The sequence below is a fragment of the Hevea brasiliensis genome, chromosome 3, assembly GCF_030052815.1.
Source record: "Hevea brasiliensis isolate MT/VB/25A 57/8 chromosome 3, ASM3005281v1, whole genome shotgun sequence".
Taxonomy (NCBI): Eukaryota; Viridiplantae; Streptophyta; class Magnoliopsida; order Malpighiales; family Euphorbiaceae; genus Hevea; species Hevea brasiliensis.
This window is the reverse complement of record NC_079495.1, coordinates 101,497,227-101,641,405: the sequence shown is the minus strand read 5'-3', so window position 1 is coordinate 101,641,405 and position 144,179 is coordinate 101,497,227. Positions and strand designations below refer to the sequence as shown.

The following is a 144,179-nucleotide window of genomic DNA, read 5'->3' as shown; positions in this document are numbered from 1 at the left end:
AATTTGGAAAACGCGTGACATTTCGACTTCCCCGGCCAAAATCCGACCGATCCGGCCACCAATTGGACCGGGTCTTGTGTCTAAAATCATCTACTCGACGAGAGCTTTCCATAGACACCAAGAACACCGAAATCCATCGAGCGGTTTGTCCAATTTTTACTTGGGAAGTTTTAGCCCATTTCGACTTTTGGGCTAGATTTCTCACAAACCGTGAACCCCACGAGAAAACCGAGAGTACCAGCGCGCTCCACTCGTCGAGAGCTTCGCGGCGACATAAATTTCTAATTTTTCCAACACCATTTTTCGGTGGGTCCCACGAAACTTCGCATTATTTTTCCGTGCATTAAATGAGCTTAGAAAATTCTGAAAAATTTATGTGCTAACCCCCGTGTTATGGGCTTCGTGTAGGTATCCTCAATTCGCGGAAATTCGGCGGTTATGCAGGTGCGTGAATTTCCGGCGAACAGGACCGTTCTGGAAAAGTCTCCGAATTGGATCGAGGTTTTGGCTATCCCTCCATTGTCAGACGTCCCGAGCGCGTCCCCAAAGTCGGAATCGGCAAAGGTAAACCCGAACCTTGCTTTTTCGTAATTTTCTAGTGCTTAAATAGGATTAAAAATCCATAAAATATTCGTGGTAGCTTAGAAAATTATGATTCTTTTTGCAATAGCCTAGTAATATTGCTAAGGACCGCGGGGCAAAGTTTTAGAATTTTTAGAACTTGTTTGGGTAGTTTTTGCAAAAATGATCAATTATAAGGACTAAATTGAAATTTTACATATTGTGATGGATGACTGATTTGATGGGCCCAGGAGGGGCTGTGTGATGTGATTGAGTTGTGGATATATGGATTGTGAGTATAGAAGTGTGTTTTGAGCCCTTTTGCAGGTTGGGTAGGTCCTAGGTATAGGGGAGACTCTGCCGGATTTTCAGCACGACTTAGGACGTAATTGGTCTTTTCTTGATTTGTATTGAGTCATTTGTATTAAATAAATGTAATGTAATTGTCAGGTGAGCCGGGACAGCCTTCTTCCTCCGCCCAGCCGCCACAGTGACCGTTGTTAAGTCTGTGAGTAAAATATTAATTTTAATTGTAATTTCGATATTATTATATGTTCAAGCATGCCCATACATCACTTATATGCATATATCTATGTAGATAAACTCTAGACACGATTTATGTTGCATTCATAACTGTTAGCGTGCCATGGATGTTGTTGTGGTAATTTGGAGCAGTGTGCGTGCGTTGGCGTGAGTGTGATGTGGTGTGGACTATGGATAGGACGGGTAGACACGGCTTGAGATCTTCACTGGGACCCGGTCCTTTGGGGTAGACACGGCTTGAGTTCTTCGCTGGGACCCCGATTTGGTTATTAAGTGGAAGTCCGAGCTGAGTTCTTCGCTGGCAACAGGTTGGATTTAAGAGAGCTGTATAGGGTGTAACGACCCAGCCCAGCCCAGTCAGTATTGTCCGCTTTGGCCCGTGGGCCTCACGGATTTGTCCCTTGGGAGGTTTCGCTCCCAAAAGCGCTTGACGATTTAGGTGACCCCACATATATGGCCCAGATTCCCTTCTCCCATTTCCGATGTGGGACGCGGCACTGCAGCGTTACGTGTCGCCGTCCCCAGATCGTTACAACCCACCAACCGTGGCGTCCTCGCACCCACTCGTACTGGAGGGAGTCCGGCTCTGATACCAATTGTAACGACCCAGCCCAGCCCAGTCAGTATTGTCCGCTTTGGCCCGTGGGCCTCACGGATTTGTCCCTTGGGAGGTTTCGCTCCCAAAAGCGCGCTAACTGGTTAAGACTGAACCTCACATGCTAGCCCAGATCGGCACCTGTAGGCGTTACGTATCGCCGTCCCTACAGTCCGTGCTCTGATACCAATTGTAACGACCCAGCCCAGCCCAGTCAGTATTGTCCGCTTTGGCCCGTGGGCCTCACGGATTTGTCCCTTGGGAGGTTTCGCTCCCAAAAGCGCGCTGACCAGTTTAGGCTGACCCCCACATATATGGCCCAGATTCCCTTCTCCCATTTCCGATGTGGGACGGGCGGCACCTGCAGGCGTTACGTATCGCCGTCCCCACAGTCCGTTACAACGTCAACACAAGGGCAGTGGTTAGACACTCCTTGAGCTTCTGGAAACTCTCCTCACAGTCATCTGTCCAAATGAATGGAACATTGACGGCGATACGTAACGCCTGCAGGTGCCGCCCGTCCCACATCGGAAATGGGAGAAGGGAATCTGGGCCATATATGTGGTCGGCTAAAGTCGTGGCGCTTTTGGGAGCGAAACCTCCCAAGGGACAAATCCGTGAGGCCCACGGGCCAAAGCGGACAATACCGAGCTGGTCGTTACAATTGGTATCGAGCACGGATCGTAGACGGCGATACGTAACGCCTACAGTGCCGACCGCTAGCATGTGAGGTTGATCTTAACCGATTAAGCGCTTTTGGGAGCGAAACCTCCCAAGGGACAAATCGTGAGGCCCACGGGCCAAAGCGGACAATCTTGACCGGGTGGCTGGTCGTTACAATTGGTATCGAGCCGGACTCCTCGATGCAGTGGGTGCGAGGCCCCAGGAAGTTGGTGGGTTGTAACGGTGTGGGGACGCGTAACGCTCGCAGTGCCGCCGTCCCACATCGGAAATGGGAGAAGGGAATCGGGCCATATATGTGGGGTCACCTAAAGCTGGTCAGCGCTTTTGGGAGCGAAACCTCCCAAGGGACAAATCCGTGAGGCCCACGGCCAAAGCGGACAATCTTGGCTGGTGAGGTCGTTAATAGCGCTTTTGGGAGCGAAACCTCCCAAGGGACAATCCGTGAGGCCCACGGGCCAAAGCGGACAATCGACCGGGTGGGTGGGTCGTTACAATTGGTATCGAGCCGGACTCCTCCGGTCTGAGTGGGTGCGAGGACGCCCCGAAGTTGGTGGGTTGTAACGATGTGGGGACGGCGATCATGCGCAGTGCCCCGTCCCACATCGGAAATGGGAGAAGGGAATCTGGGCCATATATGTGGGAGCGAAACCTCCCAAGGGACAAATCCGTGAGGCCCACGGGCCAAAGCGGACAATACTGACTGGGCTGGGCTGGGTCGTTACAATAGCGCGCTTTTGGGAGCGAAACCTCCCAAGGACAAATCCGTGAGGCCCACGGGCCAAAGCGGACAATACTGACTGGGCTGGGCTGGGTCGTTACATAGGGGATCAGCTCTCATATATTATGATTGATATTATTGGGTGTGTGAGTACTCCAAATTACCTTTTTGCTGTTATGATGTGAAAATATTGTTGATGTTGCATTTCATTCCACAGGTTGCATTAGTTTTAGATAGTTATAGAGATTATGGTTAAAATTGATATTTTACTCTCTGAGTCGAACGCTCACTCCTGTTCAATATTTTTCCAGGCCACAGGAGGATATTTTTGAGGTTAACCTGCTTTCTTCCTCGCAGGTCGATTATTAATGTTTGCATAAACTTGTTAAATCTTAGAATTTCCGCATGTGTTAGAAATGTTTATTTGATTTGGGTCTGTAACCTAAATTATTATTTTGGACCTGTAAACTTAATATTCTATGCATGTTTGATGGATTGGATAAGGGAGCTGAGCTCCCATTTATTTTTATGCTGATGAGTATGTGGAGGGTGAGCTGAGCTCTCCAATTGAGTATTTATTGTGTTTACAGGTCGGGTGAGTCGAAAACTCTCCGTTGGAAAGTCCATTTTATGGCCGGACTCTGTCCGTTTGGTTTCTTGAATTTGGACCCAAATGGGCCTTAGAGTTGGGATTAATGAACAGTTAAGCTTACTACGGGCCTCGGGGGCTTTAGGCCGGCCCAGGTCCTAGTGCCGGTCCGGCCCATAGGTTGGGTCGTGACATAATTAATTAATAAATCTTAAAATTCATAAAAATTTTGTTCAAGGAAAATATAATAATATAAAAAAATTAAGAAAACTAAAATAAAATATAGGTTAAACTATGAAAACATTTTTAAAAACACTTTCATTATATTCTCATTGTATTTATTTAAGTAAACAAGGTATTCTTATTTACAATAAGATCTTTCATTTTGTCTAAACAATATTCAAACTATTCGTCTTATTTCCCCCAATTTTTTTTAATTATTCTTAATTTTTAAAAAATTTAAATAAATACCGTAAATAAAAAATTTTAAAATTTTCAACTTTTGTTATTTTAGCCAGTTATTTTATTTTCTATAATTCTAATTTGATTTTAAATATTTATTATTTTTAATTAGATGTGAGAATTGTTAGACAAGTAGAGCACATTAGGTCAGAAGATAGAAAGAAACAAAGGGGTAGACTTAAATTGACTTAAAAGAGTGCAGTACAATATAACTTAGAAGCATTACATATATCTGAATATTTAGCCCAAAATCGTTTAGAGTAGAAAAAGCGAATCCATATAGTCGACTCCAAATTTTTGGAATAAATGCTTAGTTGAGTTGAGTTGAGTTAGATGTGATCATTGAAATGGATCAATGGTCATGATATATGAACTATTGAATGAGAGACCAACACTCAAAATTATGTTGCTGATTTAAATAATTTTGTTATAAATTAAAAAAAAAATTAAAATCAAGCAAAAATTGTTATTGGCTATAATTGTAAATTTTTTCAAATTTTTAGTATTAAAAACTAAAAAATTTATAGATGTCATAATTACAAACAATTTTACAAATAAATTTTTTAATACTAAATTTTATAATTTATTTTTATAAGTTTGTAAATATTTGAAATAATTGCAAAAAATAAATAGTGGAAGTGAGATTCAATATTTAAGATTCTTTTATTATTTTTATTTTAATAAATTTTAAATAACTTTTAATGAATTAATAATATTTATAAGATTAAAAATATAAAACTATAATAGGATTTTTAATATAAATAAATTTACTATTAAAATAATACTAAAATTTTAATAGTGACATAAAATTCGTTGCTAACATTATTATCACGAATTATATAAATAAGCTTTTTATTATTAAAAGTATTAGCGATAAATATATTATGTCTGGCTTATATTATTAATAACGAACACATAACTTTATTGCCATAGAATCGAATTGAAGCAAAATTCTTAAGTTAATGTTGTCACTTCCCTTCTCTACTTGATAAAAATGTTATTAAGTGCTCTGCAAGTGCAACCCCTCAAAGTCCCAGACACCATTTACAATTATTCTCCATTGAGAGTACAAAACTCCAAAACTTGTTTCTTTTATTCTCCAATCTTCAATCAGCCCCAAAATCTTTTCCTTTCTTCTGCAATCTCTATCGAAACTCAACAAGCACTGTCTATGGAGACCTCCTCTCCTTATTCTTTCTATTCTCAAATCCTGAGAAAATTATAAGAAAAATGCACAAAATCTATCGGTTTCAGACTCCCGCAATCAACAATCTAACATACAGTCGTAAAAGCCAAGCCATCTCAAGCAGTCATGACATTCTCGCCTCCTTTGTAATTAGCATAACACCCATACTATGCATGGATTATTTATAATTTTTATATTTTAATTTAATTTTTAATTATATTTTAAATAAAATAAATTATTATTATTAAATTAATTTTAAATTAATTTTAAATTAATTTTAAATTAAAATTTCTCTCTTATTTAATTTAATTTGAATAAATTTTTACCTATTATAATAATATATTTTTAATTAATTTATATTATAATTAATTAAAATATTTATTTAATTATTTTTATATAATTATTAAGAGTAATTTTCATGATTATTTTGTTTGAAATGTAATTAAAGTACTTTATTTAAAAAATAATTTAAATTTCATAAATTTTTTATATTTTATCTCATAATTTATGTAAATCGATATTTATTTTTTATAAATTATAGAAAATATATTAAATTAATAAGAAAATAATTTTATTTTAAAAATGTATAAATATAATATTTTTTTATTAACATAATAAAAAATTATCAAATTGTCAATGAAGAATTGAATTGTTTAATTTCAGTAATAATGAAAATATATAATATTATTATAAATTAAAAATAACATTCTATTATATTATTTTTAAAATTACTACATCTAAATGTAAATTTTTTTTATTAATCTCAATTTTTATTATAAAATAATTATTTGATAAAAATAGTTATCATCTTATATAAATTTGTAATATAAAATAAATACATTTCATAAAAATTATAATTTTAAAATGTCATAATTTTTTATTATTAAAATAAATATTGTAAATACATACTATTTTTCAAAAGGCAGATTTTATTATTATAATATTATAACTTTAATTATTCTTAATCATTTTTATTTGTAGCTAAATTTTCAATGCTATTATATTTGTAATTTATTTTTAAAATTCTATTTCTATATAAAAATATAGTTAAGAGATAATTTATGCACTAAGATATAGATATTTAATTAAAATTTAAAAATAATTTTGATGAAAGTTAATTATAATAAAATATAGATAATCAAAATGTTAATTTTAATTTTATTCTATATATAATTATAATAAAATAAGATATTCAAAGTTTAAGAAATATTAGATAAGAAAAATTAAAAAATTAATAATTAAATAAATATTAATTAGATATATTTAAATAAATAAATTTTGAGAATGATAACTAATAACTTTGAAAAAATAATAAAATATAAAAAATATTTGAGTACATTTAGGTTAAATAAAAATATTTGGTGAAATAGTGCTTAATATGTATCAAAAATTTCATATGATACTGTGACAGGCAAATGAAAATCATTTAAATAAAAAATAATAATTTATAACTAAATATTATTGAATTAAGAAATGGTAACAAAAACATTTAAATTCAATTTTTTAAAAGTAAAATGTTTCTTATTTATTTAGCCATTTCAATTAAATGACAATAAGTTGGTGATGATGATGATGATGATGATGATAATAATAATAATAATAACAATAATAATAAGCATTAATTAATTTTAAGAAAATAAAATAAAAAGAATATTAAATTATTAACATAAAAAATAATATACACTAATTATAAATAAGTCAAATATCTATATTTTATTTTTATAACTTTTTATGTATACACTTTTGTCTCTCAAAATTTTTAACAAATATTTTATAATAAAAAATATAATAATGCAATAAAAATATTTATTAAAGATATGAAATAATTTAAGATTAAATTATATGATAGTTGATTATTATATCACAAATTAATGATTATTTTTTTAAACTAATCGCCATCAATGATATATTATTATTATTGTTATTATTATTATTATTATTATTATTATAATAGAGGGTTACATTTGGCAAATAATATTTTTATAAAAATGAAATTATAAAAAAATAATATAAATAATTTTTAAAAATTATATTTAATCATAAATATCTTAATTTTTAAAAATTAAAATAAAAAAATAATAATTCAAATCATAAATATTAAAGTAATATTATAAATAATAATAATAATTATAAGAGAAATAAAAGAATAATAATGAGTGTTTATAAAATAATATAAATAATTTATAAATATTACATTTAATTACTAAATGTTTTAATTTTTTAAAAATAGTATTTTGAATCATAAAAATATTATAAATAATAATGATAATTAAAAGAGAAATAATAAAAAATTAAATAATAATTAATATAAAGGATATTATTTATGATTAATTATAAAATTATAAATTAATAGTCAATATTTCTTAAATTAATTGTTATCAATTACTTTTATTATTATTTTTAAAATTATTATTATTATTACCACTAAACGTAACATATGATAAATAATATTTTATATAAATGAATTTATAAAAAAAATAATATAAATAATTTTTAAGTATTATATTTAATCATAAAAGGTCTTAATTTTTTAAAAATCATATTTTAAAGAAAATAATATTTTAATTAATAAATATTAAAGTAGTATTATAAATAATAATAATAATTAAAAGAAAAATTAAAAATTAAAGAATAATTAGTATTTACATAATAATATAAATAATTTATAAATATTGTTTTTAATTATAAAATGTCTTAATTTTTAAAAAAATTAAATTTAAAAAAATAATAATTTAAATCATAAATTTTAATGTAGTATTTTAAATAATAATGATAATTAAAAGATAAATAAAAAAATTAAATAGTAATTAATATAAAAGATAATATTTATAGAAAATGATACGTGATAAATTTTTTAAGAAAAGTGTTATATGTCATTTTTCTGTAAATATATTTATACTTTATATATATATATATATATATATATATATATATATAAATAAAAGGATTGTATTTAGAAAATTAAATTATATAATAATTGTATATTACAACTTTTAAAAAATATAAAAAAATAGTCATTAATAAATTTAATTAAAAATTACCAATAGGTATAAATATGATAGATTTAAAATCTTACATCCTCTTGAATTTATTTTATAAAAATACAGCAACTTCTTTATTATAAAGTGAAAATACAATATATATATATATATATATATATATATATAAAAGTAGTATATGTTTTCATTAGGTAAAATTAATAAATTAGTTTAATTAATTCTTAATTTTTCTTTTCTCTAATTAAATTGAACCTTTTAGGTATTTATAATAATAATAATAATAGCTATTTATTGTAGTATTAAAGTATAATAATTAAATAATTTATAACTTATATATGCATAATTAAGAAAATAATAACTTAATCATAATTTAAAAAAATTATATAATTAATTAATAAAAAATAAAACTTCAATGGCAAGGGGCAAGGGCAGGTATATATATATATATATATAATTTTTTAAAATAATAATAAAATAATATAATGTGATTAATGTTAATATTAATTATTTATTAATTATACGATAAAAAATATAAAAAAATAATAAAAATTAAATATTAACATAAATTTCTTATTTTTCATTACCATGAAAATATTTTTTTTTATTTTTTCATAATTTATTATATACATATAACATTCAATATATAATTAAAAATATATTTTTATTAAATATGTGTTAAAATAAAATAAAATCAAGGTAAATTAAAATTTATTAAATATATAAAAATGAGAGAGAGGGCAACTTATTTAACTCTATGTGATATGAAAATAAAATATTTAACTTCATGCGATAATTTTTATAGTATAATTTTAAATTATTTTATTAATTTTAAGATGTATAATTTTTAAATTTTTATAATTAAATGAAATAATAAAAAATTTAAGAAAAAATTTATAAATTTTTGAAATATATTTATTATTTTTAATTAGTTAGCCATAAAAATTATGATAATAATTGTAATAGTAAAAATATTTAAAAGGAAAGTATTATATGTCATTTCTCTGTAAATACATTCTTACTTTATATATATAAATATATAAAAAATGATTGTATTTAGAAAATTAAATTATATAATAATTATATATTACAACTTTCATGAAATATATCAAAATAGTCATCATTAAATTTAATTAAAAATTATCAATTGATATAAATATGATAGATTTAAAATCTTACCTCATGTTGAATTTGTTTTATAAAAATATAGATCAATTATTTATCAGAAAGTAAAACTGCAACACATATAACATAAATATATGTTTTTATTAGGTAAAAATAATAAATTAATTCAATTAATTTTTAATTTTTTCTTTCTCTAATTAAATTAAAGTTTTTAATTATTTATAATAATAATAACAGCTATTTATTATAATATTAAAGTGTAATAATCAAATAATTTATAACTTAAATATGCATAATTAGGAAATTAATAACTTAATTATAATTTTAAAAAATTGTACAATTATTTAATAAAAAATAAAACTTTAAGTGGGAGCAGGTGTGCATATATATATATATATATATATTTTTTTTTATTAGGTAAAATTAATAAATTAGTTCAATTAATTTTTAATTTTTCTCCTCTCTAATTAAATTGAAGTTTTTAATTATTTATAATAATAATAACAACAATAATAACAGCTATTTATTATAGTATTAAAGTGTAATAATCAAATAATTTGTAACTTATATATGCATAATTAAGAAATTAATAACTTAATCATAATTTAAAAAAATTGTACAATTAATTAATAAAAAATAAAACTTTAAGTGGGAGCAGATGTGCATATATATATATATATATATTAGTTCAATTAATTCTTAATTTTTTATTTCTCTAATTAAATTGAATATTTTAGGTATTTATAATAATAATAATAATAATAACAACAATAATAATAGCTATTTACTATAGTATTAAAGTGTAATAATTAAATAATTTTTAACTTATATATACATAATTAGAAAATTAATAACTTAATCATAATTTAAAAAAATTATACAATTAATTAATAAAAAATAAAACTTCAAGTGGGAGCAGATGTGCATATATATATATATATATATATATTAGTTCAATTAATTCTTAATTTTTTTTTCTTTCTCTAATTAAATTGAACATTTTATGTATTTATAATAATAATAATAATAATAATAATAATAATAATAATAGCTATTTATTATAGTATTAAATAATTTATAATTTATATATACATAATTAAAAAATTAATAACTTAATCATAATTTAAAAAAAATTATATAATTAATTAATAAAAAATAAAACTTCAATTGGGCGGGTGTGCACATATATATATATAAATTTTCTAAATAATAATAAAATAATATAATATAATTAATACTAATATTAGTTATTTATTAATTATACTATAAAAAAATAATAAAAAATAAATATTAACATAAATTTCTTATCTTTCATTACTATGAAAATAAAATTTTATTTCATTTTTTCATAATTTATTATATATATATATATAATATTCAATATATAATTAAAAATATATTTTTATTAAATACGTGTTAAAACAAAATAAAATCAAGGTAAATTAAAATTTATTATATATATATATATATATATATATAAGCAGATAAATTTTTCTCTAATGCTGTCACGTAAAATTCTAAAATTTTTATATTTATGTCATGTGGCAATATTTAAAGCAGTCAAGTTTTCTCCTGAATTGCCACATAAAATTCTAAAACTAATACATTTATGTCAAATGATAATATTAAATTGAATTTATTGCATTGCAATATATACCAATTATATTACTATATATATATATATAAAGTAAGGAGGTTTTCTCTTCGTATAATCATATGGCATTCTAAATTTTAGTGCTGCCACGTGGCATTTACTATATAAAAATTATTATATTTTATAATTATAATAATTAATGTAAGTAATTATTATTTTTTATATTAAGTATTTAATTTTATTGTTTATTTAATTCTAATTTCCTTTTAAATATCTTTACTATTATTATTATTACTATAATTTTTATGGCTAACTAATTAAAAATAGTAGATATATTTCAAAAATTTATAAATTTTTTATTTAAGGATTCTTAAATTTTTTATTATTTCATTTAATTATAAAAATTTAAGAATTATACATCTTAAAATTAATAAAATAATTTAGAATTATACTAAAAAAATTATCACATAGCGTTAAATATTTTGTCCTTTTATAACATGGAGTTAAATAATTTGTCATCTCTCTCTTTTTTATATACTTAATAAATTTTAATTTATCATGATTTTATTTTATTTTAACACATATTTAATAAAAACATATATTTTATTTTCACAATAATAAAAAATAAGAAATTTATGTTACTATTCAATTTTTATTATTTTTTATATTCTTTATAGTATATGTAACACCCTCCCTGTAGCAACTCCGTACATTCTACTGTTCCGGTGACCAGTGTCGGTCTGGACAGTTAGAACATCCGGAAAAATATTTAAACTAAAGTGAGAAACCATAATTAACTCAAATATTAATAAGAAAAATTTAGAAAAAAATTTAGAAATAAAATACAACCAAGTTAAATGAGCCGGTGCCCTAACGATGGGTAATCTAGTGAGAAGTTACGGTTCTCGCAACTAGGAGCCCTAGACCTGGGGGAAAAATTATAAAATAATTTTTGGGACTCCAGAGAAGGGTCATTGAGGTTCTTATGGCATTAGAATGCCAAGGAGATGCTTAGAAAATTTTTTCAATCGGTACAGACAATTTTGACCCGTTAAGCCAAACAGATGGCATTTTGGTCATTTCGTCTTCAGAGATGATTTTTGACCGACTTGTCCAGTTAAGCAAATAATTATTATGATCTAAAATATGAATAAATATTGCTAAAAATTAAATTGAAAATGAGTAGAGAAGAGAAGAAAAGAAAATGAAAGAAAATACTAATTATGACATTATATGATATCATTTAAATTTCCTCCATCAATCACAATTTGTTAAACTCATTAAAAGAGATAAAAGAGACCAAAAATTGAAAAAAACAATATGCATCTTCAACCTTTGGGCAGCCAAAAACGTTGAGAGAGAGAGAGAAGAGATTCCACCATTTTCAAGCTTAAAAGCTTGAATTTTCTCTCCATTTGTTCACCAAAATTGCCAAGTCCCTTCATAAAAATTTGATCTTTCACCTAGAAAAAGCTATTGGCAGCCAAAGAAGAAGAGATTAGGAAGGTTTAATGAAGGTTAAGTGAAGCTCAAAAAGGTTAGTGCACTAAACAATTTCTTTTCTTTCTTTAATCTTGTAAGCATGCTAAATCAAGTAGAAATTGTATGAAATTAAAAGAAAAACTTGAGTAAATGAAATCTCTAAATTTGGCAGCCATGAGAAAGTTTAAGGATTGTTGGTTTTTGATGAAATTAAGTGGCTTAATTATGTTATTGATGAGTATAGATGATGGATAAAGTGATTTGGTATGAGTTTGGTGTGTGTATGCCATGAATTGGAAATTGGAGTTAGGTTTTGAGCATGAAATTGAGACTTTGATCATGTAATGATGAAAGTGAGTTTTAATGGTCAATTAGTGACCATTTAGTTATGTGTAAACAAGAAATGAGGTGGTTTGATTAGTGGGAATTGCAGTTGGTGTGGCTACCCATGGTGACCTGCAGAATTGGACATGAGTCCAGTAGGTTTGGACAGCCATAACTTGAATTTTACAGGTTCAATTGGTGCAAGGACAATTGGACATGAAAATAGACACATAATGGCACAACTTTGGTGAAGAAACCATACCCATAAAACCAAATCAAGTGGACCAAAAGCTTACCCTAATCCGGGTGACCTGCAGTCTATTTCTGCAGAATGACCAAATGAACAGTGTTTGGTCATTTGGCCATAACTCAGTGTAGAATGGTCCAATTGACCTGAAATTTTACTAGCAACAAGTTGAGATATATACCAACAACTTTCATGAAGAAATCTAACCCAAATTATGACCAGAACCTATCCAAAAAGTGAGTTGTAGTCACTATTCACTGCACTGTAAATATGGTCAGTCCAGAAAAATTTCAATCCGGCCAGTTGTGGTTTTTGGATCATAACTTGAGCTAAAAAACTCCAAATGGAGTGATTCAAAAAAGGAAATGTAACTAGACAAAATAAGGAACAACTTTTATGTTGATCAGTTTGCCAAATTCCCACTGAAAAATTGATCAATGGAACAGTAAATACAAGGCATAAAAGTGAAAATTCTGCCCAACTAATATTAAGCTTAGAAAATGGTATTGGTAACCAATACCAACAAATTTTGAATGCAAAATGTGGTATGTTGATGATATTAAAACCAATGTACCTATTGTCTATGTAAAAGTCAACATTTTTGTTAACCAATGAATGGAATAGTAACACTAAAACTTAAATTCCAAAAATTGTGAAACTTAAAAGTGTGAAATGCCTTAGTATACCTAACAAGATTGGTTTGGATAGCTTGGCATGCCAATAGGGTTCAGTTAGCAGTAATGCACATGGTATTATGTCATTCTGTGATTTCATGGCTTTTAGCCATTCTAACATTATGTTAATACTTGGCCTTGTGCCTAATGTTATTACAGCTTATTAGCTGTTCTATTGCACACCGGGAGATACATATGTGACCGATGGTGTGACGGCCCAAGGTAGTTGATACCCAGTGCCAGTTTACCCGTTTTTCCAGTCTAGTCATCTAGTATAGGTTACTTGGGCACCCAAAATTGAAAGTGAACAAATTTAATGAAATAATGAAAAGAACAAGTACATAATAAATAAGATTACCAATAATGATAAAAAAAAAAATCATCTGCATAAAACATCAAAACATGCAATGCATATTTACTTCCTATTATTTCTTTTATTTTATTATTGGCACCACTAAGCATTATTGCTTAGCACGTTGCTTTTGCCACGCGTAGGTTCTGGAGATACTGACCGAGAGCCCAGTAGACCACAGACTGGGTGAAACCTCCTGCAGCTCTGCATAGTGTCCGTGTCACCTCACCATCTTCAGTGCATTGGTAGGACACTAGGTTTCATTTTGGTATTTTGTAACTAACTTTTATTTTCTCATGTGTAATTGAGACTTATGTAATGTATTTTGATGTTAATGTAAATAGTGAAAATTGTGTTTATGAATGAAAAATTGAGTATTTATTTATTGCTTGTATATGAATACCATGAGAAACGAATGATTTAGAAATGGAAAGGTTGTTGAAAAATATTGACATTTTGATGATGAAATGGAGTTTGGGATTGGTTGAAAATTTTAAAAGTGTTTTTTACAGGTTCCAAAGAACTGTTTTCTCCATTTTTAGCCGGCACTCTACCGAATTTTTTAAAAAATTTGCGGAACCTCAAATAAATTATAATTTCAATAAATGACTTAAATGAAATATATTGTACTTTATAACTATGATAAAAATAAATTAAGGAAGAATAAAAAATGATTGAGATAAAATAGAGTGTTCCGGTACACTGTGTGACATATCTTACTCGGCTATACTGTAGACGAGTAAGGGGTGTCACATTTAGTGGTATCAGAGCCAGGTTTAGGCGTTTCTGGGCTTAGATTGAGTCCATACCATGCATTGTATTTGTAAGAGTCGAGGTGACACTAATGCAGATATGTTTATCTTTGTTATTTTGAATAGGATATGGACCCTACATCTCAGAGGGCAGTTAAGAAGGAAGTGGAGAGTCATGCTCCACCTGCAGTAGCTGAGACTGGGGGTAGGGGAGAACCTACTCCACCAGCTCCAGTAGAGCCTGCTCAGCCTCCACAGGCCATGTTTCAGCAAATGGCCAAATTCTTCAAACAAATGGCTGGGGTAATGCCACCACCACCACCACCTCCACAACAGAAATCACACTTGGAAAGACTGAGAAAATTTGGAGCAGTGGATTTCTTTGGCAAGAGAGAAGATGATTCTGTTGCAGCTGAAAATTGGTTGAACAGAATAGGAAGGGTTTTAAAACAACTCCACTGCACTCCAGAGCAAAACCTAGAAGCTGCCATATCTCTGTTACAAGATGATGCATATGAATGGTGGGATACGGTGTCTAGTAAAGTGCAACCAGAAGTAATAACTTGGGACTTCTTCCTCTCAGAATTTAAGAAGAAATATGTGGGTAGTGTATACCTGGAAGAGAGAAGAAGAGAGTTCATTAACCTGAGGCAGAGACATAATGATGGTGAGTATGAAAAGGAATTTGTCAGACTGAGCCGCTACGGAAGGGAGATAGTCCCTAATGAAGCCGAAAGGTGTAAGAGATTTGAAGAGGGATTAAATGACAATATAAAGATCATGATCACTGCCTTGGGAATCATAGACTTCACCAAGTTAGTGGAAGCTGCAATAAAAGTTGAAAAAGTAAGAATAAGTGAGCAGACCAGAAGAGAGAGACAGCAGAAGAGGGGCCCGGGTCAGTCTAGTTCATCTCCTGCACCTGGGAAGAAGTTCAAAGGTCCACTTGCACAAAGTTCAGGACAACCACAAAGTCAGAGTCAGACCCAGGAGGCCAGGCCACAGTTCACCCCTAGGAGAGGTCAGTCCACACTATCAGTGGGCAGCTCTCCAGGGATGGGGTTCAGGGGACCAGCCCCAGCATCTTTTGCATGTCCACATTGCCTGAAGTGGCATAAGGGGGAGTGTTGGAGAGTGGCGGTGCTGCTAAGGTGTGGGTCGATGAGCATCGGTTGAGGAACCGCCCACGCAGAATCTGTTGCTCCAACACAAGCGAGCAGACACGCTCCTGCACCACAAGGGTAGGAAATCGGCAAATCGAGCGTGGGACCATCACAGAGGCCTGCATCTGAGCCAGCAGAGAGGCTTGAGGGCAGACCACCTGCCAGAGCCTATGCCATGAGAGCTCAGGAGGAGCAAGATGCCCCAGACTTCATCAAGGGTATGTTCTCCCTCTACAATACATTTGTGCATGCATTGGTGGATCCAGGATCCACTCATTCATACATCTGCATCAACCTACCTATAGAAAAGGGGATACTAGTAGGGAAGAGTGACCAAGACATCCTGGTCACTAATCCATTGGGCCACAGTGTAATGGTGAACAAAGTGTACAAAGGTTGCCCGTTAAGGATTCAGGGGTATGATTTCTTGGCAAACCTGATTGAGTTACCTTTCCATGAGTTTGACGTGATTTTGGGAATGGACTGGTTGTTAGGGGAGAGCAGTTTTCGGTTTAAACCGAAAAAACGAACCGAACCGATTAATTCGGTTCAATTGGTTTGATTTTAAAATTTAATCGGTTCGATTCGATTTATAATTTTGATAATTTCGGTTAATCGGTTCGGTTCGATTATTTTCATAAAAAAATAAAAAAAAACGAACCGAACCGAAATTATTAATATATATAGGAAATAAAAAAATCGAATCAAATTGAATCGAACCGAATCGAACCGAACCGAAATCAAAGAAAACTGAACCGAACCTTAAGATTTTTGAGTTTTGATTTCTAATTTTTTTTTATTTTTATGTTTTTATTATTTAGATTTAATGTTAAAAATATGAAATTTTATAAATTTCGGTTTGATCGGTTTAAAACCGAACCGAACCGATATTTATCAGTTCGATTCGATTTGATTTTCTCTTATCAATCGGTTCGGTTCGGTTTTTAAAAATTTTGATTTTTGATTTTCGGTTTTGTCAGTTCGGTTCGGTTCGAAACCGAACCGACCGTTTGCACACCCCTACTGGTTGTCACGTCATCAGGCAATGGTTAATTATAAATTGAAGAGAATTTCTTTGAAAACTCCTAGGGGTAATGAGATCACAGTTGTGGGGGAATGGACAGATTTCTTGTCCAATGTCATCTCAAATGATTGCAAGAAAAGCGATGAGAAAAGGCTGTGAAGCCTACCTAGCACATGTGGTGGATACTAGGCAGGCTAAGCCAGATCTGTGTGACATACCCACAGTAAAAGACTTCCCAGATGTGTTCCCTGAAGAATTGCCTGGTTTGCCACCAGAAAGGGAAGTTAAATTTGCTATTGAGACACTGCCGGGTACAACACCAATCTCTATTGCTCCTTATAGGATGGCGCCCACAGAATTGAAGGAATTGAAAATCCAGTTACAGGACTGGATAAGGGGTTCATACGCCCCAGTGTGTCACCATGGGGAGCTCCAGTGCTGTTTGTAAAGAAGAAAGATGGGACTTTGAGGTTATGCATTGATTACCGACAGTTGAATAAAGTGACAGTGAAGAATAAGTATCCATTGCCTAGAATTGATGATCTGTTTGATCAGTTGAAGGGAGCAGGAGTATTTTCTAAAATTGATCTCAGATCAGGGTATCATCAGTTGAGGGTGAAGGATACAGATGTGCCAAAGACTGCATTCAGGACCCGATATGGGCATTATGAGTTCCTAGTGATGCCCTTTGGCCTAACAAATGCACCAGCAGCATTTATGGACCTTATGAACCGTATCTTCCATCCATACCTAGATCGGTTAGTAGTGGTCTTTATTGATAATATTTTGGTGTATTCCATGACTAGGGAAGAACATGATGAGCATTTGAGAATTGTTCTGCAAACCCTGAGAGGAAAAAAGTTATATGCTAAGTTGTCCAAGTGTGACTTCTGATTGAATGAGATTGCATTCCTTGGACACATAGTGTCAGCTAATGGGATTAGAGTGGATCCCAAGAAAATAGAAGCAGTGATGGAATGGAAGCCTCCTAGGAATACAACTGAGGTCAGAAGTTTCTTGGGGCTAGCTGGGTATTACAGAAGATTTGTGAAGGGATTTTCCTTAATAGCTGCTCCAATGACTAAGTTGTTACACAAGAATGTCAGATTTGACTAGAATGACAAGTGTCAGACCAGTTTTGAAAAGTTGAAGGCTATGTTGACAGAGGCACCAGTGTTAACACAGCCAGTGTCAGGAAAGGACTTTGTGGTCTACAGTGATGCCTCTCATAATGGGTTTGGGTGTGTATTGATGCAAGAGGGGAAGGTAGTCGCTTATGCTTCCAGGCAGCTAAGGCCACATGAACAGAATTACCCTACCCATGATCTAGAGCTTGCAGCAATTATCTTCACACTGAAAATATGGAGGCACTACTTATATGGTGAAAAGTGCTACATTTACACAGACCACAAAAGTCTAAAATATTTGCCAACTCAGAAGGAGCTCAACCTTAGACAGAGGGGATGGATTGAGTTCCTAAAGGACTATGATTGTGTAATTGACCATCCTGGGAAGGCAAATGTAGTTGCTGATTGTTTTGAGCAGAAAATCCATCACAGCTTTGAGATCATTGAATACCCGTCTATCCTTGGCTCGAGATGGAGCTATTTTGGCTGAGTTACAAGTGAGGCCAAACCTGTTACAGCAGATTTTAAATGGGCAGAAGGTAGATGAGAAGCTAAAGGCTATTATGAGCAAAATCCTAGAAGGGAAAGAAACTGACTATGAAGTGAAAACAGATGGGTGTCTGTACTACAAAGGAAGACTGTGTGTACCAAATGATGGGAAATTGAAGGCCAGTATTCTAAAAGAGACACACACCAGTGTCTATGCTATGCACCCAGGAAGTACAAAAATGTATCATGATCTGATGCTTCAGTATTGGTAGCCTGGTATGAAGAAGGACATAGCTGACTATGTGATTAAATGCTTGACATGTCAGCAAGTCAAGGCAGAATATCAAGTTCCATCGGGTTTGCTACAGCCTATACGCATACCTGAATGGAAATGGGATCGAGTCACCATGGATTTTATAAGTGGTCTACCTCTCACCCAGAAGAAGCATGATGCAGTATGGGTGATAGTAGATAGATTGACGAAGTCAGCACATTTTCTGCCAGTTAGGATTGACTACTCACTGGAGAAGTTAGCAGAATTGTATATCAATGAGATAGTTAGACTACATGGAATTCCACTTTCCATCATATCTGATCGAGACCTAAGGTTTACATCGAGATTTTGGAAGAAGTTGCATGAATCCTTGGGTACACAACTTCACTTCAGCACAGCTTTCCATCCTCAGACGGATGGGCAATCAGAAAGAGTAATCCAGGTAAATAATTGAAACCAATTGAATTAATACAAATATTGAACTAAAATGATAATAATAACATGAAATATATGTCAGGTCCTTAAGGATATGCTAAGGAGTTGTGTCATTGAATTTGAGGGAAGTTGGGATAGATATCTCCCACTAGCAAAATTTGCATACAACAATAGCTACCAAGCTAGCATTCAAATGGCCCCGTATGAAGCACTGTATGGGAGAAAATGTAGAACTCCAGTGTGCTGGACTGAATTGGACGAAGATAAACTGGTAGGGCTAGACGTGGTGAAACAGACTGAGGAGAAGGTAAATGTCACACCTTACCCCTCTATAAGGCATAATATGATCGCGTAGAATACTTAATGAACTACCGAACTTCACCTACAGATAACTCATTAAGTATCCTACAAAGGATTTTAAAACAATTTTCTTACATTTTGAAAGTGGTGAGCATTTTGGCAGGAATTAAAAACCATTTATTCAAAGCTTAAATACTAGTAAAAATTTTGTTCATTTTAAATTTTGACGCAAATTTTATAAAAATTTTGACAGAATTCCGTTTGGAAACTGGAGAAAACAGTTCTTCAATTACCTAAAAAAACACTTCCAAAAATATTTCACAACTCCCAACCTTCAATAACTCAATCAACTCAGTTCAACACACTTCAAAATAATTTCACAATACAATTCAAGATTTCTCATCTCAAAATATTTAATATTTCCATTCACAAAGCATAAAGCATGAAATTTATATGTACAAATATTAAATTTACAGAAGAAAATCCAAAATAATATTATTACAATTTATTTACAACTGCTCGACTTTATATTGATACATACAACATTTTCATATTTACATCAAAATTTATCTACAAGGGCAAAAAATAATACCCGTACAAAAGATCAATGTAATCCTCGATTTAATCGCAGCTCACTCTGCTGCTTTTTCCTTGCTCTTATCTGCGACAGCAAAATAAGCCATCGCTGAGTATAAAAATACTCAGTGGTGCACAATAAAAATTTAAAATGCAATAAATAAATCATTCATTGCCAAACACAATTCAAATGTTTCTCAATCACATTTCAATAATGATCAAAGTTCATAATAACACCATTTTGTCAAATAATCTATTAAACACAGTTTAGTCAAATAATTTCATAAACACAGTGTTGCCAAAGTCACACACAACTTAAGCCATGACACAAAATTTCCGATCAATGCCGTGTTGTACACCACGATAAAGCAATCTACAACCCCATTAATCGAAATCAATGAGGGAGGTGGCTAGCTAGCTAATGAGTACTCATCCGATCTACAACCTCAATTGGCAAGCCAGAGAGGGAGGAAAATAATCGATCTCAACCCCATAAATGGAGGAGGAATAATAAGTAACTGTCATGCTAAGTGTGAATCAAAAATCCATTTCAAACATTTCATTCAAATATTGCATAAAAAAAATCAAATTAATTTCCAAAGTTACAATTTGATCACAAGGTGGCAACACCAAAGTTCATAAATTCATAATGCGTGCTAAATCAAATTTTTAAGGGTAAAATGCTTAAATAAGGTTTATTGTGCACAAACCTGACTGGAGTCGCCTCTAGGCCTTAACTCAGTCTCTCCGAGCTTCCAAGTCTTTTTCAGCTGAAACACACAATTTCATAGTGTTTCAGTACCATAACTTAACATAAGTCCAAAAATAAATTTAACTTTACTTTAACTAGCTCTTTTGCGTTAAATTCGACATTCTCGAAGCTTTAGTGTTTCGAGTTACTATTCACTACACTATTCAAGTCAAATTGTTGACTTTTTAGGGATTAATAGGTATGGGAACTCCAACTTCACCCACATACCACATTTTGGTCATTAAACTTGTTGGTTTTGATCACTTTTTCAAAGCTTAGGTCATTTTGGCAAAATTGCCAATTTTCGGTTTTAGTGCTTCAAAGTTGCACTGATGGCCAAAATAAGTTTACTGTTCACGTGCACTGTTCATACTGGTATTTTGAGTTCTGGCAGATTTTGATCCAACTTTGGTCAGTAATTTGATCAAGTTAAGTTCATAATTTGGTCTAACTTTCTTCATATGAAATGTTCTACTATGTCTTAGGTTTCCATCGGTTCAAGAATCGCCTAAATCTGAGTTTTCCAGAGAGAGTTATAGCCATCCAAACATTACTGTCCAAATGAAAATCTGCAGAGTTGCAGGTTTGGTAACTCAACTTTGCTCAATAATTTGAATGGGTTAATGGCATAATTTGGGGTGATGTTCTTCATGAAAGTTTTAGATCTATATCTCCTCTAACCCCTGGCCAAATTTCAGGTCAATTTGACCTGTCTAACTCGAGTTATGACCAAATGAACAGTTACTATTCATTTGGTCAGTTTGGTGCAGTGGCAGCCTGCTCTCATTTCACTTTGGTCAATTGTTTCACCAAGTTTTAGTCAGTTTTTTGCCATGGTTCCTTAATGAAAACTGTGCTATTTTATGTCTATTTTCATCCCCAATTGGTGGCATATCAATTGGACTTGTAAAATTTGAGTTTTGGTCCTTCAAAGTGGGTTTGGTCATGCTGCCAGCAGCATGACCATTGGACCTACGAATTTGGTTTTTATTCCAACAATTCCCACACAACTTATTTGGTCATAATTGACCATTATTTCATTTCACAATAGGTTAAACATACCATTTATGCATTTCTCCAAATTTTGGTTCATAAACCCTAGCATTGAAACCCTAATCTCACTTAATTGTTACAATTACTTACATTTATGCCTTTTCATCTTACTACCATACTCATGCAAGTTTATTAGTACCTTTAATTCATTTAAAATACATCCACACTCATACATCCATGGCTGGCTGAAAATTCCCTCTCTTCCTAATCATGCAATATTTTTCAATTTCTTCATATAATCTCATTCATTTCTACCCTAAATCCATCATATAAACTAAAAAGAAAAGTTGGATTAGTTTACCTTAAGTGAGCAGAATTTGTCTATCTAATTCTGGATTCAGAAATTTTCTTTTCCCCGATTTTATTTGACAGTTAGGTCAGGAGTCAGCTCTCGGGGTCAATTGACCAAATTGCCCCTCGCCAGTTCATCCCGGTTTGCAAATAATTCCATATTTCTTCCGGCTCCCTGACCTAATTATTTGACTGGCTTAACAGTTCTTTTTCGTGATTTTCTCTTTTCCACTGTGTTCATAAGGGTCCTAAGGACCGCAGCGTCACATTTTACGGTTCGAAATTTGAGTTTAAAATGACTTTGCAGTCGTTCCCGAGGAGGTCACCCATCGCTGTGACTCTCGGATCGTTTAACTTCTTATGTTCTGTTTTTCTTATTTATACTTAACTAATTGAACATTACTAATTATTTGTGTTTATGACTTCTCTAGTTGTCTTAAATATGGTTCTAATCCCCTTAATTATCCGGACCGACATCGGTCACCGGAACAGTGAAATCTACCAGGCTATGCAAACGGGGGTGTTACAGTAAAGCTAATCAAAGCCAATCTGAAGGTTACCTCAGACAGACAAAAATCCTATGCCGACCTGAAGAGAAAAGAAATAGAGTATGCGGTTGGCGATAAAGTGTTCCTCAAGGTGTCACCGTGGAAGAAGGTACTAAGGTTTGGAAGAAAAGGTAAGTTAAGCCCTAGGTTCATTGGCCCATATGAAGTCATTGAACGTGTGGGTCCAGTGGCCTACATGCTAGCTTTACCACCAGAACTGGACAAGATCCACAATGTGTTCCACGTATCTATGCTAAGACGATACCTCTCAGATCCTTCACATATCATCTCTATGGAAGAAATTGAAGTACAACCGGATTTGACATATGAAGAAGAACCCATACGGATCCTGGCTCGGGAAGTGAAAGAGTTGAGGAATAAGCAGATTCCACTGGTGAAAGTGCTTTGGAGACACCACAACACCTAGGAGGCAACTTAGGAAAGTGAAGAGACGATGAGGCAACAGTTCCCTCAACTGTTTGCATCAGGTAAATTTCGAGGACGAAATTTAAATTAGAGGAGAAGAGTTGTAACACCCTCCCTGTAGCAACTCCGTACATTCTACTGTTCCGGTGACCAGTGTCGGTCCGGACAGTTAGAATGTCCAGAAAAATATTTAAACTAAAGTGAGGAACCATAATTAACTCAAATATTAATAAGAAAAATTTAGGAAAAATTTTAGAAATAAAATACAACCAAGTTAAATGAGCCGGTGCCCTAACGATGGGTAATCTAGTGAGAAGTTACGGTTTTCGCAACTAGGAGCCCTAGACCCAGGGAAAAAATTATAAAATAATTTTTGGGACTCTAGATAAAGGTCATTGATGTTCTTATGGTATTAGAATGCCAAGGAAATGCTTAGAAAAATTTTCAATCGGTACAGACAATTTTGGCCCATTAAGCCAAACGGAGGGCATTTTGCTCATTTCGTCTTCAGAGATAATTTTTGGCCGACTTGTCCAGTTAAGCAAATAATTATTATGATCTAAAATATGAATAAATATTGCTAAAAATTAAATTGGAAATGAGTAGATAAGAGAAAAAAAGAAAATGAAAAAAAATACTAATTATGACATCATATGATGTCATTTAAATTTCCTCCACCAATCACAATTTGTTAATCTCATTAAAAGAGATAAAAGAGACCAAAAATTGAAAAAAACAATCTGCATCTTCAACCTTTAGGCAGCCAAAAACGTTGAGAGAGAGAGAGAGAAGAGATTCCACCATTTTCAAGCTTAAAAGCTTGAATTTCCTCTCCATTTGTTCACCAAAATTGCCAAGTCCCTTCACAAAAATTTGATCTTTCACCTAGAAAAAGCTATTGGCAGCCAAAGAAGAAGAGATTAGAGAGGTTTAATCAAGGTTAAGTGAAGCTCAAAAAGGTTAGCGCACTAAATAATTTATATTCTTTCTTTAATCTTATAAGCATGCTAAATCAAGTAGAAATTGTGTGAAATTAAAAGAAAAACTTGAGTAAATGAAATCTCTAAATTTGGTAGCCATGAGAAAGTTTAAGGATTGTTGGTTTTTGATGAAATTAAGTGGCTTAATTATGTTATTGATGAGTATAGATGATGGATAAAGTGATTTGGTATGAGTTTGGTATGTGTATGCCATGAATTGGAAATTGGAGTTAGGGTTTGAGCATGAAATGGAGACTTTGATCATGTAATGATGAAAATGAGTTTTAATGGTCAATTAGTGACTATTTGGTTATGTGTAAACAAGAAATGAGGTGGTTTGATTAGTGGGAATTGCAGTTGGTGTGGCTACCCATGGTGACCTGCAGAATTGGACATGAGTCCAGCAGGTTTGGACAGCCATAACTTGAATTTTACAGGTTCAATTGGTGCAAGGACAATTGGACATGAAACTAGACACATAATGACACAACTTTGGTGAAGAAACTATGCCCATAAAACCAAACCAAGTGGACCAAAAGCTTACCCTAATCTGGGTGACCTGCAGTCTGTTTCTGCAGAATGATCAAATAAACAGTATTTGGTCATTTGGCCATAACTCAGTGTAGAATGGTCCAATTGACCTAAAATTTTACCAGCAACAATTTGAGATATAGACCAACAACTTTCATGAAGAAACCTAACCCAACTTATGACCAGAACCTATCCAACAAGTGAGTTTCAGTCACTGTTCACTGTACTGTAGATATGGTCAGTCCAGAAAAATTTCAATCCGACCAGTTGTGGTTTTTGGACCATAACTTTAGCTACAAAACTCCAAATGGAGTGATTCAAAAAAGGAAATGCAACTAGAAAAAATAAGGAACAACTTTCATGTTGATCAGTTTGCCAAATTCCCACTGCAAAGTTAACCAATGGAACAGTAAAAACAAGGCATAAAAAGTGAAAATTCTGCCCAACTAACATTAAGCTTAGAAATGGTATTGGCAACCAATACCAACAAATTTTGAATGCAAAATGTGGTATGTTGATGATATTAAAACCAATGTACCTATTGCCTATATAAAAGTTAACATTTTTGTTGACCAATGAATAAAATAGTAACACTAAAACTTAAATTTCAAAAATTGTGAAACTTAAAAGTGTGAAATGCCCTAGTATACATAACAAGATTGGTTTGGATAGCTTGGCATACCAATAGGGTTCAGTTAGCAGTACTGCACATGGCATTATGTCATTATGTGATTTCATGGCTTTTAGCCATTCTAATATTATGTTGATACTTGGCCTTGTGCCTAATATTATTACAGCTTATTAGCTGTTCTGTTGCACACCGGGAGATACATATGTGACCGATGGTGTGACGGCCCGAGATACTTGATACCCAGTGCCAGTTTACCCATTTATCCAGTCCAGTCATCCAGTATAGGTTACTTGGGCACCAAAAACTGAAAGTGAACAAATTTAATGAAATAATAAAAAGAACAAGTACATAATGAATAAGATTACCAATAATGATAAAAAAAAAAATCGTCTGCATAAAACATCAAAACATGCACTGCATATTTACTTCTTTTTATTTCTTTTTATTTTATTATTGGCACCACTAAGCATTATTGCTTAGCGTGTTGCTTTTGCCACGCGTAGGTTCTGGAGATACTGACCGAGAGCCCAGTAGACCACAGACTGGGTGAAACCTCCTGCAGCTCTGCATAGTATCCGTGTCACCTCACCATCTTCAGTGCATTGGTAGGACACTAGGTTTCATTTTGGTATTTTATAACTAACTTTTATTTTCTCATGTGTAATTGAGACTTATGTAATGTATTTTGATGTTAATGTAAATAGTGAAAATTGTGTTTATGAATGAAAAATTAAGTATTTATTTATTGCTTGTATATGAATACCATGAGAAATGAATGATTGAGAAATGGAAAGGTTGTTGAAAAATATTGAGATTTTGATGATAAAATGGATTTTGGGATTGGTTGAAAATTTTGAAAGTATTTTTCACAGGTTCCGAAGAACTGTTTTCTCCATTTTTAGCCGGCACTCTGCCAAATTTTTTAAAAAATTTGCGGAACCTCAAATAAATTATAATTTCAATAAATGACTTAAATGAAATATATTGTACTTCATAACTATGATAAAAATAAATTAAGGAAGAATAAAAAATGATTGAGATAAAATAGAGTGTTCCGGTATACTGTGTGACATATCTTATTCGGCTGTACTGTAGACGGGTAAGGGGTGTCACAGTATAATTAATAAATAACTAATATTAGTATTAATCATATTATGTTGTTTTATTATTACTTAAAAAAATTATATATATATAAAATAAATTATGAAAAAATGAAATAAAATTTTATTTTCACAGTAATGAAAAATAAGAAATTTATGTTAATATTTAATTTTTATTATTTTTTTTATATTCTTTATAGTATAATTAATAAATAACTAATATTAGTATTAATCACATTATATTATTTTATTATTATTTAAAAAAATTATATATATATATATATGCACACCTATCCACTTGAAATTTTATTTTTTATTAATTATTTGTATAATTTTTTTAAATTATGATTAGGTTATTAATTTCTTAATTATGCATATATAAGTTATAAATTATTTAATTATTACACTTTAATACTATAATAAATAGCTATTATTATTATTATTATTATTATTATTATTATTATTATTTAAAATGTTAGATTTAATTACAGAAATAAAAAATTAAGAATTAATTAAACTAATATATGTATATATATATATATATATATATATATATATATATATATATATTGAAATTTTATTTTTTATTAATTAATTGTACAATTTTTTTAAATTATGATTAAGTTATTAATTTCTTATTATACATGTATAAGTTACAAATTATTTGATTCTTACACTTTAATACTATAATAAATAGTTATTATTGTTGTTGTTATTATTATTATTATTATAAATACCTAAAAAATTTAATTTTATTAGAGAAAGAAAAAATTAAGAATTAATTAAACTAATTTATTAATTTTACCTAATAAAAACATATACTGATTTTATATGTGTTGCATTTTTACTTTTCTGATATAGAATTGGTCTATATTTTTATAAAACAAATTCAAGATGATGAAAAATTTTAAATCTACCATATTTATACCAATTGATAATTTTTAATTAAATTTATTGATGACTATTTTGCTATATTTCATGAAAGTTATAATATACAATTATTATATAATTTAATTTTCTAAATACAATCCTCTTTTATATATATATATATAAAGTAGGAATGTATTTACAGAGAAATCACATGTAACACTTTCCTTTTAAATATATTTACTATTACCATTATTATCATAATTTTTATAACTAACTAATTAAAAATAGTAGATGTATTTCAAAAATTTATAAATTTCTCATTTAAAGATTCTTAAATTTTGTATTATTTCATTTAATTATAAAAATTTAATAATTATACATTTTAAAATTAATAAAATATTTTAAAATTATACTATAAAAATTATCACATGGAGTTAAATATTTTATTCTCTTATCACATAGAGTTAAATAATTTACCCTCTATCTTTTTTTTATATATTTAATAACTTTTAATTTACCTTGATTTTATTTTACTTTAACACATATTTAATAAAAATATATTTTTAATTATATATTGAATGTTATATATATAAAATAAATTATGAAAAAATAAAATAAAATTTGATTTTCATGGTAATGAAAAATAAGAAATTTATATTAATATTCAATTTTCATTATTTTTTTAATTTTTTTTATAGTATAATTAATAAATAACTAATATTAGCATTAATCATATTATATTATTTTATTATTATTTAGAAAAATTATATATATATATGCACACCTGCCCTACACTCTTGAAGTTTTATTTTTTATTAATTAATTTATATAATTTCTTTAAATTATGATTAAGTTATTATTTTCCTAATATTACATATATAAGTTACAAATTATTTAATTATTACACTTTAATACTATAATAAATAGCTATTATTATTATTATTATTATTATTATTATTATTATTATTATTATTATTATTATCTGAAAGGTTCAATTTAATTAGAGAAATAAAAAATAAAGAATTAATTGAACTAATTTATTAATTTTATCTAATAAAAATATATACTAATTTTATATATATTGTATTTTCACTTTTTGATAAAGAAGTGATTTGTATTTTTATAAAACAAATTCAAGAGGATGTAAGATTTTAAATCTATTATATTTATACCTATTGATAATTTTTAATTAAATTTATTGATAATTATTTTTCTATATATTTTGAAAGTTATAATATACTGTTATTATATAATTTAATTTTCTAAATACAATCCCTTTATATATATATATAAAGTAGGAATGTATCCACAGGAAAATGACATGTAACACTTTCCTTAAAAAATTTGTCACATGTCACTTTTTATAAATATCATCTTTTATACTAATTATTATTTAATTTTTATTTATCTTTTAGTTATCACTATTATTTAAAATACTACATTAAAATTTATGATTTAAGTTATTATTTTTTTTAATTTGAATTTTTTTAAAATTAAGATATTTTTTAATTAAATACAATATTTATAAGTTATTTATATTATTCTGTAAATAATAATAATTATTTAATTTTTAATTATTCTTTTAATTATTATTATTTTTTATAATACTACTTTAACATTTATTAATTAAAATATTATTTTATTTAAAATATGATTTTTAAAAAATTAAGACCTTTTATGATTAAATATAATACTTAAAAATTATTTATATTATTTTTTTATAAATTTATTTATATAAAATATTATTTATCATATGTTACATTTAGTAATAATTTAATTTAAAATTAATTTAATAGTAATAATTTATTTTATTTAAAATATAATTAAAAATTAAATTAAAAAATAAAAATTATAAATTACCCATGCTATTATGCTAGTATATAAAAATGAGAGAGATGACAAATTATTTAACTCCATGTGATAAGATGACAAAATATTTAATTCCATATAATAATTTTTATAGTATAATTCTAAACTATTTTATTAATTTTAAGATGTATAATTCTTAAATTTTTATAATTAAATGAAATAATAAAAAATTTAAGAATCCTTAAATAAAAAATTTATAAATTTTTAAAATATATCTGCTATTTTTAATTAGTTAGCCATAAACATTATGGTAATAGTAATTAAAAGAAATATTTAATATAAAAAATAATAATTACTTACATTAATTATTATAATTATAAAATATAATAATTTTTATATAGTAAATGTCACGTGGCAGCATTAAAATTTAGAATGACACATGGTAATAAGACGAAAAAACTTCATTACTTTATATATAAGAGAAAACCTCATTGCCATATGACATAGATGCATTAGTTTTAGAATCTTATGTAGCAATTCAGAAGAAAACTTGCTTGTTTTAAATATTGTCACGTTGCATAAATATGAAAATTTTGAAATTCTACATAGCAGCACCAGAAGAAAACCTGTATGTTTTATATATATATAGATTAAATTTTGGATAGTCTGAGCAATTTAATCCCCCAGGTGATTCCATGAAGAACGGTGTTGCCTTTCCTTCCCCTTCCTCCTCATCTTAAACTGTTACAATGCAATAATTGTTGATAAGATTACTCTGTTTTGATTTTTTTTTTTTTTCTGGGATAATTATTCATGAGTGTGAGAATGGAGATTTAGATTTGAGATTGAAAGAAAAGGTAAATTAGGTATAGGATTAGAAACCATTGATTCTGCATCTCGTGGAAATTGAAACTATCAAATTGAATTGAACCAAATTATTCAATATGACTTTTTTATTAAAAAGGTTCCATATCACTTAAATATTTTGAAGGATCCGATCTATTTGATTAAATTGATTTGGTTTGATTCTTAATTAAACCAACGGATTGCTCACCCTTGTTTTTAAAATTTATGGTTTTTGCATACTATGCACAAGAAAATACATTTAAGCCATGTATGACTCCAAATTTTCCATGTGGATAGAAAAGGCAAGAAATTTTATAAAGTGATTTATGAGCACATGCTCTTTCTCTTACAATAAAATAACCCACATTTCATAATCTTTTTTTTGTCGGTAGATAAATATACACACACGGCTCAGTGAATGAAATGAACGCTTGTTAAAACTATAATAATTTTAATAAGGTCCTTGTTTCTATGTAAGTCACACACGCATACGATCTACAATCGATGTGAGATCCTGAAAGATCAGTCCCTGGACATACCCAATTTCACTTGCATACCTTAACCAGAGCCATATCGGGATACTCATAACTAAATTCTTATGAATATATGCTATACTAGTGCACAGTCTGCTTGATATTGATATTTAAATTATTTTCGAGAAAATCTATTTTAAATATATTAATAATAGACTATTAAAGTTATTTAAATTTAATATGTTTTATTCATAAAAAAAAACTCATAAATAGTTAAATAATTTTTTCAAACAATATTTTTCAATGACATCTAAAAATTATATTTTTCTTTTAAAGTAAATTTCAAATTCAATACCAAACAAACTCATACTAGATTAGGTTCCTCTAATCAAAGCAACCCAAGTACCCAATTGCTTTATTTGTTTGGTGGCTGGAACTCCTTTGATAGTTAGTTAATCTTCACCCATTTTGCCTAAAGACTTGGATCACTCTACTCCCACATTATGACCACTTGGGGTCCATTTTACCTTTATTTGAGTTGCTTTTTTCTTTAGATTGCATTTATACAAGAGGTAACATAATGAGTAAAAAGTTACAAAAGTAATATTTTAGAAAGTAATAATTAATAAAGTAAAATATATTAAAAAAAAAGTTAAAATTTAGGGTAACAATTAAGTGTGTTTGGTATAAAAGAGGGTTAAGCTCTCATTGAACTTCTAACTTTATGCCAAATGTACTCTTGGACCTCTTTTTATTCTTTACCAGCCCAGCTCCGGATAAAAAGAAAATGTAAAACTTGACTTAGGAGGAAGTTGGTGGAGACCAAGGTTGAAAAAGTGATCATTTCATATCTCATCTTTCCTGTCTTCCCATTAAAAAAATATATATATATTTCCCTTTTTTTTCAGTGATTTGATTGTATTTTAATTGTAGTCTAAGTTAAATGTGTGCAATGGATTAGTATGATTTTGAATCAAGCCAAAATAATTAAAAAACTAATTAACAATAACTAAACAAAATTAGGGATTGAATTCAACTAAAAATCAATCAAATCTATTTATAAAAAGAAAATCTTAAATAAATTGACGTTTGATTCGAATCTTGTTCAGCTCATGAGATTCTAGTGACCTTTGGAGCTATCAGTAGCTGAAAAACTTGAAAAATAAGGTCAGCTGCACTTTCTTAAATAAGTTGAAATCATCAACAATTATCAGACCATTGCAGCAATGTTCACCAAAAGTAAGCAAATTTTTCTTAAAGAAAAAAAAAAGCGGGTCAAATTGAATTGGACCGTTGGGTTCAACTATCGATTTTGATTTGATTAACAGTCCTAGAAATGAATCGCCCTTGAAATTACCTATCTTATACCAAATTGAAATCGTGAATCGGGTAACTCCAAATTCAAATTTAATTTATCTAATTTTAGTCAATCCTGATTCTGATCCAGCCATGACCATGTGTACTGTGCATACTATATGTAAAGAAGGAAGGAATATGGTTGATGGATCTAGTTTATCCAATCTAAGCTGGGCCGAATCTGAACTTGCAGACTTTTAATAATAACAAAAGATTTAGATACAACGGTGGAGCGCCATTTACGCCACTCATCTGCCACCCGACAAACACATTTTTAACAGAGACATTTTCAATACATTAGAATTTTAAAACCACATCGATAAGAGGGATGATTAAGCAGTCAATTAAAATAAATTAAAAGGATGAGAAATTTGTAAGTCAGGATCTCGAAAGTCATATCTCATCTGGGGCTTGAACTGGACAACAATATGCCAACACGAGTAGGTTTCCTAGCTGATTTTACATGCAGTTTCTGCATTATAATACACAACAAAAACATATAAATTAAGCTAAAAAACAAGAAGAATTTGGCCACATTCCAGCACTGAGCAAGTTGAGTTGAGAACTTCAATATGGGTTTTTGCCCTTTTCTTACCTTTTCATTGTGTCTCGTAGAACGACAGAACAAGGTAAGAGGAGGTGCAGGACAAGGCGTTGTCGTTTTAGTGTCTTTCTTGTAATATTTCACAGTTTGTCCCACTCTTAAGCTTTCAGTCTTCGTCTCGGGGAAAGTATAAAATTCAATGAAATCCCAGTTGGGTTTTAGTTTCACAAGCCATTTTCGCTTACAATCCAAGCTAAGCAATGTTCTTCCACTGACAGTATTTTTCATTTATGGGCCTATTTTTGGCTCTATTTAATGTAACCAACAGTTCTCAGATGTTTCCAGTTTGCTATAAAGGCTCCCTTAATAGATTCGTGAGAATGCAAAGTAAAAAATTTAAAGCTAAAACACCTTTTCTTTTTTTTTTTATTAAAAAATTAAAAAAAATAGAGATTCAAATATAATTTTATTAAGCGAATAATATATTTTTAATCATCAAAATAAATCAATAGTTAATACTTTAGCTTTTAAGACAAAATGATATCATTACTAACACATAAATAAATGAAATTTATATATTTAATATTAAATTTTATTATTTATTTTATATATTAAATTTATGATATTTGAGTTTGAAAAACAAAATAATGAAATTTGTATGGTTGTTAATGGGGATGGCACACTTTTCTCATTTTTAGTCTCTATGCCATGGTGGTTTATCTTATTTTTCATCTTTTTCATTGTAACATTTCCTTTAATATTAATCACACTAAAATGCAAAACTAAAATATGAATACATAAATCATTAAAAATATATAAGTTGTATTATTTAAAATCTATCATTCATAATATAATAATAAATATCCATTTTTTTTAATAAATATCGATTTTGATGCTAATAATAAAATATTAATATTTTAGGATAGATTATATTGATATTATTAAAATAATTTCATCAAGGTTGACTGAAAATTTATTTAATAAAAATAAAAATATTTTCAATTTAGAATTAATTTAAAAATTAATTTATCAATTTATTAATTCAATCACTCAATTTGATATGAATTTAATAACTATGGCTTGTGCCACTAAATTGATGTTGAATGGTATTGAATGAATAGTAAATGAATTAAGCTATTTATAAATGGATTCACTTAATTAGATAAATGATTAATTAATTAATTAAGTTGCTATTATTTTTCTTTTTTGAGTTTTTTAATAAAAATAAAAAAAAGTCATTTAAGTGAAAAATAGTTAAAAAAAGGGAAAAATGCCACGTAGACCACATCGGATTCTCGTTTGACCAAAATAATAAAGAAATTTGCCTATATTAAAAAGAAAAGAGGGAGACTCCCAGTGTTGCCCTCCGTTTCGCCGTTTAACCAAGGATTTAAATCCTTGCCATGCCACTTTACTCTATATTTCTTCCCTCTCTCCCACTACTCTCCTCCTGCTCCTGCTCCTGCCCATCATCAGCCGCACCTACATCCGCTTCTTATTCTTCGCACTCCATCATTAATGCCTCCTAGGGTTTCAAATATCTAAATTCTTTCTCGCTGCTTTACCGGCAATCCCTCCGCCCTTACCTCTATCTCTAGCTTCAACTTTTAACTTTGTCTGTTTGCGGTTTTTAAGTTGAAAAATTGTAGGGATTCTCTTCTTTCTCATTAATGTGAGTTTCTGTTGGAGATCAAGGAGTGCTGTATCAGTGAGTATTCCATCTTTCTTTCTTTTTCTTGGAGGATTTTTTTTTTCCCAAAACGAAAGTAAAGAAAGAGAGAGAAACTGAAACAAACAGTTGAAAGAGCAGAGTGGGTTCGTGTGGATTTTGTTTGTTTTCTACCTTTGCTCCAAAACAGTGAACGCATTGTCTTTTCGAGTCTCTCTCTACCTGGGATTGTTAGGCCTGCTAGAAACTTTGATCTTCAATCATTTGCAATTTTTTTAACCCTTTATTTTTGAAGTTCTGTTTCGTGTCATCTTACTGCCGGGCTGCTGCTACTGCTGCTTCAGTGACCCACCATCTTCAGCTTCTAGCATTTGTTTGTACGGACACAAACTTAGTGCTCTCTCTCTCTCTCTCTCTCTCTCTCTCTCTCTCTCGTTTATCCCAGAAGTTAGAAAGTACAAAATGAAAATAAAAATCTCTTCTTTCACCCATTGTTAGTTGTAACCTCCGATACATTTTTGCAAGGGAAGTTTCCTTTTTCTTGGTTGCGATTCTTTCGATACAACAGGCGTTTCTTGCCATCATGGGTTGTCCAAATGCCTTTGCTTTTGTATGCCATCGCTTTGGCGTTTTTCCTTCAAGTGTTATATGCGCTTATTTGAATTCTTTCATGGAGTCCTTGCATTTTTGACAGAGCATTTTATTGGGAAATTTTGAATTTGAAATTGAAGATGCTATTCGACCTCTGCCTTTTTCTTCTTTTAGTTCCTGTTTTTTCTAAGTCTTTGGACCCAACATTCAACGATGATGTTCTTGGGTTGATAGTCTTCAAGGCCGGTCTTCAAGACCCAGAGTCTAAACTTGCGTCATGGAATGAAGAGGATGAGAATCCCTGCAACTGGGTCGGTGTCAAGTGCGACCCCAAAACCCAACGGGTTACGGAGCTGGTTCTTGATGGCTTCTCTCTTTCTGGGCACATTGGCCACGGTCTTCTACGGCTGCAGTTTCTCCAGATTCTGTCACTATCAAACAACAACTTCACTGGCACCATAAACCCTGATCTTTCTCAGCTTGGGGTTTTACAAGTCGTCGACTTGAGTCAGAACAATCTCTCTGGGTTTATCCCTGATGGATTTTTTAAGCAATGTGAATCCTTGAGATCGGTTTCATTTGCTACGAATAAGCTTACTGGGCAAATTCCTGAATCTTTGAGCTGGTGCACGTCATTGGCAGCAGTTAATTTCTCATCTAATCAGCTTTCTGGTGAATTACCATCTGGATTATGGTTTTTGAGGGGGCTTCAATCCCTTGATTTATCTGATAATTTGCTGGGGGGAGAGATTCCAGAAGGGATCACAAATTTATATGATTTGACGGCCATTAATTTGCAGAATAACAGATTCTCTGGACAGCTTCCAGTGGATATTGGAGGTTGTTTGCTTTTGAAAATGCTTGATTTTAGTGAGAATTCTCTGTCTGGAGTCCTTCCTGAGTCATTGCGGAGACTTAGGTCGTGCACTTCTCTTAGATTGCGAGGAAATTCATTTGCAGGAGAAATTCCTAGTTGGATTGGCGAATTAAAAAATCTCGAGAGTTTGGATCTTTCTACCAATGAATTTGTTGGTCGGATTCCATCTTCAATAGGAAATCTTACTCTATTGAAGGAATTAAGTCTATCCAGGAACCGTATTACAGGAGGGTTGCCACAGTCGATGGCATATTGTCTTAACCTTCTGGTTCTAGATGTTAGCCAGAATGAATTGACAGGAAATCTTCCATCGTGGATTTTCAAGATGGGCTTAAAAAGTATCTCACTTTCTGGGAACGGACTCAGTAAGAGTATGCAATATCCTTCAGTTACCTCAGTGGCAGCCTCTCTTCAAGGTCTTAAGGTCTTGGACCTATCTTCAAATGACCTATCTGGTGAAATTCCATCTGATATTGGGGTTCTTAGCAGCTTGCTGTTCTTGAATATATCCAGAAACCGACTCTTTGGTTCTATCCCATCTAGCATAGGAGATTTGAAGATGACCCAAGTTCTTGATTTAAGTGATAATAAGCTAAATGGAAGAATTCCTTCTGAAATTGGAGGAGTGGTTTCACTTGTGGAACTGATATTGGAAAAGAACTGCATAACTGGGAATATTCCAACTCAAATAAAAAACTGCTCATCTCTTGCATCTTTGTAAGTCCTTTCTTGCTTGTGATTTTTTATCTATAAAAGTTATGTTTCACTGATTCTTTCTAGTGTTATTAAGTGTTTGATAAATTATTCTAAACAATTTCATTCAACTATTATTCTTGAGTAAGGTTTATGTGTGAATTGCATATATACATGAAGGATATATTGGAAATGGTTTTATGAAGCATTTAACTTTGTCTTACGCCTGCGTTTGTTTGAAAATTCTTAAATTTGCTATATGAAACTGCTGAATTGCCTATGGATTGTGTGTGCTTTTAGCTTTTAGCTGAATTAACTGCATGTTGGCATTTGACCTTAACACTTGTGGGTAAACTTTATTGTAGTAGGACTTCATTGAGATTGAGAAGGGTTTCTTATACGCTGCTTGTGCTTATTGTATAATCAGCATTGCTTATTATATTGAGAATGAATCTTGAGTTGAAAAAATGTAGTTCAACAATTTGAGGCAATTTAGTGTTTATTTATTTTGGATAGTTGTAATTTGTAACCTGAGCTAAATGGTTGAAGTTGAAAAAGAATAGTGAAGGAATGTGACATTAAAAATTCAGGTGCTAATGCATTGCTAGAATTGCTTATTTGTTTCCTTTTCTTCCCATTTTATGAATCAATGATATTATACTGGTTATAATTTCAATCTATAGTTTAGGGACCCTGCATTGTTTTAACAAATTCCATTTTTTTCTGCTTTTTTTTTTTTTTTTTTTTTTCCTTTCTTGAATTGGTCAGAATGCTATCTCAGAACAACCTCACTGGTCCAGTGCCTGCAGCCATTGCAAACTTAAGCAACCTCCAATATGTGGACTTATCATTCAATAACCTCTCTGGAAGCTTGCCAAAGGAGCTGACAAATCTTTCCTACCTTGTGTCGTTTAATGTTTCTCATAACAAACTACAAGGTGAGCTACCAGTTGGGGGTTTCTTCAACACCATTTCCTCCTCAGCTGTCTCAGGAAATCCAGCCCTATGTGGTTCTGTTGTCAACCGCTCCTGCCCTTCTGTCCATCCAAAGCCCATTGTTCTAAACCCCAACTCATCTGCCTCTTCCAATGGCTCCTCTTTAAGTCACAATCACCAGAAAATTGCTTTCAGCATCTCTGCCTTCATTGCTATTGGTGCAGCTGCTTTCATTGCCCTTGGTGTGGTAGCTGTGTCTCTCCTCAACATTCATGTACGATCTTCCATGACACGAACTCCCGTTGCACTCACTTTATCAGGTGGGGAAGATTTCAGTTGTTCCCCAACTAATGATCCAAACTATGGCAAACTTGTAATGTTTTCGGGCGATGCCGATTTTGTTGCTGGTGCCCATGCATTACTCAACAAGGACTGCGAACTTGGTCGTGGTGGATTTGGAGTTGTTTACCGAACAATACTTCGAGATGGGCGTTCAGTTGCCATAAAGAAACTAACAGTTTCAAGTTTGATAAAGTCCCAAGATGAATTTGAGCGAGAAGTGAAGAGACTTGGAAAGATCAGGCACCATAATCTTGTGGCACTGGAAGGTTATTACTGGACTTCATCCTTGCAGCTCCTTATTTATGAATACATATCCAGTGGGAGTTTGTATAAGCATCTCCATGATGGACACAACAAGAACTGCCTATCCTGGCGACAGAGATTCAACATAATTGTGGGGATGGCAAAAGGTTTGGCGCATTTGCATCATATGAACATAATTCACTACAATCTAAAATCAAACAATATTCTGATAGATGATTTTGGTGAGCCAAAGGTTGGAGACTTTGGCCTGGCAAGGCTGTTGCCAATGTTAGACCGTTGTATCCTAAGCAGCAAAATCCAGAGTGCATTAGGCTATATGGCTCCCGAGTTTGCTTGTCAAACTGTGAAGATAACTGAGAAATGTGATGTTTATGGGTTTGGAATCTTAGTTTTGGAGGTGGTGACAGGTAAGAGACCAGTGGAATATATGGAGGATGATGTGGTGGTGCTCTGTGATATGGTGAGAGGAGCTCTAGAGGATGGCAGGGTGGAGGAGTGTTTTGATGGAAGGCTTCGGGGGAATTTTCCTGAGGATGAGGCAATTCCAGTGATAAAACTTGGTTTAATATGTGCATCTCAAGTGCCATCAAATAGGCCAGACATGGAGGAAGTGGTCAATATTTTAGAGCTGATCCAATGTCCTGCGGAGGGCCAAGAGGAGTTGGAGTGAGTTGATCCTGTAGAGTTCAAGAAAGATACAAAAGTATACGTGTACCCCGGCGAAGAAGAATCCGTTTTTGATAAATTGTTGAATTTCCTTTTTGTTTTTTCCTCAAATACTTATTTGTTATTGTAATTTTGTTTGTATGTTTTTTTCATTTTTTGGTTGAGGGACGAGGAGGGTGTATTCTCTTATTCTGCTTTTATAACAGTTCCATTACCGGATTCTTTTTCACCGGCCGAATATAGACCTCTCCAAATATTATCTCAAAGATATGTCTTCCTTACAGACCATATGTTTAACTGAATCTATCTTTTGTTTTATTACAATGTCTGTCTCAAGTTTCACATTCCAGGTGGGTCTATGCGTACAAATGGACAACCTCCAGTGTCTTGGCCAAACCCCACATGGGTACTGGATTGATGAAACAGGAAGTTGACAATTAACATAAAAACAATACATAAATAATAAATTAACCAAGCAGTTAACAGCCTTGAAAAGAATGAAGGGGATGATGCTATAAAATCGCCATGGCACTATCCTTTTCCTTGTTGGTTTGGGACCATAGTCTTAATACAAGAAAAAGAAAGGAGAACAAAATAATAAGCTAAGCAACAGCTCAAAGTCAATATCAGGTAAACACAAGATCTGAAAAGTTGTTAGCTATTGAAAAAAGAAAGCATTATCGTGCTTTAACACTTCTAAGCTTGAATTTGAGTAACCCTATTGCATACCCTTGTGGCTTTTTCTCATTTGAAACAAGAGTAATGCTCACGCTTGCGTCCACCAAGTACACCACTCATGCTAATTATACTATATAGAAAAAGAAGTGCTAACTAAGTATACTAGTAAAGCACTCTTTTAAAGTTACTTCAGGGATGGTGTCTTATCTATTATCATATGAGCAACCCATCTCTGTATTTGCAAGTAGGGTTAATTATTAAATCTTTGATGTTAAGTTTTTGTCTAATCAAATGGTGTTTGGACACAAAGGGCACCGAATTAAAAATGGGTTTGGACATCATCAAAGCTAGTCACATGGGTGTCCTACAAAAAGCACTTGAGTGGCCATGTCAATTATGTTGTGTTTTTAACAGTGGGAATTTTTCATGATTTTATTGCTTATTGCTTCTGCCTGTGAAGGGAAAAAGCTTGACACCTCCTCTGATAATGGGTAAACAACGAAACAAATGGAAGGTTCAGAAACCATGGAATGAATAAATGTTCTTCCTTTATCTGTTTTTGTTTTTTAGCTTCCACCTTCATTTTTTTTTGTTTATGTGAAGACTTTGTTTAATTACCTAATTCATTGAATAAGCTTAGTTCAATTAAATAAAAATATATATAATATAAGTATTAGTTAGCTTAACCTTGCTTTGGTGATTAGACTTAAAACAAACATGTTTTTAGCAAAAATAATAAAAGATTAAGAGAGTGAGAACCGTATCTAATTTTATTTAAAAAATAATATATTTTTAATTATTAAATTAAATTAAATTAATTTAAAAAGATAAATGTAATTAATGTGTAGGCATCATTAGAACAACTTGTGTTGGCACAAAGATAAAGAGTAAAGTGAAACATGCCAACCAAAAATGTAAGTTGATTGAGGCTCCTGAGGTATCTGTCTTGTAATAATCAAATAGGGGAAAGGAGCTATGTATGCAAAATAGATAAACAAGTATATTTTATCTATGCCTTTTAGCTCTATCAACGGACAGAAACCCATCTCCCCATTCAGAAAATTAAAATTTTAAATTATTATTTAATTGATTTTTTTTTTTTGACTTTTGAATTAAAATGGTCTAACGTGCTCTAAGAGGTTAGTCCAATGCCTGCTCATCAACAAGGCTCCACTGTCAGCACTAAGGACAGCCATGTGCCAACAGATGAAAAGAAAACTCAGAAGATTTTCCCCTTTTTTTTTTAATTTTTATTTTTTTAATCGCACGAACAATGGGATGCCGTTATATTTCACTATTATTTAAAAGTAATTCAAAAAATTTTCACATAATAAAAATAAGAATGTCTTTATTGATAATTTTAATCTGATCATTAGTTTAACCGTTAAATTATTAAATATTTTATGATTAATTATAACTATTAATTATAAATGATTAATCACTAATTATTAGTTACTGATAATTAATCCCTAACGATTCATAGATGATATTTAATTGCTACCATTAAACCAAATTCTTTTATGTTTTCTTTTCTTTTGAAAATATTGATAAAAATAATAACAATTAAACATAAACAAATTTTGATTATTAGTGATATTTAATTTAATTTAAAATTTTTAATTTAATTTTTAAACAGGTTGAATGAATGGAACTTAAATTTGAATCTAATCGATAAGTAATATGCTTCTAATAATAAAAGATAAGTAATATGCTTATGATAATAAGGATAAAGAGATCAGAATAAATTAAAATTTTAAATTTTTAAAAGAAGCCTAAACATCACAATTTTTCATTGTTGTATATTTTAATATAAATAAATAAATAAATAAATAAATAAATAAATATATATATATATATATATATATATATATATATATATATATATATATATATAATTTCTAACAATTACTATCAATCTTATCTTATTTTGAATCAGATTATTTTTTAAATAAAAAATTAAATGAATAAAATATATGTTCAATATTAATAATAAATAATGTAAATAATATGCGAATATAACAAGCTTTTATGTGCATTTGTTAACAAGTTTTTTTTTTCTTAGAGAAATATACACTATTATGAGATGCAAATCCTTTCTTCAATAGTACTCTAAATTTAGAGTTATTTGATGAGACTCATAAAAAAATTATGGAGTCGAAGCGTGGTGTAACAATCCAAAATTTTTAAATTATAAATAAAATAATTTTGGACCTAATTGTAAACCTCTAAGAAGTTGAGGGACTAATAGTGTAATTAAAAGTTAAAAAAAAAGAGACCCAAAAACGCTGCGCAGGACCCCCCTAGCTCTCCTTCTCTTTCCCCCCGACTCTCTCTCCTCCCTCTCGTTTTTCTCCTTGCTGGTGAGAGACCCCCTGCCGGTGACCACCCCAGCGGCTCCAGCGTCGACCAGTCCACCTCCAGCAGCCATGAACACTGGCCAGAAGAGCAGCAGCAGCGGCAGGGAGCTTGACCAACCACCCAAAGGTGCGTGATGTGGGAGAGCTTCCAGGCCGTTTTTCGGAAGTTTCCGACATCGAGAAGCCTGCAAGCGGTGGCAGCGTGGCTCAGGCGTCCCTTTGAGACCTCCTTTGCCGGCGATAATGGAGTTTTTCCGGCGAGTCGAAGAGAGAGAAAGAGGAGAGAGAAAATTTGTGCAGTGGCTTTCCGGCCACTCTTTCGGCGATCTGACCGTTGGATCGGAAATCCGAGGCCATCGATGGACTCAGAATGATGAGATCTTTGAGATAGGACCGGCCCCGCTCTGATCGGATACCGTTAGAAAAAGGCGATAATCGGACAATCCAGATCGCTTGATGAGATTTTTAAACTTTTTTGATTTCCAAAATTTAAAAAATAATTTTATGATAATTATTAACAAAATTTGGACTTAATTTAGGTGCGATCGGATCGAGGATAGCTCACCGGCGTTGGGATCGCATTTTCAGCTAGATCCGGCTGCTCGGCAGCCCGTCTCAGAACGTGATCGATATTATAGTCTATCCTAACATTTTTAGACATTCTGGACGCGTTCCAGGTGTCAGAATTGACATAGGTAAACCCGAACTCCAAGTTGCTCATTTTCGGCTAATATCGATTTAGAATAAAATTCATAAAATATTCGTGGATGATTAGAAAATTATAATTCCTTTTACAATAGCCTTATATTATTATTAAGGACCGCGGGGCAAAATTTTAGAATTTTTAGAGCTCGTTTGGATAGTTTTTGCCAAAGGGCTAATTATAGGGGTTAAATTGTAATTTTTCAAATTATGGTTGTTAACTGTTTGGGTGGGCCCAGGAGGGGCCTTGTGATGTGATTGAGTTGTGATTGTGTGATTGGCGGATATAGAAGTGTATTTTGAAGCCTTTTGCAGGTTGGGTAGGTCCTAGGTATAGGAGAGACTCTGCTGAATTTTTGGCACAAATTAGGATGTGTTTGCCTCTTTAAAATTTATTTTTATTTGAATTAGTACTAATAAATTCACAATAAAATTATGTAGGTAATCAGGGTCAACTATCTTCTTTTACCCAACCTCTACAGTCGTCTCTGGTATACTGTGAGTAAAATATTAATTTTAATTATAATTTCGATATTATTATATGTTCAAGTATGCCCATGAATAACTTATAAATATGTATCTATGTAGTTAAACACTAGGCACGTTTTATATTACATTCTTAATTGATGAATCGCCATGGATGTTGTTTATGGTAATTTGGAGCAGTGTGCGTGCGTTGGCGTGCGTGTGGTATGGTATTGGATATGGACAAGACGGGTAGACACGGTTTGAGAGACACTCGCTGGGACCCCGCATTTGGTTTATTAAGCGAAAGTTCGGCTTGAGAGACACTCGCTGACAGAGGTTGGATTAAGAGAACTGTATAGGGGATTAACTCCCATATATGTACTGTTTGAACAGTGTTGGGTGTGTGAGTGCTCCAAATTGCCTTTTTGCTGTTATGATGTGATGTGTATGAAAATTTTGATAGTGTTGCATTCCACTCTTTATGATGCATTAGCTTTAGATAGCTATAGAAATTGTACTTAAAAGTGGTATTTTACTCTATGAGTCGAACGCTCACTCTTGTTTACCATATTTTTCCAGGCTACAGGAGGAGACATTTTTCAGAAATAACCTGTTCCTTTACTCGCATGTTATAAAAAAAAAATACTTAACTGTATTATTATTATTATCTAAATTTGTAATTTAGAACTCCGCATGTACTAGTAGTAGCATTAATCCTATCAGAAATTGCATGCTTTAAGTTTTTGTATTAACAAATGAAAAATTTTTATGAGTTTTAAATAGTTTGTAAATGATGTAGCAGGGTTGAGCTGGGCTCCCCTAATTTTAGTTTCTGATAATTACTGGGTTAAGTTGGCTCAAAATAAAATTATAATAGTTTAATTTAAATTATTTTATATGCATATTGGGCCTAAATTGTAGGCCTAGTCATGGGTTTGATAACATTAAGCCTTACTACGGGTCTCGGGGGCTTTATGCCGGCTCAGGTCCTAGTGTTGGTCCGGCCTATAGGATAGGTCGTGACACGTGGAATGCACAACTTGCCTATCGACCAATCTAAATATTCTATTTGATTTTTTAAATCGTGTTATTTTTTGTATAAGTAATTAATTTTATTTATATAAAAATATAATGTTGATTTATACTTATTTTGTATTTTATTTTTAATTAATAAATTTTTTTAATAAAATAAAAAAAGAAATAACAAATCATTTAGTAAATTTATAAATTGGCTACTTGAAAAGAACGATATTAAAAATGAAAATTGTGTTTTGGTATTGATTTGTAATATATAAGAAGAAATTAATTTTTGGATTGAAACATAATATATATACATTGGACGCCTTCAAATTTAAGGAGACGAAATGATTGCCGATTGAATAATTAGCATGTATCAGGATTTTTTTTTTAAGTATAATTAGTTTTATTGGAATTTAATTTAAACTTAAAATTTTATAATTTTAAAAATAATTTTAATATTATTAAATTAAAATGAATAATTTTATCTGTAAGGCTCTATTTATTTCACAGAAAATAATTTATATATAAAAAATATTTTTTAAAAAATATTTCTCATTAAAATACTTTTAATTATTTGTTATTTATTTCATATATGTATAAGTGTATTCACAGTTTAATAAGATTATTAAAATTTAGAAAATAGAAAATAATTTTTTCTTTTAAAAAATAAAAGATATTTTCTTTAAAAATAACTTAATTTTCTCTATGATTAAGAAAATATTTTCTGTTGACTAATTTTTCTGAATGCTCTAAATACCTAAAAATATAAAAAATATTTTTTAAAATATATTTTTCATGAAACAAATGAAACTTTCAATACACAAAATTGAAAATAATATGTTCTTTGATGCGATCCCAATTCATGAAAATTTCTGATTTTAAAAGGTGAAACCAATTATAAAAAATTTAAAAAATAAAATCAAATATCAACGAGAGATACAATCTCAGGATTTAAGGAAGAGAATTATTATTATTTTAATTTTATTAATTTTTAATTATTAATAATATTATAATAATCAAATCTTAATTACATGTAAAACTTAAGTTTATTTATAGAGTTTTTAACACCCTAGTCATATTAGGATTAAAATCCTAATTCAATTTTAATTAAGAATTTTAAACAAAATAAACTAGAATAATAATAATAATAATAATAAACTTAATAAATAATAAAATTTAAACTTAATAAAAATCTTAAAACTTAATAATTCCATAATCACTATAATTCCTAAGTTTAATCCTTTACCAATATTATATCATTCTCTCATGTTTGAAGAAAACTCAACTTCGTATATTAAAGCGCAAGATAAATTATGAAATAAATTCAAATAACACATAACTCTACCTTTTTTAATGTAAAAATCAAATTTGAAATGAAAATCTCCATACTTTCTTTTACATTCTTGAAAACATTCGAACATATAAAATCAATCGGAAAACTCTTCAGTTTAATAGAAACAAGTTTAGCTTGATTTTCATTTCCATTGAAATCTCCAAAATCTGTGTCTTGATTTTCTTTATTTACTAGCATAGATTCTTCGAGTTTATTCTTATTTCTCATCAAATTTAGCTTCATTCTATAGATAGATCCTTCAACCTGTGTTTGCTCACATATGAAGACTCAACAATCAAAGATTTCGATGATTCCAAGTCAGATTCTTTAACTTCAAATTAAAGTTGATCGTTAAATCTTCTTCTTTAACTTCAAATTGCTTTTCGAATTTAAGCTGCTCTTTTTGTTCTTGCCTCTTCTTTCAGGTCAACTTTTATGCATGTCATCTAACTGTGACTTCATTTATCTTTCTTTAACTCACAAGACTTGTTGAAAATCTCTATATTCTCTTTTCCTATCTCGATATTTATAATATAAATTATAATATGAATTGGGTTTACCAACTTATTTATTCAATCAATAACTAAGTTTCTGAGGCATATTAAAATTTACAAATTATTCTTTGATTTATTTTTTTTTAATAATAATTGATCCTTAATTTAAATTTTATTAACAAATTAATTATTACCATCTAAATTGACTGTTAACTTTATTAATTATTTTTCAATTTAAATAATTTAATTCGTAAAATTTTATTTTATTAATAAAATAGTTTACACCATTAAATTTTGTATTAATTAATTATTTATTTTATATTTAAATAATTATATAAAATATAAATATATTTGTATTTATAATTATTTAAATATAAAATAATAAAAAATATAAAACATAAAATTTAAATTAGAAGACCAAATCATTACTAAAAACATATTAAGAGCTAACTTATGAATTTTATTATATTTACCTTAACAAAATAACAGTAGACTAAGGGAGGAAAATATAGACGAAGCTAAAACACATGATGCATTTTTAGGCTTGGCACTAAATTTGATGTAAAACAAAAATAAATCAAAGATAAGCTAAATATATTCTCAAGAAAGAGAAATAAATAATATTATAATAATTAAATCTTAATTATATAAAAAGGTGAAACGCTTCTTTAAATTCTTAAAATTATGTTAAATAGTCACATAAATTCTTAAAATATTTTATAATCTAATTAAACTTATTTAATTTTTAAAAAAATTAAATAAGTTTTGTAAATTTAAAAAATAAATCAAATAAATTCTTTTATTATTTTATGTATAAATAAATCATTTAATTTTTAAAAATAAATAACAAAATACTAAATTATAATTTACCTCCAAAATAATTTCAGTCAAGGCATGCGTAAAAATCTTCTTGTGTACAAAGATCATGCACAAGTTACTTATTAGTAATCCTTTGCATCTTGAAGTATATTGATGAATTATTATTTATAGAATGGTTCAAGAAGCTGGAAATTTCATAAATTCATAAAAAAAATTCTTAAATCATTCGATAAAAAAAAAACTTATCAACTGATGCAATAGATACATACTAAAATATTACAAATTAGATGTATAAAATTTCTGATTAAGAATTGGTGAATTAGAGGATATTTGTGCACGACTCTAAATTTATATTAGAAACAAATAATAATTCAATCTTTTTTTATCTACTTTTAAAAGTTATTTTTTCTAAAATAGTAAAAAAACTTTTTTATTTATTTTTAAAATTTAAAAGACTTATTTTATATTTTTTTAAGCTTTAATGACTTATTTAAAGCCGAAAACACTTTAACCACTTGTTTAAATCCCAAAACACTTTAAAAACTTCTATGACTATTGACACATAAGAGCCAAAATAGACCTTTTGCCTACAAAAAAATTTAGACCAAATCATAAAATTTTTGCAACCCTAATCACATTAGAATTAAGAACTCAATTCAACTGTAATTAGAAATCCTAAACAAAAGAAAGTAGAAAAATAACAATAAACTTGACAAAATAATAAATTATAAACCTAATAAAATTCTTAAACTTCATAATCCTCTTTCAATACTACATTTGAGCTGAAAAATGACAGGCATCACTGCTCTGCTTCCGCTTATGGGTCACAGCCTCAATAGTGCTGACTCTGCTCCAGTCGAATTGAGTTCATGCGTCAAACTCATTACACCAACAATCAAAAGGAGATAAAATTTCCATCTCAAATGGCTTATGAGTTGCCCTTTGATCCTCTTTAGCTTCTTCCCTGTTATATGCCCAAGGTGGCAGCCATCTTACGCGGGAAACAAAAGACACGGTGATGTATATAAATGAAAGCTGCTAGCATGGATTGCACAGAACAATTTGTATTTCACAAAAAGCAGAAAGATACATCACCTCTGTTCTTCAGAAATGAAAATGACCTCTCTGGACTCTCATTGTTTCACATGAAAACTTTGAATGTCAGCATGACAAGTGTGAGAATGATTTACAACCAATATTTCATCACCTAAATTTTGTGTATCTATTCTTTTTCTTGTTTCTCCACTCTGTACCCTCATGGGTAGAAGTCTCTCTTTTTCCACTGCAGAAGTCCTAATCATCCCAATCATTTCCCCATTCATCCTTCTTTGGAGACCTAGAAATAAGGCCGTTGGCTGAGATACTTCCCAAATGACGTGCTGCTGGTGACTTCACCGCATTTTCCTCGTCCCAGTCATCATCCCAGCCCTCATCCCAACCTTCTGCTGTTTCCACATTGTTTGCTGAACTAGATTCTGGCAAACCCATCTCAAGTTCTTGATAAGGTATGCCATCGTGTTGTTTCCTCTTTCTAAACAAGCAGCAAGCCCATACCCCTCCAAAAATTAACACAGTGAGAATTATGAAGTAGGCACCATTAATGGGAGTGATCAGTTTGTTGTAAGAAGGAAGGTGCATGAAAATGTTTCCCTGAGATGCAGGAAGATCCGTGTGTAGAACACACTCCCCCTTTCCAGCTTCTAGTATCACTTCATTGCTGTTACCAACAGCTAAATTGATCTGAAAACAAATAGGAAACTCTGCTTATAAAAGATGCCAACACAGGTACGCATGAATTGCAAGTGGTGAAATGTCTACTCCCCATATGTCTGCAACCCCCACCCCACAAAAGATCAAACACAAAAATAAAGGGAAACCTAACTAGAAAAAGACCCACGTCTAAACAGATATAATTCTTGTTATTTATTTATCAATTGCCTTTCATTAAATTGCAAGATATAAAACCAAGGCCAGGATCTCCATGATCACAAATGTCAATCAACATTTAGGGTAGGAAAAAAAATCATGTCCAAAATTTTCCTTTATCCACAAGGCCCATCTTACCAGTGGTGTCTGCTAAAAGCCCCAAATCAAATAATTATCAGTCAGCTTTCTGGATATTATTACTCAACTGCACATTGATTCAGTTATTGGAGATCAATAAGCTGCAGGACGTTGTGAGTCCTTGCTTACTTTTGAAACATGCTGCTAACATAGTACAGATGCAAAGAATTCCCTTTCCTTCGGTTTTCCTTTATCCCACTATCCACAGATTTCCAAACCTCATGCCACACTATCATATATTTCACAACAGTTCCACACTGATTAAAGAAATAAGAAAAAGGGACAGAAAAATGATCCATGCCATGCTATCATATATTTCATGACAGTTCCACACTGATTAAAGAAATATGACAAAGAGCAATGAGCTTTAATTCAGTAGTACTGGAGTAGTTTCCTGGGCTGTAAGGTATTGAGTTGCCAAATATATAAATATATATGACAAAGGAACAGAAAAATGATCCATACCTTTCTAGTTCGGTGTTTGGGTATTTCAAGGAGAGTATTATCAATGGGATTTGGAGCAGAAAGAGTCACTTTCAGATCGCTTTCTCCATCATTCTGGACTAGAACCACAAATTTTTTGTGCCCTACAAGGAAGAAAGGAAATTGAGATGATTCATTGCATGAAAATAATAAATATTAGAAATGTGTAATCAAAGGGAATTCTTACACTACCACATAAAAACCTAGGGTGATTGACCATTTTTTAACACTTTATTCATGAGAATCAAGGAATCAAATTTCATAATAGTTCAATATATAGTTTATTATTATTATTTTTTTTTTACATACTTTTAAAAATGCTGTCATCTAACATACTATTAAGTAAAATTTATCACGATAGATGAAATTGTTATTATCTAATTGACTTCAGAAATGATGCAAATGATTGACATAGATAGAACATCAAATCCAGAGGATGTTTATTAATAACTTAACTAATGATTTTCAATAAATACATCTCAGCAATAACAGCATAAATTTTATAAGTCAGACAACTGTGAATGAAGTTCTTTCACTGCAACGATTTCTCTACCAATGCATGGTATAGAACAATAGATGCCAGGCAGATGAGAAAATTGAAACTAAAAGCACCTTTTAAAGCTGATAAAAGATGGCTCACCCACCAATAAAGATATAATAGAATAAGCACCAAGATACCTAATAATATAAAGCAGCAAACAATATCCTCACTACAATACAATTTTATAGAAGGTAGGCCACAAAAAAAAAAAAAAAAAAAAAAAAAATCTTAGATACTTCATTTTTTTTAATAATATAAAAAAGAAATTATTAATGCACAGAACTATGTTATTATATTTACATATAAATCTTTATGTTTAATTCTGTTTAAGTCTGTTTTGTGTTTGGAGGAACTTTAGAAGTAAATTAGCTAAGTATGATTAACTATTGGCTTTTGAGACAACAAGACAATCTAAAGTATCATGGAGTAGCAACAAGGTCATTGTCCTTCACAAGTAGAGATGACTTTGCAATCCAGCTGTCAACAGTAGAAAGCATCCAGCATGTTGAGGATTATTAATTTAAATAAAGTTTGACAACAAACAATAGCACTTGTCCTTCATAGGTTCAATTGCTTAGCTCCTGGAAGGACCAGTGCCCCAAACTAGTGCTCTGATTACAATCCTAGCAACCACTGACTCACAAAGGTGAAGTTAATGCTTGCTTGTTCTACCACTGATCCCTATAATCAAGTAATCAACTAGAACTTCTTCCACTCATAAGGACATGCCTAGGGCAGAATTTATAAAGATATTTGTGGGAAATTAGAGTTTCTTTCAACTCAACTAAATCTTACTTCCAGACTGAATCATTATTGCACTAGAGCAATCCCACATCAAACCATGCAGACCAAGATACACTTGAGATAATCATCTTAACTATCAATGTCCTTATTAAATACCTCAATGAAGTCATTAGTTTGAGCGCCTAACCTCTTATATTCATTACATTACTGAACTAGAGGTATACATATTCATGCATATGAATTCCACTCCTTAATATTTAGTAGTTGTCAAAGGTGCACCCAAGGCACCCTTGAGGCGAAGGCGCACGAGGCTCAAGGGAGAGTGGCCCAGGCAAGCAAAGCCGGGCGACCTCACCTAGGTGCAGTGAGGCACCAGGTGCACCTAGGTGAGGCCAGGCGAGGTGCAGCCTTTGTTGAGCGACAAGTGACTTCAAAGGAAAAAAAAAAAAAAATGAAAAAAAACCCAAACCCCACAACCAAAGAAAAAACAAGAAAAAGGAGAAGGAGAATAGACACTTACCAACAATCGACTATTATCCATTCTCTAGATATGCTACTTTTTTTTTGTTGCTTCTTCTGATCTTCTCTTCTTTTGGTCTCTTTTCATCTCTTCCTCGGCATGCTCTCCTGCAGTTATGCTACCAATTTTTTTTTCCATGCTTCTTCTTTTCTTCCTTCTATCTCTTCCATCTTCTTCTTTTCTTTGATTCCTTATAATGGATGTATATACATGTGAAGTTGTGAACCCTAGACCTAGAGTTTGTATTGTTATGAAATTTGAAAGTGTGTTTACCAATTACTGTGACATGATTTATATGTGTTTAAAACTCTAAATTTCTTTTTAGCATTATTATTTAAATTTCTCGACCTATTTTAAACGTTGTATGATGTTAATATGTTGTGCCTATTAGGTTTTGTTAATAACTTAATATATTGTGTTGTGGATTCAAAATCTTAAATTGGTAGATTTTAAATGAATTTTGCTCTTTCTTCTATGTGTGTGTGTGTGCGTGTGTGTGTGTGTGTGTGTGTTAAACTATGACTATGAGTAGTTTATTTTTATTTTAATTTGGATTGCAAACTTATTATTACTTGAATGGTAGTTATTATTATGTTTACCTTTATGTTATTTGAAGTTATCTCATTTATTTATTTTTTACGCTTTGCCTCACTTAGGCCCGCGACTTGCGCCTAGGCCCTAAGAGCCTTGGAGCCTTGATGAGCCTTGGCCCTCAAATAACTATGCATTAAACATAGAACATTTGAAAACATCAATTCCAAACTTCATCTATCATCCCTCATCTTGAATAATCCCCTACAACCAAACTAACTACTAACAACAGCCGCCAACATGGAAACTAAATGTGATAGCAAGCAATCTTTACTGTCATGATCCTATAGTTTGAAATGAACCTTTGGAGGCACCAAAACTCCCCCCAAGTTTAGGCCAGCCTAACTCCAACAAAGGCAAAATATCATCCAACCTTACAGATTTATCCTGATATTAGAACATCAAGTGAACACAAATATCTATCATAGTTCAATGTAAACCCTTATTATGTCTAACCAAACATAGGATTCATCAAGTGTTATTCAAGCCCAAGTAAGAACTCCATAGTAGACCTAGTCCAGTTCCTGGAATTCAGGACTCAGAACCAAACCTCAAGTCCCCCAGTTTCAATTCAATCTGGTTTGAGCCAATCCAACAGTTAAAAAATTTTTTTCTTTTGAGAAAAAATGCTGTTTGAAACAGACAGGACCAGCCCAGTTCCAGTCTAGCTCAAAGGAGAGAAAAATGGTTTTTGACCCAGGTTAGACCAGGCCAGTTATGGGCCCAAACCAAAATGTGGTTGGGTCCACTCCACAGATCTTTTATACCACATTGCACGAATCTGGCTAACTTCAGAATCAAATAGAGGGATGCACCGAGGTGTTTGAGAGCCTTGTGATGTCCATACAACCCCTTGCTTTATGGAAACACTAAACTCCTCTTGCTAGAGATGATGCCCATCTTAGCCTAGTTGATAAAGGAGCTAACTTAAAGGTACAGTCCTTGCTCATTGGGCTCAAGATTGATGAAGATTGAGGAGCTATAATCATACTTCATAATATATCATAAGCTTCAAAGAAAAAATATATAAATACCATAGGAAACTTCAGTCTTGAGTAACATATCTCAAGAAACTTTTATCCTTTTCATTTTTTCCAAAATGAGACATCAAAATGCTTGAGCCACTACAACTCTTTAACGATCCCACATTTATGGAAGTGTCTCCGTGAAATATTCCACATTTATGAAAAAGTACCCGATTCATATTTTCTTACCAATTATCTCCGCCATACAATTGTTGGTCTATGACTTGTCCTCATTTCACACCAGGGTCATGATTCACACAATGAAAATTATCTAGTAAAGTCCTTTAGTCACATCCTAACGGACATGGAATTGAATTCCACAAGGTTTAAAAATTCACCCTCTTCTGCCTTTGAATATTGCATAACAGTTTATCTACCACCAACTCTACCAATAGCACGATATCACAAATTAAATACAACTAATGCAAACTTCAAATAACCTTTTGATTAGTTTTGAGGTCAATCATAGTCCTAAAGGAAGCAAATGTATTTGTCCACAATAATACATGAAAAAAGTGCAGTTTCGCCAAAAGACAGAAGACACATTATGAAATGTAAAGTGAATTACCAGTTTGAGAACTAAGAATGCAGGCAACCAATTTATCCTGATCCTTGCACCGTCTAGTCATCCCAGTACAATTTTGACCAACCTCTGACTGTGAATCCGTTTTATTGTCATTCCTATTTGTCGTTCCATGAGACTTCTCATCCTCCCTTTTGTTTTGAGGAGGCGGACCTGCCATCGAACCCTTTGAACCAGAGTCAACCTTGTTAGAATCATCTGGTACCTTCCTATCCTTCGAAATTGTCCCATTTGACCTCCCATTAGTAACAACCAATAAAGGATCTGGACTTGGCGATGGAGAAATCTTATAAACAAACAAACAAACAAGCAAATATTAAATTATTGTCTTTAAAAAAAAAAAAAAAGAGAAAACCTAAATACGGAGAGAGAGATTTACTTGGTTTATGCCCGTAACGGCTACAAATCTTCGAAACGTCGAGAGCAAGGAAGCATTGGAAACATCGGCAACAATCAAAATCAATAACAATACTGCCACAATTATTCCATTTCTATCCATTTCACAATACAATTTGGAGCTCCGAGGCCTATCAAATCAAATCCCAAAATAAAAGCCCATTGCTATAGAATTTTCTACAATCCCGATCCTATTTCTCAAATTAAAAGAAAAAAAAAAAGAAAGAAGATACTAAAAAAAGGGGCAAATGAAGCGATTAGATAGCTCTGGTTTCGAGAGGGGAAACAAGGGAACAACTATGGATGATAACCATCGGAGAAGCAGAAAAGCAGCTAGAAGATAGAATTTAAAAGATTTTGTAAGAAGATAAACTAGGGTTTTAACTTTCAAGGATTCGATTTGGGCGCAATCTATGAGGTTTGAGTCATGAAGACACTTGAAGCTGCCTAAACACCCTGCTGTAACCGGAAATAGGCAGTAAAGAGAGAGACGCAGTGCCAGTAGTGCATGGGCCGCTCATTGGACCCATATTGGGCCCGTGTGTCGCGTAAGTAGAACAGCCTTTCAGAATATAAATGCAGATCCTATCAATCTATTGGCCCTTCATATTTTGGGCCAAAATTATTAATATCAGCTTAAAGGTTGACTTACTAGAGTGACTTATCCAAAATTAACTATTTAATCAATAAGTTAATTATTAAAATTAATTAAATATATAAATTAATTAATAGAAGATTTATTAATATAAAATAAATAAACTCAAATAATTAAATTTTAGTTGTTTAAAATATAAATTTTAATAATTATTATGTTATATCTATATATATTTAATAGTATTTCTAAATTTTACATTAAATATTTAATTTTAATAATTTTAAATGCATAAATATTTTCTAACATTTATGAAATATTAATCATACCAAAATAAATAAAAATATTTTATAAAATTTATTATATTATTATGGAATAAGAGATGTTTATATTTTAGAAAAATATATAATTAATAAGTTAGGTAAATTGATTGTAATTTTTAAAGATTTTTATGAGACTTTAGGTTTAATTTCCTATGTCAACACTTAAAAAAATTTACTCTTATTGATTGATCAAACTAATTGAATCATACCAATTCGATGGATTAAATTAATTAAATCAAATTATAAATTCATTCGATCAAATTATTCATCCAAATTAATTTAAAATTTAATTCATCAATCCATCCCTTATGAAAAATTAATAATAATGAATAAAACTCTTGCTTCTTATTATAGAATAAATTATATGTAAAAAAATATTTAAATTAAATTTTTACATAATTATATAATTTTTAATTTAATTATTATTTTTTAAAATTAAAAAATTTAATGATAATTTTTTAACATGAAAATTAAAAAAAAAATTTAATTTAATTCTTACAAATTTTTAAGTTTTAAACAAGTTGTAAAAGAAATCGTCCGTTAAAAAAAATGTGAGTACGAAGGTAGATCACCCTAGGCCCACTAGAGTACAGCGGATAGATCACTCACGGCTAATCAGATCCCTCCACATCCCTTTCTCGAATTCCCCTCCCAGAAGTTACACTCGTCATCTCACTTTTGTGGGAAACAAGCCTTTTAAAGGAGACGACCATGGAATAAAATCTTTGCATGCATCTCATAAAAAGCAATAAAATAAAATAAAAATTTAACAAACACCCTGAGGCAAATTCACATCATTCCCTCTTATATTATTTGAATTTTACTAAAAAATTATTATAAATGAAAGATTAAATTAAGATTATAGATTAATTAATATAGGAGCAAACTCAATTAATTGCGGTGGATTGATGCTTTGGTCACTTGATTGGATAAGGCACTCTGCTCTGCTCAGTCTTCCACAAGTCACGTTTAAAAGCGAAAAGAGAACCCCTTCAATGTTCCATTTCATGTCCCCATCTCTCTATAACACGGCAGCATATTGCCAAATCATGAAAAATGGTAAACAATGGACGAAATAGCAGTCATTCTCAAAAGATTTGGGGATGAGCAGAGCACGCTATTGGATCAGTTCGAGCGGCTCTCATTTGAGGTGCAGCTCAACCAAGCCATTCTTGGACGGAGTCTTTCGGAGCCAAGTGTAGGTCGGTCTCGGTTCCATGTACCTCTAAATGGTGAGGCTCCAGCTCCATTGGTGACGCAGGTGAGACAAGGGCGGCGTCGTGGATCGGGTTTGAACAAGGCCTTGAAGAAGTTGTTCAAACCCATTTTTGGTAGGAAGGGTGCTGCGAAAAAGGAAGTTCCGGATCCCAAAAACCCCAAATCCTGGAAGGCTATTAGCAGATCCTTAAGGGTTTGAACTTTTTTTTAGCTTTCCTTGTAACAGTACATTAGCTTCTTCTTAATTATCTGCATACCATATATAATTCCTTTTCTCTTTTCTGATATAGTTAGTATAAGATGATGCGTTAACCTTCTCCTCCTCCTCCTTTCTCCGATTGCACTTTCAAGGTTTGAGCAGGACTTTGCAAGAGCCTGCGTGACGTGAAAAGAATATGGGAGAATCCAATGGGAGCAATTACACAGTACGGTCAAAACTCAAAAGCTTAATTTGCACAAATTAAGCATTAATTATTATTATTAAAGTTAATTAAAGCAAGCTATTCATTTTAATCCCATCCTACAATTATTCCTTCACAATTAAATTAAAAAAATTCATTCTACCCTCATTCACTTTATAATAAAATATATAAATTAATTATAAGTTTGCATATTGCCAAGATATCATAAAGAAAAAAGACTGATACATTAGCAGGTGTTTATTACAGGTGAAACCTGTGCACCTGGTTTCCAAATGAGAAACTTTATCTGGTTTTCTATTATGCTTGGTTTTCTATTATGCTCTAATCCTGATACCACATTTCAATTCATCCAGGGAAAATTCAAAGAAAATGACAGGCCTGCTTACCTTTGTGACTCGACAAACAGTGAATGAATGAACAAGCATTTGCATTTAGAGAATACACTGGCCTCTGTAGTTTTCTTAACACAGCCTCTGTAGTTTAATAATTTTTTATTATTTAATTAAATAGTTTAACTATCATGTATCATATCATCATTTTAAATATATTAATAATAAAAATTATATTATATGATACAACATGATATAATATATTAATTAACTGCCCAAACAAGTGCTAAATGAAGCCAAGTGACATTACCTTGGGCAGTGTCACCTTTGAGGCCAGGATCAGCATCAACTGCACTCAGCTGAACTGTAATGGAAGTTCAAAATCAATAAACTGCAAGCATATGAACAAACAGATTGCTAGGCATTAGCAATATAGTAATGTTCATTTTGACAACTAGATGCCAACCGTTTATCAATATCACAAGTATTATATCAAATATATGAATTCCAAGAGCACATCTATATGATTGATAATTGTGAACATTAATCAGGTTTCATTAAATGATAATGGTAATTTCTGGACATTTATATATGGTTGATAATTCCAAGAGCACATCTATATTTGGATCAGGCTGGCAACTAGGCATTGTCCAATTTTCAGGCTAATTCCAATTTGAAATCGATGGTTAGGTGTAGTTGGTTAGATCTTGAATAAGACCGTTGGGTCTTGATTTTCAATAGTTTTAGTTAATAATGATTAATTCAATGATTTCATTAATTATATTTTACCAACTTTTTAAGCTATACATATGCTTGTTTTTAACTATATTATTATTTATTTATTATTTAGATTCAAATTGAAATATTTTCAATTATATAAGATTCATTTAAATAATAGGACTATCCTATACTTTAATTTCTTTTAAATTACTATATTATAACTCTTATTTCTTTTCCTGAAATGTTTCTAATTCCTAACTTTACACCTCCTATGGCTTACGTTTTTGTTTTCAGCCAAACATTCCCTAACAAGTGGAAATCCTTGTTTCAGCCGAGAGGCAACTGTTTCGGCCTTAGGAATATAATATAATAATAAATTAATAAAAAAAAAGCAGGTGCATCTAACACGCGTCAATGCACGTGCTAGGTCAGGTCATAGGGCGCGTGGGGTAGCGTTTCTCTTTCAGCGTGGTAGGTACATACCGCACTCCCAGGTCACGTAATATCATCACTTCATAATATGACGTCATTAAGTTTTTTTTACTCTCACAAAATCGAAAGTTTTCTAGTAGAAATAATAATGAATATTAATCCGCCACAGAACAATGATCGTCAACAGTTGACGAAACTCGGACGGACAGCGTGGGAGGGGCAGCTGTGCTGGCAACCATTGTAACAAAACTCCACTAACAGGGATATTTTAGTAACTTCATAGTCTACACTCAATTGCATGCGAAATTTGCGTTTGGATTAAAAAGCGCGTAGTGGCGCACTTTATTTTACCGTCCTGCCGCCGTATTTTATTTTTATTTTTATAATTTTATTATTATGAATATTTATGTCTTTAAATTTTCATCATTATTAATATTTTTATTGTTCATTAATTACTTTTTAATTTCTTATAAATAATTAAATTGACTAAAATAAACAATTAAATGATGTATTTTTAATTAAAAAATTAAATAATAATTTATTTCCCTTGTATTATTTCAAAACAAAAATAATAATAATTTGGTACATTTTCTTTCTGTATTCCTATCCTATCGCACTCGCTTATCCTTCGGCAAGCACGTAACTCCACTCGCTGATTTCTACTTGGCCCCATTCAAATCTATCCAATCAAAAGACCGCGAGTGAGAATTACAGGCGTATATTAGATATATATTTTTTTTTTCAAAAAATCTTATTTTCTAATTAAAAAAAAGGGTGAAAAATAAGAGGGTAAGTGGGAGAAAAAGATAGATGGGCGAGTTCGCCGAGTCTTGAAGTATCATCGTGCATGCATTTTTATTGTAAGTACCAAACTCTTTCTCTCACCTCCGATAGACTGTAACTTTGCATGCGCATGGCTCTGTTTTCGCCTCTTGATCGTTGATTTTTCTCTCCGGTCACCAGTAACCGTCACCACTCCCGATCCAGGTACTTCAGGGGCTTATTTTCCAAGAATTTTTTTGATCAAAAGCTCACTGCTTCAAGTTCTAAGATAGCTGATATATGGAGAAATCGAACATGGCATCTCTGCACAATACTCATAGAAATAGCTGAAGTTGCCTTTCGTATTGTACGAGAGATTGTGATGAGAGGTTAGCTTCATTAATTCTATTCCGGCTTTTATATATTAAATTTATTATGCGGAGTTGTATTGCCTTTAGTTGACCAATTTACGGGTTGGATTTTATCGAAACGGGGAACTGTTAGGGATTTGTTTTTGGCGATTTGAATTGGCGTTTTTTGGGAAATTGTAGAATTGATATTGAGAATGAAGTCGAAGACTTGCATGAATGCAGTATGCGGAGCCTCGACGTCCAGCGGGTCGAGAAAAGGTTGGCCTTTGCGATCTGGCGAATTTGCCAATCTCTGTGATAAGTGCGGGTAAATTTGTTGCTTTAATTATATGCTTCATTTTTTCCTAATGCGCAAGTCATAGACTCATAGTAGGCAATGGAATTGTATGGATGTCTAAGATTGTATGGGTTCAGCCGCAGTATTTATTTTTATTTTTTTTCCTACTGATTTCGTCCTCGTCCACATATTTATGGTTCCTTGGTGTTATTATTCTTAAACGGCTTGTATTTCTCAACCTTCTATTTTTGGGCTTTTGTTGAATATTTTACCGTGGCATTGTTGTTGTTGTTGGGACATTACCATGAATTTCCTTTGCGTGTTCCATTTGTTCGAATCTGATGGTGTCAATGGGATTGGATTTGTGAAAAGGATTATTTCAAAGCAAGTGCCTGAAATTGGGTAACCCAACTGAACAATGAAGTTGTTTTCATGATACTTTATATTGTACGGTTTTTTACCCTAAATCTAAAATTTTGTATGATTTTAGGAAAAATATGGCAGCAACTAGAATTAGCCGTTCAGGCATATCAGTTGTTGACTGTTATTTATCTAGTGATAAAGATAATGGGGAAGATGTGACTTCACCGTGGGAGATAGTTATGATCCCTAATTTTAATGAGGATATTTCTTTATGACTATAGGTCTGCATACGAGCAATCCATTTTTTGTGACATGTTCCACTCAAAGGATTCTGGTTGGAGGGATTGTGCTTCATGTGGCAAGGTACATATACAATTAACAATTATTTATTTATTTCTATATCCTCATTCCTCGTAGACTTCCCATGGCTTCCACACAGAATGTAATATCTAAGTAATTGAATTTGGCACTGGCAGCGACTCCATTGTGGATGTATTGCTTCCATATTTCTGCTTGAGCTACTTGATCACGGTGGTGGTGTGAACTGTGTAAGCTGTACTAAAAGTTCAGGGGTTAACTCTGTAAGTTCAGATTACTTATATACTAGTTCGTCTTTTTCATTTTTAGAAATTTCATGCTTTCTGGTGATTGTTCTACTGCATGGTGTGTCTAATGGTTTCAAGTGACTCATCCTTAATGTCTTTCGTCTGTATGCATGTCTCTGTATTATAATTGTAAGAAATGGAGTGCCAAGGCAAGAGTATAGTGTTTATAAAATGAATTAAAAATTTTGTGGTCTAAATATTGCTGATATTGGTCAACATTTTTCTTATATTGGTTTGTGAAATAAAATGGTTCCTTCTGTATATTAGATTTATGCTGGACAATCCTTGAATGAAAGCTCTTTACTCTTCATTGTCAGACTCATGTATATATTAAGCGTACACTAAGACATTTTTACACAGGTGATGGGGAGTGAAAAACCTAATGGATTTGGAACATCAAAAGGTGATGATATTGGTGAAATGCAGTCTGCTGACAGCCAGTTGGATCGTGAAAGGAAGCTTATGCAGTTAGGCTGCACTACTGAGGGTATTGGCACAATACATTTACTCCAATTACAGAATGGGGAGACAAGTGGATCTTTTAGGCAAATGAAACAGGAGGATAATATACCTCCTGTGGGAGAAATTGGAATTACAAGTTTCTCAAACTTCAATCAAGCATCAAATGGATTATCTCAAACTGCCAAACCAGAGATTCATAAAGCAACTATTGCAGCAAAAGAGTTATATGAATCACTAGCACAAACAAACTTGAGTATGACCCTGGGCACCCCTTTAGGGAATCCAAATCCCTTTCCTGGTGCTGTTGTTGATGAAAGGGGTCAAAGTAAGGCACTGTCTCCATTCCAACAGGGGCCCAGGTCTCGCCATCTATTGCCCAAGCCTCCAAAGTCAGCACTTGGTACAGGCTTGGAGTCCAATGCAGGCATGGTTTCTCAGATACGTGTTGCTAGGCCACCTACTGAAGGGCGGGGACGGAATCAGTTGCTTCCTCGTTATTGGCCTAGGATAACAGACCAAGAGTTGCAGCAAATATCTGCAGAGTATCCATCAGTGTGTCTTTTAAGTAACAAACCTTTTAGTTTTTGGCTTGCAGAACCATGCAATGAATGTTATATTTTTATGATTTACTAACCCATCTGTTAACTTGGATTGTTATATCCTTAACCTTGCTATGATCAAGTGCGAATTCCACCGTCGTGCCATTGTTTGAAAAGGTTCTTAGTGCAAGTGATGCTGGTCGCATTGGTCGTTTAGTTCTCCCTAAAGCATGTGCTGAAGTAAGTTTGTATAGTTTTTGTTATATTGTTGCAACTGACCTTCAATGGCCATCATATATCTTTGAAGTCTTTTTGTAGATGAGCCTTGCTGTATATCAGTTGAAATTGAATCGCTATGCAGGCTTATTTTCCTCCTATCTCCCAACCAGAGGGCCTTCCTCTAAGGATTCAAGATGTAAAGGGGAAAGATTGGGTATTTCAATTCAGATTTTGGCCAAATAATAACAGCAGAATGTATGTTTTGGAGGGTGTAACCCCTTGTATACAGTCCATGCAGTTGCAAGCTGGAGATACTGGTACTTTTAAGTCCCACCACTCTGAAGATTTTGATTGTAGTACACATTTTATAAATTTATATGACATAATGGTTTATTCTGTTCTGTTAGAATCCTTGATTTTAGGAATACAGATTATTAGGCATTAATTGCATTTTCCTATTGTAATTAGCTCCTTATGATTAGCTTCTTATTTTTTAGTTTCCTATTTAGGTCTGATTCTTTGTATATAAATAAGAGTCTTGTATATCATTTTATCATCAAGAAATACTCAGAAAATTCCCTCAAATGTCTGTGTCTTTCATCATGTTCTACTCAGGAATCCAGTGTATTTCATCCTGTTTTTGAAGTCTATTGAATTACTATTATTTGTGCATCTGCTCCCAGAAACATGGCTTTGTGGAAATGCTGTTACTGTGTTACATACCAATTTAGTTATGCCATTTTATCTAATTGCAAAAGAACATGAACATTCCAATAATTTATGCAATAATCCATACGTGAGAATGTTTTAAATTCTTGCTCAAGGATAAAAGACATCAATCCATGAATAGCATGGTATTTTGCCTGAACCTTTTTACCTTGCAATTCAGGTGTAGTTCTTAATTATCATTAGTTCTTTAGGGAAGCAGAGGCAGATTCAACATTATAACTTATATGGTTTTATCATCCCTTTTTCAGTAACATTTAGCCGTATGGATCCCGAAGGAAAACTTGTTATGGGGTTCAGGAAAGCATCAAACAATATGGCAATGCAGGTACAGAAATGGAGTCTGTTTCGGTGATAGTAAAATTAATCATATAATATTGATATAAATTATTAAATAAACAGGACATTCAACCATCTGCCATTCCTAATGGTGTTCATTCAAGTGAAAATTTCTTTTCGGGTGTTTCTGAGAACCTACCTATAATAAGTGGTTACTCTGGCCTTCTTCAGTCACTAAAGGGAAGCAGCGATACACATTTGAGTGCACTGTCCAAACATTTGCATTCAACTAATGGTGATATTAGCTGGCATACATCCGAGAAGCATGAGGAAAGGATGAGGGAGAGCTTGCTGTTACCATCACTGCTGGTTCCTGAGAGAAAAAGAACACGAAATATTGGGTCTAAAAGTAAGAGGCTTTTAATTGATAGCCTAGATTCTCTGGAGCTCAAACTCACATGGGAAGAGGCACAGGATTTGCTCCGTCCACCACCAAGTGTCAAGCCTAGCATTGTCACTATTGAGGATCATGATTTTGAAGAATATGAAGTGAGTAATCTTATTGAAGTGTTATTTATCATATATATATATATATATATATATATATATATATATATATATTAAAGAGAGAGAGACACGCACACACACAAACAGTTATACATGCATTTATTGCATGATATGTCTAAGATGTTTTGGTTACATTCTGGCTTAAGGTCTCAACAGATTTTTTCATGTACTGGTGGTGCACAACTTGATAGTAATATTGCTTATCAAAAAAAAAAAAAAAAGATATTATTCTTATATTCCACCTCACAAAGGAGCACATGTTAGTAATTAGAACATGTATTGAATATCCAGTATATATTTTTCATATTGATGCTGAAAGAGTTTTTAAATGGCAAGTCCATAACTGTTAAGCATATATTTAATTTATGGAATCATGGATTCATCCTCTTCTTCACAACTCACCTTTAAATGTGGACATTTTACACACTGGCAACACATTAGAAGAAGTAATACCAGTTGATTCAGTCTTATGCCTGGTGATCTTCCAAAATTTACTAAAACCTTGAATATGAATTCACCTTGTTGCTTAAGAAAGAATGCTATGTAGTTCAATTTCTGACTTCTATATATTTTCTCATGTAGGAACCTCCAGTTTTTGGGAAGAGAACTATCTTTGTAGTTCGTTCAATTGGGTAAGAATAATCATCCTTTATATTTTTAATTTCATTGTGTGAAAGCAGTACACTTCTAGTTGTATGCAACTGTCCTTGTACAAGAATCTGTCTTCTGGATTGTAATGCATATGCTAGAATGTGCGCTACAGGGAAACTTATGTTTTCCAGAATCACTTTTTCAAACTCAATTCCTCTTTAAGATTGTATTTTCATGTCTACTGTCGGACTCAATTGCAAATCATTCTTTAACCTGTATTTTCTTTTTGAGATGCACTTTCCTCCGTATTTTTCGTGTTTTTCCCTTCTTTGTTTACTTTGCTGATGTGCTGGATACATTAGTGATATGAGAGGAGGCCAAAAGATAAAAAAAAAAAAGAAGTTAAAACATTTTTGTGGAAGGATATTATGTTTTCTGTTCACTGCAATGTGCTAGTATCTTGGTGATACTGAGCTTATTAGTCCATATTCCACATAAGAAATTATTGAGATCATATGCCACTAGGATCTTTTAAGCACACATTATATTATGGGGGAGTTTGGGTGTCAAAATTATTCAGGAAAGTTGCTTGAGAATGTCAAATTTCCATGTTTGATTTATATGGGAATCTTACATTCCAGAGAAAGTTGAGGACCCACCCTTACTTTTCCATGTATATGGCAAAGTCTGGAAAGTTATTTTTCCATGAGCATGGAAAATTAATTATAATAATATTTTTTATGAATATAACTATTCAATTATTAATAGTTGATGCGTCTTTTAAATTTTCTAAATATTTATTTTTATCATAGATGTCTTTTAAAAAATTTATTATTATATTATATTTGTTAAGTACTTCTTTTAGCAATATTTTTATTTCATGTTAATGTGGCTATTATAGCAAATTTCATTGCATTGATATATTATTTTATATTTTAATATGGTTATAGATTATTTACATAAAAATATTTATAGAAGGGGTATGGTGGTAATTGACTTCTCTTATTTTTACTTTCCCCAGCCTAACCAAACACTATAAGTACATTCCATAGAAAATTGAAATTACAATTAAATATGATAATGTAACATTCATAGATTAACTTTATTGGAAATCTACTTTCCCGTGAAAGTGATTCCAAATGAGAATGTTGAAATCTGGCAACCAAACTCCCCCCATATCCAAGATTTATTTGTAGTTATACATAATCCATTGCTATATATTTATGCCACCATATAATGGTGCCACCTATAGTGAATATATGTAGGCCCATAGCCTCTTCCTGCATTTTTTTCCCCAAGATGCAATATTCTCTGTTATTAGTGCTGGAATGGATCAATATTTCTTCCTTTGGTGATTTAGTATAAGAAAATCCATCTAGTTTGGCATTATTAAGCTTTATCATCAGGGGACAAGAGCAATGGGCTCAGTGTGATAGCTGCTGTAAGTGGCGAAGGTTGCCGGTTGATGTTCTTCTTCCTCCTAAGTGGACTTGTGTGGACAATGCTTGGGATCAAAGCAGGTTACTAACTTGTTTTCCATAGCAATTTCTTTGGGGTGTATGTGTGTGTTTTGGTGAGGAAACCACTCTCCCCATGAATTTTTCCAGCAATGCTATTTTCTGTCTCCAGGTGTTCATGTTCGGCTCCTGATGAATTGAGCCCAAGGGAATTGGAACATCTTCTCAGACTCAATAAGGGTATGAACTACGATACTGGCATGTGCCTCTGTTAACAGGAAATTGCATGGCCATTGGATGTAGGGTGTTTTTATCATAACATGCTTTTATCATTGGTTTAAATTATTAATTCCCTTGGAAGTTATACTAGAATAGTTTAATATCATACTTATACATCTTAGTATGGTTCTGAAGACTTGCAATTTTAGATGAGCATTACATAAATTAGTGCTATAGTATCTTTTTTGGTAATATGGATGTAGGGGTGAGCATTTGACCAATTTGGTTTTCAAACCGAACCGAATTGGCAATATCAAAAAACCGAATTACCTATTATAGCTAATCAAACCAAACTGGCCAGTGGGCAGAATTGAACCAAACTGAAATTCTAGGTTTGGTTCGGTTTCTCGATTTGGGTTGAGAATGGGCCCACTTGTTTGGTCCTATTTAAAGTTCTAAATTCACGTCATTGCAGTTATCAAATATTCAAAATTTAAGAAAATCAATCACAATAATACATAAAAGCACCATACAATATTGTCACAAATTCACAATGCATGCCACAGAGGCAAAGACCACAGTACCACAGTATCAATCTTGCTAGAAACAACATTCCAACAAAATCATAGTACCAATCTTCCTACAAAATCACACCACACATCCCCAATTGTAGAAACAATATCGTAACAACTAACAAGTAAGAAGCAACTACTTGCAAATTAAAGCCTAAGAAACAATCCAATGATAGAATCATAGAACCAACTACATGCACTGAGCAGTGAGCTTGGACAGCATGAGGAGGGGGAGATAGAGAACAATAAAATTACCTTATTAAACTGAGGGAAATTGAGAATGGGGAGGAGGAGCAGGCAAGTAAGGGCGAGCAAGAGTGGGACTATGGGAGGGGAAGGGAACAGGTGGTGAGGGAGGATGAGGAGAATAGGCCACAGAGGAGGGAGGAGCCAAGGAGGGGGAGATTAAGAGTGCAATATGCTTTGTATGAACCGAAGATGATGGTTCTGGTGGAAATAGGCCACGGGGGAGGGAGGAGGGTGAGAATGGCAATGCGTATAGGCTGTAGCAACTAGAAATTGAAGAGATTAGCGCACTCTCAACTAGAAGATGAGGAGATGCAACTATGCAAGGTGTGAGGGTTGTTGTTATTGCAGACTTGTAGGGGCAAAGGAGATGGCAACAGTGACGGTAATGCTGTTGCAAGTGGGGAATGGACTAGGGGGCACATTGCAGTTCAGACTTAATAGGAAAAAAAAAATCAAAGAGGAAAGAAAAGGAATTACAGTTACTGAGATGAGGTTATATAGGGAAGGGTTTACTAGGCCAGGCCTCCTGGAAGCTTGAAATGGCTTATTGTACTGGGCTAGTGGACTTGACATGAAAGAAGGCCTTCTCTTATATCAGAAGGCCTTAAAATAATGGCCGGCTCGGTTTTTCGGTTAATTTGTTGGAAATAACCGAATCGGAAACCTAAAATCCCTGAAAGCACTAACTGAATCGAACCACTTGAACCAAGTAACCAAACCGAATAGTTCAAATTGATTCAATTTGGTTTGGTTTTTTAGTTATAACCGAAAACTGCTCACTCCTATATGGATGTGTGGTTAATCCTCTGTACAATATGGTGTCTTTGTATTGTTACCTTGTTCTCCTACTTCATATTAGGTCTAAAAAAGGAAGGAGAGACCATCTAAATTTGACTCTCAGGTTCCTAAACACGGAATGCTTTAAGTTCTTTCTTGCACTTAGTATAGTTTTTGCATCTGTCAACTTCATGTAGTGCCATATGATAAATTGGCTAATAATTAGTTGCACTTAGGGGAGCTTTATACAAGACAAATGCACATATGCATTGTCAATTTAGTGAATTTATTATTGAAAGAATAGAGTCTACACCTGTATATGTCTTACTGTGAACTTGTGCATGCTTTTTAAGTATATTTATGCATTGTGAACTGTTAATCATAAATAAAAACATGCTCTTTATTTCTTTGTGGAAGTTATGCTGTGCGTGTTTTCTTTTTTATGCTATCATGACCTTTCTTATAGAGTTCAAGAAACGAAGAATGTTAAGTATCCATAGGCCAGCCCAGGAACACAAGTCTTCTGGCCTGGATGCTTTAGCTAATGCTGCAATCCTTGGAGATGCGGGTGATCCAGGCACTACGGTAGTTGCTACAACAACCAAACACCCCAGGCATCGGCCTGGCTGCTCTTGCATTGTGTGCATTCAGCCCCCAAGTGGTAAGGGCAAGCACAAGCCTACATGTACATGTACCGTCTGCATGACAGTTAAGCGCCGTTTTAAGACCATGATGATGCGCAAGAAGAAGCGTCAATCAGAGCATGAAGCAGAGATTGCCCTAAGGGATCAGAACATGTCAGGTCCCAGAGATGAAGCTGAAGTGGAGAGCAGCTCTAAGCTTGTATCAACACCCCAAGATCCTTCAGAGAATGAGGATAGGTCAGCGAATGAGTTGGAACCCAAAAGTCAAAGCAACAATCTTTTGAACAAAATGATTGACATTGGGAAAGGACATATAGACTTAAATTGTCATCCAGCTCGTGAAGAAGAATCACAGGTGGGGTTAGCCCGTATGAGCATGCTGAGTCTTCTTCAAGTAGCAAGCCTTCCGTTGGATACATATCTGAAGCAGAATGGCCTCACAAGCTTGGTATCTGAGCAACAAGGAAGTTCAGCATCACAAATGCCAGCTCAAGCTGGGGAGAGTGAAGGACGACTTCCTGAGGATTGTCAATTTGTTTCAGCTGTGCAAGAGCAGAAGCAGGAGAGTGGAGGTGAAGAGAACCGTGGACCTGGACCAGAGCAAAGCCAAAATGATCCTGTATGAGGTTATATTTCCTTTTTTTTTTTACATTGCTTTTGTATAATTACCGGAGTCTAGGTCTTCTTCCAGGGATGGGAAACATTTTTGTTTCTTGTTTTCTTTTGTAGTTTGATGTCTTTATTCATTGTATAATGTGTATAATACAAACCTGAATTTTCTTTTAAATAACTTAGGATGGGGATTCATATGAATATATTTGGAGGTGTTGGGTATAGTCATATGTTAGAAATGTTTCAAGCATAGTGAACATCGAAACCAATGATTGACAATGTTTTGTTTTTCGAGAGAGAATGGTTGACAAAGTTGCTTTTGCATTTTTAATCCATGTGCTTCTGTTAAAACCAGTTCTTAGCTGCAGCATTGATATCTACTACAGTATGCCTACATACAGCGGATTAAAGTGTGATCGGAAGACCGACATTGCAAATTAGATTTCTTAGTTCGCATCTTTCTCTTTATGGTAGTAATTTTGTTAGAATTTCAAGTTCTCAGCTTATAATTAACTTCATTCGAAACAGAAGGAAATGAAGAAAGGCAGCCATCTGCACAGATTAGAACTTAGAACATGCTGAGAAGGATGAAACTGTTAATTGTACGAGTGAATCCGGCAGTTACTTGTCTCTAGAACCAAGAACCATGGTCCTGGCCAGTGAAAATTTTTAATCTGGCAGATGCCAGCTACTGCCAGGGTATAGTAGGTTAGCAATTCTTGAGTGAAAGTTGAGAAAAATTTGACAGAGGAAAGCAAAAACAATAGTACCCTAGTTAGAGGTTCTCTAAGCAAATGAAGTGAAAATCAGGGCTTACAAAGCAGGCCTGCGATTTCCAGTCAGATTCACCGCCACGCATAATGGTAGTTTGATCCAATTGAAATCCACAGACGTGCACGTGATGTAGTAGTATGTACACATCAGATAATCTATTTCTTTTATTACTGGTCTCTTGGGATCTGAACTCGCTCTCATTGGTAGATAATCTTTCTTTGCTTCAACGCAAGTTAGGGTATTGAGCTCTATCGTGACTCTCTTCTTTAGATTGAAGGCAACTAAATACCATTTCCTTCCCATACAAAAAAAATAAAAATAAAAAGAAGGGTTCCTGAATTTGGACTGGCCACCAACTTTAGAGTCTAAAATTGGCAATCTAGATGCTCAACTTGGATATGAATATGAACTTGACAGCAATCAGGAAAAGCTTTCTGTTGACGCTGATGAATGGGACAATTGAAGGTTATTATTATTATTATCATTTCTACCATAGCTATGATTGAGTTCAAACTCGAGACTTAGGAGACGATACCAATGAACATTGTATTATTATTATTATTATTATTATTATTATTATTATTATTATTTGTTTTGAAGCATATTTTATCGCTTATCTTGTTTGACATGAAACCTTGGAACATTATTCGACTGCTGTAGCCAAAATCCCATGAACAGACCCTATTCAATGCATTTATTAGGACAAATGCAACTTCAACTACTATCAAAGACTTCTTTTTCTCTTTTTAGAAAATTCAATTCAATTAATAAGCCAAATTTAATTTAGACACCTTTTCTTCCTTCTTAAAATTCTAATTTCTATAAATTTTTTATTCAGTTAAAAAAAAAAGGCTTTACCTTTAAAAATATGAAAATTCTCTTTCTTTTTAATGTTATTTAGATTTAAAAAAAAAAAAAGTCATCTCCTATTCTCACTAATATTATTAAAAGGTTATATCAATATTATATATTTAATCATTATAAAAATTAAAATTGTAGTGTCTCAACTCAATAGCTCAAAATAAAAAATGAAATATCACCAAATTTTTCAATAAAAATAAATAAGATAACTCGTGCTAAGCGTATAAGAAATATAATAAATTCAACTTTGACAAGTTCTTTTAATACCGAATTGGGAAGCTTTTGCTGAAGCACCTCCTCGAAAGCTGGATAATTTTCACCGACTTGGAGAAGAATTCCTGAACTTATTGTCTTGACGTTATCCATTGTTTTGTTTGAAGTTCCGAAGATGACACGTCTTCTCTTCCTCCTCCTCTTTTGGTATTGTGGTAATCAACACACCACATTAATTATTGAAAGGCATTCTTCCATGTGAAAAGTAAGCTTAAATCCCAAATCTTTCCTTAGTCCCAATTGAATATCACTCATTCAAAGCATTTCTTTGTTTGAAATGTCGACTCCCAGCTCTCGTGAGCTTGCTTTTGCAACAATCATTTGAATGGAACCTTTCTTTTGAACTCTTCTGTGCAACACTGCGAGTCATGGTAAACGGGAAAGCAAAGTGGGTGGCTCTGTCATGGTCCATAATTTTTTAAATTTCTTTTTAATAAATTTAGATTTATTGATATTTCCATATAATTGTTTTATTATCCTTCGTAGATTTTATTTTCAATGTTTCTATTAGTTTCAAATTATCATTGATCTCTCAAAAAGATATTTCTAGCAAGTAAATCAAGTTGATAGAATTGCACGGAATATGCGTAAAGCATTTGCACCATAAAAGTGAAATCAGCACAATCACAAAGTGGAGGTCATTTCATTTCAAATCAAAATCACCAAGGGCAGGAAGAGAAAGGATTTGGAAATCTAAACACCACCATCATATAAATGACATTGTTGATTACAGGAAACTAATGAGCCCAGGTGGACCAGGATTGCACTCTATCTACAAAATACCATCTCTTTATCATCTTGGGGCATTGAAAGGTGGAAGAACCACAAATTTTTTTTTCAATCTTTTCTATATCCTATTGAATCAACAAAGACATTGGGAAAAAAAAAATGAAAAAATGCATATTAACAATCAAAATCCTTCAACACTAGCCCTTCGAACAGCTGAAGATGATGATTTCTGGCTTTCCTGCCGTTCCAGTTCCTCGAATGAGAGGGTTGAGGAACAGGCACGTGGAGGAAGGGACGCAGACAAAGCAGGTGGTCTTGTGGGTGAAACACATGGCCGGGCTTTTGATGGTGGTGATGGTGAGAAACTTAACCTGGGTGCTGGGGTAACAATCCCGTTAAGACTTGGTGACCTAGACATCTGTTTTCCAGCAACTGCTGCTGGCTCTTGCAGTGGGAAGCGAGTGGAATATTTCATGTCTTGTATTACTTTAAGATGTTCTACGATAGTTCTCATAGTTGGTCTTTCCAATGGGTCCTTCTGAAGGCATCTGAGAGCAATATCAGCCACTGTCCGGGCTGCCTTCACTGGGAAACGACCTTTAAGTTGAGGATCCATAATTAGTGACAATCGACAGTCATCAACAAGGAAAGGCCGGCTCCACTTAACTAAGTTCCTCTCTTCCTTGGGGTGACGGTTATCAAGATTCTTCCGACCAGTAAGTAGTTCAAGCAGAACAATTCCAAAACTCCATACATTGCTCTTTGGAGTCAATAGCCCTCTCTCCAGTGTCTCCAAAGAGAGATTTGCCACAGCCTGCATAATAAGTAAATACAATGGAACACAATTAACCTCTCACAAACTGAGAACAATTAAACAAAAATAAAGGTAAAAAAAAACAAGTGTAAATATAATTAAGATTATGTCACACCATTATGAATTATAGAGATAGAAGAAACCGAAATCAATTTATGGGGAGCAAGAAGAAACATGAGGATGCAAGGCAAAAAGAAACTTACCACTGAACTATTCGAGATCTCAGTCTCAGGAATTTGACCAACACAACCATATCCTGACAGCTTTGCACTAAAATCTTTATCAATCTGTATATTGCCAGTAGAGAATTCATTGTACACTGCCTGCAAAGTTGAGGAAATGCTTTCAGAGAAAATGATAAACTTCAACAGTTGCCCCAAAAACTTCAACAGTCATCAAAAACCAACAAAGTTTTAGAGCATTGATATTTTAAAAAAATTTTTATTTGGAAATAATATAAGGAGTAAATGAGTCATTAACATTCTAGGAAAGGATGAGGGGAAAATTATCAGAAAATTTTTAACACGGTATTATCAACCTTGGGGGAATATTTAACCTATCTATTACTACATACAACATCCTTCATGCCTTGTATCATTATTAAGTTATAGTTACCTGAAAAGGCCCTTCTTCATGCAAAAAAGTAAGACCTTGTGCAGCACATAAAGCAATTTTCATTCTTGTATTCCAATCAATGGGAGGCCCATCTGATCTCCCATACAAAAGTCGATCCAAGCTTCCATGATAAAGCCTCTCGTAAACCAACATCCTCTGCTCCGACCCATCACGTGCATGGTATCCAAGCAATTTACATAGGTTTGGATGTCGCAAGGATGCAAAGGTGTTAACCTCATTTATAAATTCCTTCAAACCCTGTATGATCACATAGTGCAACTTTATTTCCAGATTTAGAGACATCTCAAATATTTCAAAAGAAGAAGATTCATGCACAGACACACACATACAAATATTCATGCCTGTACATAATATCTCTCATAAACTCCTCCAGACAAAAACCCATTTAGCAAGCAAATAAAGGAACACACTTGCTGGTTGCATTAATTTGGTAGAATTTACAGTGAAAGGTCAGGAATGCATGAATTTGTCAAGAACGTGTATATAATGCAATTCCAGACAAACCAGAAAGTTTAACCGATGGTAATGTAAGTTTAACAAATGGTCCTCTCTTTCTTGCATCCATGTGAATCTATTGCCAAAGTTATCAAAGAATCTTTCTAAACATAGTAAAAAGTATCAAAACTTATCAAATCCGTTGAAGTCTGAAAGATTAAATTCTTGAAGACATTCTCAAAGTGAGAATCTATGAACTTATTTGAAAGCTTAATTACATCTCAGGAACTAAAAACTGGAAAAAAAAATTCTGCAGACAAGAAAATATGTGTGCTGCGCCCATGCCCAGCATATAGGTGTGGCAAAAAGAAGAAAAATCCACAATTATGAATACCCCAAATTCAGATAAGAACACTGTCAACAGCAGACCATAAAAATAAAAATAAAAAATAAAAAAAACCCCACAATTTCTCCTAACTTACCTGAGAGGATGAATGAAGGCGAGTAACACTGGCTTCAAACTTCTTTGAACATGATGTGTCATCCCCAAAGGAAGCCCTGTATATGGTAGAGGAAAGACCTTCTGACACACATCGATCTGAGGAGAAACTGCGGCAAGCAGATACAATTTCTTCGTATGAGAAGTTCCTTAGTGTTCCACTGTGTGTTCCACAAGGAGGCAGTGGTAATGGCCCAGAAGCAAAGAGAGGGCCACTGCCATTTCCTGCTTTAAAACTACTAACAGTCTTCAGTGCAGAAGTAGGAAGAGGAAGAGGCTGTGGACTTGGATGGTCCCTTGGTAAACCAGTTCTGCTCTTTGACTCTTCATGCTCATCATATTCAACTGCTGCAAGTTCATCTTGTTCTGCAGCATCAAGGCTTTCTGGAGCTGACATTGCTCGTGCTCTACTGTTAGACACCCTGTTATCGGGTTGAACAGGTTTCACTCTTGTCCTAAAACTAGGGGGTGCTGACTGCAATGACCGAGTTGGGATCTGGGGCTCAGGTAGTATGGTTGGCGTTTGCTCCTTAGGACTTACACGTTTGATGGAAACCGATGGCTCGGGCTTTTTCTTCTTGCTCTTCAAGACTGTGAAACACCCCATCTTAGCACATATAATACTTCAAAACTGAAAGTGTCTTCTAACTTTCTGCCAAAATAAAATTTAATCAAGCTTAAAATCGGATAGTTTCTTAACTTCATTAATGCAGAGGCTCATGTGTAAAAAAACAAGTAACTATTTTTTATTATTCACACTGGACCAGAAAATCTTAACATTTAGAATAAAGACACTGAATTAACAACTTAAGTTGAAGGAAATTCCATTTCTAACAGTGACACTGACCCCAATTACCAATTAACAACTTAAGTTGAAGGAAATTCCATTTCTAACAGTGACACTGACCCCAATTACCAAGCAAGTAAACCATACTAGGATAATAAATTTGCAAATTGGCATCATGAATTTGATATATCCAAAGAGGCTTACATCCAGTAATAAATGGTTCAATAAAATTCAATCCTTTCAAAAGAAGAAGTCAAATTACACAATCGATCAATCAATTGGAACAGCCAATGATTTAAAAGTAAACCTATAAAGAAACTAAGTTACTTGACAGTTTAGAACACCTATCGATCACTATTAGGGTCAAATTCCACCAAAATTTTAAGTAATCTATGTGCACATAAAATGTTAATGAAATTTTCTACTATAAATTTCTTTCCCTAATCTAAAATGCCAGTTAGCAAATTACTAAAGGATCGAGATTTGAACGGCATGTTCAATAATGCGCTTCCAGAAGAAGACAAGAAACCCATAAATCAGCATCCCATGATTGGACCATAAAAACAAACTCAGATCCATAATCACCCAAATATTCCAAAACCAAGACCACCCAATTCCACACATCAACCAATCAGCTGGTTCAATTTTCTCATCATAAATTTCCCACAGGCAGACGATACCCACTAGAAAAAAATGAAAAAATAGAAGGATATAAAAGCAAATCAATCCACCAAAACAAACAAATCCCACAATTCTCCTGCGATAATTCCCTCCAACAAAATTCCAACTCCAAAAAAAAAAAAAAAACTGCCCCCCCAAATTTACGATAACAAATAATAATAATAATAATAATAATCATAATCTTACCTGAGGAAAAACAAAGACCCTGTTCATGCATAAGTTTCACTCAGAAGGACACGAATAAACGCAAAAATGGCGAAATGGGAAGCTGTATCCTTGATTTGATGAGATGAAAACCAAGAAGAAAAAAAAAGAAGAAAAACCCTTTACAAGTCAAAGAAAGCAAATGAGAAAAAGCGGAGAGAAGAGTGTCAAAGAGAGATTTTTATATAAGAGAGGCGAAAGGAATATTAGGATCGAAGAGAAGAAAGAGAGAGTGAATGAAGAATGGAGCCCAATGAACAGTGGTCAAACCTACCAAAACCCGGATTTAATTTTAACCCATTAATTTATGATTTTTTTCTTGTCTTCAAACCCACACAAGTGCATTTTTCATTCCTTTTTCTCTTTTTTGCCCTTCACTTTCTTCATATTTTCATTTCTTTGCCACTTACTTTACTACCCAATTTTATCGTTCAATATTTATTTTTTAAATAATTTTTAATTATTAATTCTAACCCGAAAATTAATTTTAAAAAAATTTTGAATACCCATATAATCAAACAAGAAGGGGCTAATTTTTATTTATATATATATTTATAATTTAAATCAATTTTTGAAATAAAAAATTTTTTAATAATACAGCATAATCTATTTTTCAATTTATATTTTGGACAGTGGAGGATAAAAGTGGAAAAGGAAAATTTTGAAAAATGGAAGCCCACAATCGTAAATTAATGAAGAACCTCGATTTTCAACGAAGAGCGCCTCGATTGAAGTGACAGCTCAATCAAAGTTTGGAAAATTATTTCTTTTTAATTTAAAAAGGCTTGCTCCCAGTGTGGTCAAAGAGACCTATCGAGAGAGGTCTTTGACTCTGAACATCCACCGTCAGATTTTCTCTGGCTGGAGCTATGGACGGCCGAGATTTCTCAATTCAAATCCTACATGGTACCCACTGGCATGAACAATTTTTTTTTATTATTATTTTTTATTGGGTCCTGATGTAAGTAGTAATATTAGGTAAGCAGTCGTTCACGCGCCAAGTACGAGTGGAAAGAATTTTCCAACATCAGCAGACAAGTTGGAATTAGTGGGACCCAGTGGAGCCCACGGCACTTGGGCTTTATACTGTTGATCTGAGACCGGAGTTTTATGATTTATCCGGCGTATACGTATTCAGTTTCCTAAAGACTCAATCAGAAGTGTCACTTTCTCCTCTGCCTTTACGAAGCTCAAATCAGAAGTGATTTAGGGCGTTCGATTTCTCTCGGATTTCCTCTTTCGCGACTTGATGTCGATTTTGAAGGTCTCTGCTAGTGCTTGTACTCATCTCCGTATTGTAAGGTGTCGCATCAAAACCCTAACCTTAATTTTACTTCTTTACTCGCTGGAAAACGACGCTGAAAGAACGAATATCAATTTTTATTACTTAAGCTTTCTTGGTTGGAATCCCAGGAATTAACTAATATCAATTTTCATTTCTCTTTGTTTGGAATTAGTTATGCTGATTATCATTATAATGAGTTAATTCTGTTACAGATTGTGAATGTTAGACCTTTGTAAGTTGCTGCTTCTGCTTTAATGGAAGATTGTGGCCTTCCTTGTTCAATTATGAATTTGTAGTACAATCGACCCAATTTCTCCAGCCAGGAATGAAATTTTTTTTTTCATGTAAATGGATCCTAGATCTTTGCTTGAGAAGCTTTTGAAACTATTGGTTTATTGTTCCTTTTCCCTGTTTGTTTGTGACTTTTCTTGAAATACATGTTTGACTGGCATAATTGATCATTATCAACTCGTGCATTTTGGTAGATAAATGGGTTAAATTTGAAAAAAAAATATATTGTTGGACTATATTTTTTTCTATAAATCATTATTCTTTTTCTTCAAAAATTGAATGTTGGGACTATTTTATTACAAAATATGTTCAGCCTGAAAATTTTCTGATTGATAATGAAGAGTTGATTTGTTTATATCAATGCAGTTATATGTTGGAAGCTATAGAACTTGGTGTTCGGTGTTCCTAGCAATTTTCAGGTAGTTCAGTATTAAAACTTGTCAATGTGCGTGCCCATTGGTAAATTAAACATTTGAGTGCTCATGATGAGCCAGTGGCATTGAATTGATAACATTTAGCAGTTCTTTTGAATAGAAATTATAGCCATTGATAGTTATGGAAAATTTCTAATCACTTGGGTAGGTTTCTTCATGAAGTTTGATGACATTGATAACATTCAACGGTTCTTTTTATCTTTTGGAAATTAGCTAGTACAGGGTTTAAAGATAAGTTGCTTTGTGTTTGTCCCTTTTGAGCTTGTTTTCTTATTACTTTTCCTTACAGGCTGGAAGGAATCCTTCTGTCATCATTGGTGATGATGAAGTGAAAATACGGAAAGCAGTTCCTAAATTCAAGATGCCTCACTTTCCAATTCAGTATTGTTCTTTGGAAAAACGTCTTCTTAACTAGGTTTAATTACAAAAGAACCCGAAGTTTTCCTTAAAATATGTCCTTGGTTGTTACACTTGGAAGCATTTATAACTTGACATTCGGTTGCAGCATATGTTGAGAATTTTAAGGACAGAATGAGTGCCTCAAAATATTTATTGTTGTTGAGCAATAAGCAGTCTAGCTTACAGCCCAAGTTGGCTCAACATCTGAATCAGAATAACAGTATCTACAGCACTCTACTGTTATAGCATCTGTCAAGTGGAAGCTTCTTTAATTTTTCCGCTGGTCAGTCTTCTTGTGCCACTGTTTATTTTTCTAACTGCGACTACTAATTTGTTCTTATTCTTATCAGGTTATTGTGCTTCTTTTCCTGGACAATCTGGTCTTCATACAAAAGCAAGTAACTAGCAAGCTTTCTTCTTGTGCCACATCCAATATGTTGTTTAGGGCATCTTCCATTGGTTTCTCACAAGGCTCTAATGAGATTTTCTAGCAACCAAATTACTTGGTCCCAGAATTTACTCCTTCAGTCACAGATTGGAAAAACTATGAGAAGATTACCTGAAAAAGAAAAGGTCATCTCGTAAGCTGATACGGAGCAGGAAACTCATGCGGGCTCCCAGAAGAGGCATCAATGTTGATTTTGTTTTATGTGATATTTTCTCTTCCCCAAAAACCATCAAAGTCAATTCAATTTGAATTTTCTGCAAATAAAGTGTTGAATGGTTAAGAATTGCGACCTTAAAACAAAGCATAAAAATCAAAGGAGCCTATGAATTGATTCTCTAAACTGAAACTTCTGATTGGTCACTTAAAGCTGTTCTTCTCATGTATCAATTTCCAACTTTTGATATTACAGTGAGACAATCAAGCTCTTGTCCCATGCATGGACATTGTTGAATCCAGATGAATGGTTGAAAGTCGAAACATGGGTCAGTGAGAAAAGGCTCAGGTACAACAAGCCCATCTCCATTTCAGTAAGAAGTGGCCTAAAAATGTTATTCAAGGTCCAAACTTGTTTCAATTACTTTGGACCAACCATAGAACTTTGAAATCCGAACTCACTCTTAATTTTTTTAAATTCATTTGAACAATTCAAAATTCATTTTAGAATTAAACATTAAAATTCAAATTTCACCCACGTCAATATGATTTAATTAAATGTCTAATAAAACAAATGATAAGAATATAATTCTCATTTCATTTTCATATTTAATAATAATAATAATAATAATAATAATAATAAATATTATCAGCTATGATGGTGATGATGGTGATTAAATAATTATGGTAGCAATAATTAAGTGGTAAAAGTAATCAATTGCTATCAAATTAGTTTTTGTATAAAGTTGGATTTATAGTAGCCACGCACTTAAAAGATATAAATAAAAATTTCAATAATTAATTTTTAATTAAATTTTTATACTTATATAATGGCAACTAAATAATTTTAATGCTTCAATTAAAATAATAAAATATAAATTATTAAAGACCAATAGAAAATTTAGGGTCTAATTAATAAAAAATAAATTAAAAATTTTTGCATTTATTTAATATTTTTTATAAATATTTACAAAGATTAATATAAATTTTTAGAGATTAATTTAAAAAAATAATTTTTATTATATATATTAAAATTATTTTAAAAATGTTTGGGAGCCAAGGACAACCATAAAGCTATGCATTATTCAGTTGTAATCAAAATGAACCGATAAAATTTAGTTATTTTAGTAACATTAATATTTTTTAATCTTCATAAAATAATATCTTACATGAAATTTAAATAATTTTAGTAATACATAAAATTTTTTATAATATATGTGGGATGCACCTACCACTACAGTATATCCATAGCTGCTAATCATTCATATATTTAATAATATGTAAAAATATATAATCTAACATCAAAGAAAAAAGATATATTTTAATACTTAGTTAATCAATATTTTAATTAAAAAATTAAAAATAAAATAATTACAAAAATAATATAATTTTTAAATTATTATATAAATTCAAAAACTAAATTAATTTTAATAAAAAAATAATACAAACCAACTATTGTAAAGTAACAAAACTATTATATAATAAATAATTAATCTTATTATTTTAAAAAATAAGTAATCTTATATTTATTAATTTAGTTGCGAGTTAGTGCGACATAATTATTGATAAATCATAAATAAGGTAAAGCAAACACGAATAAATTCAATTTAAAGCTCTTATTACGTGTTTATAATTTATATCTAAAAATATTATGAATAATAATTATTAAATTTATTTTTAAATAATATCAAATTTTTAATAAAATCAATAGGTCAAAACATGTTACAAATAATAAAATACATCAAATTAAATTAATACATCAACCCGTGATAAAACACCGCAGAATTGATATGAACATAAATAAACTTAATTCAAATTTTTTTTTTGTGTTAAATTCTTTTTTATATAAAATTGATTTTGCATTAAGTGTATGAGGTCAGAGTACTTTGAATCTAATTTCTTTTTTTTTTTTTCCTGGATTTTTTTACATAGAAGAGCAATCTATTGCTTTGATTTAGTAGAAAAAAAAAAATCATGTTAAGATTTTTCTTAATTATAATTTTTAATAAAATTTTATTTATTAAAAAAAAAATTTAACGGTGAGAAGCATGAATCCAAAATTCGTTGTCAGTCCTTCCAGTTGGTCCACCTCAAACATAAAGGACAAAATTTTCAATTTCTAAATTTTGCTAAGATGCTTGGTTTAGTGGATAGACACAATCATCTTTCTACATTGAGATGGTCCAAGAAAGTTGACAGAAAATCATCACTTTCCTTCAAAATTCTAAGTCCTTTTTTCTTTTTTGCTCTGTTTCTCCTATCTTTATGCTTCGTGTCTTAATTATGAAACTCATTTTTCTTCAATACAAAGCCTCTAGACGTATCTCTTTGCTAGATGAGGATTAGCTGCTGTGTCTATACGTGCAGGCACTTCCTAGTTGGCTTGCGTGAGGATTAGCTGCTCTTCAAATACGAGCAGGCACCTCCTAGTTGGCTTGTGTGTGGCAAAACCCAATTGGGATTTTGAGTAATTGAGGGGCAAATTGATTTTTCCTCCTTATCTAGGTTTTAAATCATAAAATGACCCCACCATCTCCATCAAGCAGGTGGAGGTCTCTTTCATGGGTGCTTTAAGTGTCGAAGTGCATATTTCAATCAATAAGTTGTCTGGCAAATAATTTTATTTCCAGTAGTGTAAACATATAATTTGTTTATTGGCTGAGACACCACAAAATTCAAGCTTTGATTTTCAATAGCGTGGGATGAGAATGGCGTTGGCACCAAGTAGGATGACATGATGTGCCTTCCTTGTCGTTAACTAGAGTAAATTCTGTTGTTCTAATTTGTGCAATTATTTGCCTTCATGATCTGCCAATTGAAAGGACTTTTGAGATCAAAATCCAAATTTGCTGCTGCTGCTCTGCGTATTATGCAATCGGCCATCGACAGAGCCCATCTATTTGACCAATGAAGAAAGAGGGAGTCGAGCATGTTTTGATATTTAAAGTTTTGAGCCTTCCGGATTAAGATGTGCAATTAAGACTTTAATCCAATGGACCCACCAAATAAGATGAGTAGTTTATTGGAGATAATTAGATGTGGGCGATTATTAAAAATAATAATAGGAAGCATATATTTCTAGGAAAGAAAAATTGCCTCCATTAAGATATTAGCAGGCTACCAGCATCACTACAAGGTCACAGAGTTGTGCTTTCTAGGATTTACAATAGATCAAAGAGGCCAGATCGGTAAATCCCTGAAGCTGAAGTTGCAGTAATGGACCGAGAGGAGCCCCAAGTCAAGTCTTGACCTCCCCAACCCATTGAGCACCTGCAATTTTTGTCACTTATCAGGATCAAAGGGGTTCAGCCTGCGGGCATTTCATAGAACGTTTTAATTATATGGTATGTTGGGCCTGGTCCACCTCAAACGTAAAGGACAGTTTTATGTGAGATTTTCTTTTCCCCCAAAACCATCGAAGTCGATTCAATCTGAAATTTCTGCAAATAAAGTGTTGAATGGTTAGGAATTGCGACCTTAAAACACAAACATAAAAATCAAAGAAACCTACGATGTGATTCTCTAAACTGAAACGTCTGATTGGTCACTTAAAGCTGTTCTTCTCATATATCAATTTCCAACTTTTGATATTACAGTGAGATAATCAAACTCTTGTCCCATGTATGGACATTGTCGCATCCAGATGAGTGGCTGAAAGTCGAAACATGGGTCAGTGAGAAAAGGCTCAGGCACAACAAACCCATCTCCATTTCAGTCAGAAGTGGCCTAAAAATGTTATTCAAGGTCCAACCTTGTTTCAATTACTTTGGACCAACCATCAAACATAAAGGACAATTTACAATTTAATCAAGCAGCGCATCACATCTTCAGTCTCAGTGGATGCGGAAGGTCATGGTCCCATCCCCAGACAGCGCATTCGCATTATAATTATAATACTAGGTGGTTGTTTGTTACACATTTTAATCAAGTGAATTGAGATATTCCATAAATGGGGCTAATAATTATAGTTAATTAATACGATACTCATCGATTATAACAGTTTGTATCAATTCTATTTTTATAATTATTTTTTTGGATGAATAACTTATTTAGTATGATTTTTTATTTAAATTATATAATTATTTTAAAATTTTTTTATTAATTATAAAATTTGTATGTCTTTAAAATTATTTTATATCAATAAATTATTTAAAATTATAATAAATAAAATAAATATAATATTTATTTTTATATATACTTAAAAATAATTATATTTATAATATATTATATTATAAATTAATAATTATATGTCTATTTCAATAATAAAATAAATAGTATAATAAATAATTTTATTAGTCATTTTATATCTAAGAGTAACAATTAAATATAATTTTATTAAATACTTATGATATATTACAGGTTATAACAATCAATTATTAGTTATCAGTTATTTGTTATTAGTATTATCTGTACCTAACTGCAAAAGCAATATGCAATGCTATTGAATGAGCCAAAAATAATGTTTTGTTTTTTCTATCAAAGAAAAATAATGTGTTTTCTTACTATACTCTCTCAATAATTGAATATTATATTCAATATGATTACTCCACTAACACATGAAATAATGAAGCCACAATCCTCACTACCAGAGTGTTCTAATATAAATCATCAACCAAAACATTACTTTTTCTATTTTCTAATTTTAAACTAGAGAATTTTTAAATTAATACTTTTGAAATTTTATTATAAAAAACCATTTATTTACTATTTCACTTAACTTCATGGAAAAGATTAAATATACACTCAGTGTATCTAAACAATGAAGTATCTTTTTACCCAAAAAAAAAAGATAAATAATGATTTTTATAATTGTTTTTAATATTTAAATTCAACAATTATTATTTCAACTGTTATATTTAATGATATAAAAGAAGTTGATCTAAAGAAGCAAATGAGAACTCAAGTTGATAATTTGAGATTGATGAATAAACTTTAATTTTGTGGTATACTGCTTTTTGCTTTTTGTATTACTGTTTTTGATATTGTGGCCACTTTTGTACTACTGTTGCTTTCAATTTAACTGCATTCATGATCTTTTACTATTTTTCTTAATTTAAAATATTAAGATATAATAAACAAATACTGTTTTTTTTTCTTAATACACTAAAAAAATATATTTATATTTATTTATTATGAAAAATAATATGGAGATATTGCAAATAATAATTATATAAATATTATAATGAAACTTATGAGAATATATTTTCCTAATAAATTTCTTGTGCATATAACAGTGAAATTTAATTCTACTCCAGTTAAATACATATTATTTAAACTCGAATAGTTAGTGTTTTAAATTTTTATTAAAAAAATAAAAGTATTTTTTTAATAGAGTCAAATAAATTTTATCAATTTAATTAATCTATTTAAGTCCTTAATAATTATTATTAGAGTTAAATAAGTTCTTGTCAATTTAATTCAGCTATTTAAATTATTGACAATTATCTTAGAATTAAATAAACCCTTATTAATTTAAATGATTTATTTAAGCCCCTCTATGAATCAAAATTTCATTTTTACAAGTTTCAACTTGATGTTATGTGTGCTCCATTAAATATAAGTTTAGTATGCAGTGCTACTGGGTCATACAGCGCCTGAAACTTCTCTTTTGTATCCAACATAGGACATGACAAAAAGTATTAAATTCAGTATTAGACATGCTAAATAATAAAAATAACACATAATATTTATATTTTTAATTATTTATCTTCTATTAATGAAATTAAGTCTCATCATTTATCTTCTATTAATAGAATTAAGTCTCAAAAAAAATTTGTAATTCTACATCAATTATAAAATATGCGTATATTTAAATTATATAAAAATAAAAATTATCTCAAAATAATAATTTTGAGATATAATTTATTTTTATCACTAATACAAGTGTGTGTGAAAGAAAAAAAAAAAATCTCGAGAAGAGAGAGAGAGAGAGAGAGAGAGAGAGAGAGAGTAAACAAGCAATAGAGTGTAATCGATAGAGACTTAAAAGGGCTTTTTGGAAAAAGAAAAAAGTGAAATTTGACAATTTGTATCTCAATTCTCAACCGTCCAAAATAAAACTCTCCTTAATTTGCAATTTCGCCTGTAAATTACACAAATAACTTCTAAAATAGAAACATTTCCATTTCCATCCTCCACCACCGCAATTACCGCATCTTTCTACAACCCACAAATATCAATTTGCTTATTCAACAACGACAACAACATTAGCTTGTCGTCGGCGATCATTCTCCGGCGCCCATGCTGCATTCTGTTGTTGTGGAGCTGCACCTGAACCGCCCGTCGTGTGTTCAAGCAACGAGAGCCGGCAATTGGGGCAGGAGGAGTGTGACAAAAGCCATGTGTCTATGCAACTCACATGGAATCCATGATTGCATTTAGGAAGCACCCGAATTTTTTCTCCATTAGCGAACTCCCCTAAGCAAATTGGGCACTCCGTTGCCGGAATATTCACCCCGGTCCCATAAACTGCCACTGGAATCTGGCGCAAATCCCGTTTCTTAAGCCCTGTGGCAGCCAAACGAGCTGCGGCTTGCTCTGGCGTCTCGAGATTAAAATTTCTGCTACAGCGCAAAGCGCAACGCACAATAGAGTTCAATCCTAAAGCACCAATCAGCGCACACAATAAAGCGGCCAATATAATCACCGTGCTCGCGTCGAAATTGGTATCGCTAATGTAAGAATCTCGTGTTCTGTTCTCATTGGCGGGTGCCACGCTTAGCTCTCCATCGAGCAGACGAGGATGCATATTCTTGGTAACACAGTTGAGGAGTTTTCCTTTGTCTTTTCTTTAACCACTAACGGCCAGAGGTTTTGAAGGGATTTGTGTGTTTGAATCGAGGCAGAAACAGAAATGTAGAGGTTTCTTTTGAGTTCAAAGAAATGTTGTAAAGATTCCAACTAGAAAAAGACACAGAAAGAGCATCTTCTTTGTCTCAAAGATAAGGAGAAAAGCAAGAAAAGAAACGGTAATATTGCTGTTATGGCAATTGGGGAACCGTTTTCTGCAGGATTCCAGCTTCTTGATATATCAGATAAATTTTCTCCCTACAAAAACCCCAAACCCTACTCAACAATAATAAATAAACCCATAAAAGGATAGATTGAGATTGCTACTTGCAGATACAGATATCAAGATTCTATCAGCCTCACCTGAGCTGATGAGCTTTTTCATCTTTCTTTATTATTCCTTCTTTGCTGCTGCGTCCACTTTGAAGAGCTACCCTTACCCTTGTCTTGTGGTCCGAAGAGGATGGAGTCTTTGGAGGGGTCAATACGCCAAAGAGACACAGGAAGATATTAAGTATATATGATGGTGAAATACGATACTTCTACTAGCAAAGTTCCAAAAATAGTAAAATTCTAACTGCTTTGCTAACCCTATCTAATCACGATCAAACAACTTTTATGCGAGGAAATTTAGAAAATTTAGTACCAAATCCAGTCCTGGCTGCCTCCTTAATTTAATTTTTACTGAAACTTTACTATTTCAAAGATCGATGATTTTTATTTTTATATAATTGAATTGAAAATTCATCATTCTTTTAACTATCCAGTTGTAACTCTGGCGTGGGCTAGGCCAATGACAAGCTAATGCTTTTATGTATGATATCTGCATACCAGTTAAAGATCTCTTTGAATGGGTTAGTGGGAAACTTTCTGCCACCATTTCATTTTATCTCTTGATCATCGACAATTTAAGACATGTTTTAAGGGTCGACAAGTACGATGATTATTAAGGAGTTAAAAAATAAAAAATCTTCCTCACTCAGCCCATAGAATATCGCCCCACTTTTTCCCACCGTAGGTGACTGATGACGCCCTTTTTGATGGGCATCTTACAGAAGTTGCTCATCTTGCTCCATTACATATCCATCTTTTCACTCCTTTAATTTATTACTAAAATTTGTGAGGAATCAGACACTGTATTATGCTTAAGGAACACGTTGATGGGTGTAATTTAAACACACTAGTTTTTTTAGATAAATTATAATTTTTTAAAGTAGTTAGTACATTAATTAGTGATGGTGATTGTGGGTAGTGTTGTCTTGCATGGAAATTCCATCAGAAGGGAAAGTTGAGTCGGTAGAACTACTTTCATAATCTGTGGAGTTAATTAAGAAATCTTATTGGCTGTTAGACCTGTTCCATTTTTTTTTAAATATATATATATATATATATATATATATATATATTAAAAGAGTGTTTGAGATTAATTTTTAAGTTTAATAAAAAAAGTTATTTATAAATTTTAATTTTAAGTTGATTCATTTATTTGAAAATTTTTTTAATTTTATAAATGAGGCTTATAAACTAAAAAAATAAAAAAAAAATTGAAAAGTAAGCTTTTTATTTTGATATTTATAAGTTAATTTATTAAAAGTAATTTGCTTACTAGTAAAATATTTAATTTAATCCCTATATTTGTTAGAGAAGTTCAATTTAGATTATTTTTAATATTTTACAATTCAAAAATTTTAATTTAATTTCGATTTAATTCAAAATTAAAATTTATAGACTAAATTTATTGATTTCTTGATTTAAATAAAAAATCAAGAAGTTCAATTTCTTAATTTTGAGACTAAATTTCTTAATTCTTAATTTAAACTTAAAAATTAAAAAGTTTAATTTTTTAATTTTTGAGTTAATTTGAGTTTAAATAAACTTCTAGCTAAATTGAATAAAAAATTAAAAATGTAATAAATTAAACTTCTTCAGTAAATATAAGGGTATAATTAAACTTTAAACCTTATACATATTCAATTTTAAAATTTCAACGTATATCTTATTTATTTTTAAAATAATTTAATTTTTTTTTTCAATCATTTTGTATGTTATCGTTTTTAATTATTATATAAAATCTTTATCAATTCGTTAAAGGATGATGATTTATAAGATACAATTCACTATATGGGAACAAAATTATCTAAAAAACCCTATCTAATTTTAGAAAGAAATCTAGAAAAGGCATTCGTAATGTGAAATTCATTTTTCCTTAAAGGAGCATGTAAAGTTTGCTTCATGAAGTTTTCCTTTGTCTTCTTTTCTGCACATCTTCAAGATGAACCAAAATGGTGAAAGAACAATTATCATAATTATGTACAAAAAAAATATATATATATATAGTAACATTATTTAACATATATTTAGCTCAAACTTGAAGGGATCATGTCTTGAATCCAACAGACACTCGAGAACAAATAGGTCCAAGCTTGCAGTGGCCCAATTTTTATCATTTGTTGACGGGTGTGTGTTCAAAGTTCAAACATATTATTTTTTGTGGCAAAACCTATAATTTGGGATGAAGTCATAGTGGCATTATAGGTATAGTCATTAGAAAACTTCCTATAATGGGTGTCAATCTGAAAGGGATGTGAGAACGAGATGATCGGAAAGAATTAGCCATAAAAATCAGAAGGAAAGTTTGGAGTGGGTGATTAGTTGGATATTTTGTGTCAAAGCTGCATCCTCCTTTTAGTAAATCATAATTGCAAGAAAAGAAGATGGAAATACAAGCAAAGATAAAATAGAATTAAGTAGCAATATGTATTGATAAATATGGATCTCATTTATGACGAAAGACCCGACACAAAGAACATCACAAGTAATTAACGACACAAACTAAGGGCCTCGCTAAAGTGGAGATCCATTCCAAAATGTACGACGCAAACAGAGCTGAGCCGGAGCCTTTATTTTCCTTCTCAAACTATTATATCTCAGGGGCCAAAATCGCCACTCTGTCTGCTTCACTTGACACTGCAGCACAAATTAAACAAGTTTTAATTAGAACAACGAATAGCTATTTCTAATAATTTAAACTTTGACATGAATATTATATATAGCTACTTACTTGGCGCAGTGTGTGGAGAGGCTGATCTTGTAAGGAATGTTAACTCCGCAGTTACGAGGGAGAGCCCCTGCGGTGTTGGGGTTGATCCCCTTGATGCAAGCACTGACAAGCGGCACGACGGTCGACGGTGGTTTTAGCAGCACCGTTGATGGTCCTCACCCCATTGCAGCATGGTCCTGGAGGGGAACCCCCAGTACTCTTGAGGTATCTAACACATGGGGCGAGGGCGCTTGTCACTTGACCACAAGTTATGGCTTGTGCAGTCATTGGAGCTGCCACCAACATGCACACAACAACAACAATGCTAACCATCTTAAGAGCGGCCATGCTTTTGTTTGTAAAGATCATTACTATTTCTTGCATCTTACAGAGATTTGAAGCCTTGGAGTGAGACTGAGCGTGAAGGTTACAGGGATGGTGTTATATAGAACTACTGGGAGTGTGTGAACACGACGACGAGCGTATAGCTCTTGGTTCCTGTGGGGCCCTATTTAATGCACATGACGCCTTTTATTGTCAAAGGTGAATTTCATTTTATACATTATATCTGGGAAATGTTCCACCATGAAATTCAGGAGACAAATATTTGGTTCTTGGTAAAAAGGCATGCTAGAAGTACTTGGAAGTTGGATAGATAGCCGCTGATCATCATGTTTTGTTTGGGTTATGATTTTGCATATTATGTTCTAAAGTTATAGATTAATTTGGTTTTGAAATTTTAAAGTAGTTGCCGACTGAAATCGGACACGGCGCCCCAGAAGAATGCAAAGATCCAAGCAAGATCGGACGTGTGCTCCATTATTGGCTTCTGACTATACTGACCGACCACCCGCTACTGGCTATTAATGGGGTGCACCGTTGCTAGCTAGCCATGCATAAAAATTAATTAAAACGATAAAATTAATTTAATTTAATTTAAATAAAAAATTTAATGAATAAATAAATTAAAATTTTTACATTGATTATATTTTAAATTGTTAATTTTAGATAAATTAATCATAATTTTTAAAATTAAAAAAAATTATTTAAAATTTAAAAATTAATTTAAAAATATATCATATTATATTTTATAATTTTTTTATTTAATTCATCTCTCTTCTTTTGTTATCTCTCTCTCAATAAAAAGGACAAAGATTTCGTATTAAGAAAGAGAGAGTGAATCAAATAAAAAAATTAAGAAATGTGAGGTGACATGCTACGTGATAATATATGTGTAAAGAGTCAAAATCTTTAAATTAATTTTTAAATTTTGAATAAAAATTTTTAATTTTAAAAAATTTATAATTAAATTATCTAAAATTAAAAATTTTGAATATAATAAATAATCAACTTAAAAGTTTGGATTTGTTTGACTAAAAGGCTAATAAAAATCATTTGTAAAATTTGATTTTTTTAAAAAATATAATTAAATAACAATTGTATTTGATTTTAAATTTCAAACATATAAGTAAAATCGAATAAAATAAAAAAATTATTTCAATATTACATTATTTTAAATTATATATAAATATTTTTCTATTTATTTACTTTTTTTTCTTGACAACAACATATAATAATTCTTGATTTGGATTGAAGTAAAATAGGAGAGAAAAGAAAGTGAGAGAGGAAAATAATGTGTGAAATATTTTCTTTTCTTGCTTTAATAAAAGGGGAAAATTATAAAAGAAAAGAAAAGAAAAGTTATTTTCCTTTTATACCATTCTCCCTATTTTAGAGATAAAATAAGGAGGGAGAAGAATTTACTATTAAGCTAAAAAATATTTATTATTCTTTATATTTTGAATTTCATTAAGAAATATGAAGGGTATAATTGTTAATTCATAAAATATATTTTTTTTCCACTTTATACTTTCTCCTCTTTTTATATAAGAGAAAATATAATTATTTTTCCTTCACCCCCTTTATTTTCCTTTAATCTAAAGAGAGGTAATTAATAAAGAAAAATTTTATTTTTTTTCCTTCTTATTTTTCTGTCCTTCCTCCTAAAACTGTTGCCAAACAGAGTGCAAGTCTAAGTAGCCGGGCAGACGTCCTCAAACTTAGGGTCTAAATTTAGGGGTGTAAATAAATTATACTTTTTGTGAGTTATTTTGAGGTTGGATTGATAAAATTTTGATTTGATTTCGTTTGTTTAATAAGTTGAGTTTAACTAATTAATTTTGAGGTTTATTTAATAAATGAGTTAAATTTAAATTTATTATTATTTAATTTACTTAAATTTATGAGTAGATTTATTTATTAGTTTATAAGTTAACTCATTTATAAATTTGTGAGTCAACTTGTTATGAGTTTGTGAGACAACTCATTTATATATTAATACATTAATTTTATTATATATATATATAGTTATTTAATTAAATTACAATAAATAATATTATTATAAAATAAAATATATAAATAAGTTATATATATATTATAATTTAATTAATGGCATCATTATAACTATTAATTTAAGTATTATGATTTATTGGGTCTTAATTAAGTTTGATGAGTTGAGTGTGAGAAGCTTATAATACAACAAATATTAACAAAAATTTTATAGCAACATTAATTTTGTATGACAATAACCAATTAGCAGAGGGCTAATAGCAGCAAAGAAGCTGAAGGTATGGGTACATTGGGTTGCGCAACACGCATAACGGATCAAGCAGAGCCATGGCCATCTAATACCTTGGAAGCCTTCTTTATAGATGGATTTTTGTCACTGTATTCATCGAGGTTGAGAAGCGAGTGGGTGAACGAGATAGGGGGAGGTGGGGGGTTGTGAAGGGAATGAGAATGACAAAGAACCATTAATTTATTAATTTTTTATTAAAGCATTTGATTTTGCATGTTGAATATATATAGACCATCTTAATTTATTTTATTTTTAATGGCTATTTGATAAACGTGATTATTTTTAAAATAAAGTGATTTTTATTGTCACGATTTAACTTATGAGCCGGACCGACACTAAGACTTAGGTTAACTTAAAGCCCCTGAGGCTCATAGTAAGTCTGACTATTTCTTAACCTAATTCTAAGACCAGCTTAAAACCCCTGAGGCCCCTGAGGCGCATATTGAGCTCAACTTCAAAAAATCAACCAGACAGAGTCCGACCATAATATGGACTATCCAACGGGGAGTTTTTTACTCATCCGACCTGTAAGCACAATATATAACAATTTGGAAAGCTCAGCTCACCCTCCACATACTCATCATGTCATAAAATCAAATGGGAGTTCAGCTCCCACATCCAATCCAATCATACATGCATTTGATAGATTTACGTATCCAACATGGCATTATATTACAGACCCAAATCAAATAAAATACTTCTAACATATGCAGAGTTTTAGAATTTAGTAAAATTATACAAAACATAATAAACATTACTAAATGACTTGCAAAGGAGAGAGATGAGTTAGAACTCAATAAAGGACCTCTGTAAAAAATAAGTGAATAAGAGGGAGCGTTCGACTCAGAGAGTAAAATACAGATTTTAAGTATAATTTCTATAGCAATCTACAGCTAATGTATCCTAAAGAGTGGAATGCAACACCTTCATAGTTTTCATACACAAATCACATCATAAACAACAAAAAGGTAATTTGGAGCACTCACACACCCATATAATATTCAAATAGTACATATATGGGAGCTGATCCCCTATACAGCTCTCTTAATTCAACATCTGCTAGCGAGTACATCTCAAGCCGGACTTTCACTTAATAGACTAAATGCAGGGGCCAGCGATATCATCTAAAGCCGTGCCTACCCCGACTTATCTATAAAAGGATCGGGTCCCAGCGAGTCAAGCTCTAGCCGCGTCTATCCGTCCTGTGCATATCCAATACTACACGCACGCCAACACACGCACACTGCTCAAAATTACTATAAAACAACATTCATAGCATTTCATTAATTAAGAATGCAATATAAAATTTGCCTAGTGTTTAACTACATAGATATATATTAATAAATGATGCATATGCATGCCTGAACATATAATAATATCGAAATTATAATTAAAATAAATATTTTACTCACAAACGTAAACCGATGTCAATGTGGTGGCTGGGCGGAGGAGGAAGGCTGACCCGGCTCACCTGATAATTACATTACATTTATTTAATATAATTGACTCAATATAACTTAAAAAGAACTAAAGACAACCTAAGCTGTGCCGAAAATCTGACAAAGTTTTCTCTATACATAAAACTTACTCAACCTGTAACAGGGCTCAAAAATATACTTTTATATCCACAAGTCACACAACTCAATCACATCACATGGCTCCTCCTAGGCCCATCCAAATAGTCAACACCCACAATTTTAAAAAATTATAATTTAGTCCTTACAACTAACACTTTTTGCAAAAACTACCAAAATGAGTTCTAAAAATTATAAAATTTTACCATGCGGTCCTTAGCAATATTACTAAGCTAATACAAAAAGAATTATAATTTTCTAACTGTCCACGAATATTTTATGAAATATTATTCTAAACCTAGCATTATAAAATTGAAGAAACTCGGAGTTCGAGTTTACCTATGCCAATTTTGACGCTTGAAACGCATCCGGGGAGTCTGAAAATGGTGGGGTAGCCTACAACTTTGACCCGGTTTCGAAGTGATTCCAGCAGCTTATTTGCTCAGCCCGAAATTGTAAATTCAGGCAACAGTCGCCACGAAACGAAAGTACCTATGCAAAGCCCACAACACTAAGGATTAGATTAAAATATTTATATTTATATATAAAATAATTATTTAAAAATTAAGAGTGTTATATTTATATTTATATTATGCAATGTAAATTAAAAAAATGCTGAATGTTAATTTATCCTCGTTTATTGATGACCAGGAAGCTTTTTGGTTTTTTCTCTTTAATTGCAAAGCAGTATTAAACAGTTAAAACAGTATCAGCAAATAAAGAGTAGGAATGACAATGAGACGGATCAGAAGCGGGGATCGTTCCTCCCATCTCTGCTCCAAAGAAGTTTGGGGTGGAGGTGGGGCATTTCCATCGGAGTGCGAGGTGGGGCAGATTTTCTTAAAGAATTTTTTTTATTTTTTATTTTAATTTATTAAAAAATAAAATATAATTAAAAATGTAAGATTTATATATTATTTTAATAATATATTTATATATTTTATTAAAATTATAATATTTAAATATATAAATATATAAAAATAGATATTTTTTAATAAAAGATAATAATATATTATTGGACACAATGAATTAAGGAGTTTTGAGATGGAAAGAAGGGCTAAGCTATGCGGGAGGGAGCAAAATCGAATTGCAAGTCAGCCTGTTCTTAAAAGCAAGTTTCCGAAATCGTAACGAGATTGGAGTTGCAGAGATGATGCATACGCGGCCTCAATTAGGAGAGTTTGGTGGGGTGGCGACTGGTGCCTGCGTCAGCAATTTAATGCATAGAATGGGACGACAAGACTAGAGAGATGGATGTAACGTGGCGGAAGTCACCAGAAGCCTGGCAGAGGTGTTATTCGCAAATGGAGTTTCTGGATAAGTTTCTGGCATGCATGTAAGTGTTCCATGCCAATGCCAGCAAGCATTGGAGACTGAAAAGTTTGTGTGTGCGTGTGTGACGGCATCGCACTCGCACTTCCCTTCCAGCTCCGTCGTCGGTGGGATAAGAGTCCAACCCACAGCCACTCGGATTTATGTAATTTCTTGATCAAATTTAAATGACTTACTGCTACTAAATTATTTTAATTAGGAATTAATTGGATAATTTAACATTTGAGACGATAAAATTCGATGGTACAATTAAACAAAACTTTTTTCAAATAATTAATAAAAACATTTTATAGTTTTAAAAAGACAGAAATTTTCAATTTAAAATGAATTTAATTATACAATCTTATAGGCTTAATTATCTAAAAATTTTTAAATTTTAATTAAATTTGACTGGAGTTTTTTAAAAGGATCATTCATTAAGCTTAACTGGGTAGATCAGCTGCTAATTAAAACATCTAATAATGATTGAGGGAAAATCCTATCCAGACAAGCTCTTTATGATGTTCGATTGGTTAGAGATTTTTTTTAATTAAGACAAAAAGATAATTCTCATTAAATAAATAAATAACCTTTAAATACTCTGAACTTCGAATGTCGAAGAAGAGACACCAAATGATTCGATTAGAAAATTTTTCCTGGAAGTTGAGTTGCCAAGAAGGACCCTAAAAGCATTGAAGCACATAGTCATAGCCAAGAGAAAGCTTTGAACCAAATGGATCCTGACAGGCGGTGAGATAGAGCTCTCTTAGCTCTTATGGCCTTTAAGAGACTGGATGCCATGGAGATAAGTCACCAGGAGACGTCTTTGAGAGGTGTCACGCCCACTAAAACATATCAACTTGTCAATCCAACTTTCAGTTTCAAGATAGCGAAAAACTCACTGCAAGTCCCTTGTTCCTAACACACATGAGGCAAATCAAAGAAACCCTCATTAAAATGCCCCACATCTACTACAAAAACATGCAAAAGTTATTTATGGACAATCCCAAAGGAAATGAGGAGGGCAACCCACATTCTGAGTAGGGGAGGAAAGTCCCCCTTGCCCAAAGGGGTAGGAAAGACCGCTCAATGGCAAAAGAAAGAGAGTCGGAGCCTCATGAAGAAGAAGCAAAAACGAGAGAAAAAAAGATGAGGGTCTTATGTGTTAATTGCCTCAAAACGGAGTACTTCTATTTTTACATATGTTGATTTTCATCTTCTTCTCCGTTTTAATTGAAGTAGGCTAAACCTTAACCCTTCGTTTGGATCGTTAGTTATGTAGAGGAAACGAGAGAAATTAAAGAGTAAAAATAAAGATAAAAAAAAATGATTTTCTTTCGTATATCTTGTGGACACTCTACTAAATAGAAGAGAAATGGAATTTCTCTTGTAATAAAATTGCTTAATTGTCATAAATTTTAATTTTATTTTTTTTATGATGTTAAGTGTATATAAGTAATTTTAATATAAATAATATTTAATTCTCAACTTTTTTTTTTCTACATTTTCACCCTAAATGAGAGAAAAAGGTCTAATAAAGAGAAATTGAAAAATACAATTTCCATTCATTTTTATTGATTTCTCTTACCTATTTACTATTCAAACAAAAAAAAATTGAGAGATGACATTTCCTTTCTTTTCTCTTCTTTCTCTTTAGCAAAGGGTAAAAGAGAAAGTGGTGAAATATTAACTAAGAATCTATGCAAGAAATGAAGAATTGTATAGCAAATCTCCATTTAGATCCTTCTTTTGTCTTACCTTAACAATGGCGGCTGGTGCAATCCTTCTTTCCAATATTTTGATTTGGCTGAGCCTACTTTCTTGCAATTTTATCAGTATTGAGCTTAAATTTTTCCTATACTCTTCAGAAGGTAATTTTACCATAGCGTAGTCGAATTCATACCTTAGTTCAATTCGACAACTCCAAGCTCTGTTGATAGTGCAGTAGCTAAAATTCCATTTCTTAACTTATTGTCAGCTAAATTCCCAATACTAAGTGAAACGGTGCATTTCACATGGATAAAGAGTTTTTAGCGAAACAGTGTGTTTTATGAACATGTAAGCCGCATTCAAGAAGAGTCTGTAAAAGATCAAAATGATTTGTTATTCAACACATGTAACAAACTCAAAGCAGTTACAGCAACTGTATTTGAGGCAGGAATTGGATGCTTAGCTGGCAGAGATACTTTACGGTTGTTAAGTAGTTAGTTTGTGCATATAATGAACAATAGAAAGAGCATGTAGTTTTTTGATTGAAAGCTTTCTATGGAAATCATATTCAGTTTCCACTAATGTTCTTTGTTACTTAGTTTTCTTTGATTTCAATTTTGTTCATGGCATTAGAGCCAAGATCACTTCCCTGTGATCATCTCCGAAGATACTGCTCATGTGATTCAGTTTTTTTTTTTTGGTTGATTGGGGAGTAACAATCATACACAAAATCATGTCACAAGGAAAGGAGAAAGGTCAAGATTATTTGATTTTGTGGAACTCAGATCAGCGTATCCTGAATCTTGAGATTCTGAAATTGATGAAAGGTAAACAAGTCAATGAGGCTGGATGTGTAGATCATATGGAATTTGTAGTAAAACACTAATCAGTTCTTTCAATAATTTGAGTACTGGAAGGCGGGTAATTTGGATTATAGATACTGGTGCAACTTGTTATATGTGTTCTGACCAAAACTTATTTCACACTCTTGAACCTTTACCTAACCCCAATTCAATTCTTCTACCTAATGGCACCACTAAACCTGTTAAGAAAATAGGTTCTGTAATTTTGCATCCAACTTTCACTTTGCAGAATGTATTACATGTCCCTGGTTTTAGATATCATTTACTCTCTATTAGCAAATTACTTTAAGATTCCAATTTAACTATAACTTTCTCTTCTAATAAATGCTATCTACAGAACCTCCAAACTAAAAGATTGGTGGCTATTGGTACACTGGATAAAGGTTTATACAAGTTAATAGCTAGTTCCTTTCATCCCACTTCCTCATCATCACAATTGGTGGCTCTATCTTAGATGTCAGTTTTCTAAATTCTTGCAATAATGTACACAATGTAAATAGTATTGGTATACCTTACTCTTTGTGGCATTCCAGGTTTGGACATGTCTTTAGTTCTAAGCTTGCACATCTCCCTTTCATCAATAATAAAGATTCTGTTTCTCAGTCCCATCTGTCCATTACCTAAATAGCATAGGATTCCTTTTCCCAAGAGTTCCATCACTAGCACATCATTTTTCAATTAATTCACATGGACTTGTGGGGTCCATATACTCTAAAGTCTTTAATGGTGCTTCATATTTTTTTACCATTATAAATGACTTTACTTGAACCACGTGGACATACCTTTTGGCATCATTCATCAGAAAACCAGTGTCTACACTCCATAACAAAATGAAGTAGTGGAAATCAAACATAAACACTTACTGTAAATAGCCAGGTCCTTGATGTTTCAATCTGGTTTACCCAGAAAATTTTGGGGTGATTCTATATTAAATGCTACCTACATTTTAAATAGACTACCTAGTTCTTTACTCAATTGGCAAACCCCATATAAATTGTTACATAAAAAGCCCCCTAATTTTTAGTTTTTGAAAAATTTTGGTTATCTATGCTATGCAACCAATGTCAAACCTCACAAAAATAAGTTTGATCCAAGAGGCCTGAAATGTTTTTACCTTGGTCATGCTGTAGGTCATAAAGCTTTCAAGCTCTTTGATTTAGACATTACTACTGTGTGCATTTCTAGAGATGTTATCTTCCATGAGCTCACATTTCCATTCCTTTCTCTACCTTCTTCTCCTTATACTCTGCCACTCCCATATCCTTTTCCTATTCCTGATGTTTCCAATCCTACCAGTCCCTCTAGTAGTCCTTCCTCTCTACCTTTTGCTTCATCAGTGCATCTTCTTATGACTCCCTTGATCCTTCCTTTACTCACACTGACACATCTTCACCTGTTGTTCCCACTGTTCCCTCTCCTCCTCCATTGAGAAGGAGCACTAGAATTTCTTCTGAACCATTATGCTCCAAGACTTTATTGCTAGTGTACATTTGTTAGATTCTGTTTCTGGTACCAATAGTGAGTCTACTTGTTCCGATGGTTCCATAAGTATTTCCAACACTTGTATTACTCTATCTGATTTAAGTTTCAGTCAGAATTACATTGATTTTGTTGCATCTGTTTTTATGATTAAAGAACCTACTTCTTATGCTCAAGCTAAGACAGATCCTAATTGGCTTCAAGCCATGACTCAAGAGTTGAAAGCTCTGGAAGATAACCAAACATGGGAATTGGTGCCTCATCCCACTTATAAGAAACCAATAGCTTCCAAATGGGTTTACAAAATTAAACACAGGCAAGATGGTACCACATATAGGTACAAGGCCAGGTTGGTTGCAAAGGGTTTTAATCAGCTGGAAGGCATGGATTACATTAACAGCTTTTCTTCTGTGGCCAAAATGGTTACTGCTAGGTTATTTTTAGCACTTGCTTCTAATAAACATTGGCCAATTCATCAATTAGACATTAATAATGCTTACTTACATGGTCTTATTGATGAAGAACTTTACATGCTCCCTCCCCAAAGTTATACTAAAGCTCAACCAAGCCAAGTATGTAGGTTACGAAAATCTCTCTATGGTCTTAAACAAGCAGGCAAACAATGGAACAAGGAGTTTACTTCTCAACATAAAGTTTTTGGTTTTTCTCAATCTGCTCATGACTATTGCTTATTTGTGAAATCATCTGGTTCTCACTTTCAGGCCCTTATTTTGTATATCATCCTCATTACCGGTGCTTGTGAGAGTGATGTTGTTGCTACTAAATCATATTTACATCAGAAGTTCATTATTAAAGACCTGGGATATGCTAAGTTTTTCCTAGGCTTAAAAATTGCACGATCTCCTACTGGTCTATTTCTCCGTCATTAGATATTCTCAAAAATACTGGTTTAATGTCTGCTAAACCAATTAAAGCTCCTTTATCTAGAAGACTTAAGCTTACTGCAGAAGTCGGTACTCCATTTCTTGAGCTTGAAAATTATAGAAGGTAAGTTGGGAAGCTTCTCTATTTGAATACGACTAGACCTGACGTTACTTTTACTGTACAACAACTTAGTCAATTTATGCAGCTTCCAAAGCAATCTCATTGGGATGCAGCTATTCATGTGCTTAAATACCTTAAGGGTTGTCCACATAAAGGCTTATTTTCTTCCCAGCTAACAACTCTTTGACCCTTTCTACTTATTGTGATGCAGATTGGGCATTTTGCACAAACACAAGGAAGTCAGTTACTGGATTTTGTATTTTTCTTGATTAGTTACTCATTTCTTGGAAATCAAAGAAGCAATCCACTATTAGTAGATCTTCTACAATCGCATAATATAAAAGCATGGCTTCTACTATTTGTGAACTCCAATGGTTGACTTATCTCCTTCATGACTTCCATTTATCAGTTCCTATGCCTATTCCTCTTCATTGTGACAATTAGGCAGCCTCACATATTGCTGCCAACCCTATTTTTCACGAAAGAACTAAACATTTGGACATAGATTGCCATTTGTTTCGAGATCAATTGCTGAAAGGGTTCATCAAACTAAAACATTTGTCTCCCAAAGCTCAACCTGCTGATGTGTTTACAATGTTTGGGTTGCCCTCTGTTTCCCTCTTTCATTTCCAAGTTGGGATTGGTGGAGTTCTCCCCACCTCTAGCTTAAGGGAGGGATGATAGTGCAGTAGCTAAAATTCTATTTCTTAACTTATAATCAGCTAAATTCCTGAAAGCAAGCGAAACAGTGCACTTCACACGGATTTAATGAAACGGTGTGTTTTACGAACATGTAAGCTGCATTCGAGATGAGTTTGTATAAGGTCAAAATGATTTGTTATTCAACACATGTAACAAACTCGAAGCAATTATAGCAGCTGTACTTTATGTGGGGATTGAATGCTTAGTTGGCAGGGATACTTTACAGTTGTTAAGTAGTTAGTTTGTGTATATAAAAAACAATAGACAGAGCATGTAGTTTTTGATCGAAAGTTTTCCATAGAAATCAGATTTAGTTTCTACTTGTTACATAGTTTTCTTTGATTTCAATTTTGTTCATCTATCACCTTTTTAATTGAATTCTAAGAAGAGAACAATCATGGACATGCATCTGTTGAAGGGTCCTTTTCATAGTCAAAAGTCAAAAATAAAAAATCACAGGCACTAGACGAAGTAAGTGGCTTAAGTTTGAATAAACTTGAAAATAGCATTAGATTGACAATATAATTCTCCTTCTTTAGCTTTGTCCTGTGAATTCTAAATTGTTGTGTTGTTTTCTGCAGGGCCCAATGTCTGAATAAAGGGCGATTAATGTTCACCATCAATGGTCACTCTCAATTCAACTTGGTAATTTATGTTTTATATTTTAAATATCAATTTCTCTTTGGAACGATGATTTCACATTGCAATATGAACTTTCAGCTAAGATATTTACACAGTTTCTGAACAATAATTGCAGTATCTCAAAGATCTCTGCTCAGAGTGACATGCTATCAGCCAAATCAAGCTCATTCTTTATGTTAGTTTACTGTTCAGGAATAGGCACCGCACATAGTACCTAAAAAAGACATGAAAACATTTCGGTTATCATATATAGAAGACTCAGAGAAATGCAATGGGGAACGCTTGGACGAAAAACAAGCTCGTGTCTCAACAAAAGAATTCTTAGTCTACATTATAAATATATGAACAATAACATTGAGAGGCAAACTCTACATCCTCTCTCATATCTTAACAACGGAAATTAAATTTCTCTACAAAATTCACAGATAACCAAGAAAACAGAATTGGCCTCTGAAATTGGGAGAAACCCCACTCCAAAAAACACCTACTTAAACGTCCTTTTTAGCCAGCTCACATACTTTCAGTGGTTCATATGGATGATAACACGAATCCGTATGCATCAAATGCACAGCCTCTTGTACAATATACCATATTGCACATCATCATACAAACCATGACTGTGAGCTCAGTAATTCAGCAACGAATATTTCAATCTCAAAACAATTTTACCTTTCTCCACACTGAGCTTTCCTCCGGTAACCAACCAATGGCCTGGAGGATCTTGTGGCCCCTTGCTCATCTCAGACATATCAACAAATTTTGCCAACTTCTTGCCCAGAGTGTTTTCTGTTGAACCTGAACTTGAGTCACCAGCGTTGGTATTTTTTACAGAAGGGACTTTCTTTGACTTGTCATCTGGGGCATGATCCCAAAGAGATCTTCGTATTGTGCAGCCAGGTAGTCTGGAATACAGGAATTTCATGTACAGAACGTTTCTTGACCCAAAATCCCACACTCCAAGTTGAGCTCCTGTGACTACATAGACTCCAGAGAAATCACCTATAAAGCTTTCAGGATTCTCAACTGGTGCAGTGCTTACATGAGAGAAATTCTTCCATTTCACTGGCTCAAACCATCGACTATCCTGCTCCTCAGGTCCCTGCCACTTGGGAGCACCAATTGAAACATGGGTGTCCCAATATGGAAGAAGGATTTTAGGAAGGGATGCCAAGTGTTGAATATGAATGCTTAGCCGATTCTGCTTGGCTCCTTCAAGAGATAATCGCATGCCTGTCACAGGTTTTTTTCCCACTGATACCTGCATCCAGTGATACGCCAAAATAACTACAGTTTTAATAGGGCATGCCAATTACCTTAGTAAGATTTCTTAGGTTATTTAATTTACAAAAGATTTACTTGCAGCTAAAGAAGCACAAGTCTTTTCCTGAACATATAATTTTTCATCAGAATGACTAATTACAGCACATCATAAAGTAGTTAAACCTTAAAACAAGAAACTTAGAATGTGCTAAAAACAGCATCCACAAATTTCGGATGCTACATCAAATGCAATGGAATAATTTGAATTTAATTTAGACAACCAAATGCTCACCGAATGACACAGAATGAACAACCAATCACTAAATTTTTATAATATTTCAAATATTAACTATTTATGGAAAATTTCATAGGCCTTGTAGCTGTTGGAGACTAGAGCAGCTCCAGCCTAATGAAATGAAAAACTCAAAACAAGTGGATAAGGATTGAATAAAGTTTTGTTGCTTAGTTTTCCCGTACATTCCCTTATTTGCTTCTAATCTGGTAGCATTTGTCTACTGTAAGCTAAATTTGTGAAGAAATGGAGAGAGAGAGAGAGATGCAGTTACACTCTGATCAACACCAGGGATATTCAAATGTTACGTATTTAGACAGGAAAACCAGGAACCTTGCAATTCCACCAAGGAAGACTCAACTGAATAAATCCAGATAAACGAGAGAGAAAATCAGTCAAAAGAACAATAAGCACAGCTCTTTTTATTTTTTTGCAAAAATGCGTTAGCTGAGAAAGGAATTCTTTTTTTCCATGTCCAAGCACTAAGCGATAGATCTTTAATCTTGTTATCCCAAAATCTTGTAAATAGTTGTTGGGATAACAAGATGAAAGTTCTATGGCTTAGTGCAAGGACTAAAAGTACAAAAAAAAAAAATGACACAAAAGAAGGCATACCTGCTCCTGGCTTACATAAAGCTTTGGCCCCATCATGCTGAATTGCAAAGATGGGCAAACAGGTTCCTTTCTTTGGTGGCCAGGAATATTTTCCTGCACAGGAGCCCATATTTGTGGAATCTGAAACTCCAGAAAATATCTCAGCTCTTCAATTGGGGGCTTGTCTGTTAAAAATTTCCAAGTCACAATCAGGAAGAATGCTTTAATATTAGCCACACAGCACATGAAAGGAGAACGATGCATGTATGCACAGATGTACCGAATCTTACATTCAAGATATAAACCAATTGCACGAGTCAGATGCTCTTTTCCAGGTGCCCCATTAAGGAGATCTGTGATAGGAACAAAAGTCATGTCAATGACATCTGGAGAGGATTTCACAGTTCTTTCCCAGCGGCTGTGGTTTTGCTCCAAATCATCGCCTCCCCTCCTCCGAAAAATGATTGTAACATCCTGTATTGATGAAGGATTTTAAAAAAGCTTATATTTAGTGCGCTATGTTTCAGCAATTGATGATAAGAAACAGTGTAAACAAATTTACACCTGCCTCTCATGCAATTTGCAAATACAAACTTGTAAGATGCATATTAAAAAGAAATGCAATGCCAGCCTCATCACTCTTCCACCATGTCAGCAATCTACAAGTAGATGGGGGATGTGAGGAGGAAGTTAGTCATAAGATTAAAGCCGGATGGTTGAAGTGGAGAGGTGCCACGAGAGTTTTATATGATCGCAAGATTCCCAATAAGTTGAAAGGAAAATTTTACCGTACAGTCATAAGATCGGCTACGTTATATGGTAATGAGTGTTGGGCACTGAATGAGTCGTATGCGTCTAAGATAAGAGTTGCGGAAATGATAATGTTAAGGTGGATGAGTGGCCATACTAAACTAGATAAAGTCCGTAATGAAAATATTAGAGAAAAGGTAGAAGTGGTGCCAATTGAGGATAAGTTGAGAGAAGGGAGATTGAGCTGGTTTGGTCATGTGAAGCGTAGACATACGGAGGCTCCAGTTAGACAAGTAGAGCACATTAGGTTAGAGGACAGAAAGGAAAAAAAAGGGGTAGACCTAAATTGACTTAGAGGATAGTAGTACAACATGACCTAAAAGCATTACACATTTCTGAGGATTTAACCCAAAATCGTTTAGAGTGGAGAAAGCGAATCCAGCCGACCCCAAATTTTTGGAAAAAATGTTTAGTTGAGTTGAGTTGAGTTGAGTTTAATGAGCAATGCCTTTGTGGTCAAAAGTCATTGAAACAGAAGTATTTGACTGACCAAAGTGCAAAAAAGGACCATAATGGAATAAAAGCAATAAAGTAAAATGCTTTTTCATATACTTCATTTTTGCAATAAGATAACTCATGCACGAATATTGAATGAAGTGCAGATGGAGGGACTGTTTTCAGTCTAGAATCTTGATATGCACTTTTGGTATACATATTTTAAGTTTACCATACGCTAATCTCTAGGCTGATATAATGTCAAGAATGAAAAACCTTCTATTCATAAAACAACAACATAACAATTTCAAAAGAAAAAAACAACAGAAAAATATATATCATCAAAATTTAAGTGAAACAGCAAACCCAAGAATATATATTGAATGACTGCTACATACTTCTTTCCCGGTAAGATATGGAGCACTTGTGGGTTGTGGATATATCCCTTGGCTGTTAAATATGCTAGAATCACCACCCTACAAAATTCAAGGACAATCTATTATAATGGCTATCTAGAACAGAAAGAGCACCAAGGAAGAAAAACAAACAAAGAAATATTCTGGACTAGCCTTATCCTTGATTTTCATAGGACCTGAACTTGTATGACTCTCTGTGTCAAAAAACCTCTGATTTCCAATATCCTGAACATAGTTTTTAACCTCCATGGTTGACAAAAGGGACGACTGATGTTGTTTAACATATATCATATCCTTACCACCAATAGTCACTGAAGTTATAACATGTGTTCCAAAATTTTCGATGAAGCTGTAAAAAAATGTAGGTCATAATTAATATTTGAAGCAATGAAGCCAATAATTCTCCTTAAATAATGAAATTCCATGCCTTGCCAAGGATGAAGGGTCCCAAAAATTTGGGACAGCCTGTTTAACATTATCCTGCAAGACTAATGGGGATTTCATAAGTTGGATCTTTGCAAGTGGAATATAAAATCCATCCATAGAGAGGGTCTTTGTAGATGCAGCATCGATATGCTTTGAACCAGTAAAGCTAAATGCAGAATTGAAGCTACCAAGTGGATAACCTCCGGATATATCAGCCTTTTGATTAAAGTACTCCACCATCTGCAGTGATCACCATGAGAAGCCAATTAGAACAACTTTAGGTGATACAATCACGTTTAAGAGCTACAAATGTGAAAATATCAATGTTATTCATTTAGCATTGGAATCTATGGCACCACATAAATTAGTGATTACTATTCCATTTTTGAAAATCTTCTTCTATAAGACCAAAAGCCCTTCATCGCCTCTTCAGGTTCTTAATCATCATGACTAACAACTCGAGATAGGTCAACCAACAAATCTGATTCTTTAATATTCAATTTGCAACTCTAGACACTGTTCAGCAATGAATACCTCAAACATTCTAAGATTTGAAGTTCTACTGTTCTACTCCTTTTGCAAGATGCTATATAAAATTCAAACAGAAGTATTTGTTGAATGTTCAATGTGTAATAATTAATACAAAATGAGAATTACTAAAAAAATCATCAAGTAAGATGGCAAGGACACATTTGATATAGCAAAGTACCCCAACTAATCAATGATGTAAAAGTGTAGTAACACCTGTGAAAACACACCAAGCCTAGCCTAGTTTTCACATGTTCAAGCCCGGACCGATTGAGCAGAATTAGACATCAAGTTTGCCAGGAGTTTGCGCTTGGCCCAAGCTCCACTATTCTAATTTAAGCCCCAGTAATGAGATCAGTGCCAGCTCAAGCAACTTCACAGGCTTCAATGAGCTGGGTCATCTATTACATTTATAAATGTGCCCAATGCCTACTCTTTAAAAGGTCTACAACCTTAGATCTTAATAAAGATATCTTCACTGCCAGTAAAACCAAATACTCAAACCTTCAATCCCAAACTCAGAGCTAGCAGGCTATCTCGCCCACTGAAACCCCACAACACATTGCAAGAACTAAAACATAAAACTAGACTACCAAAACATTAAAACCCCGGATTAGACAGGCCTACAGAAAAACACAAATAATTAGACAATTCAAGAAAGGAATATAGCATGGGTAGCATACCGTACCTCATAGAAAGTCAAAACACCAGAACTCTGGCGAATCTTAGGATCCGAAGTCTTGTTGATATCTCTGGAAATATTGGGCAGTTCAATATTATCATACAAAAAGAGATTTCTAGTATGTTCCTCGTCAATCTGGACCACTCTTGAACCCGCTACTCCTTTGCAGTATAGCAACCTCGTATCGAAGTTCACATCGAACCCTCTCCCCAGAGCTTGCACGGAATTCATTGCCGTGTGCAAAGCCGCCGCATTTCCAATTGCATTCTCCCCCATTCTCATCAGAAAATCGTCTTGCGATTTCCTTCGATCTCCCAAAAATCACAATTTCCCGATGCGATTATTCAGCCTCATCATGGACAAACTCAATCCCAACCCCAAACCCAAACCCTCCTGCAATTTTCCTCTTCCATCGAATTATCAATGGTTTTCCAAATTGAAGACCCCAAGAGATGCTAAGATGAAACCCATATCCCAAAACAACATCTTTCACAGTGGTTTTCGGAGAGAGAGAGAGAGAGAGAGGGCCCTCAAAGAAGATTCTGAATCGAAAAACGATAACGAGAGGTTGATGAATTAAATAATATAAAATCTGTATCTTCTATGGATCTTGAATCCCATGGAAGATTTATTATCTAATCTTCTTTGTTTCTTTCTACTGCTGTTGTTCTCTCAATTGCTGGGTAAAGTTGTTTCTTTCTTTACTTTCTCTGTGTCTTTGTGCACCTTTACTTCTCCTAGAGGCATTGACTTCCACTCTCTATTGTTTTTTTTCCCCCATTGAACGCAGTGATGTTTGAGTGAAAAATTGACCGTTGCATTCTTCTCGATTGCGACACGTGGATCTCAGTTCCATCCGACGGTAATGAGGCTTTAGGCCATGAAGGTTAGTCAATGCAGCCAATTCTGTACGTCTGAGGAGATTCATGGGATCACGCACGCTTGAGTTTTGTGTTGCAGGTTTTAATATTCTATGGAAGTGTAATTAAATATAGCATATTTTATGCTAACTTTATTTTTTTTTCTCAAAGTAATATTATTTTGTTATAAAAAAATAAAATAATTTAATAAAATTTTATATTTTATTTTATCATATTTTTATAAATTTATATTTTTTCATAAAATAGTTAAATTTTATAAATTAATATTTTTTTAGTAATTAATTACTTTAGAAAAATAATGATTTTATAAAAATTTCATAAAATAATTTGTAAATTTATGTTAAATTATCTCACTTTTTACAATAATATATATATATATATATATATGTGAGATTTTAATTTTATTTAAGATTTTATTTTATGTGTATATAAAAATTATTTATTATTTTTAAATGTTGATTTCCCTGATTGAATTCCATACAAACTTTTTTCACCTTTATTAATTTCATTTTTTATTATCTTTAACAACTCTCATTAAATAATTTATTTATTTTTTATTATTAAATTATTAAATTAAAATTATATTTTATTATTGGCCCTTAAAATAAATTTTGCTAATAAATAATATTTTAATATAAAAAAATTATGTATATATGAACAAAATGCAAACCCACAATCTAAATCAGCTTAAAAGCATATAATATTTACAATTTATTCAATAAAATGTATGAACTTTTTTTTTTACATATAAAGCTAGTAGCTAGTATTAGTTAAGAATAAATATTAAATGAACAAAATTTAAATTTTTATAATTACACAGTAACATGCATTTTGTAATAAAATTAATACTTAATAATATAAACTAAAAAAATCATCAAGTTAAAAAAAATTAAAATTTAAAATAATAAAATATTAAATTAAAAATATTAAAATCGTCATTAAAATTATAACTTCTAAAATTTAATAGAAATAAATTATACTAAAAAAAAAAATCAATAAACCTTACCTTGAAGCTAGCCCATTCCACACGGACTCCATCTCAATTAATGAATGTTTGGTGGAAATAAAATCCAAATACATGACTTTCCAAACTTCCAATAAATATCCTAAACATAAATGGCTTCCCTTGGCCACAATTCTCCAGCATTAATGTCCAAGAGAGTTTTATTGGCAGGATCAACAATTGCATCCATGCTGTATGCAGAAATCCTGAGTGAGACCCATTTCAGAAAAATAAAATAAAAATAAAACCCCATTTATTAATTTTCTCTAGTCAAAACTGAACATTTCAAAGTCTTAATTATAATTAATTAATGATTGGACCAAAATGTAATTTTTAGTTTTTTTTGTTTTTTCCTCCAGCAAATTGGGCAAGTGAATGGTAACCTCAATCCTTCATGACCAAGTCACGAAAGCTATGTAAAGTTGTACTCATACGTTACTTGATAATTTTGTAGAGCACACGACGACTTGCAGAGAGAAGGGCAAGTCTATTATTTAGCAGAAGTTGTCAGAGCTACGGACAGCTACTGGACCATGCAACACATTAAAGTTCCTTTTTTTTTTATTTTTTTTTTCCATCTCATCAACTCAAATTATCATTCATGGGATGTCAGGATGGAAACGGAGAGCTGCAATTAAGCAGCTGTTTCGTCAGTAAGTACCTTTTGTCAGCCCTGGAATAGTGTTGGTCATTACATGATCATTATTGAGAAGCGAAAGGTTCAATTCTTTTCATTTTTCTTGCTTGGAATATGTACCATTTCCTAACCCAACTATCAATTCCTCTGGTTTCCTTGGGACTATCAGTTTCGCCCCTCATTAGGTTAATATATGTTTTTAAATAAAATGGATGAAATTTTGTTAAAAATCAATTTTTATTATTAAATAAAAAATTAATTTATCATATTATGAAGCCCCAGTTTTTTTTTTTTTTTTTTAACACCATAAAAGATATTTCATTAAAGATTCATTAATACAAGGCTCTAAGTAAAAAAAAAAAATTACATCACTTTAATCCAAGCTTTTTTATATAGTTTAACATTTAATTATATGGAGCTCTAGATTTACAAACGGGTATCGGATCCGAAACCGAGTCTCCAACAACCATGGTGTGGCATTAGGATGACTTAACCAACTAGCAAAGAAACCCAACTATAGGAAACTGTAGAGAGGACATCAAAATATACGAAAAGGGAGAGTTTCTAGTTAGCCTTTAACCCTAACAGTAATGAGTGAGAGAAGTAGTAAACGGATGTTGCACGAAAATGATAAGCCATGTCAAACGAGCCAGGAGAAGCATGGCTACATGAAGGTGTTCAGCTGAGACTAACTCCATCACTTCTATTATCAACCAGCATGGAGACTTCTGTTAGTTCTGTAATCAGTTAGACCATTCACATGTAGATTGGTGCCCTCTCTCATCTTGAAGCACATATCTGCAAACCAACATAATCAAGACATTGCCCAATCGAGAGGGGAAAGGGAGAATAGCCTTCTAATTGGGAAAAGAAGACTAAGAACAACTTTAAAGACAAGGATAAAACTCCTTTCGTGCACTAAATTAGCCATACAAAAAGAAACACAGTTAAAATATCAAAAGAAAAAAAATTATAATTTCCTTCTTTAGAAAATAATCTCATATTTAATAATTTTTTTTACAATTAGCAAATGTATAAATTAGAATATATATATATATTGGTCAGATCAATAAATTAGATATCATATCGATCTAAATTTATAATTAAATTAAATAAAAGGGTGACTCGAAATGATATAATTGAGTTGATAATTAGATTAATGAACCGATTAATTCAGTTAATTCAATTAATCAATAAGAATAATTTAATTTTAAATAATTAAAATTAAATTATACATATATATATGTATTTATACTAATATATTGCTATAATTAATTTATATATATAATTAATTTTTAATAACTTACTGATTAAAACACTTATTTATCAATTCAATCTCTCAAATGAGTCAATTACTGGAGTGAGTTTAATAGCACCACGTAGGGGAGAGAGAAGATAAAAGAGAAGAATGAGAGTGTGTATTTTTGTGAGAAATGCATAGATATTTTAATTAAAAAAAAAGTTATAACAGGCACATAAATTTAAGGTACATACATAAATTACACAATTATACAGTGTAAAAAAAATAAAAAAACAATAACACAGAATTTAATGTGGTTTGATTATTAAGTTTACGTCAACTGATAAAACAAGAGAAAAAATTTCACTATAATGGAAAAGAGCAAGATATAGTCACTCAGAACTTTTAAATCCTAACCTCAGTGTATTTTTCTGTAACACCCCAAATTTTAAATGTATTATTTTGTGAGTAATATTAATATTTTTGTTTTATTTAAATTTTAGGAAATTATTTGAAATTTTTCAGATTTTCGAAATCGGATTTGATTTTCTGAAAATATAAAACTTTGATGATTTTTAAAAATTAATTTAAAGACGACGTGGCAAAACTAAAAATATATTTAGAGTTTACGAATTTTTCTGACTTTCTTATAATTTTTTCGTTTTTCGATCCCAAGACAGAGTAAAAATTCAAAATTTTGTATCCTAAATAGAACCGGCCGGATCGAACCGGACCGGCTCTTTTCTTTTTCTTCTTTCTTCTCCCTCGCGTGCCCGACCTCTCCTCCTTCCCTTCGCATTTTCTCTCTCCTCCCTCACCCCCAGGCCGCGCCGCCGCCACCCAGCCTTCCCCACCTCACCGGCGCACCGCCCCACCACCTTCCCACGGCCGGCTGACGCTCCAGGCGGTCGGAAAATGCTCGCGAAGACCACCAGACGTGCGTGCACTGTTTCGGCTTTCCTGCCAAAATCCGGCTGATCCGGCCACCAATTGGGCCAGGTCTTGTGTCAAACACCATTTACACTTTGATAGCTTTCCATAGACACCAAGAACACCAAAATCCATCAAGCGATTTGTCCAATTTTTGTCCGGGAAGTTTTAGTCCATTTTGAATTTTGGGCTAGATTTCTCGCAAACCGTGAACCCCACGAGAAAACCGAGAGTTCCAGAGCGCTTCACTTGTCGAGAGCTTCGCAGCAATATAAATTTCAAAATTTTCTGACACCGTTTTTCGGTGGGTCCCACAGAACTTCATAGTATTTTTTCGAGCATTAAATGAGCTTAAAAAATTTCGTAAAAATTACATACTAACCCCCGTGTTGTGGCCTTCGTGTAGGTACCTTCAATTCGCAGGAATTCGACAGTTGTACAGGTCTATAAATTTTCGGCCAGACAGACCAGCTACCGAAAAAGTTTTCGAATTAGATAGAAATTTTGGCTACCCCACCATTGTCAGACGCCCCGAGCGCGTTCCTAAGATCGGAATCGGTATAGGTAAACCCGAACCTTGCTTTTTTCATAATTTTTTTAGTACTTAAATGGGATTAAAAATTCATAAAATATTTGTGGTAGCTCAGAAAATTATGATTCTTTTTGCAATAGCTTGGTAATATTGCTAAGGACTGCGGGGCAAAGTTTTATAATTTTTAGAGTTTATTTGTGTAGTTTTTGCAGAAAAAAGGGTCAATTATAAGGACTAAATTGTAATTTTACATATTGTGATTGATGACTGTTTGGATAGGCCCAGGAGGGGCTGTGTGATATGATTGAGCTGTGGGTGCATGGTTGATGGATATAGAAGTGTGTTTTAAACCCTTTTGCAGGTTGGGTAAGTCCTAGGTATAGGGGAGATTCTGCCAGATTTTCTGCATGACTTAGGATGTCTTTGGTCTTTTTCTTAGTTTGTATGGAGTCAAATTTATTAAATGATTGTAATAAAATTATCAGGTGAGCCGGGACAGCCTTCTTCCTCCGCCCAGCCGCCACAATGACTGCTATCAAGTCTGTGAGTAAAATATTAATTTTAATTGTAATTTCTATATTATTATATGTTCAAGCACGCCCATGCATCACTTATATGTATATATCTATGTAGTTAAACTCTAAGCACGTTTTATGTTACATTCACAACTATTAAAGTGCCATGGATGTTGTTGTGATAATTTGGAGCAGTGTGCGTGTGTTGGCGTGCGTGTGATGTGGTGTTGGCTATAGACAGGACGGGTAGACACGGTTTGAGATCTTCGCTGGGACCCGGTCCTTCGGGGTAGACACGGCTTGAGTTCTTCATTGGAACCCTGATTTGGTTTATTAAGTGAAAGTCCGAGCTGAGTTCTTCGCTGGCACAGGTTGGAATAAGAGAGCTGTATAGGGGATCAGCTCTCATATATGTATTGTTTGACATTATCGGGTGTGTGAGTGCTCCAAATTACCTTTTTGCTGTTATGATGTGAAAATATTGCCGATATTGCATTTCACTCTACATGATGCATTAGCTTTAGATAGCTATAGAGATTATGATTAAAATTGATATTTTACTCTCTAAGTCGAACGCTCACTCCTGTTCATTATTTTTCAGGCTATAGGAGGATTATTGTTGTGGTTAACCTACTTTTCTCCTTCGCAGGTTGTTTAGTAATGTTTGTGTAATTTTGTTAACTCCTAGAATTTTTGCATGTGTTAGAAATATTCATTTGATTTGGGTCTATAATATAATTACCATGATGGGCCTGTAAACTTATTATTATATCCATGTTTGTTGGACTGGATGAGGGAGCTGAGCTCCTATTTGTTTATTTTTTGTTGTTATGAGTATGTGGAGGGTGAACTGAGCTCCCCAATTGATTATATATCATGTTTACAGGTCGGATGAGTCAAAAACTCCCCGTTGAAAGGTCCATTTTATGGCCGGACTTTGTCCGGTTGAATTCTTGAAATTGGGCCCAAATGGGCCTTAGAGTTGGGTTAAGGAATAGTTAGGCTTACTACGGGCCTCGGGGGCTTTAGGCTGGCCCAGGTCCTAGTGCCAGTCTGGCCCATAGGTTGGGTCGTGACAAATGTGGTATCAGAGCTTAGGCTCCAGATTCATAGGGCAAAATTGTTTAAAGTGTTGGGAAGAGTCTAATATGAGTCACATGCGAAAAATAGGGTCCACATTCGTCTTGTATTGTCATCTTTGCTTCTAGTTTCTGCTATATAAATTGTGTGTAATTATGAGTCTATAGAGCTGTGTAATATGTAGTTTTGAATTTTGCGGGCTAATGCTGCTGAATTTCAGGAAAATGCGTAGAAGCAGGAGATCTGCCATTGCACCAGAACCAGATGTGCCTGACAAGGTGTCAGCACAGGATGAGGCGCCTGCCCCGAAGAGGCGAGGTAGGAGGCCTAAAGCTGCTCAAGTAGAAGAGCAGCTGCCACCAGTTCAGGATCAGCCTTTTATGGCACAGGGTCCCATGGACCCAATGACAGCTACTCTAGCTGGGTTGCAGAGAACCATCGATATGATGGCACAGTAAATGGTCTACCCTCCATAGCAGCAGCAATCCACTGCACCAAGAGGGGAACCTTACAAACAGATAATCAATTTCAAAAAATTGGTGCCTAGTACTTATGATGTATCAGACGATGCATATCGGTTTTTGGATTCCTGCAGACAGGCAAGAACAGAGTTGCAGTTGACTGATAGAAGACTTATAGAGTGTATACAGCATGTCATGGGGCCTATGCCTAGACAATGGATGAATGACTACATATTACCTCGGATGGAGGGTTTGTCGTGGACTCAGTTTGTGGAGCTGTTTATCAACCAGTTTGTACCAAAAAGTTTCAGAGATCAAAAGCAGTGGGCCTTTGAGGCCTTAAGGCATAATGACAGGTCTGTAGATGAATATGCTACAAAATTTCTGGAACTGAGCAGGTATGCCCCTATAGCAGTAGCTACAGAAACTATGAAGGTGAAGAGGTTCCTAAAGGGGCTTGACAGGAGGTATGCAAACCTGGCCATGATGTTTGATCAGTCTTTTAATGTGGTAGTTGATCGAGCCAGACAGATTGAGATTAGCTATGCTGTGGATGATAGTGGAAGGGTAAAGAAAAATAGAGCAGAGGGTTCTTTAGGTGTTCCCCACATGGGTACTACGGATAGTGGTGGCCAAACTAATTACAGAGAAAGAAGCAGGAATAAGAGGAGTGATTTTAGACACAAATCTCGAGGATTCAGACTAGGGTACGGATCCAGCAGTGGTCACAGTTCAGGATACAGCAGTTCTAGGTCTAGTTCAGGATCCTCCTTGGCACCTTACGCACAGTGTAGAAGAGGACATTCAGGACCTTGTTTGATGGGTTCAGGAGTATGTTTCAGGTGTGGCCAACCAGGTCACTTTGCTAGGGAAATGCCCCGTGTTCAGCGAGCCACAAATGGGGTCACAGAGTTCTATTGCAAATGTTCCTCGTCAGTTGTATCCTGGTGCTTCTAGCATGGCAGGCAGTCAGTTCAGTAGCCAACAGGGCCGAGGACATGGAGGACGTGGATTTGGAGGCAGATCAGGAGGTAGAAGTCAGTATCAGGGTTTTGCCACCTAGGGTAGGGGTCAAGCTCGGGTTTTCACCCTGACCCATCAGGATGCTCAGGCTTCCAATACAGTTGTGGCAAGTATTCTTCTGGTCTATTCCTATGAGGCTCGTGTTTTAATAAATCCGGGTGCTATGCACTCATTTGTCTCCCCAGTGTTTGCCATGAGATTGGGTAGGAATCCTATAACTTTATAATGCCCTTTGTCTGTAGCTACCCCGCTTAGTGACAATATAGATGTAGATATGGTTTTTTCGGGTAACCCAGTAGTAGTGGATGGAAGAATCCTCCCAGTAGACTTGGTTTCCCTACCAGTAATGGATTTCGATATAATTCTGGGAATGGATTGGTTGGCAACTCATTATGCCACTTTAGACTGCAAGAATAAAAAGGTGTATTTCCACATACTTGGTGTGGAAGAGTTTAGTTTTGATGGTGACAGAAGAATAGCTCCATATAATTTGGTGTCAGCAATTGGTGCTAGAAAAATATTGAGGCGTGGATGTCATGGGTATTTGGCATTAGTGAGAGATACATCTGTAGAAGCTGTCAACATGGGAAATGTTCCTGTTGTCAGAGAATTCATGGACGTCATACCTCCGAGCACTTCACCCTGGGGTGCTCCTGTTCTATTTATGAGAAAGAAAGATGGGTCCTTGAGCTTGTGTATTGATTATAGATAGCTGAATAAGGTGACTGTGAAGAACAAGTATCCACTTCCTCGGATCGATGATCAGTTTGATCAGCTCCAAGGAGCTAGATTCTTTTCCAAGATAGACCTGTGATTAGGCTACCATTAGTTGAGAATCAGGAATGAGGATGTGTCCAAAACAGCATTCAGGACAAGATATAGTCATTATGAATTCTTGGTGATGTCTATTGGACTCACCAATGCACCATCAGCCTTCATGGACTTGATGAACAGAGTGTTCAGGCCATTCCTGGACCGTTTTGTCATCGTATTCATAGATGACATTTTGGTATACTCTCAGACCGAGGAAGAACACGTGTGGCACTTGAGGATGGTGTTACAGACTTTAAGGGAGCACCAGCTATATGCCAAATTTTCAAAATGTGAATTTTAGCTAGAAAGCATCTCATTTTTGGGACACATGGTTTCTAGTGAAGGCATTCAAGTGGATCCCAAGAAAATTAAGGCTGTTACTGATTGGCTTAGGCCTACAATAGTCACTGAGGTGTGAAGTTCTCTGGGCCTAGCTGGTTATTATAGGCGTTTTGTGCAGGATTTTTCCAGGATAGCTTCTCCCTTAACTAAGTTGACTCGGAAGAATGTTCTATTCATTTGGACAGATGACTGTGAAGAGAGTTTCCAGAAGCTTAAGGAGTGTCTAACCACTGCCCCTGTGTTGACACTACCGATGAGTGGTGAACGATATACCGTGTACTGTGACGCCTCTAGAATTAGCTTAGGGCGTGTTTTGATGCAGAATGGAAAAGTAGTGGCTTATGCCTCAAGACAGCTAAAGAGGCATGAGCAGAACTACCCCACCCATGATTTAGAAATGGCGGCTGTAGTCTTTGCACTAAAGATCTGGAGACACTACCTATATGGTGAAGTGTGTAAGATATACACCGACCATAAGAGTTTGAAGTACATTTAAACTTGAGACAGAGGAGATGGATGGAGCTTCTGAAGGACTATGATTGCACCATCCAGTACCACCCTAGGAAGGCCAATGTAGTAGCAGATGCTTTGAGCATAAAATCTTCTGGTAGCTTGGCGCACATATCAGCGAAGAAGAGACAGTTGATTTAGGAAGTACATGAGTTGATGGATCAAGGTTTAATCCTAGATCTTTCAGATGAGGGGGTATTGTTGGCCCATTTTTTAGTGAGGCCAGACTTGCGAGACAGAGTTAGAGTTTCCCAGCACAGAGACCAACAATTGATGAAGATCATAGAAATAGTACAACAGGGTGAAGATGGTGAGTTTAGATTTGCCAATGATGGCGCCCTTATGCAAGGTTCCAGGATATGTGTGCTCGATGTGGACAATCTCAGAAATAAAATCATGCAAGAGGCACACTATACACTGGATAATGTCCACCCAGGCTCCACAAAGATATACCATGATGTGAAAGATAGCTATTGGTGGAATGGCACGAAGAGAGACATAGCAGACTTTGTGTCCAAGTGCTTGACTTGTCAGAAGGTGAAGTTTGAACACCAGAGACTGTTAGGTAAGCTGCAAGAGCTCCTTATCCTATAATGGAAGTGGGAGATGATTACTATGGATTTTGTGACTGGGTTACCTCGTATCACTCGATGATATGATTCAATATGGGTAATTGTAGATCACCTGACTAAATTAGCTCACTTCTTGCCTGTGAAGACCATATATTCTGTTGCACAGTACACCCGGCTCTACATTCGAGAAATAGTCAGATTGCATGGAGTTCCTGCTTTCATAATATCTGACAGAGGGCCCCAATTCACTTATCGATTTTGGAGGAAGTTGCAGGAGGCACTTGGCATACAGTTGAACTTTAGTACCGCTTTCCACTCTCAGACAGACGGACAGTCCGAAAGGACAATCCAAACACTGAAAGACATGCTTCGCATGAGTGTTTTGGATTTTGGAGGTTAATGGGATAATCAGCTACCTTTGGTAGAGTTTGCCTACAATAACAGTTACCATTCCAGCATAGGGATGGCACCCTATGAGGCATTATATGAAAGAAAGTGTAGGTCTCCTCTGTGTTGGACGAAAATGGGAGAAGCGAAGGTGCATGATGTAGACCTAGTGCAGTACACTTCAGAGATAGTTCCTTTAATTAGGGAACGATTGAAAACAGATTTCAGTAGGCAGAAGAGTTATGCAGACCCCAGACGGAGGGATATAGAGTTTGCAGTAGGCGACTATCTAGCCCGTTTTGACTTTTGGGCTAGATTTCTCCAAACCGAGAGTACCACGAGAAAGTCGAGAGCTTCGCGGCAATATAAATTTCAAAATTTTCCGACATTGTTTTTCGGTGGATCTCAATGAATTTCGTAGTGTTTTTCCAAGCATTAAATGAGCTTAGAAAATTTCGTAAAAATTATATACTAACCCTCGTGTTGTGGGCTTCATGTAGGTACCTTCAATTCGCAGGAATTCGACAGTTGTCCGGATCTGTAAATTTCTGGTCAGACAGATGGGCTACCGAAAAAGTCTCTGAATTGGATCAAAATTTTGGCTATCCCACCATTGTCAAATGCCCTGAGCGCGGTCCCGAGATCGGAATTAGTATACATAAACCCGAACCTCACATTTTCATAATTTTTTTTAGTGCTTAAATGGGATTAAAAATCCATAAAATATTCATGGTAGCTCAGAAAATTATGATTCTTTTTGCAATAGCCTGGTAATATTGCTAAGGACCGCGGGGAAAAGTTTTAGAATTTTTAGAGTTTATTTGGGTAGTTTTTTGCAAAAAAAAAAAGGTCAATTATAAGGACTAAACTATAATTTTACATATTGTGATTGATGACTGTTTGAATGGGCCCAGGAGGGGCTGTGTGATATGATTGAGTTGTGGGTGTATGGTTGATGGATATAGAAGTGTGTTTTAAACCCATTTGCAGGTTGGGTAAGTCCTAGGTATAGGGGAGACTCTGCCGGATTTTCGACACGACTTAGGACGTCTTTGGTCTTTTTCTTAGTTTGTATGGAGTCAAATTTATTAAATGATTGTAATAAAATTGTCAAGTGAGCCGGGACAACCTTCTTCCTCCGCCCAGCCGCCACAGTGACTGCTGTCAAGTCTGTGAGTAAAATAATAATTTTAATTATAATTTCGATATTATTATATGTTCAAGCACGCATATGCATCACTTATATGTATATATCTATGCAGTTAAACTCTAGGCACATTTTATGTTGCATTCACAACTGTTAAAGTGCCATGGATGTTGTTGTGGTAATTTGGAGTAGTGTGCGTGTGTTGGCGTGCGTGTGATGTGGTGTTGGCTATAGACAGGACGGGTAGACACGGCTTGAGATCTTCGTTGGGACCCGGTCCTTCGGGGTAGACACGGCTTGAGTTCTTAGTTGGGACCTCGATTTGGTTTATTAAGTGAAAGTCTGAGCTGAGTTCTTCGCTGGCATAGGTTGGAATAAGAGAGCTGTATAGGGGATCAGCTCCCATATATGTATTGTTTGACATTATCGGGTGTGTGAGTGCTCCAAATTACCTTTTTGCTGTTATGAGGTGAAAGTATTGCCGATGTTGCATTTCACTCTACAGGGTGCATTAGCTTTAGATGGCTATAGAGATTATGATTAAAATTGATATTTTACTCTCTGAGTCGAACGCTCACTCCTGTTTATTATTTTTCAGGCTACAGGAGGATTATTATTGTGGTTAACCTACTTTTCTCTTTTGCAGGTTGTTTATTAATGTTTGTGTAATTTTGTTAACTCCTAGAATTTCCGCATGTGTTAGAAATATTCATTTGATTTGGGTTTGTAATATAATTACCATGATGAGCCTGTAAACTTATTATTATATGCATGTTTGTTGGACTAGATGAGGGAGCCGAGCTCCTATTTATTATTATTTTTTTGTTATGAGTATGTGGAGGGTGAGCTGAGCTCCCCAATTGATTATATATCATGTTTACAGGTCGGGTGAGTCAAAGACTCCCCGTTGAAAGATCCATTTTATGGCCGGACTCTGTCCGGTTGAATTCTTGAAATTGGGTCCAAATGGGCCTTAGAGTTGGATTAAGGAATAGTTAAGCTTACTATGGGCCTCAGGGGTTTTAGGCTGGCCCAGGTCCTAGTGCCGGTTCAGCCCATAGGTTAGGTCGTGACATTTTCGAATATCTCACAACTCTATCGCCTAATGCAGAATATTACAATATTTATGCTAGTCCATATTACGAGGGCAAGCCGAGCCCAAGCCCACTATTGATATTACTTTTTATTCCAATCGGATCGCAACGTGAAATTTTTAAGTCGGGTTAGAAACATATTCAAAATTTAAGTCACATAAAAAAAATAAAAAATTTAACCTTAAATTTATGAAATTAATTTTAAATTTAACCAAATCTAACAGGAATGATTTTAACTTTAAAATTTGTACTTACCAAAATTGAATCGAATTCTTTGTAAAATTCATTTCAAATCTTTCTCCTTTTATATGGATAATAGGTATTATAAATCTACAGGGTTGATTAAAATGTAATTTTTTTAATATATAAATTTATCTCTAAATTTTATCAAAAAATCTCATCACACCTTGATTTTTTTAATGCATCTCATGATACTCCTTTTTTTTTTTTTTTTCTTTTCAGAACATTGCATGATACTCTTAAAAACTGTAAAATAATTACAGAATTCGTTATATCGCCGTCTAGAATTTGTAGTTGTAAGCTCTCGAATTCGTGCACGCAAGAGAATTATTACAACACTTTTCGTGTTTGCAACGAAAGGGACGAAGCAAACATTGCTTTTAATCGCTTTTTGGTGGATATAATCATAGTACGTATACTGTATATGTAGAAATCGATGGATGTCTTTACGATTAGGCAATGCATTACGAAAGCAAACCACTCAATTTTGACAATTGCCATGTTTAATCAGTGTCAGAGTCAAAATTAAAATACATAATTTATTAATAAATTATTTATTTAAATATTAATAAAAAAAATTAATTAATAATAATAATCATTTTATGGTTATAAAATAAAATTTATATTAAATTATTATCAAAATTTATTTAAAATTATTAAAACTCTTAAGGTCTTATAATTATTAAAATTTAACATAAAAATAAAAAAATAATTTAAAAATTACTATTAAATCTTTTAAAATTTTAGGAGGCCCAAGACTCCCTTTAGCCCACTACTGGCTTCGTCTCGGTGTTCAACCATGTGCTCCCTCCAAACTCAATAAAAAATTTTGTCAAATTTTATACTTTAATGGATTAATATTATAATGAATTAAATACATACTTTTATTTAGTAACGGAGGCAGAAATTTTTTTTAAAAGTGTCTATTATATATAAAATTAAACGCATTTTAATTTATCATAAAGAATTGTGACTATAATTTTTTTAAAATTAATAACGAAAAATTATATTTTTATATTGATAAAGTTCAATTGAACACTATTTATTTATTTCTTTCAGTGACCTCAATTTTGACATAAAAAAAATTAAGAAATTTAGAAAGAATTTTGCAAAAAATTATATATTTCATAATTTGTAAATTTTTTACAAACTCGTTAAATTTGATTATTAAAAAAAATTATATAATAGAATATATAATAAATCTTAAAATAGAATTTCTTATTGATTTTTTTAAAGATTTTTTCCTAAATTTTTTAATTAAAATCTTAAGATTATGTTCGATGAAGTATAATATAATATAATTATTATATAATACAATCAAAATTTTAATATAATGTAATAATAATTTTTATTTTAATATTTAATTTATTTATTATATTAATAATAAATGATAATGATTACATTCATTAATAGCAAAGTGATAATAATAGTTAAATAATAGTAGTGATGACGATAATGATAGTTAGATGATGATGGTGGTAGCTTGGTAGTAATATAGGTGACAGTAACTAAGTATTGATAGCGGTAAACAAGTGGTGGTAGAAATAACAAAGTATGGGTAGTATCGATAGTAGAAATAGTAGCTAAGCAGTAGTAGTGGTAATATTAACAATAATTAAAAAAATTAAAATAAATAATTATAATTAAATTCATTTTTATAAATAATAATTATTAAATCACTTAAAATATAATTAATTACATGATATAATTGTCATTCTATTATATCAATTTTTTTTTTGTATTATTAAGTAGCATAATTAGATATGCAACGTAATCATAATCACGATAGAGAAATAAATTAAAATTTCTCTTTTAGAGATTGACAGACCTTAGTGAAATTTACATAAATACTTTGTATTTAAAAAATGAATTAAATTATTATTAAATGTAAAATTTAATCCTTTTATTACATTTTCACCCTTATTATTCAAGTCAAATATCTTAATTATATTTTTTTGGATAAATAATATTTTAGTCTTATCTTTTATTTTTCTCAAAATTAAAAATTAATTTTATTTAAAAAATTAAAGTCAAACACTATTTAAAACAAAATCTTAAAAATTAAAGTATATAATATTTTAATTGCATAAGTATATAATATAATATTGTTAACTCCATTGCGCTTTGCAAATATAGTTGGACTTCAAATAAGTTCCACGTAAAAACTAAGGGGGCTCATGGCTCAATTGGTTTTTTCTTTTTCTTTTCTTTTTTTTAAACCAAAACAACTACCCAGATTTCGCACTCTTCATATCATAAATTTCATAATTAGTATCAAATTAAACAAAAAAAAGAAGAAGCAAACAACATAAACGAGAATATATATATATATATATATATATAAAAGAAAAAGAAACAAATCTCAAGTCTCAACAACAGTAAATTCTTCAACTTTATTAAAATCTTAACACGTTATGTACTTACATATATCTTTATCAAACAAAAGCACTAGCAAAGCAATTTCTCCACCTTCAATCGTAAAAACTGAAAATGAAGAGTCAAGTTGCATCATAGTATTAGTAACTATCTGTGAAAATGGTAAGAAGGATATGGACTTAAAAGATTTTTCTAAATCCACGTATCTGCTTTACAACAAGGTCAGGAGACAATGCAAGTAAGTCCTCTAACCATCTTTTTATTTACGAGCCAACTTCCCTCATCAACATCATTTTCCAACATTTCGTTCCTTTGCTAATCATCATAATCTGATCAATTAACCAAACTCATTCACAATATATATCTCTATGACAGCACAAATTTCTTTGAGCTGGAACAAAACGATATATTCCAAAACTTACCCCTTCATTCAGAATTTCTAGTCTTCTTAGCTGTGAACAGTTGGCGAAGGAAAGCAAACTTTCCTCTTGCACGGGCAGAGAACTCGGTCATGATGCCATTACTTGATGCTGCTGTCTCATGGCTATCGGATTCTAGCACAGATGTTGATGGTGGAGAGATGGTAAAGAGGAAAGCATTGAGCATGCGGATGATCTGGCTGAAGCTGGGCCTCAAGTTAGGGTCTTCAACCCAACATGATTGAATGATAAATGCAAGCTCAGGGGACATGTCCTCTGGAAGACTGGGCCTCCCTTGCTGCATTCTCAATTGACAAGAGTTCAACAAGTTAGTAAATATAGAACTTAGTTGTGATTGCACTAGCACAATTTGTAACTTAGCAAGGATATTCCTTTAACAGCAGGACCAAACGGCACAAAAACAATAGTATCTTTCTTTCCATAAGACTGCATTTGGCTAAATGATCTTTCAATCTTAAGTTATAAATCCCAAATTAAATGAATATAAAACATTAACACATGTAATATCAGTAAAGACTGGCACTTTTTTCACCTTAAAAGCAGCTGCATAAGCAGCCTGCAAATTTGACATGCCTTCAAATGGCATGCGGTTGGTCAGCAACTCCCATAAGACAATTCCAAAGCTGTAGACATCAACCTTGTTATTGTAATGCTTCTTCTCTCCCTGCCGCAATGTCACAGTACTATACAACTGCAAAGCCATTGTTAATAAAAGAGCTGAACAATGAAGGCAAAAATTACATTCCCTCTAAGAAAATATATAAAGAGATCAATGAACAGTGCTAAAATTTAATTAGTCTAACCTAGCCATTTAACACCCACAAATCAACTGAAATCAAAGAACATCAGTGTTGTAACTTTGTTACCCAGTTAGTGCTTTGAGGTGTTGTGCTATGTCAAATTGTGATCTCAATAGGCAAAATTGTAAACAAGACTGATGAAACAAATTTAATCTAAGGAAAAAAAAAGTGTGATATATTTGTTTTAAAGATGAAATTTAAGTTAAAAAAACTTCCATTTATTTACCCCCAAAGGGGCTAATGAAGAGTGTACAAAATGAACTCTTGCCAAAATGGGAGAGGAAAAGAACCATTAAGTAAACTATTCTGTTACATAACGAGGTATTTACTGATATTTGCCTGCAAGTTACATGGTTGACAAGCCATTTTCTGTTACATCAGGTCATATCAAGCTAAAAACAATCAAATTATGTAAGCAAGGCACAAACCTCAGGAGCCATCCAGCGGTAAGTCCCAGTTTCAGCAGTCATCATTTCAGTCACTGATTCTTCTCTTGCAAGACCAAAATCTGCAAGCTTCAGAGACTTCTGATTTGAGGTAAGCAACAAATTATCTGCATTTAATGGTTAAATTTTGTACATCATTGGTGAAAGCATTGAAGACATGATCATAAACTGCACAGGAATGCCATCCATAAAATGGAATTCACTCTCCTTTTCCAATAGCACAGATTTGCATTGATCTTAACTATATTGTTAAACCCAACTCTAATTGCAATGACTGAGACATTTAGGACTACAGAATAAACTTAAATAGGAACTGAACTAACCCTCCATTAGCTGTTTCAATAATCTAATTGGATTATGCATAGAATGGTGCAATAGGACGAAAATGACACAAATATGACTCTTTCACAAACAATTACTAGTGAAAGATACTGTTAACTTCAGTGTCCATGTAGTCATAGAGATGGTATGAAAAGTTGAAGGACTCTAGATAGGCTTTCACTTTGATAATAGAGGAGATAGACAAATTAAAACACTATATTGTCTCTGGGGGCAGAGGTAGGATGCAGTCTATAGGGTCCACAACCCCACCTGGCTCACATAATCTCCAAGGACTTCTCCTCCCTCCTCCAGCACCCATGCCCCCCTCACTTGAAGTTCTGGATCCACCACTGATTGACCCCACAACAATTACCAAAACCAAAAGTATGAGCTTTGGATTTCAAAAAAAAATGATGCCTAAAACAGTAAGAATTCCTTCAGAATATTCTTTTAAATACCTGGTTTGAGATCTCTGTGTATAATCCCATTTGCATGCAGACAGTCCATCGCTCGAGCAGTGTCAAGGGCAAAATTCAAAGCCACATGAAGCTCTAATTGTTTTGGACGAATGCTATTCAAATACTTACGGAGTGACATCCCAGGTAATAGCTCAGTTACTATCACCATCAGTGGATCCTTACAAGCTCCAATAAACTGCAAGGCCGAGAAGCATACCATGCAAAGTTAAATGGAAATGAAATGGGCAGATGACAGATACAATATAGTAAAAACAGATAACTAACACCAGCAAAATAATAATAAAGGGAATCTCACAGACAGACGGTTAATTTCAATGGCCACCTTGACAAGATTCTCATGTTTTACTCGAGACATCATGTTAACTTCACGGGCAAAACGATTCTCCAATGCAGCTCTTTCTTCTGAACTACTCCCTCGACTAAGCACTTTGACAGCAACAATTTGATCACCATACCTGGAAAATATTTGACCGCACCTACATAACAAGGACACTAGCTGCCAGAAAAACTACTCTTGGACACTCGGTGCGAAGGCACAACTGTGCATTTTATTCAATGGAACAGGATATAGAAATAGTTTATACGACCAAACTTAGACAAAATTTAAATATGAAAAGCATACTTTAAAAATACATGTCATTTTACATGCCAATGAGGCCTTCAGACCTCAATTGCACATATTAAAAAATATTCCAACAATTATGAAGAATAGCATAGATTTCTAGCTTTTCATATAATGGATAATCAAATCAATTATCTTATACAAATTCGGTTGTCATTACACATCCATTATAACAAGGGGGAAAAAAAAAAAAGAAACTTTAAGGGGCAACACAGAATCCAGCCATGGCTAAAATTTGATTCCGAAGACTGGCTACCTCATCCTCACTACAGCAATATTTACCTCAAAAATTAAGAAAAAAAAAAAGAGGAAAATAATTGACGGGAAAAAAAAAAAAGACAATTTAAAACTAAAGCTAAATTAAACTTTGATTAATCATTGAACTAGCATTACATAGGTGTTGCATATACATAAACACATATGTAGAGGACACTGACCTTCCTTCATAAACCTTCCCATGGGCTCCCTCGCCAATTTTGGAGCCGATAAACAATAATTTGGGGTCAACGAGCAGACTTTCATCAATCGACAGTTCCGGCGCCGTTAGAGAACCATTTTGAGTGAGTGTTGCCGGTTCTACCTCGACGGACCTCGGCAAAAAAGGGTGCTGCTGCCGCTCATTTTCTGCCTCTGGCCCTCCGTTCTTGTCGCTGCTGCCGCTGCCGCAACTCATGTTGCAAACTTGGCAGCCTCAAATAATACCTGAATTTCTCATTTCTTCTCAGTCTCTTTGTCTTTATTATCTCTATATTTCCACAATCGAAATCATTATCCAAAATCCCCACAAGGTCAACTAATAATCAGCATTTTCTTATCTGACAATAATCAAATTTGAATTTGAATTCCTTCTGCCATAGAGCTTTGCTTTCGCTATAATTCCTCGCCAATTAATCCCGAGTATAATTTGAAAACGAAGTCGATTACCTTCTCTTGTTTTTTCAGGCTTGTCAGAATTTGACTTCAGCTGGAAGCCTCCTCTTGCTTGAAGTTTATAAAAAAGGAAACCCTAAGAACTACTTAAAGTCGACGCTAATAAAAAAAAAAAAAAAACACTGAAACTTGAAAACAACGTCGTCGTTTAAGCTATCAGAGAAACTCAGCACCCTAAACCTTACGCAGAAAAACAGAAAAAAGGATAGCTCCCCTTTGTCTCTTTCTCTTCTGTTTCTTTCTGGAACGGTGTGAGCGGTCAGAGGCGCTCCGATGAAGATATTCCGGGTATATGTTCCGACGAGGGTTTAAAAAGTTGGGGATAGAGAGAAAAACGAAAGGCGAGGAAAAAAGACAAGGAAAAGAAGAGGGAGTGGTGTAATGGAGAAATATGAAGGGCCAGTGACCGGATGCCACGTGGATTGAATGAGACCTTTGGCTTTGGGAAATTTATAGAATATTTTAGATATTCATACTTAAAAATTTAAAAAAATTATACATAAATAATAATTTCTAAAATTATAAAATTTTGATTTTTAATTTTGTAGTCAATTATTAAAAAAATTAAATAAAATTATATAAAAACCGTGGCCTCTCTCTAGTCTATTACTTCATGTTTGCCTCGTGCCCATTAAAGAATCAATTTTCCAAATCCCACCGCTCGGCTGCGATACAAACTAATCTTTTTCTTTATATCCTTTCACAACCAATGTATTTTGTTCACCTGTGATCGAATGCTTCCCTCCCCTCAATATTATTAGAAAAATAATTTAAAAAATAATTTTATTATTTTTATAATTAAAATATATTAAATTTAATTTTAAATTATTTTTTAATTAATATATTTAAAAATATGATTTAATAGTTGTGCACATAATATTTTTTAAATAATTAAAATTAAGATAATATTTCAATATTTTTTATTTTTATAGATTTTACATTCTCACTGTGCGGAAATTAATAATAATTAATATCACGTGCTTCGCGTGAATTAATTTAAAGTCAATTGTGATATTTCAAAAGTTGAGGGCCAGTTAACGCTGGTTGGATCAGTTCATATTTTATTTATAGTTAAATTTTTTTTTTAAAATTAACTCTTTTAAAAATATTTAAAATTATATATTTTTTAAAAATAAATAAAAACATAATCACAAATATGCTCAAAATAACATAAGTTGTGTTTTTTCATTTTATTCAAAATGTATAATGAAATTATAATTTTTTTTAAAAAGTACAAGTCATGTATAACATAAATATGATTTTCTAGACTTTCTTAATTAAAAAATATTAAAAAAAAAGAGAACTCCATTAATTGTTTTGGTAGTTTTTAATAATTACTTTGTATTATAATTTTTTTAATTAATTATACTATAATATTTTATAAAACTTTTGGCCTTTTAAGTTACAAACTTGGATAGGTCCTGATTTTATAAGATAATTTAGATTAGAGGGTCAAAATTATTTTTAAAAAAATATAAAATATTATTAAAAAAATAATTTAAAAATTATTTTATTATTTTTATAATTAAATTTTATTTTAATTTTAAATTATTTTTTAATTTTTTTAATTAATATATTTAAAAAAATAATTTTGTAACAATAATTTTAATCGTAATACCAATTTTAATAGTAATACCAAATAAGTTCTTCATTTCATTTTATATATTATTTGTTTGAAATATAATTCCAAGAGCTTTATTTAAAATAAAAAATAGCTGAAATGATTTAGGAAGGAGAAGGATGAGATATGTTTATGATAGTTTTATCTATATATGTTGTAATTTGATAGTAGATTAATTATATATTTCCATTTCTTACCATTAATTTGAGAATAGATAAGTGAAGAAATTTAAATTTGAGGCTTCCCCATCTTTTACACGTTAAAAATAAAATAAAACCAGTCAAATTATTTTTTAATTAGCTATCTCTGATTCTCATTAGTATTATATTTTCAGATAATTTTTAATGTTTTAGACTCGTTAATAATTGACTATTGTTTTAGATAATTTTGTTTTTTCAATAATAAAATAATGTTATGATTACATTATATGTAATAATATTAATATTCATTTTAATAACATTATAATATAATCGTATTTCTAATCACTGAATGATTGGATGCAATAAAATTAATTATCATCGTTGATCATAAATAATCGATTGTTAACCACTAATTAATCATTGTTATTTGCAAAAATCAATTATTACTTATAGTTAAAATCTACTTATGAATCTCACATATTTATATCTTAATTTACAATATTATAGATTTAGAAAATAAAAATCCTTAAACTATTAATTACATTTATCATTTAATTATATTTTAAGAAATATTTGCAAATTTATGAATATACTATTTTTATGTTGCATCAGTAAGCAGAGACATAGTGTGGTGTTAGCTAAGCGTCTCTGTTTACTGTGGCTTGCTGGATGCTGTGAAAGGGAAGAAGCAGAGTGCTGTTTGATGAAGATTTCAATAATATCCGCGATTTTGGATCTAGCCTAGTCTGAGGAATATTTCATTCCCATCTAATTGAAAAATGATATTTGTTTTTGGCTTGGAGGGATTGAGCTAACCCCTTTTGATTATGCTGATCGTTTTCTGAATTCAAGTTCAAATCCACTGGTAAGTGGTAAGCTAATAATATCTTCTCCTGACGTGAAAACTAAATGCAATCTTGTGACATTGTTGAGTTTTGGATTGATGTTTGGAATTTCTTATATGATGATACTTGTAACTCGTTTTATTCTTTAAGTGGTTGCTTCTGTTTTCACCTTCAATATTCAAATCGAAGGCTTACAAGCATCTGGGTGTTATCATACACTAGACAGCTTATGGTGGCTCGTTTCCAAGTTAAAATGTTTTGGATTGGTGTTTCTTAATCTATTTCTGCAGTCCACTCAACGCCTGTAGTTATATGTATTGCTCTGATGCTGTCCATGTTTGGATCAAGCATAGACTTTTGCACATAACCATTGGACAAATGGCTCATTGCGGTGTCTCCAATCCAGGATTCGAAAAGTCTGCTTGGGATCAGCTCCACCGCACGTATCCAACCACTTGTTAATAACTTTTACTGTTATTTATAATGCAACTTAATGGGTGTAATTGGGACATAATTTGATAGTTATTGTTATATTCATATTTCTTTTTGCCATTCCTTCCTCTACCTTTTATTATTTGCCTTTGTTTTTATTCAAATTTCTTGATTTTCCTATTTTACATTAATTATTTCCAGTCCGTTTTTATGCCAATTGCTGTTCTATGTTAAGTAGTAGTGTAATTTATCTCACTAATAGTAATTTTACTGTTTTACAGGTCATTTCAGAGCTGGAAGGGAAGAAACAGCATTTACTGTTTGTCAACAATCAGCATCGTACACATTAAATTTGCTTCCCAACACGAGTGTCAATTTCAAATTCTTTGCTAGCTTCACTTGAATGTTGTTTTATTGTGGTCTTACACTTGTGTTTTGTGTCATTAGTGGTTGCTGACACAGTTCATCTCCCTTTGCCTTAATTCTAGGTTTATTTGTGATGCTTCCCTACTTCTGAAAGGTGATAGTGATCTGACCTTCTCATAGAGGTAATATGCGAAGAGAATGGAATCGAAGTTAGACCCTGATAGGCATACATGAATCTTCTCTTGTTTGTTTGCTTATGTTAGTGATCATATCTCATTGGCAAGGTAAGGGCTTACATTCTACACATCTACAGATGGTTCAGGCTTTTATGGTCATGGACCTTATGCTGTTATTTTTGGGTGGGCATCTTCTTCTCTTGATTTTTACCCATATCATTTTTTCCTGCTTTAGTGGGTACCATGCTATAACAGGGAAACTGTGGTGATAAACTATCAGAAGCACTGATCATGCATTTTCTGAACCAAAGTGATATTTTTAGTTCATATATATATATATAGTCTAGTCCTGAATCTGCTAGAAGTTGCCTGTGGACAAGACTTGATTTTGGAGTGTCATTGATCGGTCATAAGTAAGCAATTTTCCAAATCATCCCTGTCACCTGCCACTGAAGTCAGCTCATCAGCTCTTTTAGCCTGGTGCTTCCAGTCAGTTTGAAATAAGGTATACAACATCTAGAAACACAGCTGATCTGTGCTGCAAGTAGCCCAAACCATAATCCCCGAAAACCCATTTTGAGTATGAAAGTTAGGTGAACTGCAACTGGCAATCCAACAAGGTAAAAGGCATATAAATTTATGCGAGCACCATCTTTAGGACGTGCAGTGCCTGTTAAGACTCCGCAGGCAGCCGTTTGGGGAGAGTTGCCAATTTCACATAATCCCAGTAATGGAAGTCCAGTCGATATCAAGTCAAGAATCTGTGGCTCATCAGTGTACATCCTTCCCCATACTGAGCTAAAGACGAATGTGAAAACAGTAGCCATGAGTCCGCATGCAAATCCCAGGATGATCCCAATTATGGCTGTCCATTGCGCGCGAGCTGGTTGTCCAGCACCTAGTGCGTGACCTACTCGTGTGCTTAAGCTGCAACCTAAGGAAAATGGAAATGAATATATTAAACCTGCTGTCTGGATAAGGATGCCCGTGGCTGCAACATTAGCCTTTGGATTTGTGAGCAAGCCGCAAAGAAACAGCATTATCTCATACCACCACCACTCCAAGCACACAGAGATGACGCTAGGCAAAGCTAGAGAAAGCAACGGCCTCCAGCCTTGGAAGATGGAGCTTGTTGTAATTCCATGCCAAGGTTTCAATGGCTTTTTGGATACAGCCACATAAACTAGCAAGCCTATGTTCATATTTATGGTGTTACAAGCGATGGCTAATGCAACTCCTTTCACCCCTAGCTTCAAATACATTGCAAAGAAGTAGTTGATTGGGGCATGGAGGATAACTGCACCAACAGCAGATATGGTAAGAGGAGTTGTTAAGCCTTGAGTTCTAAGAAAGGATCTCATTGGATGAAGCACTGCTTGAGCTATTAATTCAGGAATACAGAAGACAATGTAAACTTTGGCTACATTTATGATATCTGGATCCTGACCTAATCGTCGAAAGATGGGTTCTACGTTGAGCCATAACAAGCTAATGGGTAGGGCAACAAGTAAAAGGAGACACATAGTTCTCAGATAGGTTTGGCTGATAACTGACCATCTTTTCGCCCCATAGGCTTGGCCACAGATGGGATCCATACCCATGGCCAGGCCTTTCATTACAGAGAGACCTGTGATATTTGCAAACCCAAGTGCCAGTGAACCTCCTGCTAGCTCTATCTTCCCCATACGACTCAAGAAGAGCATCGAAATTACAGATCTCGAATATATGAGTACGGTCGTCAAAATTATTGGGCATGCAATCTTTCCTAAAGCAAGCACCTCTTCTCCCACCTGCATGGATTATATTACCCATTTAAACGCGCACCTTTCTAATATGTTGCTGTATAAACCAAAAATATTTCATCAATGAATTGACCAATGCAAAATTGATATTCAACTTACAAGCATAAGCATAATTATCAAATTGAGATTCGAATCACGAACTGAAATTTTCATTTTATAAGTCGAGAATTGAATTAAATCGTAAGGTTTAATAAAAATTAATTAAAAATAATATATATTTTAAAAAATATGTAAAAATAATATATTGCAATAACATATTTTAATATATATAAAATTATCATTTAGTTAATTAGAAGTAAGTTTTATAGTAGAATAATATATTCTTATTATGCTATATAAATTTATGTTATAAATTATGAATTCTTAAATCACAGACAATGATTATCATTATGCATTTATTAAAATTTTCATTTAAATTTGATTAAATAATTAAATAATAAAAAAAGTTGGCGGATTAAATTAAAAATTATAATATATTAATATGAAATGTCATAATTTGACAACTATAGTTAGAGGAGTAGATTAATTAAACAAAAGAAAAGAGAGGAAAAAAAATGGCTATTAGAAGAAAAATAGTTAGGGAAAAGTTTTATATATACTTTTCATAGTAAAGTGAAATTTTAAATTTTAAAACTTCAGGATTTAATAACCTTTTAATAAAAGAATCGATCAAATTAGTAGATTTATATTGATCTATCCAGATTCATTATCGAATCATAATTAAGATTCGATCATGATTCAAATATATTTGCGATTCACTCTATAAATTGAAATCATTAAAATAAAAAATTGAATCAAATTGTTCGAATTTAATCAAAAGATTCTAACAACAGTTATTATAACAAATGTTAAAATTAATGGTGCATAATAAAAGTTTATATAACAAATATATATATGAAATTTTATTAAGTATTTTAAAAGTATATACTGTTTCTCCCATAATAAAATGAGTTTACATCTCATAATTTCATAAAATAATTAAATTTTTATGAATATATGATACATTAAAATTTTGTATATAAGAATTATCTTTAATATATATATATATATATATATATATATATTTGTGTGTGGGGTGGGGTCCGATAAGTGTAAGCTCCTTTCTCTTTTAGGGCTTTTTATCGCGTGAAGTAATTTAAATTACTTGTTCGAAAAGCATGGAGCAAAAAGGTACTAACAAAAATTAATTCTAAAAAAATAATAAAAATTGTATACTCGACTTTATAAAGTAATTTTTAATTCTAAAAAAATAATAAAAATTGTATACTCGACTTTATAAAGTAATTTTTTTTTATAAATTAGAAGCGGCTTGACTGAGTGAGGAGAGCAACACAATTAACTCGGGATTTTTTTAAGAGTAAATTATAATTTAATTTTTAAAGTTGAATTAGAGTTACAATTTAATTCCTAAAATTTTAAAACTAATTAATTCTTGATATTTTAATAATTATACAATTTATTCTTTATTGTTAAAATTTTAATTAATTTATTATTAATTCTAGTAAAAATATTAAAATATTCTTAATTTTATTTTTAATTTGAAAACAATTTAGTCATTGAAGTTTTATTTTAGTATCAATTTAATTTTTGAGATTTAGTTAAATTTATAATTTAGTCATTATAATTTTAAAATAAGTAATTTAATTATTGATATTTTAATAAACATATTAAGTTACTGTAATTGGAATTATCGTTAATTCTTTATTAAATTTAATAAAAATATCAAATTTTTGTATTAGTTTAAAATAAAATAAAATAAAAAACTAAACTGTTTACCTAGTAATGCTGATTGTTTCTCTATCTTTAGAACCCCACCACCCACCAGAATATGCGGGTCTGCATTTGTAGGGGCATCTATAAAGGAAGCAGAGCATCTACCTCTGCTATAAGTGAGCTTCAAGGGATTAAAAAAGGGTTCCATTGCCCATTTTTTAGTTTTTACTTTTCTTATCCATGGTGGAATATCAAAAACAACTCTCAAAGCCTCACCTCAGAGTCTCGGACTCCACTTTGGTCAAAATGTGTTCTCTGCCTATCACATCAAATTGCATTGCCAATGCAAAGAAAGAAGACGAAAACACAAGTTTCAGAGAAGAGGAGATGAGATGAGAGTGTTCCAAAGCAAACTACCGAGTTTAATGAAGTTGAAACAATCAAGAAACGATAACCTTTTGACTCCTATATTTCACCTGGACTAGACCTGATATAACAAAATCAAAACCTACCATTCATGATTCAAGTATGCTGTTTGACACATCACTTTGACTTACCCAAAGCATTTAAAACTATTAATCAGTTTCCAATGGAAACTCCGTTGAATAAGAAGCTAAAAAATAGAACGGAAAGAGAGAGAGAGAGAGAGAGTGACCTCGTTTAGTGGTGGCCGTCCGAGATTGCCAGTGAGTGGTAAAAGTCCTTGGAAGAATTGGGCTTCTCCTCTGGCTTTCATTGTCTCTTCATTGTAGGCTCCATCTTTTGAAACCGAAATTTCACCATTTATAATTCCTTGAGATTCAGTATCAGGAGTACCAGGGCACATTTTCTTTTTCTTTTTTTTTTTTTTTTTTTATCCCAGTTTTGCTGTGGAGACAGAGAACCAAACCTAATAACAACAAAAATTGGACAAGTTCCAGAGATGGGTGGTGTTGTTCGTCGAATGCTGTCTTTTAATTAGAATGATTAAACAACTTCTGCAAATCCCAAGAAAAACGCACATGAGAACGTTTTACTACTAATAAAAATCAAACCATAACTCTCACTCTCTCACATTACAAATTAAATATCAGACCAAAACCTTAATATTTACGAAGCCGCGTTCAGAGGGATTGGGCAGCTGCTCAGTGCTCCTAGGCATTGTATGTCACTGGCGTCTGGCTAGTATTTGCTCGCAGGAAAGATCAAAAGAGCTTAAACTAAAATGGTGCATTGCATGGACCTACACAATCCCTATGCCTTATAATTTATATAAACACACGTACAATTTTATTTCTTTATTTATTTGAAATTTAAAATATAAAATATAAGATAAGACTCATCTGTTAAATACTTTCAGAATTTAGAGTCTATTAAAAGGGTATATATTTGATGCCATGTCCACGTAATTATTTTGCTTTATCAAGGAATGGTATCGGTACTACTAGTGCTAATAATTTGTGTCTTATGTCACATTATAGTAAATTTTTATTTAAATTTAATTTAAAATATAATATATATAATAAATTTTACATATAAAATAAATAAAATTTACATATTTATATTTTAAATTTATGGGAATTAAGTCAGTTTTCTATTTCATTAAAAACACAAATTGCTTAGAAAGAAACCATTGTTAGTGGATATGATTAACATATTGATCTTCAATTAGTATAATCTCGTGTTCCCATATGAGAATAAGTAGTACTCTTGACCCTCAAGACGAACAAAACAAAAAATAAAAAAAGTGAAAACAGCCAACGCACCCTTTAGTATTACCGGGGGCGGAACTAGGAGCTTAGGGAGGCCACAAACTTTTCAAAAGTAAATTTTAATATATATATTTTTTAAAATTACTGTTTATCTCTTTAAAATTTTTTAAAATTAAAATTTTTATCTATAAATTTTAGTATATTTTTTTAAAATTTTATTTTTCAATCTATAATTTTTATGGAAAATTTGTTCATATTTTTATATTATTTAATTTTAATCTCTTAATATTATATATTTTATTTTAATCTCCATATTTTTATTAAAATTTTATATAATTTCTTTTTAATATTCATTTTTAACCTTTAAAAATAAATTTTTAATTCCGCCTTTAAGGATTACTCATCGTCCAAACACATTTAATTTTAAAATTTTAATAAAATATATTAGTGCTGGTATGATAATTCTTTTTCTAAGGAATGAATTTTAATTTAATAGTTTTGAACTATTAAACTCAAAGAAAATGCCTGATGAATGGAGAAAGAGTATTTTAATACCTATTTTTAAAAATAAGGGAGACATGCAAAGTTGCTCAAACTATAGGGGAATTAAACTCATGAGCCATACTATGAAGTTGTGGGAGAGAGTTGTGGAGCATCAATTACGTCATGATACTTCTATCTCTCTCAATCAATTTGGTTTCATGCCCGGTCGTTCAACTATGGAAGCGATCTTTCTCATTAGAAGCTTGATGGAGAAATATAGAGATGTGAAGAAAGATCTATACATGGTTTTTATTGATTTGAAGAAGGCTTATGATAGTATTCCAAGAGAGGTCTTATGGAATGTATTAGAACAAAAGAGGGTATCTATTAGGTACATGCAAGTATTGAAAGATATGTATGAAGTAGTAACTACTATTGTGCGCACAGTGGGAGGAGACACAAGAGATTTTCTGATCTCAATTGGATTACACCAAAGATCAGCCATAAGCCCTTACCTTTTTACATTACTTTCAGATGAACTGACGAAATATATACAAGAGAGTATTCCTTGGTGTATGATGTTTGCGGATGATATTGTTCTGATAGATGAAACACGAGAAGGAGTCAATAGAAAGCTAGAACTTTGGAGAAGTACTCTAGAGTCATAGGGTTTTAAGTTAGTTTGAATGGAGTGATACTGCCCCAAAGTAATCACTTTAAATATCTAGGCTCAGTCCTTCAAGTAGATGGGGGATGTGACGAGGATGTTAGTCATAGGATTAAAGCCGGATGGTTGAAGTGGAGAAGTGCAACGGGAGTTTTATGTGATCGTAATATTCCCAATAAATTGAAAGGAAAATTTTACCGTACAACCATACGACTGGCTATGTTATATGGTAGTGAGTGTTGGGCACTAAAAGAGTCGTATGCATCTAAGATAAGAGTTGCAGAGATGAGAATATTAAGGTGGAAGAGTGGCCATACTAGACTAGATAAAGTCCATAATGAGAGTATTAGAGAAAAGGTAAGAGTGGTGCCAATTGAAGATAAGTTGAGAGAAGGGAGATTGAGGTGGTTTGATCATGTAAAGCGTAGACATAAGGAGGCTCCAGTTAGACAAGTAGAGCACATTAGGTTAGATGATAGAAAGAAAAAAAAGGGGTAAACCTAAATTGACTTGGAGAAGAGTAGTATAACATGACCTAGAAGCATTACACATTTCTGAGGATTTAACCCAAAATCGTTCAGAGTGGATAAAGTGAATCCATATAGCCGACCCTAAATATAATCTTGTATATACAAACACTCACACACTTGTAGTCCTTTTTCCTTTAATGTGCAATGTTTAGCTTTACAGGCTTGAAGGACTACCCTTGTGGTCCATTTTATAATTTAAATTTAATTTAAATTTATTAAAAATTAATTAGTGACTAATCGTTAAGTAATATATAGTTTATTTCAAGTTTAATGATAAAATAATTTAAATATTCAATTCTTTTGATTTTATTAACCTTTTTTTTAATTTTAAAAATTAGTTATAAATTTATTTACTATAAAAAATTAAAATTAGAATTGCTTACATGCTAGTTGTTTAGGATGAAAATATATATTTTTTAATTATGAGATCTATGCATTATAATAAATATAGGCTCCAACGGTAATTTTTTTTAACATTATTTTGCACATGATATCAAAGTAATAAATAACATTAAGATAACATATTTAGATATCAAGATAAGACATAAGGTAATAAATATTATATACAATATTATACACAAAAGTATTATAAATTAATATAAAAGTATTATTAAAAATTATAGTTTATGAGATTTATATACACTATGTGATTGTTAATAATTCTTATTAATAATATATTTTAAATTATGTTGTTAAAATTTAAATTTATTTTAGTGATGTATATGAATCATAATTTTTAAAAAATAATATTAAAATTGTAATTATGTGGCTCATTAAAGAAATAATATTTTAATTTGTCAGTTGGGATAGAAGCACTCCAACTTTAATTTTGATCATTAGACAATTTATAATTAATCTTTAAAATTGAGACAATAATTGTTCCACATATAAAATTTGAGCTATTTCATATAAGAATGGAATAATTATTGTATCTATTATTCTATATTATTGCATAAGCTAAACAAAATTTGGATATTAATATTGATATTTTATGGAACATTCCTTTCATAATTATAATTAAATAAATTAAAAGTTAACTATATTACTTTAAGGATTTTTTTTTTTTACCTAGGTCGGTTTATCATAAATATAAAACATAATATGTATAGTAGGATCTATCCATTAAATATATAAATGTCACACCTTACCCCTCTGTAAGGCATAACATGATCCCGTAGAATACCTAATGAACTACCGAACTTCACCTACCGATAACTCATTGAGTACCCTACAAGGGATTTTAAAACAATTTTCTTATCTTTGACAAGTGGTGAGCATTTCTAATAAGTATTTAAAACATTTAGTTAAAATTAAAACTAGTTAATATTTTTGGTCCATTTTAGTTTTCCGCAAATTCTGTAAAAATTTTGACAGAGTTTCCTCTGTATTTTGAGAAAACCGTTCTTCGAATACCTGTAAAAAGCACTTCTAAAAGTTTTTCTCAACCACTACTTCAAATTCATACTCAATCTCAACCAATTCTCAAAATTCACAAGTTCAAAAATTCTCAAAATACTGTCCATCAATATCATTTATTCATATTCCATTCAAGATAAACAATTTATATATTCATCATACTAAAATTTACATTCAAAAAGTCCAAATTAAAATTTATTACAACTTTTATACAAACTTTGTACAAGCTGCTCAAGACCCATGTACATGTCCATACATTTATGTGCAATATATACATCAAAAGAAATATTTACAGTTAGGGTATAAATTATACCCGAAAACTTTAGGCTGGTAGCTTCTCACACCTCAGCAGCTCAGTCTGCTGCTCCTCTAGTCTCTCAGATTCATGACAAAGAATAAAGCTATCACGAGTACTAGGATTCATTGGTGCACAATATACTAAAATAATCTTTATGCAAAACTTAAAGCACATTAATTCAAAAATTTGACTAAACATGAAAATTAAATACAATCATGCATTGTAAGATTTTACATGTAAACCAAGTTTATTTCAAAGTATCAAAACACATTTCATAAAACCCACAGTTAGATCATGCCATTCGAAACAAATGGAATCTCAATAGCCAGAGGCTAAAGAGAAATCATATCACAAGGCTAGCTAGCTCAAATATATGGATATCCATTCACATCCTCTTCTACTGGCACACCTCAACACTTCTCCAGAGAAGGAATCAAAATTCAAAACAAATTACCCCCACTAGTCGTGCTAGTGAGGTGTTCAAATATATGGTCATGATACTGTGGTTTCAAAACTTATCTTAACAATTTGCTAAACATTGTTATTTCAAATATACATAATAAATTTCAATAATTTAGATCAAACATCATAAGAATGCCATAATCCAATATTTCACATTATTCAAAACGATATGCAAAAGATGATTATAAAAGTATATGTTGTGCACAAACCTCAAACGAGTCGCCTGTTGGCCTTGACTCGACTCCTCGGGTTCTGTCTCGGTATTTTTTTCCACTGAAACACGAAATTTTCTAATGTTTCAGTACTAAAACTTAAAATAAATCCAAAATAAACTTAACTTCACATTTACCTAGCTCTAACGTGTTAAATTCGACGTTCTCGAAATTTTGTGTTTCGGGTTACTATTCACTGCACTATTCAAGTCAAATTATTGACTTTCTAAGGCTTAATGGGTATGGAAACTCCAACTTCACCCACATACCACATTTTGGTCACCAAACTTGTTGGTTTTGGTCATTTGTTTAAAGCTTAGGTCATTTTGGCAAAATTGCCAATTTTCGGTTTTGGTTCTCCGAAGTTGTACTGTTCCATTGGTCGATCTACTGTTGGAATTTGACAAAACTTCCTTCATAGAAAATGTTCCTTATTGTCTTAAGTGTATTCTCATTTTTGGATCACCCCAATCGGAGTTTTTTAGCTCAAGTTATGGCCAAAATAAGTTTACTGTTCATATGTACTGTTCATACTGAGATTTTAGTGCTGGCAGATTTTTGGTCCAAGTTAAGTTCATAATTTGACCAAGTTAAGTTCATAATTTGGTCTCACTTTCTTCATATGAAATGTTGTACTATGTCTTAGGTTTCCATCGGTTCAAGAATCGCCTAAATCCGAGTTTTCTAGAGAGAGTTATAGCCATCCAAACATTGCTGCTCAATGAAAATTCTGCAGAATCTCAGTACAGTAAATTTAACTTTGCTCAATGATTTGAATGAGTTAATGGCCTAATTTGGGTTGGTGTTCTTCATGAAAGTTTTAGGTCTATATCATACCTAATTGCTAGTAAAATTTCAGGTCAATTTGACCTACCTAGCTCGAGTTATGACCAAATGAACAGTTACTGTTCATTTGGTCAGTTTGGTGCAGTGGCAGCCAGCAATCAATTCACTTTGGTCAATTGTTTCACCAAGTTTTGGTCAGTTTTTGGCCATGGTTCCTTAATGAAAATTGTGCTCTTTTATGTCTATTTTCATCTCCAATTGGTGGCATATCAATTGGACTTGTAAAATTTGAGTTTTGGTCCTTCAAAGTGGGTTTGGCCATGCTGCCAGCAGCATGACCATTTACCTCCGAATTTAGTTTTCATTCCTATCATTCCCACACAAGTTATTTGGTCATAATTGACCATTATTTCACTTCACAATAGGTCCAACATGTCATTTATGCATTTCTCCAAATTTTGGTTCATAAACCCTAGCATTGAAACCCTAATCTCACTAACTCTTGCATTTAACTACTTCTAATGATTTTAATGTTAATCATTTAACTAAGTAAGGTTTCTAAACTCATTCAATTGCATCATATTCATGCAAACCATACTCCTCTCAAGCTGCCCCAAAATTCAGTTTGTTCTTCCCCACATTTTTTTTTTCATTTTAAGGTTATTTACAAGCTCTTAATGCCATATAAACACTAATTAAACAAAGAAAAATTAAGGCTTGTATTACCAACCTTGAGCAGAATTTTCTTCTTCCTTTTCTTCAAATTTTCCTTCTTTCTTTCTTGCTCAATCCTCTTCTCAAGTTGCCTAGATAAGCTTTAATTATGGTGGCTAATTTTTCTATGGTGAAATTAGGGATTTGATCAAGCTCAAAATGAGCTTTAATGGAGGTTTTGGGTGAGGGAGAGGGCGAGGGAGAGAGAGTCACGTTTTTGATGAAGAAGATGACTTTATTATATTTTTTTTTTTCTTTTCTTTTCTTTTCTTTTATGTCTTAGGAAGACCAAAATTCCCAAATTAATAAAATAATCAATTAAGCCTTTATGACATCATGCATGATGTCATCACTTTGACTTTTCCATATTCTTTCTTTTTTTTTATTTATTTTTCTATTAGTTCTTTAATTTAATTCTCAATTCCGAAATTTTCTTTTCTCCGATTTTATTTGTGATTAGGTCGAGTCACTCGGGTCAATTGACCAAATCGCCTCGCGGCTCATCCCGCTTGCAAATAATCCAATATTTCTTTCGGCTCCCGACCTAATTATTTGACCGACTTAACAGCTTCTTTTTGTGATTTTCTTTTCCATCAGTGTCCATAAGGGTCCTAAGGACCGCAGCGTCACTTTTGCGATTCAAAATTTGAGTTTAAAATGACTTCATAGCTGCTCCGAGGAGGTCACTAATCGCCGTGACTCTACTCGCTTAACCTCTTATGTTCTGCTTTTTCTTATTTATAGTTAACTAATTAAACATTACTAATTATTTGTGTTTATGGCTTCTCATGTTGTCTTAAGTGTGGCCCTAATCCCATTAATTGTCCGACCGACACCGGCCAATGAATGATGAAATCTACTGGCTATGCAACGGGTGTTACAATTCTCCCCTTAAATAAATTTCGCCTCAAATTTTTACCGTATCAATCTCTGAACAATTGTGGGTGTTGTCTCCTCATGTCCTCCTCTCGCTCCCAAGTAGCTTCTTGGCCCGAATGATGGTTCCACAAAGACTTTTACCAATGGTATCCGCTTATTCCGTAGTCGCTTCACCTCATAAGTTTAATCTTTATGGGTTCTTCTTCATATGTGAGGTCTGGATTCACTTCTATTTCTTCTACTGGTAGTACATGAGATGGGTCTAATCGGTACCTCCTCAACATGGACACATGGAAGACATTATGTATCTTCTCCAACTCTAGAGGTAGTGCCAACCGATATGCCAAAGGACCCACTCTTTCCAGAACCTCATATGGCCCGATAAAACGAGGACTTAGTTTCCTTTCTACTAATCTCATAATCCTCTTCCAAGGAGAAACCTTGAGGAAAACTTTCTCACCCATCGCATACTCAATATCCCTTCTCTTCAGATCAATGTAGGACTTCGACGATCCGATGCACTTTAAGTCGATCTCTCGATCACCCGGATTTTCTTCATCATGGAACAATTTCGGTCCGATCATCTTTCTTTCACCCACGTCATCCCAACACAATGGGGTTCTACATTTCCTGCCATACAAAGCTTCATATGGAGGCATTCCAATGCTTGATTGGTAGCTGTTGTTGTAAGCAAACTCAATCAAAGGCAAGTGTGTATCCCAACTACCCTCAAACTCAATCACACAAGCCCGTAGCATGTCCTCCAAGATCTGAATTACCCTCTCGATCGCCATCCGTCTGCGGGGTGGAATGCGATCAAGTTCAATCTAGTTCCTAGGGCTCTCTCAAGACTACCCTAATCTAGAAGTGAACCTAGGATCTGTCTCGACACGATGGATACCGGCACTCCATGCAATCTCACAATCTCATCGATGTATAACTTGGCCAATCTTTCTAAATCGTAGTCCATCCGAATCGGCGTAAAATGAGCAGATTTAGTCATCACAACAATGACCCAAATCGCATCATGACTCTTCCGTGTCCTCAAGTCCCATCACAAAATCCATCGTTATTCTTTCCCATTTCCATTCCGGTATTGGTAGTGGATGTAACAACCCAAATGGTACTTGATGTTCTCGCTTTACTTGTCGACAAGTTAGGCATTTGGATACAAACTCGCCACATCTCTTTTCATAGCCATCCACCAAGAATGCTCCTTTAGCCCTCTATACATTTTTGTGCCACTGTGGTGCATGGCAAAGGAGACTCATGTGCTTCCTTCAAAATGATCCGCCTCAAATCAACATCATTAGGAACACATATTCTCGCTCGGTGTAATAGTAAACCATCATCTCCGATTGAGAATTTCGTTTCTTGCCCCGTCGGACTTCTTCCATCAACTTCGATACTTCGATCATTACGAGCAGCCATTCTAATATGATCAATCAACACCGGCCGTACATGCCATGCAATCGTTGTCCGCCTCATCATTAATCTCTAAACCGCATGTAATGATCTCAACTCATGTACCAAAGACAAAGGAGTAACTCAGAGACTTGCCATAGTCTTGCGACTTAAGGCGCCACCACAACATTAGCTTTCTCGATCGATAGTCTATCGCATAATCATAGTCTTTTATCAACTCTAACCATCTCCTCTGTCTCAAATTCAGCTCTTTTGGGTGCCCAAATACTTTAAACTCTTATGATCCGTGTAGATGTAACACTTTTCCCATACAAATAGTGTCTCCGCATCTTAAGAGCAAACACAATGGTCGTAAGCTCCAAATCATGTGTCGGATAATTCCTCTCATGCGGTTTTAGTGGCGTGATGCATAGGCAATGACATTTCGATCTTGCATCAACACACAACCTAACCTGCTGTGAGAAGCATCAGAATCGTATATTCTTTACCCTGTGGGTAAAGTTAGGACTGAGCTTCACCAAACATCTCTTCAATTCATCAAAACTCACTGCATTTATCCGTCCACCAAATTTTACATCTTTTCTAAGCAACTTGGTCAATGGAGATGCCAACATGGAGAATCCTTCACAAATCTACTAGTATCCAACTAAACCTAAAACTACGAATCTACGTGACATTTCGGGTGGCCTCCAATTAAGGACAGCTTCAATCTTACTTGGATCTACCTTAATGCCCTCTTCCGATACTACATGCCCCAAAAAGGATATCTCCTTCACCAAAATTCACACTTTGAAAATTTGGCATATAGTCGCTTTCTCCTCAAAGTCTCAGCATAATCCGCAGATGTCTATCATGCTCTTCGCATTCCTCGAATAGACCAATATATCATCAATGAATACCACAACAAACTGGTCGAGGTATGGTATGAAGATAGTGTTCATCGATCCATAAAAGCAAATGAGCATTAGTTAACCCAAATGGCATAACTAGGAACTCATAATGGCCATAGCGGTTCTCAAGGCGCTTTAGGAATACTTTGCTCTTGTACTTTCAAATTGATAATAACTCGATCTCGTGTCAATTTTGGAGAACATACACTGCACCCTCAACCGATCAAACAAGTCATCAATGCGGGCAATGGATATCTATTCTTTATTGTCACCTTATTCAATCGCCGATAATCAACACAAGCGGAGAGTGCCATCTTTCTTCTTTACAAACAACACCGGCGCTCCCAAGGTGACACACTAGGCGGATAAAGCCCTTGTCAAGCAATTCTTGCAATTGCACTTTCAACTCTTTCAATTCTACAGGTGCCATTCTATATGGCGTTATGGAGATTGGATCCACACCAGGCATAACATCAATTTCAAAATGCACCTCTCTTTCTGGAGGTAATCCTGGCAATTCATCAGGAAACACATCCGGAAAATCACATACAGGGGATGTCCCTTAGTGCCGACTCCCACTTGGGTGTCTATCACATGTGCCAAGTATGCTTCACACCCTTTCTCGATCATCTTTCCGCTAGTGCAAATTAAATGATGTTTGATGGCAGAAATGCCTCTCCCCATGTATGACCACATCACCGCATAAAGGAGACCAAAAGTGATCTTTCGCCATACAATCAATCATAGCATGATGCCCGCTAACCAATCCATGCCTAAGATAATATCATACTCTCGAAGGGCATCTCAATCAAGTCCGACAGAAAACATGTCCTTGGATCACCAAAGGGCAGTCTCTATAAATTCTGTTGACCCGGACCTCTTGTCCTAATGGACTAGTTACTAGCACTTCAAAACCCATTTGCACACATGGGACAGCAAGTGAACTGACTATGCTAGCACTAACATATGAATGGGTTGAACCCGATCAAACAATACAAATACATCTTGACCAGAGATAGAGAATGTACCAGCTACCACATCAGAAGTTTCAGCCTCTTCTCGCTGTTTCATTGCGTAGATTCTGGTCGAAGCACTTCCTTGTCCCGATCGACCAACTGCGTTCTCGATCGTCAAGTAGTGCCTCTACCTCGCCTCTTCCTCGCTAACCGATCGTGGAACCTGGGAGCAGGACTCAATAGATCCTTCAGCAGAGTAGGAGCCGGACCATATCTCTGAGCACTAGTACGCTCTTTAGCTATATGGCCCTTGCCTCCACAGCTTAAAACAGCTCCAGTGGCCCAATAGCATTCCCTCATGAATCTTGCCACAAGTCTCACAGGGCGTAATGTGAACTCGCTGATCACGACTGCACCTAGGGGTCTCGACTGTAAAATCTACCTCTGCCAAATTGCCACCTCGACCCTCCGGGTCCACTAAACTTCTTTTTCTTTCCAGAGGTAGCACCGTAACTCGCTCAACTGATTTGTCCCCTTGTCTTTTTCTAATTTCTCAGCTTTTTCCTTCACTGGGGTTGCTTCTGCTTCAACTCTCCAGTTCAAGTGCTTGAGACATAAGTTCTGAGAAGTTGCTGTGTCGAAATCCCATAACTTGCATCCTTATGCTGGGCTTCAAACCCGTCTCAAATCTCTTGCATCTTGCTTTATTGGTAGTAAGGAGACTCTCCGCATAGTGACTCAAAGTGAGAACTCCCTCTCATACTCGCCATCGATCGATTTCCTTGTTTCAAACTCAAAAATTCTTGCAATTTCGATCAACATATGCATCCGGGATGTATTTACCGAACTCTCGATGAAGTCATCCTGTGTTAGCACCGTGGTTCTCGCTAAGCCGTGGGGGATGGTCTTCCACCAATCATATGCATCCCTTGCAGAGGCATACGTAATATTCGAACTTCAACTCATCCGGCAAAGCAATTTCTTAAACACTGGCCCATTCTTTCAAGCCATTGCTCGCCTCTAAAGGGTCCATCGCACTTTAAATTCTGCAGCCCCATACTTCAGTAATTTATCATATTGTCTGGCTGGAGGCAATGGTTGTGCCACAGGTGCTTGTGGTGGAGTTTGAACGGGCATACCCCCAGCCATTTGTTAAAACATCGCAGCCATCTGCTGTGCAAATTGTGCAGGAATCATGCATTTGTGGGGTGCTATCGACCCATCGACATTCGGTAAAGCCGGGCTTCCTTGTGCCTCGGCCTTCAACAGATCGCTCAACCGAGCGATCCTT

General features: G+C 33.0%; 9 protein-coding genes, 1 long non-coding RNA gene and 1 pseudogene across 21 annotated transcripts; 3 read left to right on the top strand and 8 right to left on the bottom strand.

The window, feature by feature from the left end:
- Nucleotides 1–32,203: 32,203 nt before the first annotated feature.
- LOC110669882 (uncharacterized) lies at nucleotides 32,204–32,775 on the bottom strand. The gene is made up of 2 exons (XM_021831724.2): nucleotides 32,533–32,775; nucleotides 32,204–32,409 (listed from the first exon to the last, which is right to left on the bottom strand). Exons 1-2 carry the CDS (start codon nucleotides 32,767–32,769, stop codon nucleotides 32,338–32,340), a joined length of 309 nt encoding a protein of 102 aa, XP_021687416.2. The 5' UTR covers nucleotides 32,770–32,775; the 3' UTR covers nucleotides 32,204–32,337.
- A 1,072-nt stretch (nucleotides 32,776–33,847) lies between these two features.
- LOC110669898 (leucine-rich repeat receptor-like protein kinase PXC2) lies at nucleotides 33,848–38,757 on the top strand. The gene is made up of 2 exons (XM_021831758.2): nucleotides 33,848–36,335; nucleotides 37,080–38,757. The coding sequence occupies exons 1-2, from the start codon at nucleotides 34,882–34,884 to the stop codon at nucleotides 38,521–38,523; spliced, it is 2,898 nt and encodes a 965-aa protein (XP_021687450.2). The 5' UTR covers nucleotides 33,848–34,881; the 3' UTR covers nucleotides 38,524–38,757.
- Nucleotides 38,758–47,438: 8,681 nt separating this feature from the next.
- Nucleotides 47,439–53,792, bottom strand: LOC110669900 (uncharacterized). Its single transcript, XM_021831759.2, has 4 exons — nucleotides 53,321–53,792; nucleotides 52,927–53,227; nucleotides 48,920–49,041; nucleotides 47,439–48,130 (listed from the first exon to the last, which is right to left on the bottom strand). The coding sequence occupies exons 1-4, from the start codon at nucleotides 53,438–53,440 to the stop codon at nucleotides 47,684–47,686; spliced, it is 990 nt and encodes a 329-aa protein (XP_021687451.2). The 5' UTR covers nucleotides 53,441–53,792; the 3' UTR covers nucleotides 47,439–47,683.
- A 4,310-nt stretch (nucleotides 53,793–58,102) lies between these two features.
- LOC110669886 (B3 domain-containing transcription repressor VAL2) lies at nucleotides 58,103–67,988 on the top strand. Of its 6 annotated transcripts, none has more exons than XM_058144206.1 (14): nucleotides 58,103–58,233; nucleotides 58,337–58,524; nucleotides 58,687–58,813; nucleotides 59,428–59,509; nucleotides 59,623–59,727; nucleotides 60,112–60,755; nucleotides 60,896–60,992; nucleotides 61,114–61,288; nucleotides 61,949–62,025; nucleotides 62,100–62,525; nucleotides 63,126–63,175; nucleotides 64,541–64,654; nucleotides 64,764–64,831; nucleotides 66,875–67,988. In XM_058144206.1, exons 2-14 carry the CDS (start codon nucleotides 58,518–58,520, stop codon nucleotides 67,675–67,677), a joined length of 2,775 nt encoding a protein of 924 aa, XP_058000189.1. In that variant the 5' UTR covers nucleotides 58,103–58,233; nucleotides 58,337–58,517; the 3' UTR covers nucleotides 67,678–67,988. The 6 variants fall into 6 exon arrangements, with proteins under 6 accessions (XP_058000189.1, XP_058000188.1, XP_058000190.1 ...); XM_058144207.1 differs by having other exon boundaries at nucleotides 58,158–58,233; nucleotides 58,361–58,524; XM_058144205.1 differs by having other exon boundaries at nucleotides 58,143–58,524.
- A 2,268-nt stretch (nucleotides 67,989–70,256) lies between these two features.
- Nucleotides 70,257–74,620, bottom strand: LOC110669901 (probable serine/threonine-protein kinase PBL1). 2 transcript variants are annotated; one of them, XM_021831761.2, is made up of 6 exons: nucleotides 74,340–74,596; nucleotides 73,942–74,155; nucleotides 72,669–73,337; nucleotides 71,731–71,988; nucleotides 71,319–71,438; nucleotides 70,257–71,115 (listed from the first exon to the last, which is right to left on the bottom strand). In XM_021831761.2, exons 3-6 carry the CDS (start codon nucleotides 73,290–73,292, stop codon nucleotides 70,483–70,485), a joined length of 1,635 nt encoding a protein of 544 aa, XP_021687453.2. In that variant the 5' UTR covers nucleotides 73,293–73,337; nucleotides 73,942–74,155; nucleotides 74,340–74,596; the 3' UTR covers nucleotides 70,257–70,482. The 2 variants fall into 2 exon arrangements, with proteins under 2 accessions (XP_021687453.2, XP_021687452.2); XM_021831760.2 differs by lacking the exon at nucleotides 73,942–74,155 and having other exon boundaries at nucleotides 74,340–74,620.
- Nucleotides 74,621–75,339: 719 nt separating this feature from the next.
- Nucleotides 75,340–77,601, top strand: LOC110669877 (uncharacterized). 4 transcript variants are annotated; one of them, XR_009147660.1, is made up of 3 exons: nucleotides 75,350–75,659; nucleotides 76,300–76,352; nucleotides 76,657–77,601. It is a non-coding gene; the product is annotated as an uncharacterized LOC110669877 (long non-coding RNA). The 4 variants fall into 4 exon arrangements; XR_002497785.2 differs by lacking the exon at nucleotides 76,300–76,352 and having other exon boundaries at nucleotides 75,428–75,659; nucleotides 76,657–77,049; nucleotides 77,117–77,601; XR_009147659.1 differs by having other exon boundaries at nucleotides 75,340–75,659; nucleotides 76,300–77,601.
- Nucleotides 77,602–83,384: 5,783 nt separating this feature from the next.
- Nucleotides 83,385–84,670, bottom strand: LOC110669881 (RING-H2 finger protein ATL74). The gene is made up of 2 exons (XM_021831722.2): nucleotides 84,520–84,670; nucleotides 83,385–84,414 (listed from the first exon to the last, which is right to left on the bottom strand). Exon 2 carries the CDS (start codon nucleotides 84,113–84,115, stop codon nucleotides 83,552–83,554), a length of 564 nt encoding a protein of 187 aa, XP_021687414.2. The 5' UTR covers nucleotides 84,116–84,414; nucleotides 84,520–84,670; the 3' UTR covers nucleotides 83,385–83,551.
- A 2,443-nt stretch (nucleotides 84,671–87,113) lies between these two features.
- Nucleotides 87,114–87,599, bottom strand: LOC110669913 (non-specific lipid-transfer protein 1). The gene is given in 3 exon segments (XM_021831774.2): nucleotides 87,114–87,123; nucleotides 87,218–87,313; nucleotides 87,315–87,599. Coding segments are annotated over 3 exon segments (372 nt in total). The 5' UTR covers nucleotides 87,581–87,599.
- An 11,803-nt stretch (nucleotides 87,600–99,402) lies between these two features.
- Nucleotides 99,403–105,333, bottom strand: LOC110660576 (MACPF domain-containing protein CAD1). The gene is made up of 7 exons (XM_058144204.1): nucleotides 104,570–105,333; nucleotides 103,355–103,593; nucleotides 103,081–103,276; nucleotides 102,910–102,987; nucleotides 101,557–101,740; nucleotides 101,288–101,451; nucleotides 99,403–100,378 (listed from the first exon to the last, which is right to left on the bottom strand). The coding sequence occupies exons 1-7, from the start codon at nucleotides 104,843–104,845 to the stop codon at nucleotides 99,746–99,748; spliced, it is 1,770 nt and encodes a 589-aa protein (XP_058000187.1). The 5' UTR covers nucleotides 104,846–105,333; the 3' UTR covers nucleotides 99,403–99,745.
- A 14,999-nt stretch (nucleotides 105,334–120,332) lies between these two features.
- Nucleotides 120,333–124,767, bottom strand: LOC110639464 (serine/threonine-protein kinase STY13). 3 transcript variants are annotated; one of them, XM_021790429.2, is made up of 7 exons: nucleotides 123,892–124,767; nucleotides 123,128–123,287; nucleotides 122,812–123,007; nucleotides 122,015–122,139; nucleotides 121,319–121,477; nucleotides 120,769–121,063; nucleotides 120,333–120,675 (listed from the first exon to the last, which is right to left on the bottom strand). In XM_021790429.2, exons 1-6 carry the CDS (start codon nucleotides 124,125–124,127, stop codon nucleotides 120,773–120,775), a joined length of 1,167 nt encoding a protein of 388 aa, XP_021646121.2. In that variant the 5' UTR covers nucleotides 124,128–124,767; the 3' UTR covers nucleotides 120,333–120,675; nucleotides 120,769–120,772. The 3 variants fall into 3 exon arrangements, with proteins under 3 accessions (XP_021646121.2, XP_021646120.2, XP_021646122.2); XM_021790428.2 differs by having other exon boundaries at nucleotides 120,333–121,063; XM_021790430.2 differs by having other exon boundaries at nucleotides 120,333–121,063; nucleotides 123,155–123,287.
- Nucleotides 124,768–128,360: 3,593 nt separating this feature from the next.
- On the bottom strand, nucleotides 128,361–132,305 carry LOC110639452 (protein DETOXIFICATION 53-like; annotated as a pseudogene).
- Nucleotides 132,306–144,179: the final 11,874 nt, after the last annotated feature.

Excerpts from the sequence above, each read along its gene's own strand:
- LOC110669882 (XM_021831724.2), bottom strand. The coding sequence starts at position 32,769 with ATGAAAAATACTGTCAGTGGAAGAACATTGCTTAGCTTGGATTGTAAG. Across the intron at positions 32,410-32,532 it reads CTACGAGACACAATGAAAAG|AAACTGCATGTAAAATCAGC; the intron begins GTAAGAAAAGGG and ends ATTATAATGCAG.
- LOC110669898 (XM_021831758.2), top strand. The coding sequence starts at position 34,882 with ATGCTATTCGACCTCTGCCTTTTTCTTCTTTTAGTTCCTGTTTTTTCT. Across the intron at positions 36,336-37,079 it reads TGCTCATCTCTTGCATCTTT|AATGCTATCTCAGAACAACC; the intron begins GTAAGTCCTTTC and ends TGAATTGGTCAG.
- LOC110669900 (XM_021831759.2), bottom strand. The coding sequence starts at position 53,440 with ATGGATAGAAATGGAATAATTGTGGCAGTATTGTTATTGATTTTGATT. Across the intron at positions 49,042-52,926 it reads CATTCTTAGTTCTCAAACTG|GGCACAAAAAATTTGTGGTT; the intron begins GTAATTCACTTT and ends TCTTCCTTGTAG. Across the intron at positions 48,131-48,919 it reads CCAAACACCGAACTAGAAAG|ATCAATTTAGCTGTTGGTAA; the intron begins GTATGGATCATT and ends ATTTGTTTTCAG.
- LOC110669886 (XM_058144206.1), top strand. Across the intron at positions 64,655-64,763 it reads AATGCTTGGGATCAAAGCAG|GTGTTCATGTTCGGCTCCTG; the intron begins GTTACTAACTTG and ends TTCTGTCTCCAG. Across the intron at positions 64,832-66,874 it reads TCTTCTCAGACTCAATAAGG|AGTTCAAGAAACGAAGAATG; the intron begins GTATGAACTACG and ends CCTTTCTTATAG.
- LOC110669901 (XM_021831760.2), bottom strand. The coding sequence starts at position 73,292 with ATGGGGTGTTTCACAGTCTTGAAGAGCAAGAAGAAAAAGCCCGAGCCA. Across the intron at positions 71,439-71,730 it reads ATGAAGAAGGGCCTTTTCAG|GCAGTGTACAATGAATTCTC; the intron begins GTAACTATAACT and ends TCAACTTTGCAG. Across the intron at positions 71,116-71,318 it reads AGATCTCGAATAGTTCAGTG|GCTGTGGCAAATCTCTCTTT; the intron begins GTAAGTTTCTTT and ends CTTATTATGCAG.
- LOC110669881 (XM_021831722.2), bottom strand. The coding sequence starts at position 84,115 with ATGCATCCTCGTCTGCTCGATGGAGAGCTAAGCGTGGCACCCGCCAAT.
- LOC110660576 (XM_058144204.1), bottom strand. The coding sequence starts at position 104,845 with ATGAGAATGGGGGAGAATGCAATTGGAAATGCGGCGGCTTTGCACACG. Across the intron at positions 102,988-103,080 it reads CTATGAAAATCAAGGATAAG|GGTGGTGATTCTAGCATATT; the intron begins GCTAGTCCAGAA and ends TGAATTTTGTAG. Across the intron at positions 101,741-102,909 it reads CATATCTTACCGGGAAAGAA|GATGTTACAATCATTTTTCG; the intron begins GTATGTAGCAGT and ends TCATCAATACAG.
- LOC110639464 (XM_021790428.2), bottom strand. The coding sequence starts at position 124,127 with ATGAGTTGCGGCAGCGGCAGCAGCGACAAGAACGGAGGGCCAGAGGCA. Across the intron at positions 122,140-122,811 it reads ACACAGAGATCTCAAACCAG|ATAATTTGTTGCTTACCTCA; the intron begins GTATTTAAAAGA and ends CATTAAATGCAG. Across the intron at positions 121,064-121,318 it reads CTTATGCAGCTGCTTTTAAG|CAAGGGAGGCCCAGTCTTCC; the intron begins GTGAAAAAAGTG and ends TTGAGAATGCAG.